At 40.8% G+C, this 144,179-nt stretch overlaps 2 protein-coding genes across 2 annotated transcripts; both read right to left on the reverse strand.

Annotated features, from left to right (window-relative positions):
• Positions 1–40,907: 40,907 nt before the first annotated feature.
• si (sucrase-isomaltase) lies at positions 40,908–107,606 on the reverse strand. Its single transcript, XM_076100907.1, has 48 exons — positions 107,592–107,606; positions 102,344–102,467; positions 100,564–100,649; positions 100,141–100,261; positions 98,482–98,591; positions 98,031–98,182; positions 95,540–95,711; positions 94,999–95,098; positions 94,291–94,403; positions 94,012–94,137; positions 91,647–91,778; positions 91,298–91,417; positions 88,317–88,430; positions 87,664–87,748; positions 86,902–87,019; positions 84,140–84,311; positions 82,527–82,643; positions 80,696–80,850; positions 78,261–78,345; positions 73,862–73,918; positions 71,560–71,684; positions 71,170–71,258; positions 70,828–70,877; positions 70,111–70,293; positions 68,288–68,437; positions 67,955–68,161; positions 67,641–67,795; positions 65,802–65,970; positions 62,627–62,723; positions 61,835–61,947; positions 61,366–61,491; positions 59,709–59,837; positions 59,455–59,568; positions 59,288–59,350; positions 59,043–59,156; positions 58,866–58,956; positions 58,587–58,725; positions 57,684–57,817; positions 57,469–57,503; positions 56,450–56,566; positions 50,719–50,867; positions 50,018–50,102; positions 49,785–49,841; positions 48,790–48,914; positions 48,280–48,368; positions 46,045–46,094; positions 43,552–43,722; positions 40,908–40,985 (listed from the first exon to the last, which is right to left on the reverse strand). The coding sequence occupies exons 1-48, from the start codon at positions 107,604–107,606 to the stop codon at positions 40,908–40,910; spliced, it is 5,478 nt and encodes a 1,825-aa protein (XP_075957022.1).
• Positions 107,607–125,783: 18,177 nt separating this feature from the next.
• slitrk3a (SLIT and NTRK-like family, member 3a) lies at positions 125,784–128,757 on the reverse strand. The gene has a single exon (XM_076100528.1). The coding sequence runs from the start codon at positions 128,670–128,672 to the stop codon at positions 125,784–125,786; it is 2,889 nt and encodes a 962-aa protein (XP_075956643.1). The 5' UTR covers positions 128,673–128,757.
• Between the last annotated feature and the right edge of the window lie 15,422 nt (positions 128,758–144,179).

Consider the following 144,179-nt stretch of genomic DNA (forward strand, 5'->3'; position numbering starts at 1 on the left):
GGACCACGGGCCACCTATTAGTGACCCCTGACTCATGGTATGCTGATTTCCCTGTCTAGGAAAATAAAGTTGATCTGACTCTGAGCAAAATTATGTTACTAGCCGAGATATTTCCTCACCCACAAAATCTCATGAGCCACATATTGTCCTTTATCCAAAGCAAGGGCATGTACTCTATGTACTCTACGTAGTGCCTTCATTTTTACTTCTATAGATACTCTGTATAGTAGCAACCAGACACAACCAAAGCACCATGCTGAAAAAAAATTCAGCACCTCTAAAGCCCTCAAATCGCTCCCAGCTGGCCAATTTTAAAAGAGAGTCTGGCATTTTCAGCTGGGAAAAATGCTTCAGTAGACACAGTCTGTAATGAGCTGTAAGGTGTCGTAAAACACACTTCATTCAAATTTAAACTAAGTCTCCGGTTAAGAGTAGTGAGTAACAAGTGTGAGTCACCGCAACCACGAGCATACAGCCATAGCTGGCCAACCAAAATATTATGCAGTTTGCTACAGCGGAATGCAAGATTAGCCGTGGATAGACACAGGGATGCACACCCACTCACAAAATGGACGCATGCACGCATCCACACAAGCGACCAATCGCATGATCCTCCTGGGGGAGATAATCGTACATCAATCTTTAGCTCCTTTCAGTCTGGTGTAGGCTACTCTATGTATTGCCATACTCTTTACCTGCTGCACTTTATAGAGTGTCATAGCCAAGTACCAACCATCAGCCTTCATCAGTGACTGTCAGGCATTATTGATATGTTGATATAGTGAATTTGCCAGTATTATCAGTAAACTGCAGATTAAAGATTTCAAGCAAGCAAGCTTTCCTTACTTCAGACACATAAGCCTGCTTATTGATGACTTTGTGGGGCAGTACTTGATTAAGATAGGTTTGTCTTGGTGTGTGTTTTTCATTGAAAAGTCACAGGTAGATTGGGCAACAAACATTTCACCAGCAGGGACACTTGGGATGTTTCTGGCCTGATTTATTTTCTCATTGCCGTCAGTCAGGGTGCAAAACTGGTAGAGCAAGTGGGCCTATAAAGCCCATCAGACGATGTAGCCTTTGGGGGTGGAAGTTTCTGACCAGCTTACCTCAAACCAGCGAAATGAGTTCCCAATCCTGATTGTGTGGCGAATGAAAACAATAGTGTTCTTCCTGTTCATACAACTATGATTACAATATGTAACATTATATTAACAGTATTTATGAATATATGTTGTCTGCTCTGTCACTTGCTTTGTTTTGTTTTCTATCTCATTATTCCTTGGTTGTCACAAAAGCAGGTACACATTCAGCCACACGCACACATATCCACACATACTGATCAGACAACTCTCAAAGTAACTCAACACCTCTTTTATCTCTATCTCATATTCTCTCCTCTGTCCTCACCACATTCCCCACTCCCTCCCATTGCCCCTGTGCCTGCTGTTCATCCATGTGTCATTGATGGAGGAGTGCAACCTTCCCTTCCTCCGCCACTCAGAACTCCTCTGTCCCCAAAGCCCCTCCATCCTTCTCTCTTACCTGCCGTCACCAGATGGCCCACCACCTGCCTCCAACAGTCAACAAAAGCTGCAATTACCCTTCATGTCCAACAAAGGGAAACTCACTCAGTGTACCTACAGACACACACACACACACACACATGCATGAGGAGATAGCCAAATAAGTAACACGCGCAGAAACGTAAACTCTGTGAGCATGCACACAAATACACACATTCTTCTATTATTTATATAAATTATTAGTCATTGTGATCTGTCCCAGTCTTTGTAAACATTTTCAACCGCGCTCATCATATTCTTCTGTGATATGATAATGTTCCTTTTCCTCTGCCTGATTAATAATCAGAGGGAATTGACCAGGCTTGAGTTCTATGGAGCAGAAACCAACTCAGGACACACACGTGCAGTAGGAAGCAACTATTTCATGCTTCTGCTTGTTCCCAGAGGAATCCACATGAACATGGACCGACAGCATAGTTCATGAAATCTCAAAGTCTAACTTTCAAGCTTATATGCACTCAGAAAAGTGCACAGACACACATGTATATACACACCTACACAGTTGAGTTGATGACGGGTAGAAGAAGGAAGGTTTGTTAGAACTACAAACCTATCTTTATACCTTAATGATGGCTATTATTTTGTCATAGTGTGACTCTCGCTATGCAAAAAATGTTACTAACTGCAAGTTATTTTTCTCAATACACCATAATTACACACGATTGATAATGCGTGTGTGTCATGGTGTGTGTAGGCAGTTCCCTATTGCTGCTGATAATTACAGGGATGACTGACAGCTGTAACTAACATAATCACTACTACACCTACCGTATTCTGTTGCCCTTGGCTGCCAGGAATCCAGATAAAAACTGGAAGAGCTCTGAAGTAGTCTAAGTTTTATGACATATATTTTTTTCTTATGTTATTGAAGTGGAAAAGAAAAATAAAAGCTCTGAACCGTCGTTCAATATGCTATTGGGAGGTGAAATGCCAGCAGATTTTTAAGTAATCATTGGAGTGAATACCTACAACTAATCTTGATTTGGATCTTAATTGCACATTGCATTTAAGATTTAGTAAAATGTCAAACACAAGAAGTCAAAATGTGAACTGTTTTATCAATGATTGTTTTGATCACATGGTCAGACTTTACATCAGATATCACTGTAATTTTCAACAAAAGATTTGAGATATCCTGCTCACAAATGAACAAACATACAGGACTGAAACAGAACCTCTTTGAAGAAGCTAATGTTGTAAATGCATACACAGTGATTGCATTTTGTAAATGTAGGTAGCATCTGAATGTAAAAGAGAATAGGCAGGCCTTCTGTAAATAAGACAGCACACAAACATGGAAAGACCTGTTCAAAGTGTTTCATTGCGTATAAATATGTTGTAAAGTTTGTACAGTATATTTATTTTATGATGTGTTTATTTTTTATAATAATAATATTATAAAATGTAATTGTTAGGGTATACAGGACTGAATGTTTCATGACCAAGCAAAGTTCTCTATTATAACAATAAAGTTGTTGTCAATTTAAAATGAGCTATATGGCTAGTTTGGTATATATGTGCATCAAAGTAGTTCCACTAAACTATTATTTCATGTATGCTTTGCATATAACATAATACAGGAATCAATACAGTACTTTTTCACTGACTTGTATGGAACTTTTTTGTAAGGCTTACATAATCTGCTAATTATGTCTTAAAAGCTTAAGAATATTAAAATGCCCAAATAGTAAAGTATGCACCTCCAAAATTCCTTACTTTTGTCCATTGTAGTACTTTATTGGCCCATTTTATTTTTGCACTATGCAAGAGAACCTTCCTGTACGCGCTAGTGCTTTTCAATAAACTCACTTCTTTGAATTCATACCCAAGTGAACATTGATTTGGCTTAATTGAAAAGTGGATCCCTTATTTGATGCATGGCCTCACGATGGCTTGCACCGTCAGTGAAATGTCCATAAAGAAGTAGAGCAATGAGAATTACAGCACCGAAAAATAAAATGAAAAAAGTCCTTGCTCATCCATGCATCACACTGCCTTCCTTCTCACTTATTTAGTCAATTCCTGGTTATGATGGATATATCAAATAAGATTTATTTCCCTCTCATATTTCACATTGCTTCTGAATATATATTACTCCAAAGTGATGTTATTTTTGCTTGCAGATGTGAATGCACACACACACACACACGCACACAACGATGTTTCTCTCACAGGGGAGGCCAATCAAAGGTAGCTGTCTCCTGGTGCAGCAATCAACAATGACAGGCAGACCAATTACATCAGTAAATCATGTAATATCAATTATTCCACTCCACAGATCATATGCCAGCACTTTACACACGCAGACACATGACACGGTATACAGCAGATAGACATGTATGTGCCCAGTAAACCATAGTTGCATTTAGATTTTCCTAAGAAAGTGAGATGATAACAGATTATTTTCTTTTGTCACTATATCTCATTCTAGTTAACTATTACTGACATTTTTGGATTACTCCCTCTACTACCCCCTGCCTACCATCCTAACTCCATCCTCATTAGAACACATGACATTCAAACCCTTTGATCCTAAACCCCTGGTCATTGCAAGTATCTGTTGCCCCACCAAACTCAACCCTACCGTCCGCGCTGACTTATACAAATTTAAAATAAAAATAGCAAAAATAATTTCTGGACATGCTTAGATGCTTCAATCAACACATCAACTTCCCTACCCAAAACTTTAGGCACATCTTTGACCCTGTCTGTTCCACTGGAATCACCATTAACCACCTCTCCGACTCTGACCTCACCATCTCCGACCACCTAACCATCATCATTGACATCAAAATCCTCATCCCAGAACCCAAACACACACGCACCATCACTCTTTAATATCAAGTCCATCTGCCCCTCATCCCTGTCAGCCCATCTCACCAAAAAATATTTCACCCTCAACCTCTCCGTGAGCCCCTGGTCAACCTCTGCAATAACACACTATACTTCTGTCTCGATCAGCTTGCTCCTCCCAAAACCAGAACTGTCTCTTTCACCAACACTGCTCCCAGGGTTCACCCCTGAAATCCCGGAAACGCGGACTAGAGCGGCTCTCCAACAAAACCGGCCTCACAGTACACACCCTGGCATACAAGAATACATGCAGCAATACAAAGATTATCTTAATAATGCATGCTCCACTGCCCTCATCCACTCTGGTTCAGCTAACCCCAGGGTCCACTTTTCCACAATTAACAAACTTCTCAAACCAATGGAAAAGCTCTCCCATTCTTTCACAGTTGATAAATGTAACTTATTCTACTCATCTACATTCAATGGCTACTAGCTGGCCACTTCCAGCCCAGCCCCCCTCAACCCTGAATATGTCACTCCCCTATTAACCAACCGGTTACCCTATCATCCCTAATCTCCCCTTCAGAACTCAATAAATCACTGTCGGGCATGAAGACTACGACCTGCACCCTGGACCCCACCCCCTCCACATTAGTCATCACCTGTCTCCTTGCCCTCCGCCCGCTCATCCTCTCTGTCGTTAACTCCTCCCTGTCCACTGGCTCGATCACTTTCTCCTTCAACTGTCACACCATCCTCAAAAAGCCTTGACCCTGACATCCCCAACAACTACAAAGCCCTCTCCAATCTCCCCTTTTTGTCTACAGTAATTGAACGGGTTGTCGCCTTCCAAATCAAAACCCACCTGTACTCCAGCCAACTCTATGAATCATTTCAGATCCAATAAATAGCAGTAGTATTTCAGCCATCACACACAACACAATAAGTGTAGCGATCTAATATACAATATGACTGAAAAGGTACAGGCAGAAGTATAATGTTCATATATACCCATCCTACATACTACAGGATACATCAATTTAAGTTGCCCTAAAAAAATAAAAATCATTCACACTTGTAACCCCCAAAAATGTATTTCTTTTTGATTTCCAAAACATGATTGTTTTATTTATTTATATTACGTGACAACATAATAACATCAAACCAAGTTTTAAACAGCACAGAAACCGCCCTAATCAAAGTCCCCAACAACCTCTGATGATCATTTCCTCAACATCCTTATCCTACTTCACCTCATTTCTGCTTTGAAACCATCAACCATTCTATCCTTCTCTCCCGCTTTGAGTCCTCACTGGCATGTCCCTCTCCAGGTTCAAATCATACCCTTTCAACCACCACCAGTTCATTAGTATCAAGAAATCCAACTAGAGCACAGCCCCAGTCTCTCAAGGTGTCCCCCAAGGCCCGATACTCGGCCCTCTCCTCTTCAATTTCACATTAATATGCTGACGACACCAACCTTTACATCTCCACCAAATCCATCCCTCCCGCCACTCATTTCACCCTTATAAACTTCCTCACAGATATAAAGATCTGGATGCAAGCTAACTTTCTCAAACTCAACAGTGACATATCTGAAACCCTTATCATCAGACCCAAATCACTCAACAAATCCTGCCTCAATGTCTTCCTCTGCATCAATGGCTCCACTGTTTCTGCTTCCACACACATATGTATACTCATCTTTGATCATACCCGCTCCTTTGACCACCACGTCAACCACATTACAAAAAAACCCACCTTCTTTCATCTCAAAAACATTGCTCATCTTTGCCCTTCCCTCGCCTCCTCAGCCATTGAAACACTCATCCATTACTTCATCACCTCACGACTCATTTACTGCAATGGCATCCTGTACAGCACATCCACCAAAATCATCAACAAATTACAATAAATCCAAAACTCAGCGCTCAGCCATGCCCACACCATAGATCACATCACCCTAGTCTTTCAAAACCTCCACTGGCTCCTCTAATGAAAAATACAACTAAAATCCCCCTCATCACAGACATCATCCCTCACTCCCCTATTTCAATCTGCTTAGCCTGTGATTCAATGTTAATGTAATAATGCAATTGTCTTGTTACTGTTATAATGTAATTTATTTGCCATGTATTCTTTGTTATTATCCAACTCTTTCTGTTTTTACCTTTTAAAATTGGAGTACCTTTTAAAACACTTTACAAATAAAGTGTATTTGTAATATTAATATTATCCTTATTTTCAGTTAATAAATCCCTTTTATATATTAACATTTTTGATCATGATTTGTTGGCACCTTGTTTCTCCTTTTCAGCATATTTGTCAATAATGATCATATTATGAAAATACAAGAAAAAAATGAGCGTAAAAGTTTGGACAAATCTTTAGAATATGCAACTAGGAGGCAATCTTTAAATCTCTGAGGGGCTCATTACAATTTGCTAATATTTATCACAGTCTATCCAGCGTTCTTTTTTGTTACGCTAAAATGGGAAGCAATTTTTAAAAAGTATCACCACACATTTGCAATTCCCCTTCAAGTTTACCAGACAGTAGTACAGTGTGTACCTAGGACTTTGCCACCAAACCCCACTCTCTCCTCTGACAACTCTATTACAACACAATTGGGAGGGGGTGTAATGGCAAGAATCCCACCTAGCTGAGATGGCAAACAGTAATTCTGCAGAGCAAATTGAACTTAGAATCCAATTCCATGGACAGATTTGATGTGTTTCTCAGACCTGCTGCACAAATTAACTAGTAGAGTGCAGCATAGCCAATGAGGAAACACATCAGTTGTTTTATTGCAGATTGTTGTTGAATGTACTGCCAATGTATATTTTCAAAAATTCTTAACAAATGTATATGGGTTGTAATTTTATATACAGTACATGCACATATAGTGCACATAAAGTGTCTGCTTCTTTGGAACTTTTCAAAACAAAACTTTTTTTTTCTGCATTTAGATGTGTCGACTGGTTATGGAATGTTTTTTTTTTGTTATTTTGGAGATTTATATATGAGTGATGTTGTAGTGCACTGTTGACCTGGACCAGAGAGGAAGATGGCCAGAACTCCCCGTACCCTGCAGCACCTCTTATCTCACTGCAGAGCAAGTAACAAGGTCTGGAGAAATACCCTAGCAGAAAATAATACCATAACTGTCCACTTGCATCTGGACAGAGTCCAGCGATATTCTTAGAAAGTAAAAAGCAGTGAAAGAAATGTACATTGGGAACTAAGAGGGGATGAATAGTTGTGTTATTTTGCTCATTAAACTTGAACTTAGCATTCAATGAACTGTGAAATCACTCTGCCATTCACATTTTTTTGTTAAGACATTTATTTTGTGCATTTGGCTGCTTTTGCTTTATTTAATAGTGAGACATACGCTGTATTAACACCATCTAGACCATCTACTAACTACTTCAGAACCCTCACTGCTCTGTCTTGGACAGCTCTGTCTGACTCACTCTCAGCTTTCTCATCCAGTGTGTTGACTTGAATGCAGTTTTTTACAGTCAATCAATTGTTTTCTGCATCTTATTATGTTATACATACAATTTTCTTTCATTGTCTTTTACTTTCGTTTAGTTTAGATTAACCTTGTGTCAGTATTAATACGATATTTACACTGATTGTTTTTTCCCCAGAGGAGCTGAGGTTTAGGAGTTATTTTCACATTAATGAGTACTTCTTTGGAGCATTGGGACATTAGTATTTATTATTATTTGATGATATCAATCACTAATCTGTATCTACTGGGCTCTCCTGTTTTTCACAATATGCCTGAAAGGAGTTCCCAGTTGTTATTTGAATGGCAAAGTGCATAAGGCAATTTTAGTACATGCAGATCGTGAGGGAAAATTGGCAGCACAAATATGACTTGTGATTTCCTGTACATACATATGGCACTCAGTGTGTTAGAAACAACCACTCAATGTGTGTGTGTGTGTGTGTGTGTGTGTGTGTGTGTGTGCGTGTGTGCATGTGTGCAGAGGTCGCCTAGTATGGACACTTATTGCTTTTTCACCTATTTTGCATTTAGAGCTCAAATTCAATTAGTTGTCCATTGTTTTTGCCTAATGAATCAGTTGAAAGTAAAATGCCCTCTCCACAAGTCAATTAAATCCATTCAAAGACTCAGTAATTGTTTAACACTGCCTCAGGTAATTATGCCATATAAAATACAGTCAATGTCACCTGAAGTGACTGTGTGTGTGTGTGGAGGGAGTGGGGGGGGGATCAGAACCTGTTTGACGGGGCATGGCTGCTTGCAGGTGAGCTACTGTGTGTCAGTTGGATATGTACATTTACTCATTAATAATCTAAATGTGCTCAAGCTATGTGTTTGTGTGCTTCTTCGGTATCAAATGATGGTATGTGTGTTTCTAAAGTCTCCTGTGTGCTAGCTGTGTGTCGAGTGCCAAGAAGAACAGACGCCATGGAAAACCAGGGCTCACTGCAGGAGACAGCGATGTTTAATGAACCATTTGGCTGGCGTGTGTATGCAAGCTAGCACACACACACACACACACACACACACACACACACACACACACACACACACTGTTTGCACAGTGTTTGCACATTTTTCCAGGATGAGTTTTTAGTTTTGGCTGGCTTGGTGGCAGAGCAGAATTACTTTGCCTCCTGGTGAGCACACACACTTTGCCCTTGGGAGGGCAGCAGAGAAATGTGGTAGAAAATGGTTTGATTGAATCAGAGAGAGGGTAGTACTTGGAGTACTTGGGGTTTTGTGCTGTGGTGCCATATGGAGCTAATGGTACAGGATGACAAGCTTTTGACTTGGCATTATGGAGCAACAACCTAAGAGCCTATTGCAAACATCCAAAGACTTCCTGACACTACTTAAATGATGACATGCAACTTTTGCTATGCTTTTGTATTTACATTTGGTGTTGCCTCCTTTTCCACAATAACTAAAGCATAAAATATAATGTATTATCCCCAATAGCGTTGCAGCTAGTTGGCTGAGCGAACTTAGCAACATGCCTCTGGGGACTTGGGTCCGGATTGAAATATCCTGACAACTTTTGGATGGATCAGATGTGAAAATGCTGCTTAAAACTAATCTGACCTGCCAGACGATTTGTTACACAGAACCATCTGAGAAGCCGTCATTAGAAAAAAAAAATGTGGCATGTGATTGGATGAACCATCTGTCAATAAAACTCTTACCGAAGAAAGTTGGGAGAAGAGCAAAAACACATTTTCCATTGAGAAAAGCCTTCAGTGTCGTTTCTTTGCTCTTGTTTTGATGAAGAAATACTCTCCAGTTCTAAAATGATTGATGCTATTGCAGCATCAACGCTTAAGTATTGACACAAGAATCACTTAGACAGTAGGAATATGATATTCATGTTATAATGTGGTTGACAAAGAATGTTTGCTTGCATGTACTGTATGTCATTGGCCACTGCAACGCCATGTCGGATGATGTCTTGTTGCAGTCCGCTAAAAGTTGAGCCAGGTTAAACTTTTTTGCCAGACGTTTTTGTGCTGCAGACCTATGCAGTGGCACAGTTAATGATGGGGGCTGTAGCTTATTAAGTCTGACTGAATGTGGCCATAATTTCATTTTTGATTTCAATCATCCATCTAATTTTGAGCTTGTGACCATTGGTGAGGTTGTGGGAATGACGGACTGACTAGCATATTGACAATTTTGCTTCATAGCTCAGCTCTCTCTTTAAATGAATTACCAAAATAAATAATATATGCTCCTTGTATTTGATTACCAGTACTAATGCATTCTAATTATGCAAGTCTAATGTGAGAGAAAGTTCCCTTTAATCCAATTCAACTAGTGCTTGTGATCTTATCAACCTTCATTTACCCACCTCAAACATCTGTTACCAAATTAACTGGACACACACACACACTTAAATTTGCTCTGACTGAGAGGGAGGAAAAGCTAAAGTCTAATTTACACTACACAACTTTCAAAGTTGTCAGATCACACTACTGTTCACACTGCACAACCTGCTGTCTTGTAATTGGGAGTCTTAAAGTCACTGTGGTTTCCACAATACATGACTGACCGGCAGTAGGGTATCACACAGTACAACATCTTTCAACAGGAGGAATCTCAGATAAGTATGTTTAGGCCTCGAAAACACATAGGAAAAATATATAGTAATGATAAATACCTTGCAAGTTGTCATGTCTGTCGATGTTCCTGTTGGCACACATGTTCACAAAATAGCCTGTTTCCACATGCCTTTTTGTCTGTCTTCCTCTTGGCCGACAACAACTTCGGTCCATGTAAATGCAACACACAGCACAGAGGATCTGCGTTACAAAATTGCATACTCTTTCTTTTTACTTTCAGTACATACTGCAGCTGCCCTTGTTATAACATTGCATCTTGAACTTTGACCCTCTTGCTCAAATGATTGTGGGTAAGAATAGCCAGAAAAGCATGTTGACTTGCACACAGCAAAATACAACCTGATGCAGGTGGACATCCTGGTATTTTTGGCATTCTGCATTTTACATACTATGTAGTAAGACATACTATATATTTTTTTCCACCATGCTCAATAGTATGGCAGTATGGGTAATGGGATGCACAGACAGTTACTGGCGACCCCTCCCCGATGTTTCCCTCAGTCTATGTCTTGCACTCTCATTGGCTGTAGCTCTGCAACAGACTCCCCGACAGGTCCAGATACTTAGACTACTAGATATTTGGAATGCATCTGGGATGCACTGTCTCCGCTTGTTTCAGACATAGTGCTTGAGCACAAATTTGCGAACAGGGGAGCTGCTGGCTGTGAGGAGTGACTGACGGACGTTTTATGTGATGAATTGACTGCTTGTCAGGATTTGGTGAAGAGCTAGTGGAGATACTACAAACAGCCCCATCCCAGTGGCCAAGACCTTAATGATCTGAGCCAACCACAAGACTTCCACAGAAAACAATAATAATTAGGGGTGGACAGCAGATTGATACCGAGTCTCTGTGTGTATTTGAGTTTGTGTGTATGTGTGTTGTGCTTGCTTTTGTGGTGTGTTAGCCTCAGGGGATATAAATCAATATGTCACGTAATTGCTCGAGTGACCTTTGCTGATAAAAGACGGTAGCCTTTTGAAATCTCTATCTGTCTCTGTCACTTTGGTCATCTTCACCTCTCAACCATTGCTTTCTCTCTGTCACATGCTTTCACATCATTATGCTCACATACTCAAACTCTTAAGCAATCACTTGGCTACTGAAGGCTTTGCATCAATTCGCCTATTGTTAACCTATGCACAAAGTAAATCTAATTCTGACTACTGATCCAACCACATACACACAATTTGCCTGTTTTTTTCAATAACAGGGCCAGTGGAAAGGCCAATTGAAGAGATTATCGTGACCTTTAATAATCCAACCGACTCTGCCATTTATCAAGTAGAGCTCATAAAGTATTGAGCCTTTACAGTACAGTAGGTAGGACAGTGTGTTTTTATTTTCAAAAATGTGAGAAAAACGTGTAACCAATTTGATATTCAAAAATGTAGATAAGAAGGGCCTCCTGAGATTGTGAAAGGGGACGTCTGATATAGACTAAAACCTTGAGTTTCTGTGACATTACCTATCATAAAAGTGCAGTTTAGTTTGAGTTATTATTCATTATTTCCAGGTAAAGAAACTCCTCCTGTATCATCATATCATATGGAGTTTCTAAGCTTTTGAAGGGGTTTGATTGATTTTTTTTTTTTTGCATGCAGTACTCTTTGAAAGTCACACAAATTGCACGTACAGACGGCACAGTTACAGTATTAGCTGACAGGAAAATTGTGCCGCTACAGTTGACCGCCACCAGCCCTCCTTTTGATGCAGGGACTTCATGGCAATAAAAATGCTACTTTTTAACCTTTATTTTGAAACGGAAGCGTCACAGAGACCAATGCTTTCTTTTTCAGGAAGGCCCTTTTCGCACTCACACTTTGCTGTTGCCAAAACCCAAGTATACCATATGGTGTCAGTTGCAGGCATTATCATAATCAGTTTTTTTTTTACCTCTCCCTTCTTTTTCCAGGTTTTTCATCCCTTCTTTATATTTATTCTTCACTGGTTCTTCCTGCCATCTCTCTGCTTGTATTCATTTTCAAAATCTGCACCCAGCCTTTTCCCATCATGGATAATGCATATCCACTGTACATATCTTTGGATTGACATCTCACTCACTCTCTATTTTGCCTCTCTCTACCTCATCTGTCAATATATCTAAAGCCCTCCACAGTTCCCTCTTTCCATCCGCTCTGCCTCCAGTTTCTTTTCTTCTCATGTGTCTGACGGTTTTGTCATTTACAGCGGTGTGTCGCGTTAAATCTCTCCCCTGCTGTTGCAGGAGCCTGTGGAGATGGAAGGAAACAGGGAAAGAGGAGAAATGAACAGAGGAGTGATTTGTCGTTCCAGGTAGTTGCTCCTTTGGGAAGTGTAATGGCCAATGGCTCTTCAAAGTGTCTCCTATCTGTCATAAATGTTCACTACAGATGGACACATACAACAGCGCGCTGCCTGGCTGGGATGCAGCTGTATGTCAAAGATTGAGGCAGCATTTGAGCATGTGAAGGAGGATTTGCGTCTGCTGCAGTGTTTGTGCACGTGTTAGTTAGCCGGTGCGTGTGTTTGTCCAGAAAACTAGCATTATATGGATCTGTGTGCTTACAGTGCAACAGCATGTGTGTGCTAAACTTATTCTGTATGTATGGCATTTAAGACATGTACTTATACTTGTACGTTGATGAATGGCTGAGATGGGAAACAGGCTACAGTGAGCTCCATTACAGTAAATAGAAACAAAGAGTTTTTAATAACATTATCATCTTGCTCTGTACTCAAGCTTAAGTAACTGCTCTATAGCACTGTTGTCATTTACACTGCTCTCCCTCCGTGTAATGGTGCCAGTCTTGTCTCGCACACACTCCTTTCCCCCCCTTCTTTCTCTTTCTTCCCTCTGACTGTCACTTTTTCTGTCTATTTTTCTGCTGTGCCACCTTATTTCACTCTTCATTTCAGACCTTATCTGTCTGCCTTTTATTGCCTATGGCCCAGTTTTCATTGCAGCTTAAAAATACACCGCTGCTGTAGTTTTCGAATAATTTGTATCATTTTGCCAAAAGAAGCATATAAAACTCCCTGACTCTTTGGCAAAGAGCAAAGAAGTCTGAAAGCATTTGAAGGAGCTGAAAATGGCTTGAGAGCTTTTTGCTCAATCCAACCAACCATAATTAGTACCTAAGAAATGTCTTTTCTCATTCTTTATTGTTTTCAACTTACTTATGTATTACATATTCAACCACTTTGAGTCTACTTTTCTCGAACAGAGTTGTGGAACTATCGCTGTGTGTGATAGGGGAAGAACACCCTGGGCAGGTTTCCACTGCATCACAGGGTTGACACACACATATAGAGACCCGACAGATCCCAGACTGGGGTCAAATGTAAGATTTAGTTTCAGAACAGCCTTTCGGCAGTTCATTGAAGGACACTCAAGGCGGGAGGATGCTTGCTGTCACAGTTGCTTGAATTCTAGGCCTTTAGTTGAAGATAGCAATGACATAGCAATAGTTCTGAAATCATTACTGCAGCCCAAAATACATTTTCCGCAGCATACATCTTTGAGACATACTTGAGCAGCAGGGGGTCTGGTTTTCTCAGAATTATTCCTAATAATCAAGGTAAAAAGACTGTCTTCTACCTTAAGGGCACTTTCTTGACATAGTCTGAATGGAAATCCTTATTTGCATTTGAAATTACATCCTCCCTGCATTGTTTAATACAGAATGTAAATAACTGCATTATTGATATTCTCAGAAAGACGTTACCTGTATTCCTTCACATATTCATTTAACATCCCAAGTCTCAGTACTCTGAGGTATGCGCAGGTTTGCTGAAAATAGTTGATGAGGTCTCATTGTAATTGGTGTGAATGTTTCATGGATGGAAAAAATGCAGAGTAAAAAGGACTGACAGCCAGGAACGTGACCTGCTTACCGCTCCTTCCAAGGTCGCAAACATACACACAAATCCAATACACACACATCTCACAAATATCGTACAGTAATTATGTTCGCTCACACTCACCTGCAGATGCACACATACACAATCACCCACAGGTTGTGCTCTAAATGCAGCCTATTAAGTTCGTTTTTGGGACAGTATTGTGTAATGTTGATAATGTGTCATGGGACTTGAGTGCACAGATGTGAGTTCAGGATAATAACTCTAAAATCTTATGTTATGTCATTTTTGCTCACATTTATGTCGATCAAGATTCTCATCCTGTGTTTGTCTGTGATCAAATAGCTCTGTGTGAGGCTGTTTGACGCTTACTTAAAATTGGCCCCGGAAGGAGGTGGTAAACCTCACATTTTGGCTCATATAGCAATAAAATACATCTTGGCAACAAAGCCTTTAGCTTTCTCAGACAAATGTTGAACACTTTAGAATGCATAAAAGATGGCACAGTATGTCAACAAGTTACTTTAGTCCCTAGGGTTTTGAGTCAAACAATTACAAACAAAGTATAGCTGTCTATCGATTTTTCTTTCCTAGAGTGTGTTTCAAATGCTAATCAATGGAGTATAAGTGTTTTGAAGTACAATTTCTTTTGTTGTTTTATTTGGGCTCATGTTTTCCGAGAGACATTTTGTAAAGTGCATCTAAGCTGTAAAGTGCATCTATCCATCCATCATGCCTTTCACACATTCCAACACATAAGCCTCATTTCAAATGAGCCTCATCCCGCTTTTGTTATTTGGTGTGAGAAAATAGCGTTCTCTCCTGAAGGGACATGGTAGACTGCTTCTTTTTCCAGAAGCTAATCGGTGAGGGGCTCGAACTAAACTGTTCAGCTACTTTTTCCAACATATTCCTTATATCAACAGGGAAAGAGTGACATATTTCTTCAGGATATTACTAAGTATGGCATACCTCGGTTTTGTTCTCAAATTAAGAATTGCACTTCTTCACAGAGGAAAAAAAAAGGAGTACAGGGTAAGAAAGAGGAAAAGAGGGAAGTCGATGGGGATGGGAATGTGAGTGAATGCAAACAATGAAATGGTGGCACATGCCACTAGATCTCTGATACATACAGTACATGCAACCACACACTATCTCCAACCACCCACCATGCATACACGTGGCATACATTACCTAAACACACATAAACAGACCACCTGTCTGGAGTGTTTGGGGAACTATTTAGGCAAGTTTTAGCAACGATCTCTCACATCGTCGCCAGCGTAAACAAGAGCAGTTGCCGACGGTCTGCTGGCATAGAGCTCCGGAGACTTTGTGTGTGTGAACAGTTGTTTTGCGTTTGTTTACATATGTGTGTGTCTGTGTGTGCAGGAATTATAAAGTGTGGGACTAAGAGCGAACAGGAAAGAGCATCTAGACACACAGATGTGCATCTGAAGCACATGACCACACATCCAGCAGCTATGGAATACCTTTTATATGGATTTGCAGACACTTTTCAAACAGAGGCATTTTAAACAAAGACACACAAAGCAATCCCCTGCATTCATATTGAAATCAATTTTCTGAGTCCGCTTCTCGCCATCTCTTCCTCTCCCACAATCACAAAGACTGACAAACACATGGACATACACACCTGTCTAAAGTTCCAAGAGGGACGGTAAAAGAAGCCGTGAAGCCAAACCGCAGCCAAGCATTAACAGTCAATGTGGTGCAAGCTTTTCCAAACAAAACTTGCCTGCCCGTAACAGCTAATAAAAACTATTTGTTTTATGTTTTTTCAGTTTACATTGATGAGAGCATTTGTACTGCTGATATGTGGTTTGTTTAACAAGAGACAATCTGGGTGAGAATTCAAGTGAGAGCAATGAAGAGTATTAGTTACATATTGTAAGTACAGATTCTATGAGTGTAGGTATAGCCCTGTGAGAGTTGTCGCCATTGGATTTATCCCTGCGTGGTCATGAAGATTTATTTCGCACCCTTGTGCTCTGCACAAATATTGTGTATGATAACAGTCCCCATGCAGCCCGCTAATCAGTGATGACCAGATTATATGCACATCGTTAGACACGTGAGTAAAAGCGCTAGATTGGGCAAAGCTTCATCTGCTGTCTAGCACATTTATAACTGAGTAAGGAAGGCTTAGGTCTTGCAGAAAAAGGTGAAAGGGGTAAGGAGAAGCTTGGGATGCTGCTGCTTATATGTCTGCATCTTGCACCTTCTACGGAGGGCCACTGAAGAGGATAAAGTTATCTGGGAGTGAGGAGTGTGCCCGGGCAGAGGCTCAAATCTTGCTTCTCTTTAGGCTTCACACTGCCAGTGAGTCAAATGCTGTTTTGACAGAGCCACGCCTTGCGAGTGCTCTTTGTTATTAGTGATCAGCTGCTGTGACCTCTGTGCCAGAGTTAATGAGAGAATGCACTAACTCCTACTGGAGGGTGGTCTTGGTGTTCCAAGCTATGTGTACAAAACCTGAGTCTGACTTAAGACGTGCTGGAATATCACCACTAACTAAGGGATGTGATTGATATTTCTTTACGGTCAGAAATACACATTTTAGACAAGGATTTGTTTCTCGTGAAAGTTTGAGGAAGTGATTGGGCTGTGCTTGCTGCATTGTGATGCGACAAGCCTTTCATTTGTGTATTGAGTGTGTGTCTGTGTGGGGAAGACTGAATAATTCTGAGAGGCACTAGAGCCGGAGCATGTCGAGTCGCAAAGGGGCGCCTCATCTTCGGGGTGAGCGTCTTGCTGTCTTTAGTCCTGCGGCTGAGGTGTAGCTTTGTTTCCTGACCCTCTCCGCTTCCTCGACTGCTTTGTGCAGATGAGTCATGGCCCCCTGGAGGAGTGGTCCAAACAGCCCATTATGGATTATGGCATCACAGCAGCTGCTCCCCTCTGATCTGAGTCACCTTAGAAGCCGTGGTAAGCGTCAGGACAGCAGTCATAGCCTTCCCGATGTCCAAGACAGCATAAAACAGCAGTGAGATGTTGTTATGAGCTGCAGCCACCTTAGTGGCACACTGGTTTGAGTGGTCAGTGAGGAGAGTATAAACCTGTTCTCGATTAGACGGTGGTGTAGTTTTCCATGGTCTGAAAAAGCCGCCTTCGTGAAGGGCAGGCCACAGGGAAGGTTGTGTGGCCAGCGGCTAATGCTGATAGACGTCTATGTGCACGTTGTTTTGCCAGCTGGCTGCCTGTGGGGTTGCCGCTAGCTAACCCGTTGTGGAGGGCGCCTAGACAGCTTCTTGGATGTAATTAATTGATGTAGGGAGGATGTAGCCAACCCATCAGCCAGTACATAAACAGACATCACTTGATGTCTTCGTTGTCTTTACTTCTTCACTTTTTGCCTTCTTGATGCTATAGAATAAGAATGGTAGCGGAACTATGGTTGCACGATTATATATATTACAAGTGTGGTGGAAGTGTAGCTCATACAGAGCACCAGGGCGTGAATGAGATCTTGCCAACTGTGTATGCACGTGGAGATAAACCCAATAGCGACAGCTCTTGGAGGACGAAGCCTATACGGAATAGAAGCAAATTCAAACCAGATAAATGGACTCAGGCCCGTTAAATTGTTCCTTCAATTTATTCTCTTACATCATTATTTTTTTTTTTATTGAATTTATTCTTTATTTATCCTTTATTAAAAACTTTCACAAACCTATAACTATAGCACACATCCTTACACATACACAAGAGCAGAAGAGGCAGTCAGTAAATAAACAAAGAGGTTACAAGGCAGACCGAAACTGTAGCGAGAGGTCAGGGAAATTCAGACAAATAAAGGAGGTACTTGAATGAACTTGCAGACAAATTATCTGCATCGATCAGTGTGCCTCTAGTTGCTAAAGGCGACGACTACCTCTCTGATTAATTTAACCTATGTGCATCCCTATTGCCATCTCCCTGCATTCATTCTTATCTACTGCCTCCTTTACCTCCAACCTAACCCCATATATATATAACTTGTCTCTTTGCTTTTCCCCTTCTTCCCATCCAAAGCCCCATTAGTGTGATGTTATCATCCATTACAGTTAATACAGTTGATGGGATGAGAGGTTAGAGGGAGGATAGAAGTGAGTGAGAGGTATTGGTGAACTTTTGGAGATTTATATGTACTAAAGTTTCTATCTGCAGTGATTTGTCTTGAAGTAGACTGGCCCTTTTCAAAATAAAAGTTGGTTTAAAGAGGAGAAGTTGAGCAGAATAACCACATGACTGACAGTGAGATTTGTGTTGGATGTGCGTGTTGTTGTTTTCAGGAGTTAAAAGGGATTGTGTCAGTTTACGAGAGCATGTGGTGTGTTAAATATGCATTATGACGGAAGGGAATTACTATGTGTGTGTTTGTGCGTGCTTGCTTTTGATATATGGAAGCAGATAGTTTGTGTGCCTGCTAGTTTGTGCATGAGGGGTAATTATCTATACAATATCATATACCAGATCAGTAAAGCATCCACATCCTTCATACACATCTGTACCCATAGAGTCCAGAAGCAAACCTGTGTGATTTAGACCGAAGGTTACGATAACGTAATTCCCCTGTCACTCACATCCGGTTTCGGCCCTTCTTGTTTTACTTCCATTTGCCTTCTATCTCACCATGCAACTACGTTACAGAAACTTAGATATGCGCTCACACATCATGGCCAACAGAACACACACTCAACAGACACACATAAATGTGCTTTTGGATTCAATTTTAACAAGCCAGACCACAAGGTTGCTTTAGTCACATTTCCTCTGAAGATGTTGTTAATAAGGGGACAGATTATAAGTTAACAAGGAGGTTTTGTCTGCCTGCAACCCTGCCAAAATCCTATCCTTCATGATCTACACTCACATATACACACACTCCTCATCAGTTATCGTGGCCATCAAAATGTATCTTACTGAAGCATGTATCAGATATAGCAGAACAGTACATAAGGTACATTTTTGAAGCATAACACTAACTAACAAACACACACACACACACACACACACACACACACACACACCAGAATGTTCATATGTGGCTCTCAAAGTGGCCACCATGGATTCAGCAACAATCAGAAACATCAGTCCACAGCAACAAACACAGTGACTCAGATTCCTAAATACACAAACACACACAGCGCCCCCACCAGCCCCAACGGAACCGGCGACACACACAAAGTCCGCTTTTAACAAACCACACACCAGTGGCTTTGTTCTGAGCGACTGCCTTCATCTTTAATGTGTTTTGGTTGCTAGTGGCTGCTGATGTTTGGACCTTTAGATTGCTTCAGACTCCACTGTTGTCACACTACAGAGGTCAGTCCAATAACTTGCCTCCCCTGGGCTGAAATACCCAAACCACGTCAGGCCAATTCCACACACTGACACACAAATACATGGCATGGACACACACTTTGAAGCTCACACAGTTGCACACCGACGCACTCACACACAATCTCCATACAGTTTAGTAGCTTTAATGCACTCCCTTTTCAGTTTACTTCAATTAGCGATGCTTTGTGTAAGTGTTTGCCCTGACCTTTCATAGTGAAATTGAATGTTATGAAGTAAACTCTGCTGGGCATGTCACTGTGACCTGTCTCACCGCTTTAGTGGAATATAATTATTTTTAAGCATTCAGCTGCACATTCCAGCTCTTGCAAAGTACATATATTTTCTTTACTTCCATTAAGAATCGAATTGAACACAATCAATGCATTCACGCAGAGGGACTCATATAGTAACTGAACCAGTATTACATGTTATTATCAATTCATAATAGAAGAAATATTAACACACATTAATCTTGTTCTTACAGTAAGAAAACCAATAGATTTCAAAGTTGCAAGGAATAAGTAGAGACAAGATGCAAGACTAAAAGAAAGAACAACAAGGAAAAAGACATGTATTCTTTTGATAATAATTATAAAGAAAAAGAGAAACGAAAACTCAGAACTTGCTTTGCTGTTACTGGTTTACTGTTTTTTAAGTAATTTTGCATACGCATCCATTATGAATACCACACAAGTCCTCGCGATCACCATTAATAGTCCTGTTTCATTAAGAGTGTTAAACTTGATTTCTGGATCATGGCTTCGTAAAGTGCACAATTGTTCAGTAGATGAAGACCGAGACACATTATCTTACACATAAAGCACACACATTCCTGTATTCTCACACATGTATGTCGATAGCAAACATACGCTGTGGTTTAATGCAGTGAAAATTAATTCTTAGTGTAACCCTGGGAAAAAAAATTCTAAAACAATAGTCATGAGAAGGTTTGATTGAATAAGTTGTTTTTATACAGTAATGTATAAGTTAATATGTAATAATTAAATATGAAGGATATGAAAAAAGGTACATTAGAAATTGTGTCTGAGATACTGACGGACATTTACTCAAGGTTGCTGCAACACACATAGGCTTATCTTATAGTGCATATGAGTGGATAGGCCAAGAGAGACGGCTATCTCCTAGTCCTATATGGGTGTCAAGACACAAACTAGTAAAACAGTAGGAATATGCATGTCTGGTGATGTTGCAACATTGTCAAAGTAACGCAGGAATTTGACTGTGACAATCCACCATCACAATCAAGAGGAGTAAGTGGTGGGCCTGATGCAGTGGCATGCACACTGCAATTTGTGGAGATTACTGGAAGACCCACCGCTGCAAACAAGTACGGTTTGGCCGGTCCTAAAACGCCAGACCTAACCACTGAGGCACATAAAAGAACACCCATTTTCAGTTAGATTGTCATTTGCTGTTACTGAAGGAAAGTGAATGAGGAATACGTTGACCTTTTCCATTTTATACGGACAACTCCCACAGGTTTGAATAGGCTCTGATTGGCTGGTCACATACACACAAAAGTTCACAGTTTTGATTCACAGAGTTAAAGCCACTGAGAGGGACTAGCCTGTGTGAAATAGAACAAGAGAGGCCTGTAGACCCCAATCTGTAGGATGCTGTATGTGTGCATTCAAGAACATTTTCGTATCCTTATCTAAACTTTCTCCTACTTTTTTTCGTACCGCGGGCTTGTACAAGTGTGCCACATTAGATTCAGCTTTTCGGGGTTCAAAAAAGATAGTTTATGATTTTGAACAGCAAATTGAAGGGACCTGCTTAAATCAAGGAATGGGGGAAATTAACAAGGCTACCGAGGCTCATACTGAAACACTGAAATAAAGAAGACATGGTGAAAATTAAAGTTATTTTGCAGTTTGAGATGGTCATATTGATATTGTAGTTTCATACAATAGCATCAATACTCATCAATAGTTAACAGATAGAAGGTACAGGGCAGAGCAATTTACTACCATGACTTCAACTTGATGAATGGTAATGCCACCTTGAGGCTAACAAATGGCCAACCAGCTGAGTGCATTGACCTTAATGGATATTCATCGATGGGCAGGGCACTTTGCAACTAGTTTGTCGCTCCCAAGCAATGCAGTCAGTCATTTCACAAATAAATAATTGCAACAACACTCCTGCACATTTGCCAGTAATGCTGTAAGTGACAAAGTGAAGCCAGCGTTAATGCCTTATCTTATCAAAATAAAGAGATTATTATTTTATTTGTGATAATTGTAACCATTTCAAAAAAAAAATGAAATGGGTATCTGATCTGCCACTGCTAAAATATATCTCTTGCAGAACAATATTGACGTGTTGATAAACATCAAATGCATTTTCAGATCAATGCATTCTTTGTTTGTAATTGCCTCCTCAAATATAGGAAAATGTACAAAAATGTACACAGACGCAGATGAAAATCAAAGACATGAAAAACGTTCTCCAAACTCTCTAGATTTGAAAATAATTCCTTAATAACTTTATGAAAATGTCAACAGGCATCAAGACTCTAACCTCACCCACCAGATGGTTTGTTAATCCTGTTACTTACCATCTAAGACGCAGTCTTTGGAAAGTGTTTGGAAAAGGGCAGGCACTTTCAAAAAGTACTTGGCAAGATGAATCAACTGTCAATTAAACTCTTGCCAAAGTCAGTCGGGAGAAGAGTGAAAACCTCTTTTCCATAAAAAAAAAATCCTTCAGTCACGTTCTTCGCTGCTCTTTCAATGACAAAATATTCTCCAGTTCTGACTTAACTGATGCCATTGCAGCATCTAGGCCAGGGGTCTTCAATTATAATTTAACGAGGTCCATTTAGAGAGAATTTCCTCAAGCAAAGGTCCGGAACATCTATCTATCTGTCTATCCCGCGCTCTGATTTAGTCATTTATACAGTGAAGTTGTCTAGCAGTTGTGTTAACTTCTGTGTGTAACTGACTGTCAAATCAAAAAAAAGACAGTTCAATTGAATAATATCTCAACAATATTTATTGTCAGTTTTCAAATTTAACTGGATGAATTATAAATAATACATAATCTAATAATAAATCAATGTTCTTCTCTCATTTCAAGTCAAATAAGAAATGCATTTAAGAATAAATTACATAACAGAAAGCCTAAAATAAAGTACCTAATTTATGAATTTTGCTGAATTGTCTTTGCCCTGCAGCTTTGAATTCAGTTCATTCAGGTGTGAAGTGATGTCAATCAAAAAAGCCAGGACATTATATTCTTGTCATCTTCTAAAAAGAGAAATGTGTGTGCAGGGATTATATCTGTGGTTATTGAAACCACTTGTCTCAGCCTCATTCCACTCTCTGTTAACATCATTGTTAGTCAGTGAATTAATGTGTTAGGATTGTAATGGATCAATCATATTGGGCTGTTGGGTTTATTTTCTGTGCCTTCATTTCGGATATGAGTGGGTACGTTTGCTCAAAAGAGTTGTTCTTTGTCTCGTAGTGGTGCTTCACATTGCCTCTTTTAATAATCGCCACGGTCTCTGAACTACCCGTGGGAAGAATTAACATTTAAAAGTCTGTCCATTCTTGGTTAAATGATCTGGTCTCTGACCATATTTCTCCTTTTGAAGAAAGCCAATGCGAAAAAACTTCTGACTCGCATATTGTTTTCAAACTACTCGGTCTCTCGCTCCGTCTCCCCCGTGTGTGTAAATCTCACTCAAGTCGGGAAGCTTACCGGAATACACATATTTGATTGGCTGAGTAGCATCATGTCATGTCATTTACAACGCATGTAATTGGTCGGTGTGTTTCCTGGGCTGCTGAACGAGTGCCGCAAAGGCTAGAAAAGCAGCGCCGGTTAAAATAGAAACGTTGCGTCAACATTTAATAATTCTCAATTATTTATCGGTTTTAGGTCCAGATACAACGGCGTCCGCCTATTAGTGAGCCGTGATCTCGTCTAACCTCTTAAGGAGCCGCCATTGTTGTTTGGAACAGACAGTCGGATCTCTGTGTCGTCTTGCACACACCCAAGCCGTGCCTGTATCTGCAAGTAGGTCCTCACAGGGTGCTGATTTGTCCATGCTCTGCCTTGCTGGACGCAAACACATTACTTGAGGCCTGACTAGATGGATTTTTGTGCAATATGTGATTCTGAGATTCTTGCTTGATCTTGTGAGAATCCAGCTGCCATGCAAGGCAATATAACTCTGAACTACAGATCACCTATTGATTTTAGAACTATACTGTACTGACTACTTCTTTGAGTAATATATATAGTGTCATAGTTGTTCATCATGACGTGAAATGAAAATCAGTTGGATGAATGAATGGTTTCAATATGGCAGGCCAGATGATGAAGTCCAGTTGAGCAATCAACATCCAAAAATATCATCACGCAAGGATTGGAGTTAACGATGAACAACCATCATAATGTTGCACCACCCTATGTGAAACATTGAGTCAGGTACTACACATGGACAATTAGATGTTGGTACTCTTACTTGTGTTTATTCAATAGTATCAATTGCTGTGTCAAAACAAAACAAAATAAATGAAAAAAAACATTCAGTTTGGAGAGTGCTGCAGAAAGATAGTATAATCCTGAAAATACACTGAAGGCAGTCCAGAGAACAAGATCACAACAGCTTAGTTTTTTGAAGCCCTTTTCCTCTGATTTCATGCCTCGTCAACTACTCGTGGGGTTGCCCAAAACATAACAAAATCTGTATTGTGTTCACACTTGGCCTGTTTCCTACTTAGTGGCACACTCCCAGTCCATTTCAATATAAGGCTGTTTTATCTGCAATATATCTTAAATCTTAAGTTCTTGCATGTTGTAATCAACATCTTCTGTTGTACGCATCTCTTCATTATTCCCCACTTTGAATAAATCATTAACCCTATGTTTGCTATTGGCTCTGAGGCTTTAACAGGGCCGTTCAAATATCCCTAAAGAAAACCAACAAAACTCCAGTCATTTATTGGTGTGAGTGACCTTCTAGAAACTAGTTTGGGGTGATTTGGGAGTTGAACTGTGGTGTGCCGACTCTACCTTTTTAACTATAGCTTCTTTTTTTACAAAAACAATAGTATAGCAGTAATCAGAAACAATGATGAAACTAATCTTTGAACTGAAAACTTTAGTCACAAACAGCTGAACCAACCTTGTCTGGGATTACATTTGTTTGCTGATTTGAAAACCTATGGCAGCAGACGCAGGTTGCACCAAACAATGTGAAATTACACACAGTGTACAAATTGACTCAACAGTCCAATTCAACTCATTAATGGTAAAAAGCAAATGACATCCACCAATGTTAAACATTTTCTTGTCTCCCTTTCATCTGTCTCCCTTGTTTTTTTTAGAGACATTTATGGCCAAGATCGACAAAACGATTGATACTTCATCAAATGTCATAGTTTTGTCCGCTGGATATTCATGCTAAAGTATACAGTCTCTGATTCCTTTAATTATCACAAAGATGAAATAGATATGGTAGCTCTGGCAAGTTTAGTCGTACTTCTGTTTTAATTAACCGTGCAAATATGTATGTTTTATGTAAGATCGACTTGCAGTGCAATAGGCCTATATTCAGACACATCTTTACACTTATTAAATGTAATACACAATTCAATTAAATCTAATTGCCAACATACTGGGGCTGTTACCCATGAGTTAACATACTGCATTGTCTTTTTCTTTTATCTCACTAGCAGATAATGTGCAAAATATCCATGAGAGACTTGAAAAGAAGGATTGGGACTCTTATCACAGTCAGTACTTCAAGGTATAGGAAATACCTCAGACTGCACTGGCTGATAATATCACTGCCTATCATGAATCACAAAAATGTGGTGACTTCCTACTTTTTATCATTGAGGTGGTGTTGCTCCATATGCATTAAGAGTGAATGTTTTTGTTATCTCTTTCATTCAAACTTTCCTCTCCTTTTTTCCATATGAATTCACCCTAAACACGGAATTTCCATGTGTTTGATGTGTGTGCTTCCCTCTGTCTCCCTCCCACTTCTTGCATCTCACTGCCATAATAACAGAGACTCCCTTTTTCAGTCTACCTGTCTGTGTAGTGAGCTATTCCTCAGGGAAAGCATGGCGCTTCAACACCTTGCGCTTTCTAAGTCAAAAATAGTGCTCTTCCGCACACGAAAAGGTTATCCAATTAAAAGTAATTGCCTGAGAAGAGGAATGGATGTACTGCTCTTCAAGGAAGATAAATAAATAAATAATGACAACAAGTTGCTAACGGCTTGTTATTGCATTATTCAGTGTGAGGTCCCCCCAATCTACATCCCCCCTGGTCCTTCTCAGTCTCTCTTTTCTCATATTTTAGCATAAAACATCAAAGATTTTTAACTCTTAATTTAGAATAAGGCGTGATGATTTGAAACGGGACAGTACGGAGACTGGCAGACTTCCAGAAGTTGTTCTCCAGAAGACATGGAATGTAAAACAAAGCAGAAAAAAGAGAGCTGATGAATACAGGCTCAGAATAAAACACTTGGTCCAGACGCAACTTAAATTACAGGGGTCACTTGTGTAAAACAGTAGTTCACTTCATCATCTGTTGTTGATGTTCAGTGCCCCATGGCATGGGAGATCTACGCATTGGCGTTAATGTTCAATGTGTCGGGACAGCATGTCAATATGGGCTTGTTACATGCATAGCGTCCTTTCAAAATAAACTTTCATCTTCATCAGTTAGGTTTAGGAAGAAAACCACTGAACTTTAGGAAATAAGCGTGGTTGATGTTGACTCACGTCACTAGAGAGTGACAATTGATTCACGTGACTCAAGACTCAAGGGACGAAAGACACTAATTACTCAGGTGACAAAAGGTAATGTTTATATTTAGTTTCACAAAGGATACGAACGGAAATCCTGTCTGTGTTTATTAATATTAATAAATATTATAGGTCATATTATTATTAATATGACCTTTTATATACAATTTTCCACCATGCGAGTCAAAAAAAGTACTCTTCAAAGTGTGCAAAATGCAGCATTTGTTGCTGGGTACTTTATGAAGGATGGAGGAGGCCTCCTCGAGCTCTTTAGAAAAGGCCGGCTTCCTCTTGGAATATTACAGGTGACCATCAGCGAACTGACTCGCAAGCATAATACAAATTGATGACACAATGAATAATTGATTGACAAACATACAGACTATCAGAAACACATTTTTGGGCTAGGTAATAATGACTCAGACAAAACATGATAAACGTTTATGTTCGGAATTTTTGAGTTGTACAGATATTTGTCAGGACAAAGTCAATGCTCTCTTATTTTCTTTCCCTCTTTGACACACACACAGAGTTCATCAAAACAGTGCTTAAACAGTATACAGACGCACTAAATCGATAGATATTCAGCATTTTTTGTCATCACTGTGCAGCTGCCAGACAAAACAGCGCATATGAGGAGTAGGAATGCACTGCAGGATGACGATAGAGAAGTGGCACTTAGACAGAGAGAAGAGATGTGGAGTCAGCGAGGTCCAAAGACAGCTTGCAAGATAAGAAATGCAAAAGGAGAGTAGGGGATTGAAATAGCTGTGATTGAAAAGCCACAAACAGTAGAAAAACCACAAAAAAAGCAAGGCACATCAAGAATGACAACAAGCTACAATGAGAAAAGAAGAAAACATGGCAGACAGAAGAAGGGAATATCAATGTTGTCCTCTTCGTTCTGTGCTCGGCAGTCTTGTTGCCAAAAGTGGAACAGAATGGTTGCCTCTTGGATTCTCTGCCTCCACCTCTGTTTCCCACTTCTACTATTAGTCTTACTTTCTCCCGCTTGCCCTTATTCCTTCCATTTATCTTGTTTCTTTACCCCCCATTTTCAACTCTGTGTTCCGCCTTTCCTCTATCTGCCACATCGCCTCCCCATTCCTCTCCCACTTTCCTTCTTATCCCTATTTCCATCCTTCTTTCTTATTTTCTGTTTACCCCTCTGTTCTTCCTTTTCATTCGTCTCTATCACTCTCCAACCCTGTTTTCAACTTACTGTGCCTTCTGCTCTGTTTCCATCTTTCCCCTCCCACTGTCAATTAACTCACTATACGTCTCCACATTTACTCCCAACTGTTTCTTGCCCTCCCTCTCTAGCCTGTTGCATTATTCAGATGTCCATCTTTCTTTCTTTTTTTCCTCCCTCTACCAGCTTGAGATGACTATAGGAGGCCACAGGAAAGTGAATGAACAGTCTATGTCTGTCATTTATCCTGATTTGCTGTCAAACATCTGAGTGAAGCCTAAAGGATGATGGAGTGCGGTTGATGGGATGGGGAAGGGCAGAGGAAAGGAAAGAGATGACAAGGGTCAGGGAGTCAGAGGACATATTGTGCAGTTCTCTCTGTCCACCAGATGCCTGTCTTTTGGCTTGTGTGCCATTTAAACAGGTGACTTGCAGTAACCATTGAGGCCCCGGTAAGAGGGCATATGAAGTTTATACCTGGCTTTTTTGTTGCCTATAAAGTGGCTTTGTGAAACTGTTGGAAAAGTCCTTGTCTCTAAGGAATTATTCTCTTTCCGAGTCTCTTTGAGGGGGAAACCAGTTGGGATTGGCAGTGCTAGAAACAGGCAGTTGAGAGCTGAAATCACCACCTCAACTGAAATCGTGCATACCTGTTACAAAAGCTGTGGTGTGAGCAAACAACACACACACACACACACACACGGGCACACAACCTTGCCACTTCAGCACCATGGCCAGTGGCAGCCTCAGTGATACAGCCAACGCCAAGAGGAGCTTAACTCTCAGCACCTTGGACAACACTCACTCAAAAGCTTACAGGGCAAGTGCATGTTTGTGTATCTGTGTGCGAGAGACCAAACCATTTTTTCTATAAGCTGCTGTGACAGGCATGTATCAGAAAAAGTGTTTTATTCAACAACAAATATTACACTGCTAGAGCATTGTGCCTCGCTCTATAAGGCCTGATGTAAAATGACATGTCGGATGCTCACATATAAGACATGAGCAGTCCCTTTTTTTACTGTATCAGATAGATTGATACATTTATTCATTCATCTTTTTATTTATGTAACAATAAATTCCTTATTCCAACTTCAGATGGGTTTATTCTTGAGGGTTAATATCAGTCCAGTCGCAAGGTTTTGATTTATAGTTCAATGTTTTCACCCGTTGGTATAGCACCACCGCAACACGAGAGGAATCTATTCTATGTGATCAGACGGTATCATGCTTTGATTACATTCCCCTGAATAATTGTGTTTACATTCTACATTCATACCATTATTCACTGTGATGGAGGGCAATGGCCGTGTTGAGCAGAGGGTTTGCGGCTACATGTTTTTGCTTGTACGTGTTACTGAAAAGGAAAACATTACTGAGCCTTTCCTCAACTTGCCTAAAGTTAAAATCTCTAACATTTTCAGGGAGGCTAACTCCATTTTTGAAGTTATTTATGGTCTGCCTTTTTCTGCAAAAGCCAATTCAAACACATTTACAATCAGTTATTATATCCTTATAAAGTATTTTTTATTGATGGTGGTGGAGTTCACCTTTCCTGCTCTGGATTCAAATTGCCTACCTAAGCACGAGGGAAGATGTGTCTGCCAAACAATATCAGAGTCATTTTCTGCATTTTTCATGATATTGATAATTTTTGCAAAGAATTTTTTTTGCAAAGAATTAATCAAACAAGGAGCCTCTTTAATATATATATTTATATATATATATATATATATATATATATATATATATATATATATATCTTGAACAATTCAATTACTCTAAACAAATGAGTTCCTCTCTCATCTAAACAACAGTTGCATGCACAGCCACATCTCACATAAGCTTGCCTGTGTCACATACATTTTGATTCCCCATGATCAGTCCACACACAAGTGTGTCTCATTGAGATTCTAAGTGTAGTAACATATGCTCATACTTTTTGTCACATATACACACACACACACACTAATATGTAACCCTCCACCACCAGTTCTTCACCCTGCAGCTAATTAATGCTCCAGAAAGCAACACACCATGCACTCAGTCTTAAACATATGAACAGAGTTCACTATATTTCCACGCCTCATTTGCACTAACAATCATCATGAATGTTGGGCAGATGGTAAAAAACAAAGTAATATTAACACCAGAAAAGTAAACAATGGGAATGTTGTAAATATGACAGTTGTGCAGAATTGTAAGAGACGAAATACTCATTATACTTCCATTATAACACTGTGCCATGGTGTTTGTACATAACAAGGACATAAGACGGTGAATTAAGAAAGTTTTCTAAGATTTCCATTAAAAAACAATTTCCAATATTATATATATATATATATATATATATCTTCCCCTATGCTTAAAATTGCCTAGGCATAACCATACCTTTACCACGGAGCAGCAGAAAATACGTATATGAGTCATTTTTGAGTCATTTTTCAAACAATTAAAAAACTAATTTGTGGTTTAGATATAACGACTTCTTTTTTTGGAACAGATTATCACAGTAACCCTTGGAAACAAAGTGAATATTATTTGATAAAGACCATGAGGAGGACTTAAAAGAGAGCAAGAATAAACCTAGCATGTAATTTTCTCCTTATGGTAATTGTGAGAGAATTATAGGCTAAAGCTTTATTGTTTAGACAAGAGCTCTGAAGAAGGCTCATACAATTATTACACAAATTACTTTTCTTTATTTGTGTAATATGGTGTGATGTATGATCCTGTCCCCATATGGACAATATTACATTTTATATCATTACACTTTGTGGACAGATACAAATTATTTTACTTCAGCATTGTGCTCTTCTCTCTCTCTCTCTCTCTCTCTCTCTCTCTCTCTCTCTCTCTCTCTCTCTCTCTCTCTCTCTCTCTCTCTCTCTCTCTCTCTCTCTCTCTCTCTCTCTCTCTCAGTCTCCTTGTCCCTCTATCTCTGGTTCTTTTTCTCTGTTTCTCTGGTCTTCTTTGGCCTTCTTTCTCTCTCCCTGGCTGTCTCCAGCATTATGCTAACACATTTAAAGACGGGCTCCTGCTGTGCAGAGTAATCATTCAGTGAAGCTACACTCCCTTAATGTGTCTGCGGGGTCTGCAATTCCTCCCAAACCGATCTATCTCGAGGATGACACAAGCCCCAAGGTTAAACCAGGGTGACACACAGGCCGCACACACACTTACATTTACATGCAAGAGCACACTCGCACTAAACATATCTGCACACACATGGAAAGTGTATGAATTTTACAATGTTTTGTGATTTGTAAAGTCTTGATTCAAGACTTCTCACTCATTGGGCTGAACTACATTATATGCTATGTATTTTCATATCATATCATTAAATTGTTTGCATATACACTAATGCTAGTGGAACATAGCCATGTTCCACTAGCATTACAAACCATGCATGGAATCGCATTAACATCCATATGCAGACAGCTGTACATGAACATACACGGATGTCCTTCGTCGGAAAGTCAAACTCACATAACTCAATAAAGTCAAACCAATGTTTTAGTGGCCAGTCAAACATCGACATTCTATAGTACTGTCCAGTAGGATGATTTATTTACTTTCTCCATCGCCTTTCATGATTTTATATTTTGATGTTTTTGAAATTACAATTGGCTGCTAGCTTTACCATTGTAATAATAATAATAACAATACCCCCTTAAACTGTTGCACATTGTATGATCAAGAACAGCAATTCAGGGTCAGCAGAAACAAAAACTATTCTCATTAGCTGAATGTGTGACCTCTTCAACAAGTTTCACAAACTTTGTGCTCTTAATCCACAACAAGCACGTGTTTTAGTTTGCTGTCCTGTGACGTTTAGGAAGGATTTGGTCATCATCCCCATCTTAGTTGCTGCGGCTATTACTTTCATCAGGATCTGAGACAGAGAGGGTTTATGTGATGGGAATGTTATTAGACTGCCTGTTGGAGGGTATAGAGGTATAGGACAACAGATCCTGCTGGGGTTAACTTCCAAGAATAGCAATGAAGGCAAAGCTGTCTTATGTAATGTACACACACAGGCGATAAGGAGGAAGGGCCACCATGTGCTTGCTAGCGGTGATGATTTGTGTGATGTGAATGTCCTCTTGTCTCAGCAGACCTCCATGACTCATGGCGAGTCACAATCCGCTTCTAGCCAACCATGAGCTTCACAAGGAGGGCCTGGTGCTGAAGTCTCCGGTTTATTTTTTCCCCACCCTGTGCCACTGTATGGGTGCCCCTGCCATCTGGTGAGAGTCCGTATAGTGACAAGGATGAGAATCCTTGATGGCTTCCAATCCATGAACACGGCCACATGCAACCCTGTTTGTCTCTGCAGGGGTCAATGACAACTTTGCCGCCCGAATAATGTTTCACTCATTAATTAGACTTGCAGTTAGACTTTTAGGCTGCAGCTGGTACACCTGACCAGAGAGCGGAGCCAGACTTTGTAAACATTCAGGGCTCAGCCCAAACCTAGGGGTGTCTGGGGGCAGACGTTGTTTCCCACTTACGGCAGCTATATGTACTCTTTATTAAGTAATTGAATATAGCTTACCTACAAATCTGTACATCATTTAGGAAAAAAATCTTTGCCAAGGGGAAAAAAAGCATCCTATAGAGCTTTAATCCTGCTTTGTTTTTATTTGTTGACAAATTTTCACTCCTGCCATCTAAAAAGAGGGACAAATTGTCTTTTGTTACTATTTTTAAAGTCATGTAGCATACAAAGGTAGGGTAGGAATTTCACACAAACAGCATTACTAATCTTAAAACCTTTTTTTATTATTTGCAAATGTACTAATCTGCTGTTATTATTTAATTAGGAACACACCAAGGAACCACACTGTAGTTGTAGACTGTGTAGTTTATATCTGAACCATCCCACATACGCCACCCTTCTGCGGAAAGTACTCACTTGGGCAGCAAATGCACTTTTTACGTAACATTTGCAAAAAAATACAGGGCCTCACTATTTTTGAAATAATATGGCCTTTGTTCAAAATGAGTGCTGCCTGTTAAAGCTCAGTGTGCAATTCTGAATCAAAGCAAAGTAGGTGTTACTCTGGCTTCAGACAGATGGGAGACCCCATGCTGAAACCAGAATCTTCTCATCTATTTCTCTCTCACTCTCTCTTATCTCTCTCTGTTTGCCTATCTCCATTTTTATCCTCGCATCGGTGCCGGCTGTCTTTTCACTCAGTGGGCTTGTGCTCTGTCAATTTTGTATGAAGGCGGTGGGGGTTCCCTATCCATAAAATACTTCAAAAACATAATTTCATGGAATGAATACTTTTTCCAGAGCAGACAGAAATCCACCAAACTGTCTTCAAGGAAGCTGTCTGAGATTGGTTGCAGTCACAATGAAGTGCAGTTTATGTGCATTTAGACAAAAAAAAAAGACAATTTGTACTTCTAAAAGTACCATAATGCTTCATGTGCTCATGCCATGTACTGGAGTAGAAGTCTAGAGTAACTAGCTTAAAATAAGTATAATACCTACTGAATGTAATATTCAGTCCCACTATCACTTCCTATAGCAATGGTAGTACACAGCTGCAATTTGATGAGGAAAGTTACCTGCTAACATATTACGTATCACATAAACATCATCAACAGCTCAACAGTAAATTAGGGGGGCAGCAGACTATTGCACTTCGGTTTAAATTCAAACAGTCTCTGCTTCTCAGTATTCCTTCCAGCTAGTCTCTCTTTTTCTCCTTCTCTTAATGGTATTCCTCTTGTATACACAAACTATTAATATGTTCCTTGTGTATCACTGGTTTTATGCATGTCTCTTTTTTTCTTTCAGTTGGATTGCAATGCCCTACTTATAATGCTGGTGCTGTGTTAGACTATTACTTGAAGTTTTTTTCTGTACTCAACAACTTTGCATCTCCTGCAGCATATGCATTTATTTCTCTTTGTCACTTTGTCCTTTGCTTTTCATTTCTCTCATTGTAGATCTGCCGTCCCTACTCTCTTATTGAGCACGTCCCGCTCACATTTTGTATGTGTCTCGCTCGTCGTAATTTTTTTTAGTTCTCTTGTCGATATGTCTCCCCCTCTCCCCGAGCACTGACTCTCCTCTCTCCCTGATGAGGCCAGCCCCTCCATGCCGATGAGACTGACAGAGGGTGATTAAAGTGGAGTCTCATCTGGTGGAAAAACTGACCTCAATCAGAACTATTCTACCAAGAGGACGCTCTCCTCCTCTCTGTTTCCGTCCATCCATCCCTGCTCCTCAGTATATTCCTGACTCTCATCCACCATCCTTTATTCTCCCTGACCCGCTCCCTCAGCATGTCAGCACTCCCCGTCTCTCAGCGTAACTCTCTCTACTCTCATTTCTCATCTCCCCCGTCCACTCACAGTAATCACTCTCAATTTGTCATCATCGGCTCTATTGTTCTGAGATGGTAATCTGTCCTTCCGGAGAATTCTCAAATATGCTACCCTCAGCTGTGTTCAAAAAAGCTCACATTGACAAAAAGGCTACTTTTCAGGATATTGTTTTTAAAATATCTATATATGCATAATTGCTGAAATTGGGGAAGTAAAGTAATTGAATCAATTAAAATATATTGTGTAAAATTGACAAAGTGAGGGCCATGTAGTGTATCAGTCAGACATTAGCTCACTGTGGTTTCTTTCCATTATGCTTTCAGATTAATGTGATGGAATTACGCGTGTAAAGTGACTTTTTCTGTGTATAGAATGTACTGTGTTGCCGTCAAGGTCCGGCAAAATATGGCTGGTGAATAGCTCACCGCACAGCACTGGAAATCGTAAACGAGTTATTGCTTGTCAGCTGAGACAGATGCTAATGCCTTAGCACTGCAGCTCAAACCACAAGGGAGCTAACGTGGACAAGCACTTGACAAACCTAAAATATCAATGTTGTAAGATGCTTTTTTTTTTTTACTGTAAATGGTTGAGGAATACTGCACACCGCAATCCCCATGAGTCATCTGCCAAACTCCTTTACTCAGTTAGCTGTGTTAGATTTAGCTAGTGAGTCTCATGCTAATATCATAACACCAGGGACAACCACTCAAATAAGCCCCCGGAGCAGTTCAGAACCGAACCTAGGGCAAGATAACGTTCAGGTAGAGTAAAATGATTTTTAAAGCTTTTTGTTATAAGTGACTGCTCTTCTCTTGAAACTTTTTTTGGTGGAATGGAAATGAAAGTGGAATATTCTCTCTGCTGCCAAAGTTGTAAAACAGTAGGCTCCGTGTGCGTCCCAGGAGCTTGGCTGTTGTTACATTCAAAGGTGGTCATATTGTATATTTCTAATCATTTGCAGTACATTGACCAGTATAGTGTTGATGTTTCAATTATACCATGTATTACTCTTTCACTGCATTCTTGGCATTACAAAATGTAACTATACAATCGCCAAGGAAGAACACAATTTTCTGCATGTGTGAAAATAAGGACATACTCAAGTTTTTACGTGAACAATAAACGGTCTCTCTGTATCTTTCTCAGTGTCACCGGCATTGTGAAAGGTCAAAGACTTGTTAAACTTAGGTGATAACATCAGTTCCCCCTTTAGATGGATTGTCTCTGGTAGACTAACAAGTTGAGCAAATACTGATCAATGTTCACACTTACATATTTAGCCTGTAATTGCACTATAAATTCACGTATAAGTCACATGTGTGGACTTAAAATAGAGGAGAGCAATCCCAGTGTGTCCTTTATAAATGTCAGGCGTAATGTGTGTTGTCATGGCAACATTCATCCACAAACTAAACAAAACATTTTCCAGTTTTAGCTTTGCAATTACTTCTATACATCATGACTGTCAGCCTTTCCTACACTTCCTGACTAGTGCTGAAAATATATATAACATATATTTCACCACAAAACGTGCCCGAGCCCACACACACAAGTGTGTGAAGTGTGTGAATGAATCATGCGTGTGTCATTTTCTGGGGGTGATTGTAATCTGCAGTGAAGCTAGAGGTGGATGCTGCAGTCCCCTTGTTTCTATGGCGGTGCTGTGACTGAAAAGGGGAGAACATAAATAAATGGAGGCAAGCGAAAGATAAACAGAGAGATTTCACATAATTAGCAGGGATTATGCATTTGTTTATCGGTCTTTTTTTCTTGTCACCGTTTTATCAGCTGACAGCTACAGGGAGCAGCTGTCAAATGATCTTTCTCATATTCAGATTTGTATTCAGGAGTTAAGGGCAGTAGCCTATGTTTGACCCTTTATGTATTTCATATGGAATGAAGCTGGTGTTTCAGTACAGTCAAAACATTAAAGGGCAGACTGTGTTTAGTATAAATGCATATACCCTCGACGACACTATTGGGCTAGCTTGATTTGAATCTCCAGTTTGAAATTACACATGCTATCTGGAGTATTGAATTGCTTGGCCACCAGAGGCATTTAACTAGCTCTGCTGAACCGGAAGTGATGCAATCACACTGGCCCCATTTCTAGTGATATTTAAATCCTTTTCTGCGTGGATGGTCCGGCCAATTGGCAAATTGCTCTTCCTCCGTGCGTGCCCCATTTTTGATTTGATTTGTAAGGAATGTGTAAGTGCGTGGGTGTTGTGCGATTTGATGTGATTTTTTGTGAAGATGTGTGCGTGTGGCCATCCTTCGGTGCTTAATCCACAATCTGCCGTCTGCCAGGAAGACTCCCCCCCCCCTCAGTGCTTTATTCAGAAAAATATATATTTTCTTTCTTAATTTGCAGACTCCTAAGTAGCCCTGCAGTTTCACCCTCCTTTTCAGGAATTCAAAAAATTTGATCCATCATTTTGCTCATTTGAGTCCACCTAAAGCGTCTTGTCAGCTTTGTGACTAATTGGTTTGCAAGTCATTTCAAAGCAAACAGTTTGTCTTGGTGGTTGTTGACCCACCAGTCAGTTCCAGCCAGAAATACTAATGTTTAGCAAGTCAGTCAGTTAAAAGCATGTATTTGGTATAAATAGAACAAGGTCAAAGACACAGTGAAATTTGATGTACACATTTTACCAAACCAAGTGCTTATCAACATTTTGTCCAACTCTATTCAAGAAATGTTCTTTTCCCTTTGCTTTTTCCATGTGAGCGAAGTCATGGGTTCTATTCTTGACTGAGGTGTTTTAAGTGATGACAGTGATGATCATGATGATGATGGTGATTGTGGCAATTATGATTGCCATGCCACCTGAAGAGGTAGCGCTAGTGTCGACAGATGTGTTTTAATGGCATTTATTAATTATAGTCGTTATAGTCGGTTGTCTAGTGCTCTCTGCAGATGTATCTCTGTTGATTTTGCCCTTGCTTTTGCTGATGCTGACTTGAATGAAAAGTGCCGCACCTTTTTGTCTTAAAAGTTTCCCTTAGATGTTCAGTCATGTTTTTAAATTGACTACGTCTGATGCACAATTGTCTCTGCATTGTTGCTCAGTTTACCATATTATCAGTGTTGTGTTGGGTTGTTAATGTCAATAATTGATGTATGATACTATCCCAACCCGCTAGCAGCCTGCCCATGTGAAATATCATTAATCTCAATGTGCTTGCAACTAGCGTCAAATCAAGCAGTGGAGTGGAAAAGTGCAAACAAAAACAGATGCAGTTGTTGTTATTCTGTCATCAACTAAACACATCTGTACAAGGTATTCACCTAGAAGTTTTCAACAAAAGAGAAAAGTGGCATTTCAAAAGGTAGAGACAAACAAAAATAACGTCCTATTTACTTCCAGGGCATGCTGACAAATCAGGATGAAATGAAAGAATGGGATGACAGAGTTAAGAAATGGCAGACATGAATCAGTAAAGGGGTTGTAACATACAAAATGAGTGAACAATTTGAAAGATTTCTTTGAAAATGTATTTTTTTCCTTTTCACCTTTGGCGCGTTTTGCACCACCAGCTGTCGGGGGAGGGGATCATTTCTCTTTGAATTGCATCTCCTGAGGTTTCGTCGTATTTCTGATTTATTTATCATCTAAGGAACATTTTCATTTTATTCTTGGTCAGGAACCACCTTTAATGCAGTGCAGCATAATTAGCATTGAAGGCTCCCAGTAGGCAGATATGTATGACTTGTCGGTGTGCATGACTGCCTTATGAGTGGCAGATTAGTGAAGGTGAAAGGGAAATTGCATAGCTGAAGCATGGTGTCAACAGACATGAAATAGCTCATGACTGACAGGTGAGATTTTTTACCCTGTGCGTCATGTGTGTGAGTGAGAGTGTGGGAGTTTGTTCAACTGGTGAAAATGACTGTGGTCAGGTATGGTGCTACTGGGTTGTCGGCACAGTTGCTATGCTCACAAAATGACAAGGTGACAGAAAACGATGTGTGAGAAGGAGTATGTAAGAGTGCAAAGAAATGGAGAAAGTGAGACGAGACAGTATATTCTGTAATTCCTTGATTTGTTTCTTACCTGTATATACTGTGTGTCAGGGAAGGGGGCATTTAGAAATTCATGAGAAAAGAGACACTCTAATGACTCTTAAATTCAAGATGCAGCTTTTCTTTTTCGAAATACGAATGAATGTAGGTGGTATCTTACGCACAGAGATGTTTCACAGACTGTTACATTAGCACCAGATGCACAGAACCACAACCACCCAATGCTTAATCATCTCAGTTAATATTCGTACCCGCAAAAAGTCTTAAGGCTCTTGACATTTCAGGTTACATGCACAAAGACAAGACATAATTCATACACACTAATATGCAGAAGCACACAAAAGCATATCAACACATTAACACATTTTCACACAAACCCATACACACCCACAGACTCGTCACATCTGACAGTCTTTGAAGTTGTCAAAGTGTGTTCCTGCTTTCTCGCATGTTTTATTTTTTTGTTTCCCCCTTCATCTGTGACACACTTGTATCTGTCAGTCACCCCAGTAACAAAGACGCATTGTTACGGCAGCTCATTTAAAAGCATGTCGGCTGGTATGACGTTTCTTTCAGAAAGTCGGTGAAAAACACATTGATCTGTGGACAATGAGATATAAATGAGACTGTCTGTGAAAAGTGAAAAGCCACATTATTTCATTGTGTTGGAAGAAGGGAACTTTTTTTTTTTTGTATTACATAGAAGAACTCTGAAAAAAATAATTGAATGCCATGAATACTGTCCGTAAATGCTGTACATGTAAACATAGCATATGCATCATAGGTATATGTATACGTCCTGTGTTTTCTAGATACCGTATACCAGTTATACAACTGAGGCAGGACCATTTTGTGATACTCTACACAGACTACACGTTTCTGCCAAAACAGGTCCAAGCACAAATAAAAAAATGTAAAATCCTCTTAATGTTGAACAAGAAAGCCAGATTTGAGTCCCACTTGGTGTAGTCTGTCGAGGTAGCTTGTTTTTGGCAGGAATTAAAGAGAAACTTGATTTCCCTTTTTTTTTCCTGCCAAAAACAAGCTGAAGTTTGATGATGATAATGTCAGGGGGCATTCGTTATTAAGTTTCGTTCTCCAGCAAAATCAGAGATGCAATATGTTGTTTTATTTTGTTTACTTTTTTTTACTGATAAAACCAGTAACCACTAGTGTATGAATGTGATGGGACAGATAAAAAGATTGTTTCAGAGCTTTCATCCTCTCTGATATGACTTTCTCTTAATCCAGGATGAATAACTGACAGATCATCTGCTCAATTAGCCCTGCGGGCTTTGTTTACGAAAGTCAAAACAAAAAACGTTGCTCTTCAAAATCACATTGTACCTGACGACAAGGGCTTGAATGAATCATCACAAACTTTTTGGACAAGAATCACAAATACACAGAGACACACACACACACACACACATCCACCATTCAGCAGTGAACCCCCTTTGTACATTCTTACCCAAGCAGTGGCGATTAGAGTGGAAATCAATTCCAGGTGCCCATGGTTAAATTGATATCATTATGTTTACTGCAGGCTGAATAATGGATGACTCTATCATTATATGGGGAAGTAATGGGACGAGGAAAAGCACAGGTAGACAGCTCGCCCGCAGGTGAGAGCTATAATTAGTGTCTCCTGGCACACCCATACATGTACTGATGCATTCATAATTTCAACTGTGGGATCACGCAGGTACCCATGCATAATAAAACATAGCAATTCCAGCTGCATATCATAATTCCACTTCAGTCATTGTTACTCTGTTGGTGACTGCAGTTGTGCAGGGACTCACTCATCGCATAATGCATCTCTTGAATCTAAGCATTTCCAATCAGGCCAATGGAAAGCAGACTTGTTGAGATGTTGCATGTGTGTGTTTCCACTGGTCATTAACTCTGGCTGTCTTTCATGTCATTGTAAACACCTGTTCTCTTATTTTGCGCAGCAGTTGGTTGCCTACTGGTGTTTCTGTGTGGTGAAATAAGGACCAGAACAATTTCACAAAATGACTCACTCTGCATGTGTTGTGGACACAAATCAGGTTAACATGTCTTTCCTGCTCTATTAAATGGATAATGTGACAATAACTGAAATTAGATAATATTTTCCCCTGTCCATCAAAAAGAAAGAACTGCATTTAGTCACAAAGAATAAGCACAAAAAGATGAAGTGCAACATGCAGGTTAGAATTTAAATATTTTATTTGATGAAGCTGATCATTTGAAGAAAACAAAATATAAGATTCACACATTTTACAAGCAACAAAGACATAAATATATATATATTAATTAATATCATTTTGAAACATTATCCCCAAAAAGCTGTGCATTTTGAATGGTCTGTCGTGATTCCAAAGTTAATTTTAGCTAGGGTAGCTCAAACTAACATTAGATTATTGAAGTTACTGCCAAACAGTTAGTAGCATGTGTGTGCATATGTTCAAGAAACAGTTAGCACCTCTGGTATTGGTGCTATTTTAAAACATTATGCAGATTTAAAGGGTCCTGGTGAGTTTTTTTGGAAACAAACAAACAGTTGTGTGTTGTGTTGAATACATTTCCTTCCTCATAAAGTGTTTGCAAGCTGAAAGTTTATAATCCTGTCAAAGATTGTAAGAGGAATAAAAAGCACTTTAATAATTTGGGGGATTATTTCTGCATTTCTTTTAATGGTACAGTAAACAAAACAGGCTCATCAATGAGAGTACATTTAGGTGATTTCATTTTTAAAAAAACACTGCATTTACTTTACATCATAATTCATGACTATGGACCAGGTATATTAATTATCTAATAAAACACAAAAACTCTACTCTGTGGGTTAGATGCCGGTGCTCCAGGTGATGGTAAATGGCTGATCCACACGAACAGACTTTGGAGTAGCATCTATTATCAGCTCCTATAGACACAATAAGAAAGGTTACTATAGTTTACGTAATTACACATGTCGTCAAACCAGACATTGCCGATATTATTATATTGTTATGAAAGAGCATTCATTACTGTGTAAAAGTAATGTTTGTCAAAAATGTGTGTGCAAGAGAAGTATAAAACATCCTGACATTGGTTTGAACGTGAGTGTGAATAATTGCCTGTCTACACACTTTACACGTTAGCCTGTGATAGACTGGTGGCATGTACAGGTCATATTCTGCCTCTTGGCCAATGCATTCGGCATAAACTAATCTCCATGCAACCCTGCACAGCAAAAGCAAGTACAGATAATTGATGGTTAAATGGAACTTGCCTGTGACACGTGTGAAAATGGACACTACATTCCTCCTGTGCTGCACGTTGTGTCTGATTTAAAGGAAAATAATCCCATTTCATTCATGTCATATAAAAAAACATGGGTCCCCTGTGAAGTTAAAGAAGCCTGGGCTTGTACATGTGATCATATATTGTAAATGACAGTACGAATAGGCCTATAATGATTCAGAATAAGACGTCCCGTAACAGACAGAAATAGCTCTCCCACATCACTGTATTTAAATGACACAGCGCCAGCTGCTTACTGTTTCTTTCAAGTTGATACCCTATCAGGCAATACTTAAGGAGATGAATGGATTGTCTTGCACCACAAAACCACTTATTACCATATGCATACTATGTCATCCTTATTCTCTCTCTCTCTCCATCCTCTATGCCCTTCCTCTTTCCCTCCACCCATCTTTCATTCTTCCTGTTTATCTTTCACCTCTCTGTTCCTCTCTCCATCTGCTTTTTGTGATGCATTCTCTCTCTCTCTCTCTCTCTCTCTCTCTCTCTCTCTCTCTCTGTCTGTCCTTCCTTTCCTCTCTCCTTTTCAAAGATGGAATGACTTTTCATTATTCTTTACCCATCCTTGCATCCCTAACACACACGCACAAAACCCCTCTGTCATTCTGACTTTCTTCATCTGCAATTCTTGCCGTCTCTTCTTGCTCCTCGCTGTCCGTCTTCTCCAAGAACAGTATAAATCAAATGCTTCCGGGCTTTTTCACCTACCATTATTTATGGAGCTGCTGTAGCTATCATTTTCATGCTTCCGATAACTGCACTGAGTACAGTACACAACCTCGACAGGAATATTTGATCACAGGCCAAATGAGGAGAGGGAACACATGCTATCTTCTTAAACTTGGCCTTGGTTTCCGTTTTCTGCTGCTTCAAACTCTTGCAGTAGTAAATGTCTCTATCACCCATCCTCACTGTAATATAGCCCTATACTCTACCTCCCCTCTAAACTCTTCTAGTGATTAAAGAACGTGTCCTCTAGCTGAATAACCTTGATTAAAAGTGACACCTTATAGCTCTAGCTCAATGTTGTAATCGACCTTAACCCTGTGATCTCTCTATCGACTACAGAGGAGATTCACACACAAAACACTGAAGGAATTTCCTTCGACGTAAAGAACTGACAATATGCAAGTGTTCTCACATGCAGTGTCCACTAAAAATGGGACTCTGGACAAATGAATCACCACATTGTGCTGTACTGTAACCGGCCCTACGGCTTGGCCTTGTGCACACAATTCCTCCAGATTCTCTGTCACAGTTCTCTCCGCTAAACCATTGGAGCAGATGATGGAGCGAGCGAGAGGAAATGACAATCATTTTATATGAACGGCTTTAAAAAATCGCTGTCCTGAGTCAAATCTTCAGCTCCGTATTCATTACAAAACAACAGTGTCAGGGGGAACGCAGAGTTGATTACAGCTGTCAGATGACAAAGTGCGGCACAGCAGGGGGTTGTGAACCTGAGCTGTTTTTTTTTTTTTTTTTTTTTTTCGTTGTAGTGACAGCTTTTGACTGGCAGGGAAATGCTCAATCAACTTGAAGGCTTGTGCATGTAATGATGAAGGAGGCTTACTGAGCTAAGTGTGTTAATGCTCAAATTGAACTATTAAATGCAATGACACTGATTGTATGCATGTTGGACAGTGATTAATATGTTTATTTTGGGGTTATTCGAGCGTAAGTGAGAGTGAATACATTTGTGGGATGCAACAGGATATATGTGCTTTTGTACACATCATTTATTCTTCTATTACCAACAAAGTTTCCAATCCCTGCTAAGGGGGTGCCTCAGTCTACTATTTATGTTCTCAATGATTAGTGAGTAAGACTGAAAAAACACACAAAAAACAGGTGATGCTGTGAGGCAATTCACTGTGAACTTGAAACTGGAAACATTTTTCTGTTTTCTTAAATGGTTTTCCTGCGGCTTTGAAGCTGCAGTATGATGTGCTTTGTCCATTTAATAAAACATAAAATAAACAGGATATACCATTCCGTTTCTGTCTGCAACTGTGTCCACAGAAATAACCATGAATTGCATTTGCAGGTCACAGGACCTTGTCCTATAATGGTTGGTCAGCGGTCTGCTGAGTTGTGTTTATCATGATGAAGCTGCACAATGGCAGAAAGCATGATGTTAAACCTTTTTAAAAACCTTTAAAAAACATCTTAATACATTTACTGACCTGAGTGTCAATGTCGTGCTTCGGGGTCAGTGGGTGTGCCATTCCAGCCATGTCTGTCAGGTTTACCTCTGTGATTTTAACACTGCCTGCTCCCCAAACCCTCACCTCACCCAGGGTCAAGCCGTCAGCAGGATCCAGATTGCTGTTGATGGGCTGACAGGTCAAGGTGTTCTGGAAGTGAAAGTGTTGGAGACGGCAGGAACAAAGACACGGGGTTATTCCAAATAGATGAAAAGAAAATCATGTTCTTGATTCATATTAGGTGAAATCCATTCTCCGCTTCATCTCTTTACCGAGAGAGATTTAACATTGGGGTATCTTTCTCCATGTCATTGGCTTTATACCCACCATATTATATTTCTTACTCTATGCTTTTCTTTTAGGAGATAATCTTCTGTGGAAAGAGTTTGATTGTCTGATTAGTTTTACATCTGTGCTCACAATGTGAGGGACACACATGTTTGGGCACACACACAAATGTTTAATGTCCCAGATTATCAATGAACCAAAGTGGGGCTACTGATAGCCCCTTAAAGAAGACTATTTTGAAGAAGACTAAGATGTTCTTACTTTGTAAAAAATGGCCTCACACTGAAGGTCCACAACTCCTATGGAGCGAGCTACAGCAACACACACACACACAAACATACACACCTACATTCGGATACCCATCCAAAATGGCATACGATCTGCTAATCTGCCAGGCAGCACTGGCCTCATTGCCGAACTTATCCTCATCTTCTCACATCTGCCTGTTCACACACACACACACACACACACACACACACACACACACACACACACACGAGCACATTCAAACACAAAAACACACACTCTTACTGCCTCTCTCCCCCCTTTGGCTGTCAGACAGTGTGGCTGTTTTATCGCTGTGTGAAATTGCTTTGGAATGAGCCTGATGGTAGGCAGAGGACAGCCACAGATGTTTGGCCATGGTAGCTCTATGTGGGTATGTGTATATTGTAGATGTGTGCGTATATGTATGTGTGCGTTTGTGATTAAGCGTTCGCTCGTTAATGTGTGTCTCTGTGTGATTGTGTGCCTTTGCCTGGCTAGGAAGCAAATAGGGCTGGGTTAGGCCCATTAGTCCCAGTGATTAGGGGGTTTCTGTCATGTCTGACTATAAATGTGATCAAACTGCGGCCTGGTAAACTCCTCTTGCTGAAATTAGCCACAATAATTGTGCACATACTAGACAAACTGTTTGGTGCAAAAACAGGCACAATTTCATATTTGATGTACATCTATATATATATATATATATATATACATTTGTTTGAACTGATTGGTAATGTCATGGCGCATGTGGCAAAGTCAGTTGGGGGACGCAGTTGAGGATTCATCAGACTGGAGGTGGTAGATGGCGCGCATCTAATAGCTACACATATGCAATCTAAGGGAAGCATCTGTGGAAAACAATCACTCATTATTATGAACAGAACCGAGTTTGCTTTAATCACACTTGAAGTTGTACTTTGATACACCTGTCAATCTGCACAAAGTGAAAAAAATGCAACATACAACAAAAGATTTTTTTGTTATTCTTTTTTTTGTTATTGTAATTTTGAAATCGGTGTTCCTGCTTTAGGCAACTGAAGCCAAACAATTAATTCTTGTGTTTGTGATAAGAGGTTGCCTGTGTAGGCAGAAATATAAGTGCAATTTCATGCCAAAACAAGTACCAGAAACACACTGTGATCTGCATAAACACAACCACAGCTGCTCCACTCCAACCGCCTGCACGTATCTTTTTGAAAAATCCAGGTGTGTACACAACAAAAGCCTTGCCTCCGTTGAAGATGGCATTGTGACTTCATTAGGGCTGTCAGCTTGGCGATGGCGCAAAAGCTTAAGGCTTTAGACTCTTACTATTACATTTGGATCATCAAATTTCAGTATAAAATTCTACAAATTGACTCTACAAAATCCATTTTACAGTATCTCCTTTCTTATTCAACGATCTTAAAATTGTTAAGATTGTAAAATAATTGTAATTTCAGCATGACATGCACAAGACTGCTGAATTGCACATTGTACATGCAGTAATCCTCTCCACTACCTCACCATTTTAGTTGTGTTAAAGCCTGTAGAATCTTCTTTGTTAAAGTTTTTATATACTGTGACTCTCGTTTAATAAAAATGAATATACTTATAGATTATTATATGCTATTATAAAGTGATTCATCGACTAAAGCATTTGTATGTCATTACTTAGTTTGATAGGTGTCAAAAGAAGGTTTTTTTTACAGTGAGAACTTTTTCTCCTCCAAAAGCGTTAAATATCAATTTAAATCACATCTTAGAGTTAGACATGAATTCTGCGCTAATGGTTTCCAACAGTTAAGCTTTGACATCCACTTACCACAGCCCCGTTGCATGGTAAAGCATGGGCTCTTTGTCCACTCTCACTGCATAAATAGAAATAATAATGATAGACAAAAAGAGACGTGACATGCAGTTGGCCCTTGAACTCACCGATTCTGCTGTGAAGGAGGTCAGCAGATATTCTGATTTCTTGACTGTGTCTGAGGAGAGAGAATGAGAGTGAATTACACGCCAAACCAAAAATGGAGACAGTGGAGGGACAGAGAAAATAGATGTGTGACTACCTGAATGAATGACAGGACAGAGCGATGAGGAACTGTATGGACAAGTGAGTGTTCATATTGACCACACGACATGACTGGATGGACAAATAATAAATATAAATCACCTTGAATGAGTGAGTCATGTAGTGAAGGGTTGCGTTAATGAGTCAATGAAGCACTTAGTAGCATCATGAATGGATCAAAAAACAACAACAACTGGCCAAGTGACTGGCTGGATGAGTTAACATGGAGTACTTACTCATTAACAGACTCGTCACAAAGCATTACTGGTTGATTAAATGAGAAAATAATATAATTAGGGTGGTAAAATAAATGATTAACCCGCTATGCTGCTTAGCTGTATGAAAAAGGCTGAATAATTAATTAGTGCATGAATGAGTAAACTTAGGACTGGTTGGATGAAACTGATACTGTAACTAAAGCACAGATGAGTCAGCCTGAGTTGACAGCGGAGTGAATAGCGCATCCCTCGGAAGTGAAACTCAAGCATGCAGGATTCAAGAAAAGCAGAGATAACACAGGTAAGCCGGCGCTGTAGCGAGAAGCAGAGCAAACTAGAAAGACTGAGGCAGGCTACGCTGCAGACAGACAGGGAGACGCAGAAGAGAGGAGCGAGGGAGCAGATACAAGAGGAATGATGGAGAGCATATCTCCAGGCAGCGACACGGGGAATTACTGTAATAGTTTCCGTCAGTCCCCTTCTCTGTCATCCCTCGTTCTCTCTCTATCTCTCCCTCTTTCCTTTGTCCCAACACAAACACGCCCTTCACAGAGCAGTGAACTTCTCACAGAAGCACTTCAGAGGCTGATTCTGTCCGCATATCGGTGTGTGTGTGTGTGTGTGTGTGTGTGTGTGTGTGTGTGTGTGTGCGTGTGTGTGAACGACTGAGCAAGTGGAGAGAGACTATGTTCTAGTTGTCTGTGTGTATCTGATTAAATCAATGAAGAAATTCATATTCAGTGAAAATAACTCCATGTGCTTTCGCAAACTGTATACGAGTGAATGAAAAAAGGAATGCAAATACAAACTGAACAATCTAAACATTAACTGTTTTTTTGTTTCTTTACGACTGGATTCAGCCTTCTCTTCTCTGGCTGACCCTCCATGCTGTTGCTGCTGCAGCTTTGCTTCTCTCTCTTATTGTTTGGTTGTGTTGTTTTAGTTTCTTGCTTTGGTTTTCTGCATCTTTTCAACCCTTACATCTTACACTAATGCACAGCACACACTACTGCCTTCACTGATATCCACACCCCGCACTTTAATTACTTAATAACGCGTAACCTGTTTAATGTTCACGTGGCGTGTCCCTTTTCTGTTATGGCCACTTGAGCCAGGTTGTACCATCTGTAAATCACAAAATAAATAGTACCTTATGTTTAGTCCTTTTTGTCTTAATTAAAAGGTTCAAAAGAGGCAAAAGTATTTATGAATTGACTTTTGCAGTGTGTGTGTTTGTGTGTGTGTGTTTTAAGTACTACCAGCTGCTTTTCAAGGTCAACTAAATCATGGTACTCCAATTCTTCCTCACATGAGCTTTCAGCATTTTCAGTAATTAACTGTATCACAACAGGCTCCTGAAAGGATTAAATTAAAATGTGATGTAATCTGGAATCAGCATATAAAATGTGGCTATCCTTTATTTTGATTTGATTACTGAACAGGCCTACTGAGCCAAATGTCAGCCCCCCCCCCTCCCCCCCCTTTAGCCTTAACCTCAAATGTTAATCAAAGAGACACGTACCAACAACAAAGAGACTCAAAATGTCCCCAAACACACAAAAAACAGCAACAAAGAGTTAGAAACGGACCAAAACAACAAAGAGATGCATAACATATGCAAAGACACTGACAAACAACTCTGGAAAGGGGCAAAAAACACACACAGAGACAAAACATGGCGACAATGAGATCCAAAACAACCACAAAGAGACTCAAAATGACATAAGAGACACAAAAAGGCAACAAAAAGACACAAAAAACACAGTAACTATCACGAATAATACATCAATAAATATTATGTAAAAAAAAAAAAATACATGCTATTCGCCCACTTTCTCTCTCTCTCTCTGTATGGGTGTTCGAGGGTGACCTTTCGCTTACCTATCCCTTCTCCATCATCCCAGAAGAACGACCCTTTAGCAGTTCCATTGTCGCTCAGGGCAACGATCAGTCCTAAAGGATTCTTCCGACTGAAACAAAATGGGCAGAGAGGGTTATAGCGGATTGCTACAGGACGGCATCTATTTATACTTGCTGCTGAGGACAAATACATTAACATTTCAGCTGGTGGGTTCCATCTGATCTCACCTCTGCTGGAGCATTCATCACCCCTCTAACTTTCACCCTCTCTCATTCTCACCTCCTTTTTTAACACATGCTAACAATCATAGATGGCATTCATTTTGATGAATGTTGGCCATACGAAAAAAAAACACTCAAACACAACAGTGACGCATATTCACGTGTATTCCCCTTCCCCAGGCACCCGGTATCTCTGCACAGGCATTGACACACAAACAGCTGGAAATCACACACACACGTCACACTAAACACACAGGATGCTGACCTGTAGTTGTGTGCAGTCATCAGCCATGATGTGTGCACGCTTACCTGTAATATGTAGTGTTCTCTGGTTTCTGCCAGGGTAAGATATATCCACCTCGGATATGAAGGTTAATATGGTCCAAGGGTGTGGGCATGTTAAGCATTTGGCCGCGCACTTCAACTTCTTTGGCCTGATGAAAGAAGCAATAATTGCATTCTATTAAAATACTATAAACAGGATTAGTAATTGAACTTTGATTCATTTCATTCAACAGTTCCTTTGTGTGAAATTGCCATTTGTGTAAATCACAAAGCACGCCGTAAAATATGTGACATCTATAAAGGCTACACCTGAAACATTTCAGTAATTTATTACATGCCAAAAGAATTCTTTGCAAGCTTCTTTCTTCCAGTATTTTCCACTTCGTCCCTGGTCCCTTCTCTTACAGCTTACACCTCTCTGTGTGCTTAATGGACACGTTTAATGGAGGTAAACACTCCTCTCCACCGCCCCATGTCCCAGTTTAAATTGTTGTTCCTCAAGTTTTGTTTGGCTTTATGATGCCGTCTAACAGATGGGGAGTCCCCTTGCTAGAAAGAGACAGAGCGATTGGATGTTTGTTTTTGTCATCAAGGCGCCTTCTGCCGTTGTTGAGCTGTAAGTCTGTAATAATGTTGTCAAAGATGTAATTTGGGTTTTTCTTGATGTGCTCTCAGCCTCTTATTCTGTCTTGGTTTACCTACATATTTTTTTTTTTTTTTGTAAAAATAGGTTTTTAGACATAAAGCACGTCATTGATGCAGTGCTTAGCATCTTCCAGATAGACAAAAGATATGATGCACGGACATATTGTTATATGGTATGCATTGTTATTGCATCCGCACTAATCAGCCAGTCAGATCTCTTTCAATAATAGACGCTGTCATTACTGTTCAGTGTTATATATACTGTATTGTTGCACCAGGGGTTTACCAGGAGTGCTTCATTTTCATCTGCAGGATTTTTTGCAATGCATTAGACAATAGACTTTGTTTTATGGCTGCTACAGACTTGGACTCACCGTGTGGAAGTCATACCAGCGTGCATTAGGAACATAGCCATCCACACTCCTGGCTCCCTGTCAATCACAAAGTTAGTCAATCAAAAGAATGAGTCCAAACAAATCATAGGAAAACACAGGCACAAGAAACAGACTGACAAATATCCCTGAAATGATTGAAAAGTTGCATGTGTGACATCTTTATTAATGCATAGCGTTAGAAGCAAAGAAGCTGTGTGCGTGTGTGTGTCTACCTGGTCGAGAGCAGGGGTGATAAGTAGGGCAGGTCCCCAGAGGAATTGCTTGTAGATGTCCCATGTGGTTTTATCATTCACAAACCTGTGACACACCAGCACAGATGCCAATAAGCCTGACTAGAAAAAAATATCACTAGCACTCTCTCCTGTGTCCTCAGCCCAGACGACTGCTCAAGTACTCATTCAGATTTCAATGGTTTGAAGATGCACGCTAAATATCCCTGCCAGACTCACCCTGCCAGCTCCTTAAATACCATCTGTGACTTTATAAGAGTCTCTTAAAATGAATAAATGTTTTTCTTGTCATACAGTTCCACACATGCACACATGGGAGCTGCAAAGTATTGCCACAGTCTATAGTTAACTCTCACTAGAATTGAAATAGAAAGTGCCTTGCTCAAGGACTGCTTAATGGCAGCTTCTGTGACAGGAAAGACACTCCTACTTTTTCTAAACCTTTCAAGATATTCAAATGAGGGAAAAGTCACAAACCAGCTTGTTTAACCTACCTGCAACATGTACCCACCCATTTCACTTAAAATCTTTAATTTATAAAGGAGGCTTTGATGGTGACATTCAGAAAGAAAGATCCATCCTGGTAATAACTTCATGATTTGATTAAGTGATTACATGTAATGCTTGAGCCCCAGTGTAAGAAGAAAAGATAAGACCCGTGTGTGTCAAGAGTCCGTGCTTACTCATGCAAGAGCGGTCTGACTACTGTGCTTCCTTTGGCATGAGCCTCATACATCAGTGTGTACAGGTAGGGCAGGAGGCTGTAACGGATGTTCAAGACATCCCGGGACGCCTCGGAGAATGTGGAATTCCAAGCAACAGGATCTTGTCTCTGAGAGGAAAATAATGTACAAATGGTTATTAAAGACAGGTTAAGCTAAATGAACAGTAACAAAAACATTATCTCTGGTACCAATGGCTGGAGTTTCTAGACTCTAAACTCCAAATCCAATAAAGTAACATTTCCTGAATCAGTCAATTTATTAGGGGGGGGGGGGGATCTCCTAATTCAGTGGTTCTTTTAAACTTTTTTTCAACAATGTGCACCCTTTTAAATATTTGTTTCAGCCACGTATCCCCTACCATGCGCAACACATTTTTGGTAAAGGAAAAGCTCATAAAGAGGTACAACACAGCGTTGCACCATCAGTGTCTGATTTACTAAACAACAACCATGTAGCTGAAAAACGCTTTAATGCTACGTTTCAAATGTTCACAATCCATCACTAAATGAATGGCAAACCCATTCTATGTCATTGTGCAATACGAATAAGACGACATTGTCTGTTTAGTGAGAAACATGAGCTGCTATGTCACTTGTTTTTCCGTGTTTCCACGACTCAAGCACAAATCCTTTATCTTGATTTCCGTCTGTCATTCAATATCCAAACTGTCTTCCCGGTCACACTGAACAAACGTTATCTTCAAAGTGATTGTATTTGTTTGCGACAGATGACCGTCTACGGCAGTTAATGATTACATTGAAAATTTGAATATCTAATAAATGTGGTTTACCGAACTCATATTATGCATTTCTTTTTATTGAACTTATTAAGGTAGCTTATATTTATATTATGAATTATGCTTAACTGATATATTTTAACCCTAGGGGTTCTTTAGAGTAGTAGTTTAGAGTTGTACCCCCATTTGAGAAACACTGCCCTAGTTGAGACAATCTGTTTTAAGCAATGCCAAATGGAGAAGTCAAAATACCTGTACAGCATCCACTGACTGAGTTTGTTTACTTGCAGCAAGAGAAAAGTGCTCAGTGTTTGAGGAAATATATTCACGGCTTCAATAGAAGCACAGATACAGGGAAAAGCCAGCAGAGCATGAACATGCTACGTGTCCATGCATTAGATGTACATTGCACACAGCTCCGTTTTTCTTATACTATCACTGTGTTCCAAGTGTCGACGCTTTCCTGTTTGGATGTCACAACATGTTGAAAATGATTAACTGTAATATGTGACAATGTGTAGAGAGACTGACAGGAACACTAGGTAGTTTGTAGCATGCCAGAAATACTGGCCTGCGTGCATTTATACTGATAAATGATGCCCAAACTACTCTGCCCCACACTGCACTGACATTTACCTCATTTTTAATTGCCAACAAGTGTAACGTCCCCTTAAGAGACAAGGACAGAAAAAGAGGACACGGTGTACTGTCATTTAATAGATATGGGCCAATCTAAATGTATTGGCTCATTTTCTGGAATTGTAGAGAGGACAATCATCAATCGGGTCAAGTACACACACACACACACACAGACACACACACACGCACAGAGGAGGACACTGAAGCGTGTCATCAGCATATGCTTCTCCCCATGATACTGTGTGTGTGTGTGTATGTGTTTGTGGGGCTTCTTACATTGTGTTATGCAGTTAAGTGTGAATCTGTGTATGTGTCTCCTGTCTTTCAATGTAAGAAAAAAGAAAATCCTAAAATATTGTCATACAAATCATCACAGAGAGCAATACAAGAGACAGCCATTTTATTCCCAGCTGCAATTTTACTGGGTCAGATTTGATAATAGTTATTAACTGTAGCCCAGTGGTTACTAAGTATAGGCCTAACAGCACACGGTTGGATACAGAGGATTTCCATTATCTTATGACCTAAGGAGTTTACCAGATTACTGTTTCATTTTCCGAGCAAATTTACAAGATTGTAATTATCTGGAAACCCAGGAGTTATTCTACCTGTCTCCCTTTTCACCAACCCTCATTTGCACCCCCATGTCTTAGGATAAGATGTGATCACCGGGAAGTAATTATCATTGTAAGTTCGAATAAATCAAAATGAGTATGAGCTTATGTTGGTTTCACAATTAGAGAGAGGACAGATACAGTCGATGCAATGCATATACAATTTAGCCGACCCACCCAAGCCGGATGAGCCCAGACAGTGTGCCAGGGCCGGCTTGGGGCGGTTATTTTCAAGTGTAATTTATTAAGACATTCCTCTCTTTTTTTTCTCTCATCTCAACTCCAATCATCATCTCAATTATGCCCATGTGTGTCATGTGTGTCATGTGTTGCAAGTATATATGCAATGCCTGGTGGGAAGTAGGAAGAGAGACCTATGTGTAGTTGAATTAGCCTGGTGAGCTAATCAGTACTGGAAGAAAAAAAAATCTTAAAATACCAAATTATTCAGTGAAGGACAATGCATTGTGGACACATTCTGACTTTGTTGTGACCACTGATAAATATGCCACTGGCTATACGCAATGTAGATACTCTGACATTATCTCTGCAGCGACAATTCGTCCCGGTCCCACTAACAGGACGAGAAATATCCGTTGGTTGAGCAGTAGCCTGCAGCGTCTTGATACCGACACACAGGGCATCCTTTAGAAGCACCATGAGAAGCACCGGGCTTTCAAGTACCTCCAATGTAAACTAATCCTCGTCATTATTAAATTCTCAAAGCAACGCACAGTATTTAACAAGTCCTCCAATGGGGGGGGGAGGTGGAAGAGTTGGTGGATGTGTCACACAAACACAGGACTTCACACACTCAAGGGGCCGGTGTGTGAAAACACAGTGCTAGGAGGAGTGCTGTCTTGAGAGAGCACCTGTTAGAGATTTGGGTTATCGGCTCAAAAGGGGGACCCCTGAGAGCACGCAGCCGAACATCATTCATTTGCACATATCGTCCACATTGCAATGATATAAAGCTATTTGAAAATCTGCAAAGTTTCCATTTAATGTGGGGCCTTGCTAATGACAGAAAATGTAGCTTGATTTAAAACTTTGCAGAACCTCTGGTATTTGAATAAACAGGTCTGGTTAGACCGCTGCCCCTCAGGTTAGCACTGTGTTCCCCCCTAACATTCAATCAAATAGTGTATATATAGTGTTCCTACATTGAAATAATCTTAATTAATACTAGTCCAGCCTGCACCACCAAAATACTTTGGTGTAGATGCTGTCATTGTGTAGGAAGTACGATCACCAACAAGATAATCTCCTGAAGACTTTGATACTTTTTAACATTCAGTCGCACAAATCTTACATGACTTGGCAGTTACACCACTGTCTGTTGGACCCTCAAGGTAGACTTTTCATTAGTGGAAAACCAGAGATGGGATTGATGAAAAGATGAAAGTGGGGAGTGCTGAAGAGTGAGAAGCAGACCGAGAATCTATCTTATGAATTCACCTAATTTATGGTCACATTGATAGTGGCAAAAGGCCCTGTGAACCACACAGATTGTAGACAGATATGCATGTGTGTGTGTGTGTGCACATGCTCGCACGCATGCACGGCATCAAGGGAAAATGAGGTTATCTGGCCGTGTCAGCCGTTCTCATCTTTTCTGTCCTCTGCATGGTATTTCTCTTCATTTATCTGTCTGGAATCTAGTCCCTCGCCCCACCTCATAAACCTTTTGAGTTTCTGTTTTGCATTGTAGAGCACACATCTTAAAAAAGAAAATATTTAGACAAACAATAATATGTCCCTTCGGGCGAATAACAATATGCGCGGCTCAAATATGAAACTATTGTCTGAGAATATATATATCTTGTTTAATTAATTTTGCATTGTTCTGATGTGACTGTGGACACTGCAGCATATTGCTGGTGCAGTGAAATTATCTCCAGGTCAACATTGAAAGTTGTCTGAGGGCAAAGAGACACTAGGCGTGACAGAGCTCTGGGAATGACTCTGCAAAAACTCTCCTTCCTCTTTCTCCCTTCACTGTTTCTGACCTTGTGCACCCTCCGGTCTGGTTTGTGGTGTTAATACTTTGTTGTCAAATGCCTTGTTAAGCAGACGCGGAGGTTACTGTCACTAACTGTCTAGTGATTGGGGATTTTATGTGGCTGAGGGGAAAAATAATACAGTCTTCAGAGGAGACTACATAAATAACTGACCTTGATTTCATTGTCTCCCATTTCACAGTCCTGGTTTGTGTTTTTTCTTTTCTCCTATTGCAAAGCACCCTCCTCTCTCACGTTCCTTTTCTCACTTGATCACCGGTGTTTCAAAATCGGCAAATTGTTTATTCAGCCTTGTCCCAGCTTTCATTTCCTTGTCACTACCCTTTGTCACCACCATTTAACTTGCTAAATTGCCATCTTGTTTCACTCTCCGCCAATTTTATCCCTCATCATTTTTTTTCTTTCTCTGTCTCACAGCCTCTGAACTTTTCAACCCCTCCCTATTCCTTTATCTGTATTTGCTTGTCAGTATTTCACCTCTTGATCCTATTGTTTTTTTGTATTTTTCTCTCTCTATCCATCTTACTATTTTTACTCTGAAATTGTCATGTGCCGCCCTCGGCTGCCGTGTGTGTGTGTGCTTTTTCACGTCAATGTTCTCCATGTTTAAACACCTATTTGCAAGACATTATTAAATGATTGGAATCACAGGGTGTATGTGTGTGTGTATGGAGTGGAGGTTAGGTGGTGTGCAGTGGTGCCTAGATCACCTTGAGAATTCAATTATATCCCCACCCCATGCCGCTAAAAAGCACAGGCACCGACACACACATGAATGCGCGCACAAACACACACACACACACAAACTGTGTCCTGTCTGGTATTGCAGACTCCGGTGCAGAGAAAGTTCGCCTGGTGGGATCGATCTCCGGACGGGCGTTATTGGATTTTTCAGATGTGTTCCAACGCTCTTAAAGGTTACCGCTAGAATGAATGCCACCGACACTACACCACCAAACAGGTCTATCTTTTTGTGTGTTTGTGTATGTCAGACACAGATTAAGAGAGAGTTGGGTAGAGAAAGCAACCTATTTTTTTTTTTACAGACAATAAGACTGATGATGAATACTACTGTATATTCATACAGCTTGAGCCTCTGTTTTCAGAGCAGAGTTATGGTCATCTCTTGAGCTACAGTCGGCACCGGCTTGGTATCATTTAAGGCGAGTGAAATCAGCTCTCATACCTTGCGGAAGTATTTATAAAGCACATTTGGAATGCAACAACTGTTCTGTGTTGCATGATTCGTGATGATCTTTATTTGTACTTGTCTGGTGTACACAATGGCAACCGTATAGTGACATCATCCTATCCTCGGTTTTACAGATGTCATTTGTTTCCTATTACCATCATCATTGTGCTGTAAGCATGCAGCCACTGTGGTATATTGTTTTTGTAGTTAGAGGACCCCGGCAATATCAAGATCCCAATGCCAAGCATTATTGTAAACTCTAGAAAACATTTGTAGTTGCAAAAAAAAAAAAAGGACACGTTAGCTTGAATGTACCTAAGCAACAATGATTAAGATATGGCTCCATAGTTGACCATCAGCATGAAACAAGCAAGCACAAATAGGAGCAAATATAAGTATTGTTTGGGTAGGAAGCTTAATTTAAGTAGGTTTACAGTCCCGTGCATCTAAATTGTGAGTGTTTTTCTCCTAATTTGAATTTGCCCACCTCGTTACCCTTGCCATTGTGGTTGCGTGAGTATGGATAGAAGGCACCCAGCTGCATCCAGCGAAGACACATCTCATACTCAGCGGCATTGAAGAACCCACATATGTCTGCACCAGTCTGAAAAAGAGGGACAGACAATAAATTGTTAGTATGAATGTGTGTGTGTGTGAGTGTGTGAGGAGACATAGATGGACAGAACTATGGGCACCAGGGTGCAGGTGTGACTATAAGGATGATTTAATTGATAACTAATTTAGAGTTTATGAAGAATAAGATTACTATGTTATAGTTTGCTACTATTTTACCCAAAAAAACATGACAAACATGGGTTTGCTTTTTTGAGGGCATATACGACAATTGGCACTTAAGAGGAATTCTTCTTTGTACACAGGCTATTACCAAGGTCCTAAGGCCCTCTTTCCACCTAACACATTGTTGAAGGGCCTGCTCTATTCGCGGGGGCCCCCAGCACACGGGCCCCAGTGCAACAGCACATCCTGTACTGTCTATATTTATGCCCCTGGTCACTCTACTTTTGTTGCAAGCATCGAATTTCCTTGTCCTTGAGTGCGACACCGCAAGAGTGAACGATGTTGTGTATCTGACCCTCTGGCTGGCTCGGGCACGCAAATGATTTACCATATTGGGATCGATGAGGTGTCAGATTACAATTATTATTAGATGCACTGAGGAGGAGAGACAATAGAAGGACAGCATGTGAAGGAGAGAGAGAGAGAGAAGTGAATGCAAAAAGACAGCGGGGCAAACAAGCAAGACTGTAAGGATGTTTTAAAGTTGTATTTAAGTTTTTATAGGTCATAACGGACTAGCGTTAGGCTTCTTGGTTGGGGTGGGGCTTGTAATGGCATGCTTCACATTTTATCTCAAGATATCCTTTGATGAAAGGGTCTAGCAAACAAAATAACATCACTCAGGCCGCTGTAATCTATTTAGAGAGGACAAGGTCACATCAATAAGATTATGTCTTGTCAAAACCAAGATCAGATGGTGATACTTACGTAAGAGATGCCAAACAGACTGAACTCCATCATGCCTGTAGAACAATGGGAAATGGGGAGTTGTGTCAGATGAAAGTTCCTTTTCTATGTTGCACAGTTTGCAACCAGTGGGATTGATCACATCTACCTGTTCTCATAAGTGTGCAAAACCCTAATATTATTAGATTACTGAAGTTTTATTCAAAACATTATCTACAGCATATGTCTATATGTACCTATAATGGATTTGTATAGCTGGTCCCAGCTTGCAAAGTTGTCTCCCAGCCAATGTCCAGTCCATTTTCCACTGGAGGGGTAAGTGGACCTGGTCACCACTATGCCTCGTTTACCCGTCACATTCAGCACGGCACTGCACAGAGAAAACAGGCTCAGGGATTTGTTTTACACGTGGAAATCCCACACAAACATACATAAACAAGCAACAAATAGAATGTAAAAGTTTCTTCCCCTTAAGTAAAGAACATTCATTCTTGAAGCAAATTAGCCAATTAGTTGTGATTGTTAAATTCAGCACGGGGCTAAACACGAGACAATTCCTAAGCTAAAGCACCTGGGCTCAAGGCCCAGGGGTGCCGAGCATCCCCGGGCCCTTCTGTGGCCAACTTTGCAATCTGGACTCCCTCCAGATTGACCAATGCAGTTTCACATCGGTGATTATTATCATGAAGATTTGATGAGACTGGATTTCTCCTGTGGCTGCATTTTCTTCCTAAAGATGTTTGCAATTATAGTTTCTGCTCTTCCTGTCCTCTTTTCTCTTCACTTACATCTGAATTAACTGCGCTCTGATTATGTACGATTGTGATAATTATGCTAATTTGTATACTTCCAAATGTAGTCTGGTTTGGTAGGCAATACAAATGTATTTTGAATCATGCGCAATTTCCTAATGATGTGTCCTATTTGCGGTGTTTAAAATATCCCCAAAACAATCTACATCTGTCATCTGTGTTGGCTCATAGGGGCATTTTGTGTCATACTTTTTCTCAGTAATATATTTACTCTGCCCTCTTTCAGGTGATATATCTACTTGATATAAGTGTAAATTATTGACACCCCAAAAATATAGACGTTGGCTCACATGCACAAAAACAAACAAATATAAATACATCACTCACTCGTATGTGGGCTCTGCGTGGGACCAGCCATAGAGGTTGTGGACGTCATAGTGTCTGACCTTTTTTCCATCACTGAGTATCTGCTCGCTGTTCATGCAAATAGTCTTGTGGTTTAAGCCTAGATGTTGAGACTCCAGGGCTTTTGGAGGGGAAAAAAAGCACAAAAACAAACAAAGAATAGGTTAAAGGCATACTTCTAATCTTGACTTCATAGCTTAATAATGTAATTACAACACAGGGATAACAAAATGTATACAAATAGAATCATGTGTGACTTACGTGGCATATATGGAGGGTTCTCGAGAAGTGGATTACCAAGACAATTCCCACCAACTGTGCCGTGGACAAAACTGGCAGGCTCATTCATGTCCTGTAGGAAGTGAAGGTGAAAAGAAAATCAGGCATAATGAGGTAATAAGGTAATTTTATTAAAATGTCTTCTTTCGGGTCACTCACAATCCAGATGCCATCAAACTTTATTTTATTATAGAAATCCTGTATTTCTTGTTGCCACCATGCTGCTGTTGTAGCGCGGAAGAAGTCTGGGAATGCAGTGTATGCCCTGTATTTCTGGTAATGGGACAGGAAATGAAATACCGAAAAGTTAACACCCCAAACAAATCTCAAGATCTCATACAAATATAAAATGTTGGAAGCTAGACGGGATATGTTTCGGAGGGATGAATACAAAAACATTGTACCTCTACTTGGGTATCCCAGTCCAGAGATTCATTTACTATGACATTGGGGTAATCTGGCCAGACCTTTAAAAAAACATGAACATGTCTGTTGGTTTCAATCTCTCTCTTTATTAATGCATGCTTGTGTAATTTCCCACTTGTTTGTTTGGCCTTCCGTTCCCTCTTACCTTCCCCCACACAATTTCCTCACTGAGGTTTTTGGGCCATTTGATGAAAACATCTGCTTCTCTACCTCTCTCAAAGGCAGGGTAGTTTGTCTCATTTCCAGAGATGGCTGGATCCTGGAATTAAAGAGACACCATTCCTGTGTATTTAGTAATATAACATGCTGTATATAATATGTAAAGAAGCCTTATGGATTGCTGATCCTTGGGTGCCTAAACTTGTACATTATCAATACTTTATGGTAAAATGACATTACCAGAATGAAGATGAACCTCATGCCCTCTCCCCTCATTCTGTCAACCAGGTCAGGCAGTCCATCAAACTCTGGGTCCAGAACAAAGTCCAGCTGACGGTCCATGTAGTCAATGTCTGCATACTGCACATCCTGCAACAGACGAAAAATCAAAGTTGCTAAATTCGAAATTAGGAGCATATCTTTGTCTCTGCACAACTTTCAACATATGCACTAAAAAGCACGTGTACCCAGCCGGTAATGTAAACAAAGCACTGAGAAAGTGAGATTACAACACACACAAAGTGGGTATGCCTTCATTCTCTGCTCAGGTAGACATTAGTCCATTATATCTTTATATAGCAAATAGTCATTTGATGCTCTGAATGTTGTTTGGAGAAGAGAGTCATTTAAAGAGCAACATTTCCCTGTATTGTTTTCAGGTCTTTTATTTTGTGCCATGAGCGTGACGCAATCACAGCAAAAGGCATAGCTATTTTTTTAGGGCATGCATTCCACTGCTGTTCAACTGTTTGCTGCATTATTCAAATATTTTCAAACTCATATATTCAAACTCCAAGTTAAGAGCTGGTACACTATGTGAATGTAATTCACGTTTGAATGAATGAATGAATAATTATAACCTACATGTCATAAAAAGCGACGCTCTTGTCGTCGGGTCAGGAAATATTAATTGCACATTTTGCAACAGTGGTGTTGAATGTTGGGATTCCTACTAAATAAATATGGAAGTCTGTCTTAGCAATAGGCACGCAACACCTACGATATGAGGGAAGGGAGGGTTCCATTTGTGTCTGGCTCTTACAGAGAGAACAAAACTTCATCTGCTTCGGTTGCCTGGTGTGTGTGTGGTAGTTTAAGGTTGGTTAGTTAGTAAAACTAGCTGATGTGTAGCCTGAGTAAGTAGCTGTGCTTTCGTCTTCTTTCATTTCAATTAATGATGCAGGGTTAGTTTTGGCAAGCGTCAGCACCTTGCCGGTTAGGGCTTTGTGAAGTCATATTCAGGGGATCACTTGATTATTGATGGAAGCGCTTATCTTCTGTTCTACATGATGAAGAAGATTGAATCCTGGCCTATTTTCACGTGGGACATCTTGCCACAGTCAAACACAGTGCTCTCGCAGTTGAGTATTACTTATTATGTTATTCCAATGTGATCCCCAGATTTCATCATCAGAGAGAATTACTGGTATCGGTACAAACTGGAAACGTGCAGAGGCTGTGAAACCTACAATGGAATGGATTCCAGATTAAATTAGAGGTCACATTTCATTAGGTTAAACTGGATATGCCTAATATAACCAATGAAGTCACCTGTACTCTACAACCTACAGCAGACAAGAAGAAGTTTTCAGATTGCATTTGTTTGTATGAGGGCAATACAATAAATCCTTGAGTTAAGACACTGATTGAATGAAATCAATGTTTTGGCAGAGGAAGGCAAACACACTGAAAATGTAATTGGATGAGATATATGTGTGCAACATCAGCATTGTGTCCTGTTTTCAAATCACATATCTGAAGTTATGATACATGAGCTTTGATATTGTTTTTATCATACATAACCTGAACAGGTACATATTTTCTTGTATTTGTTTTTGAATGCTGACAATATTCTTTACTGTCATCCTTAAAAAAAACAATCAGTCTGGAAACGTACATAGGGTATGCCCGCTGCCCTCATGTCTTTGTATAGATCTGCTATCTCCGTATCATTGGCGTAACCATAGCGACAGAGTTGGAACCCAAGGGACCAATAGGCAGGTAGAACAGGTCGTCCAATCAGCTGTTAAGAAGAAAAACAAACAAGGAAGTCAAAACAGTTCAGCACAGAAAAAGTTGTTTTTGCAGGAAAACGGGATGGCGTCCATAAAGTGTTTGTTTCATTGTCTCTGTGTGTGTGTGTGTGTGTGTGTGTGTGTGTGTGTGTGTGTGTGTGTGTGTGTTTGTGTGTGTTTAGATAGGCTAAATGAGAGTGCAATGAAGCGAGGAACTCCCAGCTGCTGCAGTCCATCAACAGCGGCCCAGGGCCAGCCACAAAACACACACACACACACATAGGTGTAAAAGCACACACAAAAATGCACACAGATACACGCAATGCAAACAAGAAGTCCAAGAAGACTTACTGCGGTGTACTGCTGCACCACCATTTCAGGCGTAGGTCCCAGGACCATAAAGAAATCCAGGATACCTCCAACCGTCCGGTATGTTAAAGCTGGAGTAGGCTGGAAAGTCACATCTGGACATAAAGACAGTTATGCCCCTTAAAAATGTATAGGAATGATATGTTTGTGTGTGTTCAGCATGTGTCCCTGCTCACTTACTGTGTGTGGCTTATGCATGTTTTAGTACTTTAGGAAATAGTGCAGCAATGGAGATACGAATGGGATAACAACAAACAACTGAAACAGTTAATTCTACATAAACATGCAGTTTGAGACTCTTTCTAGAAATTGGTTGGAATACATTCAAAAAGTAGGTATTTCTTTCACTTTTTCATGAAGACAGTTGAATTAGACCAGATCAGTATGAAATTACTTTGGCACAGAGGGAATGACTTAGCTCTTGGAAAGGGAGAAATGGAAATAGAGGTGCATGTGTGTATGTGTGCATTACTGTTCAGTATGCAAATATGCAAAAGTAGACATGAGAAGAAAGTGCTCATTGCGCAGTCTTCGCCTTATATAAGACTCCCCGTCAATGGACATGGGCTCAAGACATGAGGAACAGCCTCACTCATTAATACATACAGTACATTCTCACTGCATATGTAATTGGGTGTGATTAAGTGTGCATGTTTGGTTGGTTGGGGGCATTTGCATATCGTGTATGTGCATGCACTGCCAATTCATTTGCTCAGTATGCGCAAGCATATGTGTGCTTTTGTGCATGCGTGTTTGTGTGTGTGTTTCTCTCACCCATGGCATTGCTGTTTAGTAGCAGCACACCGTGAGCATCAGCAGTGGTCTCAAGGCCCATATAGAAGGGATGCACTCCATAGCAATTCATCTTGTACTGAAGCAGAGCGACAGAGAGAAAGAACGAAGGACAAAGTGTGAAATAGCTGAATGTTGGGGAAAGAATTGGTCTGTTTTGTTGCGTGTGCTAATGTGTGCTTGTGCGTCTCTTTATTTATTCAAGACCATTTTCCTTAACACCTGACAGGGCATTTCTCATTGTATGACAACAACAATGGGTAATGGGCTATGGCATTTCCAAAAGTAGCAAAAGAAAGTTATCCTCCAGCTATCCTCTAAGCCAATTAAAGTACACTGAACAGTTATTTACTTTTTGTATTATAGCACCCAATAATGCTCCAAAATCCCCCTAATTCATCTTGCCTGAGTTAAAAGACATCAATGGACAACTGGTATGTTATTTAGGGATTATATTTGCTGTGGGGTACTAGAACAAAATCAGGAAGTCCTAAATGTGGCATACAGATCATTACAATTGATGACAAAGCTGTAGCTTGGTGGTTGGCAGACTTATACTACTCTTCATTTTCCTTTGACAATTTATATATTACATTTTTTGCATCTGCTTGCATTTGTTTTCTACATACACACACTGCAGTGCGCAGTAAATGTGCATAGCAATATATTGTTCTTGTGGGAATAATTGAGTTTCAGAGTGTGTTTCTTCTGTAAGGGTCCCACTGTTGTCTTCAGTGTTTAGACAAGAATGGAACTAGACAGACCTGGCTAAGAGGAACAGATAGAAAGGTGGCGGGGGAAAGGACATCTGCCACTTTCAGATGTCACCATCCTGCAACTAAGACTCATGGGTACGTCACATTCCATTAGCCTCCTGCACTTCTGGTTCATAAGACGATGTTAAACTGTATTATAATGGCTCCTAGGACTGTCTCTTTCTCTGTGTCATCTTTGTCTGGATGTGTGCTTTTCTTGCTACGTGTGTGTCCTTGTTTCAGTGTGGCCCTGCTACATTGTGTGATCATGGCCTGACTCAGGAGGGAGAAAGGTCATTAACTCGTCCGATAACAAAGAGTGACAGCCAGTAACAGTGTTCTTTTGCTCTTTCTCTCTCTCGCTTTCTTGACTTCTCTCTCACAATGAAAATGTATGGACACACACTGTGTACATGGATTGTAATGGTCCAACTATGGATGCTCTTCTAAAATGATAGGAAATAGAATAAGTAATTTACTCAGTGCCTTATTAAACTTCATATTTATATTCTCCTTAATTTGCTATGGTACACAACCTAGTTCATGACTGGAGAAATCCCCTCCAGAGTCCACAACAAAGTCTGAGTTTCCCTCAACTATCACGTATCAAAACATATCTCTCTTTCATGTTGCTGCAGTTGTGTATCCTTGTGGCTATGTCTGTGCAAATTCTGAACAAAAAAGACCCACGAGAGTAGAATCAGACGATATTCTCTGCATTTCAGGGTTACATTCAGTTTGTTTATCAATTTGTTATTTTTTTTTTGTCTGCTCCTTTGAAATGATCTATGTAACTGTTGGTTGTAACTCTCACAGGCTCCACCCTCTGATGGACCATGACGCCTGCTTTGAGTGCTTTGGCAGGGACCAGGTGTGGAAAGGTGTTCAGCAGCCACCAGCCTGCCTCTGCTAAGGCCCCCCAGCTCAACCCCACGGGCAGCTCGGGGTCAGTGGATTGGAGGGTGCGTCTTGACGGAGAGGGCCCTTTTCCCTCAACTCCAATCACTGCCAAGTTTCAGCCGTTTTCTTGCCTAGATCCTGTGGCCATAATTCATCGCCCTGTAGTTACATTTGGAACTTAACGTCTATTTTCTAATGAGAATGGCTTGTGATTCACTTGGACAACCCTTAATTACTATAATTGCACAAGTCTCCACCTTCACTGACAGCTTCACTGTAGCTCAGGTCAGAAACATTTGGACTGCTAGCTTAGCTTAGGGAGTCTTTATCAGATGTAACAGAAGCAATGAAGAGTGTCAAATCAAGGGGTGTGAATGAGTGTCCCGAACTCTAAAACTGGTCACCACTACTAGCTTAGCTCAGTAGTAGTAGAAGTAGTATCTATATAACTATTAGTCTCAGTTGCATACTCTCTCCATGTCTTTTCTTTGTGCAACTCCATGGTCTTGCCTTGTAGTTTAGGGCTGTGTTGTGCCAGAAAAATACAGATTTTTAAACAATGTTTTGGGAGTTCTAGAGGGAACACAATGTGTGTAACACTATATAATACTCTAGGGTTTATTAACAGTGTAATAGAGTGACTTTACATAGAAATTACTTGTTTAAAAAAGTGGATTTTGCTATTATTTAAGTAATGTGACTAAAGGTTATTGCTCTATGTTTTAATGTAGCTATGATGAACTGCATCTATTCATTTAGATTAAGCTGATCAAACCTAATTTATGATACTATATTAAATTATATTTTATTATGATATTTATTTAAAGTGTTGCCATATGCGGTTTAATATATTAGAGACTATAAATACAGAGTCCATGTCACTCTGTCTGCTCTATATTTAATTCTCATTTCATCTGCTTTTCCGTATTTCTTTCCCTCTTAACTCTAATTCCTTTGCTCTCCGAGGGGCCCCATAACATTTGTCTGAACCCTGTGGAGCTGTCTTGACACCTCAGCAATTAGGCTTGATAATGCTGATGCAGGTGGAAACCTCATCCTGTCTGGCCTTGACACCAGTAGGGAAAACATGATGACACTCTATAACCGCCGCACATATCAACGGCACCGCATCAAAGTGACACGAATGTGAGAAAGACAAGTTTATATACTGTGTGGGAAGGTTGTTTTCAAGTCACCTCTGCAATCAGAGGGTGGGAGGTTAAAGACATTCAGTGCAGGGTGCTCTGTTATACATGCCATGACCAGCAAAATTGGTTTGTATGGAACATGAATGCTTTAAAAAAGAGGTGACAAATATTGCTAGTTCATTTTTACATTTTCTTCATCTAAATCCTTACCAGTCAAACATTCCTTCAAGCAGATGCTATGCAAGTGAACTATGCATCAGCAGCAGGTTGAAATTACAGCTAAATCTGATGAGCATAAGTGCTAAATTTGTTTTTTAACATGTGTGCATCAATGTGCTTCAGTGTGATACTTACACCAGGAGGCTGGTCCTTGGCGAACATACCCCAGGTGTGATAGTTGAGGCTGTGTTTATAAGTGGGATGCTCCGTCTCTCCAAATCCGTAGACAAACTCCGATGACAGTCGAGTAGACACTTGTATGAACATGTCTGAGAACGTAAAACCTGGCACAGAGGAGTCCCAACTGAGAAAATGACAGAGGATTAAATCAATGTGAGATGGAGAGAGAGGGGTAGAGGGAATTATTGTCAAAGGGAGTTATTCACAATCTGTTTGACACAAATAAGCATAATAACCCGCAGGAACTGCAGGCATCCCTTCAACATAGTTCATAAATTTTAATTAGTAAAATTTCAACTGACACGGAAGGCTTAACTATGAAATAATGTCACCCTTGCTTGGAGACATGCTTTGAAAAGACTCTCGACTTCTTCATGTGACATCATCTCGACTGCTGAACAAGAGGAAACTACTTTAGGCGCTGATACACTGGGCGACTTTCCTGAGCATATCTGATTGGGTAACAGTGCCAGAAGAGTTGACTCAGCATTGTTACTTTAATCTCACAGGGAAACAAAAACAAATTCTTGCCTGGAAATAATTGATTGGAATTCTCACCCCATGTCTCACCTTATTATTTGTTAATGGGAGCAGCTATATTGCCCAAAATTGCCTGGTGAATCTCTGCTCTAAAGGGGCTAATTTGAGGGACAACAAGAATGGATTGCATAGTGCTTTTGGAAACAAAATGGATGCAATGCATATTCATTTACCTTGATAATTAGGACGGTATATAAGCTCTCTGGCCAAGGTAGACAGCAATAACATGGAGTTAAAGGCTAACAATATTAAATTGACACATGTCAAGACATCAGAACTAATGAAAAATATTAGTTTCCTATATTCTATTTGAACTGGAACTGCATATGTAAGAAAAACTAAATTATTGCTCTGATTAAAATTTTCATTGGCATTTGTAATAACACTAAAATCGTTGCCTTGAAAAATTGATATTTCATTCCGACTGTTTTAGTTACTTCAGCTAATTTTACTAAGTCAGTTCAACTAAAACGTTTTGTGAACTTCAAATGTCAAGTCCAACTGTGCCCAACTAATCAGTTCAATGAGAGTAGTTTATGCAACTTAGATTTCTTAGTTGACTCAACTATATGTATGTGTGGCCCCTGCAAAAAGGCATAGGCAGCCCCACGCAGCAAACAAGGACCGGCCACCTCCTACAACGCCATGTGCCACAAGAAACTCTTCTTTGGATCAGGAGTTCTCAAGGTAAGAACAAACTTTTACCTGTCTTATATTTATCAAAAGGCATGTTAAATTAAGTGCTGAACAGGTGAACTACTGACTGTTTTTTCATTGTCATTGCCTTGCATAAGAGTAGTTAGCTTTCAGTAAACAACGTTTGGTTCTACACTTGTGCTTGGTATTTTACACTCAACCGCGGGATATTTTGAGTCTATTAGACTATTTATGGTGTAATAATTCTCACAAGACATTTGGACAACAAGACTAAAGCTAATGAATACTAAATACTAGTAAATGCTGACCACACTGTATAGATGACTATACAGTGCATATTGAAGGATAAATGCAAAAATGATTAAAGATTAATCATTGCTGATTCATGAATGCATTTTTCACAGTGCATAGGTTTAAACAGATAAAGATCATATCAAAATTGAGGGAATTAGGGAATTTCTGAAGTGGTACATTTTTTGGGGAACTGTCTTTTTTTTTAATGCTGACAAATAATTATTGTTTGAATTTGTTAAAATAGAGAGGGTTTGAAAGTCTAATAGCAAATGCTGCAGTGAATGCAAATTTAGGGTTCCTCACATCTTGGTTCCTGTGCTTTTCCTTATGACCTGGATACCGAATGGGTTGCGGGTAACTTCGACCTTGTACAGCCTCTTGCTCTCGTCAGTCTCTGGAGTAGGGGGAACCGACAGCGGCACTGGGACCTCATAACGATCTGTGGTCGGGTCCCAGATCTGAACAGGGAAATATTAGTTTGTCAGTGTGTGTGTGTTTATGTGGAGCAGGCAAGTCAGATGGATGCATTGAAATAAAAAAAATAGTGAAAGAAGCAGCATGGGGAAAGAACATGGATCATGATATGCAAGAGAAAGCACCACCAAAAAGAAACACACCTTGAACTGCAGCATGTCGCTGCTGTGGTAATGGATCTCAACACGAAGGGTGTCAATATCTGGTGACTCTGGGCGACCACTGCTCCTGTACTTCTTGTTCCGAGTGATATCAACTGCCATGCCTGAGTTGCTGTCGCTTACTGCTGTAACAGTGTAGCCATAGTCTTTTGGATAGAAGCACCATGGAGCCCGTTCAATGGTGCTTTGCTGAATGAGGTCAGAAAACATATCAGAATTTTGCAGCTGTTTAAAAACAAAACCTTTTAGTTTAGTGATATAATACAGAAATTATATATATATTTGCATTTGAACCTCATCTGTGTCACCCCTCACCTTCCAGATGCAGCCTCTGGCCTTGCACTTAGCCTCATCTGCATTCTCCTCTGGATGGCAGTCAAAGCGCTGATTCACCTCCAGCGCCAGTTCCCATTGCACCAGATAGCTCTCCCCGAGTGTGAGGGAGAGGCCTTGCAGGAACATAACCTATATATGTGCATGTGTGATGAAGTGAAGGGGAGGAGGAAGATGGGAGAAAGTTGTGTTTAATAAATCCAAGGATGCCAGAGAGAGAACATGGCAAGACAATCTTCCTTGAGACAGAATGTGTGCTTGACGTTGCGTGTGCTATCAATTAAGACACAGCTGTTAATTTCCCTCGTTGTTTCACCAACAGCCTCTGTCGGGAATTATGAGTCATTCTCGCAACAAATCTCGGGGAGTTCCTTTCACACTAGTGACTAGTCACCATCTGATACATCCTCTGCTGGTTAGGAGACTTGCGGGATCTTCATTTGTCTGTCTTCCTTGTGTCATTTTATTTTGGAATCATGCTTCAGCAATTGTATTGTGTAAAATACATCTCACAGGACACACAAGTACACAAGAATGCATCTTTAGAAAGAAGAAAAGAGACAAAGCAGGCACACGGTCATGCACTGTGAACAAAGCACAAGGCAGTCAGGCTATAAAGCAGACAGAAAAGGGTTTTCAAAAATATGGCATAAAGCCATCAAGTCAAAAAACTAAAATACAGGAAGCCAACATGACTCATGTGTTTTAAAGTTCTGCTCTATTTAAGTATGTGGAACTAATGATGTTAGGCAGCTGTGAGTTACGTTCAAGGCCCAGTCCGACTAGGCATACAAAGACCGAGGGACATGACAAGCCAGAGTTTAGGTTTTACGGCACATTTACCCTTCACCCCCAGGAAATGATTACCACTGAGATTCATTTGATGAATGCATGCGTGTGTGTGCGTGTGTGTGCGTGAGATCAGAGAGACCTTGAGGATTTAACACAAGCATAGCCCCTGGCCACACACACATAAACACGTGTGTGTGTGACAAGCGCACAAAGCAAATCTCTATAGCAATACTTAACTGAACCTCTTGACACTTTACAGACTCTCGCCAGTTGCTTATAACCCTGGGCACTTACTTCTCACTCTTTCTTACGCACATACGCACGCTCAGGCAAAAGCTTCAATGATCCTAACCTAATGTAAATTGTTATCATTTCTTACACTTAGAGGCTAACCTTGAAATGTACAGAAATGGTTTCATCCCTGGTCTTATTGAAACAAATGGTGGGCACCTGCAAGAGTAACTACGGCAGTACTCATCAACCCTGTATCTGCGCCAAGAAAGTGTTGCTTGCAGCATTGTCGAGAACAGCTAATCATGTCCCTCGGTGAAGGACGCACCCACAGAGAGACAGAGATGCCTTGCTTTGTAGTTAGATGCAATTTAGCATCTATATTTTACGATACCTATTTCATTAAATATATTATTTAGAAATTATTATATAGTTATAACTATACTATAGTTCAAGTTGATATGGCAAACTTGTTAGCAAATGGTGGCCTATTTACACATTAAGTAGACACAGAGCAGAAATAGCATTTATTTAGAGATGCGTTTCAGGCCACCTGATTAATGTAAGTCCAACATTCACTTCATCTTTATCTTTGATCTGGGCTCCATCAACCCCTGAGGGAAATAACCTGTCAAATAACTTGTCAACAGCTCTGCTCACTTTTTTTTAGTATTGTTACATTGTGTATATACAACATTTAAATGTCTTTTCTGTAAAGGTAATTTTCCCGAGCATGTTGTAGTCATGTGCATTTGCACATGACTATGTCTGTGTGTGTTTACCTCCTTTGCTCCATCGTACTGTATGTTGGAGGTCGGCACAGTGGATGTAGAGTTTCCGCTGCTAACTTGAGTCACAGAGACGGACGTGGGAGGATGAGGGACTCCGAGGACAGTAATGTTGTCAAACTTAAGAACGTTTGGGTCCTTGTAGCCGTCATGTGTCACCTGCATCGTCAGCACTCCCTATAAGGCAGAGGACACACAATGTTATGCCTTATTTGAACCCATTACATTCATTGCATGCTCTCAAACTTAAAATGCTGATTATTTAGAAGAATATATGTTTTTTTTGCTGTTTTGAATACATTTTTCCAGTTTACAACACTCCCAGTGTGCAGCACTTCCTTCTATCACGTTTACTGGTTAAGCCACCAGCTTATAAACTCCCAAAACTCTTGTGCATCAGTCAAACAGCTGATCCGATAGATATCCTGCCTGCAAACCCCGCTACCCCAGTGTAATGCCAACGTACAGGAAGGACATCCCCGTCATACATTAAACATGCAAGGCAATTCTCACTGCCTTGTGAAGCAGGAACACGGGGTACTTGATCCAACAAAGCTTCAGCAGCGTAACATGGATCGATTATGCTCGGTGTTGTGGACTGGGGGAGTCTAAAGTCTCTGGTGGTTTTGAACTTTGAACTTGTGTTCAGATCAGAAGGAATATGTGGGCCAGATTTTAAAAATGGCATAGATGCGAGGAAGAGAAACTTACAGAGACAGCGGAGAACTTGTAGTGGATGTAGTTGCCTGATTTAACTGTGTCTGAAAAAGAAAAGAAAAAGAGCAGATGTTAATGTCTCACATCTGTTTGACAACTGATTTACTGTCACATAGTAAGATAACTGACCTTCATTTGTTAATGTGTGCGAGCTGAATGACAGTGTTTGAACAGTCACACTGACTCATGTGATGCTTTGTGCTTAACAAGATAAGAGCTTCAGTTGCTCATAAAACAATTTTTAATAAATAAAAAAGATTCCTGTAATGAGTGGTAATAACAAGATGAAGATGATCTTGTCTCTCACACACACACCAGCGCATTTGCACACAATACCTCTGGAATCTCCGTCATCCCAGAATAGCTCCCCAGCTGCCTGCTTGTTGTCATCGAGAGCGACGATCAAACCCATGGGGTGACGCCGACTAAAGACGTACACATAAACACGCGCTAAATACCATACGCATATGTTGTTACAATGAATCAAGCAAGTGCACATTAATCAACTATAGCACAATCTGATGCATTTATGATTATGATGTGGAAATGTGTTGATTGATCCGTCTATGTGCTTCTGCGAGTGTGTGCATGATAATATTCATGTACATCACATCAATCAATTGCTTTGTGAGACAGCTTGTTGAAATCCTTCAACATTATTTGAAGTGATACGTGTGTGTGTGTGTGTGTGTGTGTGTGTGTGTGCGTATGTGTGTATGTGTATACCTGTATGTGGTGGTGACGTCAGGTCTCTGAGTTGGGAGGATCGCGCCACCTCTGATGTGTAAACCAAGCTTGTCAGCTGGAAGATGCATTTTAACATAATTTCTGCGGTCTGCCAGTTGCTCCATCTGATTGGTAAGGTGACAGAATATATTAACTGACTTAGATTTTTTGATGTGATGCTCTGTGGGCAAGAAAACCTACTTGTGGCCCCTTTCAAGGTTACAACAGTGGCCAGTATTTTGCACAAAGCTTAGGTTGCAAAATTCTGGCTGTGGGCTTGTGTGATACTGCCGTCTCTACAATTGACTTTTTAAAATAAATAAATAAAATATAATATATATAAATATATTCTCACTTGCCGCTTGTGTATCAAGCTATGCGGATAGACTGTTTTCTTTACTCTGAATAATCCATAGACATCAATGTGTATTTTTAATGGAGCTAGTTTTTACACAAAAATAAATAGTGCCTATATCTGTTCACAGTACATTTCGTGGATTATGCTGTATTATTATGTTTAAACCTGTGAGTTCCACAAATGAAATTCCATTCACCTCCATTGTTTTACGCTTGAGGTAGAAATCTCAGAGATGTATATCTGAAAATCAAGTAAATAAAATCTACAGTACATGGCTACATAACTAAGTAAGTAATAAAGTATGTGAAGTAATTGATTAAACAGGAAAATACTGCATGTAATTGTAGCTCATAGTTATCAAATTAAGACTCATTTGGACAATGGGCTTGATCACAGTTAAATTATAAAAAATAGAAAATAAAGTTTAGAAAATGCAGTGACTGAGTCAGTTGAGGACGATGTCAAATGTGTTATTTTTTTGCATTATAATGATTGTTCTGTTCAGCTTAGAAGGATTTATTTCAGATGAGAAAACACATTTCTCTCTCTCTCTCTCTCTCTGCCCCTCCACTCATTTCTCTGAGGGCCCAGATAGAGCACAGTTGATTTCTGATCTCCTGAGGACTGAATTCTCAGCCCAGCCTAAAACAATTTATAGCTCTCTTCTCTCCATCTTCTCTCATTCTCCATCTACCTACTTCCTTCTCCACGTCATGTTATTCTCTCTTGAGGTGCTCTAATTCTTTTTTTTTAAATCCCGTTTTCTTCCATTCCCATGGAGGTGTGTGTGTGTGTGTGTGTGTGTACAATTGTATCCAATACAGTATTGGCGAGTGTGTGGGCTGGAGTTAGTGGAGCGTCTACAACCAATTTCAGATCTTATCACCCGCTTATTGTCTGCCTTAAGGAGGTCTTCTCTAGCCTTGTCTTCTCTTCTTCTCCTTATTCCTGCAGGCCCATGCTCACATCTGCCAGCTCCTCTGCAAACTGTGATTGTCATCCCTCTCTTCTTCTCATCTTTTCTCTTGTCCCTGCTTTTCCTCTCTCTCCATGTCAGGTACTGTCCTTCCTTTTTTACCTACTTTTTACCATCCTATGTGTTTTTGCTCCTTCATACTTCTGTTTTTTTTCTCCATTATTTTTTACCTCTATAAGTTGTTTTTCATGGTCATTTTCACTACATCAATACTCCCCCACGAACCCTTCTATCCTCCTACCCAGATAATCACGGGGGACCAACCAGGACAAGGGGCCGGCGGTAAGACAGCCAATCTAATCGTTCATCTGATCAGTGGGCACTTTATATCGCCACTGTGATGCCCAAATAAGGTCCCAAAGGAGGACAACACCTCTTTTATCTCTTTGTCAGGGAGATAGTCTCTCTCCTCTCTTCCCTGTCCCCTCTTTCACTCTATCTTTGTCCTCACTCTCGCTCTTATCTTATCTCTCTCGTCTCTCGGTATAAAACAAAGATCTTGAGGCAAAGACTGTCATGTGATACATGTTCTTTGTGTTGATTTTCACTAATGTAACATAATAATTATAAGCCATTTTGCAATCATTTTTAGTGAGCACTAAACATTTGTGATACCAATTAATCAGGTACACCTGTAAAGAATAATGCTTTCTACAGTAAGTAACCCTTCAATTAATCCTGTTTAGCCTCTGTCATCCCTTTCTCTGTTTATCATACTTTGAAAGCTTATGATGTTCAGTTTCTTAAGACTATTAGAGAGATGTTTATATGTTTATATATATATATATATATATATATATATATATATACACCTTTGGGTTTTGAATCTGATTGCATTTTAGTGACAGGTGTTTTTTTAATGTTCAGTCTTCTTCATGTATGTAAATTGGGTAGGAAAAACACAAGGAATGTGGAAAAGGATGTGCTTTAGAGGAGACTATTTTAACATGAGCAAAATGTAGTCTTACCGTCTCATAGTCATACCACACAGCATCCGGGATATATGCCCGCACCTCGTCCACACCCTGCAGAAAACAAGAACAAAATATTTCGTCATATGTGTGCGTATTTGAACATTTGTGGTTGCCATTGAAAACAACATTAAATACTTCTGATTTGTTAAGTAGACATAAAAAGGTGTCAGCTTTGTGTTCTGTGTGAAAGCATGCCTGTGTTTGACTTGTGTTTGCAGCCAGTAACACCTGCTTCCGCTCCCCGCACAAATCCTGACACTTTAATCTTATACAGGCCTAAACAGGAGGATAGGAGCCACAAAACACAACAAAGGAAGCATGGATATTTCTTGCTGCTATAAATCACTGCAACTTAATAATAAATAAGAAGAAGATAAAATGTTTCTATCACGGAGAGTTATTTCAAAACTGCCTACCATCTGATATAAAGTATCCTCAAAACCCTTCGTGACATTTCAGTCTACAGTGCTATGATGCAACCGATGATGGAAAAACAGCATCAAGGGACGACTGATAGGTAACAGCCTTTGATAGCTTAAGGTGGTGGACAGACAGGAGCAATCAATAGAAGAGCGCCAAGCCTTTGATAGCTTTGTCACTTTTCTGCTCTTTCTGACAAGGCAGAACAGAGAGGGAGAGAGATAAACACAGAGAGCGCAGCGAAAGAAAGAGCCAACCAGAGGTCCTTTTCAAAACTGACCAAATTGTGAAGTACACTATGTCAGCTGAGTAGGCCTAGACCGTCTGTCAAAGGCACGGATGGCACCTCTCTCTCACGCTATTTCTTTTCAGTGAAAGAAAGAGAGTGAGAGTGGCCCTCTGAGGCCTGTTAATAGGAACAAGAAAGAGGGTCGACGGGAAGCCAAGGAAGAACAAACAGGTAAGAAGATGAGGAACAATGGACATATGAACAAAAGCAAATCCTTTTAAATGCAAAGCACCCCAAAAGTACATGAGGAACTATATAAGAGCAAAATAAGACAGAAACATATTGCTACAATGTCCTACTAACTAAATTAAATGACTTAATGTCCTCTTTAGGCTCCACAATTGCAGATCACCTGTCACAACCGCTGCACAGCCTGTGGGGTGACAGCCTGGGGAAATGGATGCTCCCCCTATACCTTGTTTTCTGGAGTCGGATTTGCTCGCGGCATTTATCAATCACCACACTGACTAATGGGAAGGGACTGCATGACCTAGCATGGCTGCTAACTTCGATTGAGAGGGACAAGGCATGAGGCCCGTACCCTCGTTTGGAGTACTGAAGCTCAGTTAGCCATGGGGTAAGATTTGATCAGGTGGGCTGGAGATTCATACTGGCAGAATGATCAGATGGTAGCTGAGCTAGATGAGAGAAGAAGTGAGGGTGAGCAAGAGAGGAGGAAAGAGAGTTGGGATGAAATGAAATGGGATCATAAGGATGAGTTGACGGCAGCTGATTAAGAGAATGCAGATGAGATAAGGGAGCCACTGCTTGATGAAGGGCTGAGCTAAAAAAGTAAAGGGAGCAATGGGCAAGTAGAGGGGGGAGAGTGGAAGCATGGATGAAGACTAGAGGGGATGACAGAGAGAGAGAGAGAGAGAGAGGGAGAGAGAGCAGGAGATCTCCCCAGTTTATCACAGAGATCAAGGTTAAAGCATCGACTGATCTGAATGATGGAGCAAGAGCATCATTAGAGAAAGGGAGAAGCAGGCGGACAGAGCAATAAATAGAAAGCGACAGAGAGATATGAGAATAATGTAAAAAGAAAAGTGATGGTAGGATGCGAAGGGTTGTTAGAGATCAGCGTGTGACCTCGCTCAAGTGGCTGACACTATCTCGTCATGTGGCCCTTTCACAGCCAGATGCATCTGGAACAGATAGTGGGCACGCTGTTCTTAATGCCTGCCCTTACCCTGTCTTGAACCACAGCACTGCGGCTCAGCAGCACACTGTCACCAGAAAAGATGAATATTCAGCCACATCGGACCTGTCATTTGGAAAGAGTCCTTTTTTAAGTGGCATTGCCAGGTCAGAAATGTTTGTAAAGCTTATGCCAGTGTGCTACACTGCACTGCTCATTTTTCTACAACAGATTTAAAAAAAATGTATATATACATAATACGTGAGAGATGAAAAAAAAATCATAATTTGCAGTTCAACATAACAATACTTTAAAGTGTGAGATACTCAATGTCAACAATGCTCAAAGCCACCATCACACTAATTGACAATGGGTGACCTTGTGCCCATTGTGACTGTATTGACTAAATTATGCCATTCATCTTGCATTACACTCAGATCCGTTTCTTTCTGCCTGCTACCTTGGGCCTATTTGGTATTATTCTGCCTGCCATGAACTTCAGTATGCAGAAGTGGGAGGGGAGATTCACATGAGGTCTTGTAAGTATTGATTGTAAGAGTGGATCGAGCAGCATGGTGCATCTTTGGTGTTTTGCTCGGGTTTGGTTAAACCCAAATTCCGGGCACATGAACAAATGTAACTCAAACGCTTACAAACACTGGTGGAACATCTGTCGACGATATGTTGGACAAATTGATTTGAAATGTGAACACCCTCAAGCAGAGAAAAAAGAAAGCAACTTTCTGTAAACTGCACACATACGTAGCTGTGGTGTGAACGACTGGTCTCGAATGTAGAGCTGTCCAAATGTGTCATGATGCATGAGAATTGTAGGCCTGAATGCATCATCTGTACATGTCTGGGACTGGCAATATTACATGCCCTCTTATAAACAAACCGTGTAATTGCATAAAATGCCACCCAAAAAAAGTTGCACATGAGAACAACATGGTTATCAAGTATTTCTGAATAACTTTATCCAGTACACTGAATTCATCCGTGACAATTCTGTACCATCACAAGCAATGCAATAATTTACCTTATTGTATGCATTTCTCTCTATTCAATTGTCAGTGTCACAATCTTGGTTTTGGTTTAGTTTGTTTCCTGTTTTATTTTGAAGTTTCCTGCCTCTTGTGTTTATTTGACTTCCTGTCTTTGTGATTTTCCCCTCCTTTATTTCTATGGATCACCTGTGTTGGATTTGTCTCGTCAGCCTTGTTCTGTTCCCTTGTGTTTCTTCTACCTATTAGCTTTCAGTCTGCCCTCGTGTCTGCCCACCTGTGTCTTGTTGTCTGATTAGTTTATTGTGTATTTATGATCCTGTCTTTTGTCTGTTAATTGTCGGTTCGTCTGCTATGTCTCCTGTTAGTATCCCTTGTGCAGTTGTCTGATTTAACTGATCCTGTTTCGTATCGTTTTTGCCCGTTCTGGTCATTGGATTTTTAGTTACTCACTTTTAGGCTCACCTTCCACATTTATTTATTTTTTTTAATAAATCACAGTTTAAAATCCCTCTGTTCCCTGTGTCTGTCTGCATTTGGTTCCATCCCCTGTTGGCCGTTTCTACAGACCATGACAATCAGGGCACTTTGATGATGCAGAGCAGAGTGCTTTTACAGAGAAAATAAACAGGTGGTTGGTCATAATTGATGCCAGGCCCGCACCCACTTATAATGGAATTCTCTTCATCCCATTCTGTTAACAACTTCACTACAGTTGAGCTGTGTCTCTTGCTCTGAAAGGACCCAAAGTAGGTGCACTTTTGACAGCTATTAATTTATTTTGTATGTCATTTTTATTCAAATTACAACCTGCATAGTCACCTTATGGCCTTGTCCCTTCCCCTCAGACCAACTCGAGCCATGAGGCACTGCAAGCATAAACCCTCCACTTCTTGTATTAGAAACTTTTCCACAATCACACTGATTGAAGCTACTTTATCCCTGGCCCCACTATGAATCCAATTCGCTTTCCACTATTCTGTAATTCACAAGAGGCCATGCTAAATTGCTTATTAATCAGGCCACTTTGACATGACCGCAATCGCTGTGTATGCACGAATACACATGCACGTACAGGCACGCACATTTACTAGTACACACAGGTGCACGCATACACACACACACTGAGACAAACATGCACAAACACACATATACACACACACTTCTATCTACACTTCTAATCTGCTGGTAATGAGGTCAGTGCTCTCATTAGAGTTGAGAGAAAAGAGGGAGGATATGAAAGAGAGAAGAAAGAGGGATGAGAGGAGGAGAGGGCAACAAAGAAAATCCCATGTCATGTTTTCCCAGCGGAGGTCACGGTATGTGTGTGAGTGAGAGAGTAACTGATCATCTCATCTGCAAGACACATTTCTCTATGTACTACATGTACATTTCCATATGTACTGTAGCTGTATATGATGGTAGTTTCTGTGTCTAGATGTGATATAGTACAGTCATGAAAGTGCATTTTGAGTGAGCGCATGCATGTGAAGGACCAAAGCATGTTTGTGTCTGTTATTTGGGGTTTGTGTGTTGGCTGACCGGGTGTAGCACAGGTGTGATGAGCAGGTGTTTTCCCCAGAGGAACTGCTGGTCCACTGTCCAGGTGGCACTGTCGGAGTAGAATCTTGGGAGTGACAAAGAAGAGTATAGAATCAATTAGATATGTTTTTAATCATGTTCCTGCAAATAAAAACATATTTACAATCATTGTGTAAAGGCATCATGTCTAAGTGAAGTTTGTTCAGGCAGAGCACCGAAATTGCGCTTCTACTGGCTGATTGGCATATCTGCTGTTTGTAGTATGCTTTTCAATGATTAGCTCATTTCCAGCTAACGCATGCATGCAGGTGTGCAGCGCGGGCCTTACAACCTGTCGCTGGTCTGCTCGTTATCCTCACGGTGATGCGTTTGCTGCCACAGTTTACCTCACGCAGTCTGTGCTTCTCCAAGTGGAGTAAATAATAACGGTGCACACTGCGCGTCTTCTGCTGCCGCTCTCTGCACGCGACTCAGCTGGTTGTCAGACAGCTGTCACTTCAGATGCCGAGAAGCTGAGTTTTCCTGTGTTTGCTGTGGGATCGCGACCACTATGTCGGGAGACTATAGGCTACTCACCAGTCACCGCATATCTAACTACTTGCCACTATACCGGGGTCTAAGGTAGGTGCTGTTGTTGTTCCTTATCTGCATTCATGGCCTGTGCATGCTTGCACTTGATGTTGTGCTGCTGGCTATTTGCATTCTGCAATGCTGCTGAATATGTGTTTTTATTGAAATCTGTGTGTTCATTTTGCAATGAATGTGTAACATGAAGTTCATGTTGCAGATAATGTCATATGGTGTCTGGCAAGTGCTTGCCTTGGTGCTAACGTCCAAACATGATTAGAATAATAGTCTATTTCAGTTGGGGCTGAATTAGTTTTGGCCATGTTTTGCCCACTGGTTAGAAGGTGTTTTTAGCTCATCTATGCGGAAACAGATGATCACAATAGAATGCTTTGTTTGGTCAAGCTGGTAACTCCTGGTGATTGCTTATGTGGTTTGTGTGAAGAGGAGAGGATGCTGTTGGCTGCTGTTGGCTTCAACAGCTATCTGCTCCACCCCAACCTCCTCTTAAATGTATGTGATATTGGTGATATTGCTGATTTAACTAAGATTAATCTTCATTTAAGTGTTTATTCAGGGGATAAGCTCTCTCAGCTGACTCTTAAATTTAAAAATGCACAAACGCTTTCTTTTCTCCAAGGCCTGCTATGGCCTAACAGTTAAACGATCCTGTTGTGAATTACTTCTTCCCACAACTTTTTAACAACGATGATAATACAAAAAACAATGTTTATTATTAGATCTAATATAATCCTGCGTCCCAAAGTGCTAAATAAAGCATGAAGTCAGTTCAGGCAGAGCACTGACGTTCCACTTGTATTGGCAGCGGTTTGTGATGTAGCCTACTACAAAGGTTGGCTCATTCCCAACTGTGTGACCAGTGACGTCCCCTCATATTCGTGCAGGTGTATTGCGTGGACGTTAAGACTGTGACTGTTCATTATGCTCATGTCAACGCCATAGCTGACCGTAGTCTGTTCTTGTCCTTATGGATGACTACACACCGGATTTCATCTCACCGCTAGACCAGGGTCAAAGGTAAGTGTATACTGCCGTTTGCTTCATGGTTGTGTTTGCTTGGCAATGCCAGTAGCTAGCCAAGGCTGCATTGTTGTGGGTTATTTCTGCGTTCAGATTTGCTGCACTGCTGTTGCTGTTCATGATTCAATTCATGATGTGAATGAATTATTGGTGTTCATGGCCTCTGTGTGCTTGCAAGTGATGTTTTGCTGCTGGCTGTTTGCAATCTGCTATGTTGCTGAATATGTGCGCTTTCAACTGACATCTTTGTTTTATTAATTTGTTATGTATGTCTACACCTTAACCAAAAAAATCAAGTTCATATAGCAGTTGAGTAAATGTCTTGTGGTGTCTGGCAAGTGCTTGTTTGGTCCAAAATGATGATTTGAATAATACTTCAGTATGGGCTGAGTTGGTTTTGGGCACGTTTTCCCCCGGCAGTTTGAAGGTGTTTTCCTCATGCATGCTAACTAGATGATCACTAGAGAATACTTTATCAAACTCAGTTTGATGGTCATTCATATACCAGCATAGCTAAACTCCTGCTGATTGCTAATTTGGATTGTGTGGAGAGAACGCCTGGCTTCCCAACGTTGTTTACTGCCACAGCTAACTCCACCACCCCAACCTCCTCCTACGTGATGTTGTTGATTTAACTAAGATTAATGGTCACATAAGGGGTATTGGCTCCTTCAGCTGACTCCTTAACTAAGTCTGCGATAACTCCCTCAAACAACGGAGCCTTTTCCACCAAACTGTATAACCATTTGCTATAAATGTTCAATTCCTTGAGTGTCCCTGTCTGACATCATGAGGACCGTGGACTTACAATATTGTGAATGACTTACTCGTGCATGACGGGACGTACAACAGTCTCTCCTGTAGTGTGGGCTTTGTAGAAGAGTGTGTAGAGGTAAGGCAGAAGTGTGTAACGTATCGTCAAGTAATGTTTCGAGCTCTTCACCAGTGTTGAGTTGGCACCAAACGATGCTGGATCCTGGGGCTGGAGACAGACAGACGGATGGATTAAAGGGATGGGGTTGATGAACGAGAGAGAAGAAGCGCGAATGGGAAATAAAGATTTGTCTTTTATCCACAGGGGGGAAAAGGGAAAGAGATGCGGAGATGAAAAAGAGAGCTTGTTTGAACGGGAAAAGGAATAAGTTGGAGGGCAGGTAAGGGAAATGGGGAGACGGATTTGGAGTGAGAGGAAAGAAAGGTTTGATGGGAGAAAGGTTAAGAAGAAAAACAATGAACTGATTTCGTTTTACATCACCAAATCATTCATAAGTGGACATCAACTGTAGTTATAAAGATTAAAATGGAAATTAACTTTAAATAGGACTAATCTAAAAGCAGCGTTTACAAAGCGAATGAGCAAAAGAGAACTTGAGAGAAAGATGTAAAGGAGAAAAAGTGTGCGAGAAAGGAACAGAAGTATGATTTAATTCCGATGATAGTGGAGAGTTGAGAGGGTGATTAGCTGCTAACAGGCCGTGCTCCCCTCATCTGGCTAATCATTTATGCCCTCGGCACCTCTGAGAGTGTGACGAGGAGTGTGTGTGTGTGTGTTTGGACTGGCCTGCATGGCCATGTGTTGAGAGCCATGATTAGGGCAAAGCAAAGGTCACACGTTAGCTGTCTCGTTTAGTGGAAATTGTACTTCAGATTCATCATCCTCGTGTCCCTGTCCTCCAGCATATAAACCCCCAAACCCCCCGCTCCCTTCTTCCATCTAACAACACCCCCCCCCCCCCCCCCCCCCTGCATTACCTTAATGCTGTGCTATTTTTGCAGCAGTGATGAGCATGGAAATGTCACATGAAGAATGTTGTGAGAACATACATTTTCACGCTATTCAATGCCGCAGACAGACTTTATTTGTTCATCTAGCTCAGTATGTTTGATCAATATAAACACTGTGGGCTCAGTGGGTGCTTTTTCTGTGACATTTTAAATCTGACATTTACATTTATAGTGTGTGTTTCCTAAAGATAAACATGAATATCACTCTATCCTCATTTTGATTTTCATGATTAGTGTTCTGATTATTATTGCCAAGTAGTTTTCAGAGTTGGATTTAAAAGAAGATTTGAAAAAAGTAAGACAATCAAGCAACTTAATTTGAGTAGATGAAAATTACAATAAAAATGAAAAACAAAACCTATACAATATGTCTGAAATGAAAGAGTTGTGCAGTTTTGAGAAGTGGTAGTTTTGTTTATTATTATTATTTTTATTATTATTATTATTACCTGGTTTGCTTTGGCCTTGAAAATGTTTTAAAAATAACAAACTTGAACTAATTTACTGTTTGACAAACCCCTTTTCCTGAACAGCGATTGTACAATCATAGCTCAGTGAACGAAAGGCAAGGCAGGTTATGAAGTCAAAGGGATGGATGCTGCAAACCCTTGCATGTCCAGCTACTATAAAGCTTACAGAAGCACATTTATTTTACAACGCAGCTCTACCAGCGCTGGTATGATGACAATCACCATGGGTACTGAAAGAAGTTTCTATTTTTTACCACTTGGCATTTTGTAACACCTATGTGCAATGCTCTGAAATGAAGGGTATACCCTGCAGCACTTCAGACCAAACAATAGCTGTGTGATACACACATCTAAGACTGACAGGCTAATAGAAGAATTGTAGAACAGAATGCCTTTACGGTACCTTGTAGCCCTGAGCGTTGTGGTTCCGGCTGAAGGGGTAGAAAGCTCCCACCTGCATCCAGCGACGACATAACTCTTCACTGCAGTCGTCAAAGAATCCACAGATGTCAGCGCCGATCTGAAATGCAGGAGGGGACGACAGCTTGACATTCAGCCAGAACCTACAGTATAGTTCTATTAATATCTTTAATGTTACATTTGGTGTATTTGAATCTTACGTTCGGAGAAAAAGCGGATGCTGTGGATTCCAGTAAAATAATGTGTATTGGAACTGAAATAAAATGTAGCTCCATTTTTATTGTAAATGTCAATCCAGGCGCCTTGAGAAAGTAACCAAACTGCATCTGAGGTCAACAAATCTCGTGCAGTCGTGAAAAAGGGCCACTTGCGTGATAGCTGAACACATATTTGTCTTTTTAAAATGGCTTTCTTGATGTCCACTCAATTCAGTCAAGATTTACTGTCAGACAGTAGATGTGGGCTGTGATCTTTATTTACATTAATTGCACAATGGAGTCCAAGAAAGAGACTTCAGACATAGGCCAGTCCACAGAGACTGCTTGCTCTCTTTTGTTTACTACTGGCCACATTTTACAACGGACTCAACGGGAGGCAATCGATCCCAACCCCATTTCTCCGTCTCTCTCTTTCTATCTCTCTCTTTGTTTTGTGTGTGTGTGTGTGTGTGTGTGTGGAAGAACCTAAAATCAGCTTGACACAGTCCCACCAGGATGTAGTTGGCATCTATAAGACCACCTGACGTGCACAGTTGGAGGTGTGTGTGTGCGTGCATGTATGCGTTTGCGAGTGCGTTCGACTCTTCGCTGTTTTCTTGCCTGTGTTTGGACTGCATGCAAGTACATCGAGCACACTTGGGTACTGACTAGCTGTGTGTGTTTTTTTTGGGGTTTTTTTTAGTCCCGTTTTTGAACGAGGTGGTGTTCCCACAAAGGGAACCGGTGTTCTTCCAGACATTTTAATGGATCTTGTTCCAGACACACTTTTTCTTGCCTGCCCTCCTGCCTTTATGCTTACGCCTGAACATGGATCTCAATTAGCTGCTGAATCCTCTTTTGAAAAAGAGGGAAAGTTTCTAATGCCAGAACTACATGTTAACTAAACTGAAACGCGTAGTAAGAGCTACGACTGCCTCAAGCTAAATTGATTAGTTACAAGGTCTTTTGGTATGATACAAGCGCTCTACATACTGAATAGTGTTTTTGTATTTCATTAATACTATCGGAAGGGAGTCTGAGCCTCAAGTGAAATGTGCCTTCGTTAATGGATATTTGCTCAAAATGAACCGACTGCAAGGAGCTCTTGGTTGCCTCGAGTTTTTCTTTTACCCACACCAAATCAATCAAAACAAGACTTTTTCTCCTGCGAGTGTGTGGTGACAATATAAGTACAAAGGCTTAAAAGGAGGTGCACATTAAACTGTTGTGACGCAATGTTTATATCTGTAGCCCAAGTGAAACGCTGAAGAGAGATTACTCCTTGCAGTCCTGTTAAGCCCTGTCATGGCATCCAGGTAGAAACTGTTTTTCCTGTCAAACTCGCTTACCTTGAGCATAATATGAACAGTGTTTGCCCTTGTGGAGGTTTACTACTCACATAGGGAATCCCAAAGAGCCCAAACTCTAGCATGCCAGGGATGGCCCATTTTATGTCGTTCCAGTTGGCAGCATTATCCCCCAGCCAGTGACCCGAATATTTTCCCACACCTGGGAAGGAGGAGCGGGTCAACATCAGAGTACGGTTTCCTCCAAACACACGCTGCAGAGCTCTGCGGGGGGGGGGGGGGGCAAGCAAGTCGGAGCAAGAGAGGGAGAGAAAGAAAAAGATTGTTAGGATAAAAAAAAGACACGGGTACAGTGGCAGAGGGTGACTCCAGCAGCACAAGGGAGAAACTGATCAAACACACATACATGCTCACGAGTAGAATGAGAGGGATTATTTTGGGACAAAGCCAGGGCTAGTTGTACTTTTTTTTTTTTTTTTTCTTCCCCAGTGTACATTATTATTTAGTTTGCAAAGGGAAATCGAAGCCACATTGATTTCCATGACAATACGGAACCCTGATGATGTTTATGAAATGTGTCTCCTGCCAATAAAATATTTTAATTTCTGGACAGGGGGAGAAAAGGGGAGGAAGGAGACAAAGTAAAGATTAGCTAGCTTGAGTACTAAAGGAGTGAGTCACCAATTGGACTTCAGAGGGCTTGCATTTCATGTGTATGTGCCCTTGTGTGTTTGTATGCGTGTACCATGTGTATGTTAGTATTATGGGTCCCTTCATACAGTGTGTGTGTCTTTGTGCAACTGTGTTTACTGGGCCTTTTCTCATTTCCCCATATTTGTGCCTCATTGTCTGCTCGCTCCTCCGGCTTGTGACCCAGAAATCAATCTTAGCTCATCATCATGAAGGACGTCCGAATTCCTAAAATGCACCTTTAATAGCGAGGAGTGCGTAGGCTTGCCGCAGTAGCTATAAGCTCGGAAACACCGGTGTAATTTTTTCGGCACCAGTGACGTATGAAAGGGGCGTGACACACGGCTCCCGTCTGACTACTGTTGCTCCTAAAGTATAGTTATTAAGGATGGCCTATGAGCAAGGTGAACTGCGTTTCTACGTTTTGAACTCTGTGGCTTACGTCACGGCTGACTTGAAAAAGTTAGCCAAGGGGTATTCAGCAATCTGCAAACACACTGCTAGATGCCACCAAACCATATCCCCGCTCCCTTTTAAGATGTCACAAAGAACTTTAAATAATATACCGAATGCTGTGCCATAATATTTTTTATTGTGGAATAATCTATTCTTCTGCAGTCACGGTCACCTGAAAGGTCACAATAGCATTTAATCAAATGCAGTGATTTATTTTTAATATTTTTTTATTTGCTTCCGAGATGCATCTGAAAGTGTGTGGCAGTGATGAATCGGCAGAAAATCCCTGCAGAAAATCCCCAAAAGTGGGGAAACAAGGTGAAGGAACCCTTGTAGCACTGATGTGAGATATTGTAACAGTTCCTTTCTTCTTTTTGACTCAACATACAGTATGCATGTATATATTTGTGTGTGTGTGTGTGTATAATCTGCATCAAAGGCTGTGCATTGCATTTGTTTAGTGTTGTGGGGTGTTATTTTCCATCAGCCAAAAAACCCATTAGTGCAGGTGTGTGCTGCTTTCTAATTGATGCAATTTCCCATACCATCACCATTAGTGCATATTAGGATTCTGGCAACTGAAGCCATATGTAGCCTTGTGTGAAATGACTAGCTGGGGGCTTGGAGACTATAGAAACTCCTGTACCAAGATGAATGTGACTGCAGCCTTTGCAGTCTGTGGTTTGTGTTTTGTGCAGCTCTTGCTCATGTGCCAGGCAGACTTCCTTGAATCTACAATTTACAGTCTTTGGATTATGAATCTGATGTGCTCCTGTGAACCTCCTCTGCTACTAATGTTTTCAAATTACTCTGTGCTTGTTTGCATGATGGAAACAAAAAGAGATTAGCTGCATTTTAGGCCCACCTGACTCATCAAAATATCATTTGTGTGGCACCCAAGTACGGTTTCAGGAGCATGGCGAACTTTATGTAGCGTACTTTATGTAACTAAATGGGCTTTACATGCATTTGCATAGCTTGATTGTAGGAAATACACAAACTGGTGTGCCCCTTGCATGCACATGATATTAAGCATAGACTAAACTGGATGTATAGGTATACAGGCCAAATGTTTGTACTCAAACTAGCGTGTGCACTTAACTATCAGATGTCCACATAGTCCCCTAAATTGAATATAATAATACTGACTTGAGTGTCCTGCCTCTATATCTATAAATAAAGCATAAATCAACTTTAACCTGCTTAAAGCTCCATCAATTTCAATATCTAAATAATTATTATCATTACATCTTATAATCACATTGATGCCTCTCTGTAGGTTTGTGTAAGTAATGGGCCCTTTTAAACTGTTTCAGCGCCAGACCCAGATGAGAAATTCATTCACTCACCCTGGGATCCGGACTCATTAAAACATATTTCTGCACTTATCACATGGGATACGACTTGAAATGGTCTGCAAGAGTCACAGGCTTTGATTTAGCCGAGGGCATAATACACTGGGCTGTGCTGAACTGACAGATCTGACAGATCTTCTTTTTTTTTTTTTACATTTCAGCTCCATTATCATGTTGCCATTTCTCACCAGCCACTGATTCTACTGCACTTAACGTTGAAGATCCCGTGTGTCGCACTGTTTTGACATTACACAACACACTTTGAGTTAGCCAATGCCTCATTGCTCTGGAGGGGTGGCAGCAAGTTAGCGTCCTCGGCACGAGTTGGCCAAACTCCTTGCGAATGTACTCACTTTTCAGTAGCCAGCACCATAGAGTAGCCATACAGACTGTGGACATCATAGTGGTTCCCCCAGGCCTGCTTGGCATCCATACACAGCGTCTTACTGTACATCACCTCATCCAGAATCTCTGTGGGGAGCGAAAAGATGGAGAAGGTAAAGAGATTGGAGTAAAGTGAGCAGAGGCGTGGAATGAATACAAAATATAGGCTGCAGTGATGGAAGGGGAGAAAAGGAGGGAAACGGCACAGAGGAAAGGGAGACACTGATATATACAGCAATAGGAAGTGTGAACAATGAGGAAATGAGAGACAGCCAGAGCAATGGAGAAGGAGGATGACTAAGGAGGAGTGCAATAAAAAGGTGGCATCAGGGGAGCATGCCTTTTCCAGTTATGATCATCCTGTCTGGGACACAGTCGGAATAAAAGACATGGCAGAAGACTCATTTTCAAAATCCCTCACTGGGGACCCGCTATTTTAGATGAGTTTTCCTCTGGACCTGAACTTACTTTATGAGCTATTGTGACGGATTTATCAACTTGTGCACAACAGTTGGGCTGCAAGCCCATGACTTCCTCTGTATCTTTGCAGGTATATGTAGATTTATGACTGGTTTGTATGCAAGGGCAAACTTGCAAACAATCCTCGACAACGTTTTGAGACTCAAGCGTGTCTCTAAAGGAACATAGATATTGCGCATATCAAAAATGTGCAAGAAAAGCAAATGCATAATATTATTATGGCGCAGAACATATAACTAAAAGTGTCTTACTTGGAGTGTAGGGAGGGTAGTTGAGGTTGTTATCAGCACAGCCCTTATTTGATCCTTTCTGGAAACTAGCCACCTCATTCATGTCCTGCAAGTGCATCAGAGGACATTGTTCCATAAATCACAATTATAATCATTTTAACTTATTATTTGAATTATTTGCAACATGCTCTAACAGTGTTATGTATCCAGGATTCTTTCACTTAGGTGATCATCATATACAAAAAAGGAGACTCTGTTATAGTTTCTGATTCTGAAATCAGAATTAATAAAGCTGATTCTGATTTTTACATTTTATTTAACCTCTTGGATAAACAAAGTGACCTGGGATGTGTTATAGTGTTTGAAGTAAGATGTTAATTTGTGTGTGTTGCAGCAATCAGAAGTAGTAATGAATGAACCAAATCAAAATGTTCTGCTGAGCACCCTTTAACTACATAATATAATCAGCCTGTGTTTGGTGCTCTGTATTGGCCTCCAATGTCCAACCCACAGTGAAGTAATTGCCACCAAAAAATTACAAAACAAAGTAAGCTCACTGCCCCTGTCTGCGCGTAATTGGCTGCAGAATAATGTCAGTGTCAGGATTTTGGGTTGGCGGTCAGCTAATCAGTGGAAACACACCTTCATTTTATGTGTTTTTAAAATTGACTTACAATCCAGAGGGCGTCATGTTTGATCTCCTTGGAGAATCTCTCATACTCATCAACCCACCAGTCGATGCAGTTTTGGCTGGTGTAGTCTGGAAATACAGTCTCTCCTGGCCACACCTGAGAGGGAGAGAATGTGAGAAATGTGTTTTTTACAAGCACATTTTAATAGATTTGGAGCAAAACTCTGACAACATTAGTTTGGCATGTGAGCTCCTCTACTGATGGTATCCACTGCAGTTTCACCAACGCACAATGCTGTACTTTTGTTTCATGTTCTCCTTATTTATTTCATTTCAAAAAGCATCTGCAACATGTATTTAATTAAGTGAGAATCAAGCCGACACAATATCGTACAGGTAAACAATATGAAGGCGTAGGTGTAGAGAGCTCCCCTAAAGCAAAAACTAGGCCCATGGAAATGACTCAAAGATGTGGATGTGACAAATAAAAAATATCAGAATAGAGCTGAAGTACGGGAGAGGAAGGGATTGATGAGAGAGAGAGAGAGAGAGAGAGAGATGGCAAAAGAGAGAGGGGCTAGAGAGATGGGAGAGTTGAAGAAGAGAGCAGAGGAGGAATCGATAATGCAATAGAAATCTCTAGACGTGTCTGTGTGTTAGAAGTCGTCCTTAACGACATGTATTGAGAAAAATTATTAATTCACAGAGAAAGGCGGAGATTTCGTGAATGTGTGTGTGTGTGTGTGTGTGTGTGAGAGAGTGTTTCTGTGTGTGAACCCCTCCTGTAGAGCACAGTAGATATTAAATCTCAAGGTTGCTCCATGCTAGCTATCTTTCTACCTTTTTTTTACTTCCACTGCCAATGACTTTACAACCCAGTTTGTAGCAAAGACATGAATCATGCTTATGTATGCTCACACAGATTTATAGTCGGATGTTTTTGGCAGGTGGTCAGAACTCCAAGGTCAGAGCTTATTGATAGTCCCTCACTGTTGCAATCTAACCTTTTCCAATCAGCTCTTTCTTCTTTCATCTCTAGATTTCTGACCCCAGCTGCTCACTAATACTGATAGCCCGGTTACCACTTTAAACAAACCTGCTGACTTTTATAGTGGCATATCTTTTTATAACTTTGTCTGGTTTTTTTTGCTCTCCAGTCTGCCCATCTATGCCTCTGCTCCAACAAAGGGACAGACATGACGGAAGGTGGAAAGACTTCCGTCTTTTTTGTGTTTACCCGATAGTCTGTCTTTTTGTCTCTTGTCTCTCAATGTGACTGACTTCCTGTGTATGTACCTCCCTGTCACTCCACCACACCGAAAGACAACCAGTCTGTATCTCTGTACATTACTCTCACATCTATTATTTGTGTTTTCCCTTTCTCAGCCCATGTCTGTCATTCCTACCTTTAAACCCTCATAGCCTCTTTTCTCTCCTTGCTGCTTTGTTTAATGTGTGAGTGATGTCCTGCTATGATTTTACCCGTACACTGAAACATATGGGCCACCAGGAAAAGCTTTTATCCTTTGCAAGCAATTAGCTGTTTTAAGAGCAGAATAAATACCAGCCTGTCTCTGTATCTCCTTTGTCACCGACACATCTACCGCAGAGGTCGCTTTGCAAAGACCCCATTGTTTTCATAACCAGGACACATACTTCATATGGAAATAAATTAGACTCAATTATAATCCGACACATGCGTGCACGGACATAAAGCACAAACGAGCAAGAAAAGCTTCTTGCTCAGAGAAATGGATACACTTATATGTACTCACAGACTGACTTTTTCCTTCTCTCTTTATCTCTCCCACTAACACTTGCACACCTAATCTGTGGTGCGTCGATGCAGAACATTTTAAGATTAAACACTAATGTGGAATCAATGCATATGTTTGACCTGTTATAAACAGCATGAAAAAGCGATTAGCCGAAGGACTGGGCCTAATCGTGTGCATAATCAAAAGCAACACTATAAAAGCATGGGAGCCGCATACTTCAACCCCCCCACCTCCACCTGTCTCTACAGGGGAGAGCCTTTTAAACATGTGCTCTGTGGGGAGAAGGATCAAAACGTAACATACGGGAGGCTTGAACTCCCATTAGGGCATTGTGGAGAGGCAGTTACGCATATGCTTGCATACACACAGCAAATGCATATGTGTATGCTTATGTTGCATGGAATATTGTATAATGCGAAGGCTCTAATACTCGGTTGCAAAATGGACTTTAAAGGCAGTTTAAATTTTTTAGTCATGGATTCAGCAAGGTCCTAAATAATTTGAGGAGTTTTCTTGCCCAACATTATAAATTTACTCAATTCATGCTGATTCTTTAATGGATATCCTCAGGCTAATATCCTTGTATTGCATAGATTATTAGAATTGATAATCCTACCAACATATTTGGCATTCAAGGACTACCGACTGAGGTCCCTGGGGATCCCCAATAATAAACTACTGTAAGAAATAATATTTTTTTGCAAACAGATCCCTGCAGATGACTATAGCTGGGATGTATTAGCTGGAAAACACAATGGGACCGCAGCATGAAGCCTTACCTAGTGCAAGTTCAAATTTGATAACAATACCACAAAAAAATGAATATTTTACACGTGTTTTTCGAAGGGTATGTCTAGGTGAGGTGAGGTGTCGATCTAAAGGTCAGAGTGCAGCCGCTGTTTTGAGACACAGAGACCGGGGAAATTTACATACGAACTGAAGTTATGTTCGAAAATATATAAATAATTAGGCATATCTGCCGGCTAATTTGAAATGATGCAACAGCAGCCCGTGGGTATTTATGGACATAATAATGTGTTTTGGACTAAATATTTTACTGGATTGGATCATCTGGACCTTTGGCAATGTAACAAGACCGTTTTTGTTGGAATATTATGGATGGGTGGATTTAAATGAAGCTTCATTGGTGAGTTGCCTCGATTTTGTAACTGTTTGTTTGTCACTAAGAGTATTGCCTCATCTCTGTGCATGTTCCATTTATCTCTTGCACACAAATGCAGCGCACCTCTCCTAACAGTGGAGTTTTCCCATCCGATTCAGTGATCCAGGCGTTCTTCTCAGTCCCCCGGTCATAGGAGAGGTATGGAGAATCCCCTACCCTCTTACTGGTTGCTATTGCAGGATCCTGGGGGCAGAGGAATAGACTTGAGAATAGGACAGAACACAAATGCCTTTTGAAAATAACTATATATATATATATATATATATACACACACACAGTATAACTACCAAACCATAACGGACCCAGAAATGCAAGGTAAAATAATTATTCTGTGTTTGGACAGGGATTTGTACAGTTTACTGTTAATGTGTGAATACACAGTTTGCTTTACTTGTAATAAAGTGCTTCTTACCAGGATGAGGATGTATTTCTGTCCCTTCGCATGAAGGTAGTCGGCGAACTGAGGCAGCTCGCTGAACTTAACTTTGTCATATGTGAAATCTTTCTTATCCTCCATGTAGTCAATGTCAGTGTACTGAATGTCCTGCATGGGGAGAAGAAACACTTCATGTACATGCAATATATATTAATACGCAATTCATAAAAACTAAAATCCCCAAAACTTTTCTAGTCTCGCTTTGAAATATCCTTTTGGAATACTGCATGTTTTATGAATACCTTGATGAGTTTACTTCAAATAGGTTAGATGTCATTAGATATTTAAAGCTTAATTGGAAATGCTAAAATACTGGCATGGCTTCCATGTATTAAAATAATATTTGCATCTTGCATTAATGTAATGAATTAAAAATGACTCTTAATGCTTCTTAAATGTACCCACTCATGCTTCCACTTCTATGCATAACTTCAACACATACACTCAAAATTCAGCATCTTCAAAATGACTTGGACAGGTCCTCCTAACACTGTATTCCCATCTCAGCATGGATGGTAAATACAAAACTATTTCTACTGTGAAAAACAAAACAAAACAACACATTCTAACTGCTATCTTCTTTGACCTTCCTTTGATGGATTTTTTTGTAGACCTTACGTGAGTGCTAACAACTTGGCTAATGTGCTGCTAAACCTTGGGAGGACAATGAGAATGCACATTATTTCTGTTTTTTTTTTCTCAGGGTGTGACTCAATGCTTGCGCTGTCTGTCTGTTGTCTGCCAAAATCTACTTCATATCGATAGAGCAGATGGTTTGGAAGGTCCTGCCAGATCCTTCCTCTAATGGTAATCAGCTCCAGACATATTAGGGAGAATGTGATAATGCCCTCTGTGGTCTATCTAATGGTTATCAAATATGTCCCTGAGTACAGCAGGAGAGGAAGCAGCTGCATGCTAATGTCTTTGGATATGAAAGAGAGATTGAAGATTGAGATGGGTTGGAAATTTGTTTGCATTTTATCCTTAAATAAGAGTTCAAACTGTGTCCTTGATTGGTGCAGTCTTTGGTGAGTTGTGATACAGTTGAAGTGTTTAATGGGGACATATAAAGATTTGGATTAGGAGTTAACCTTAGCAATTAAGGAAAATAAATGGCATCAAACGTCAGTGCTCTGTGTGGAAGGGACTTTTTAGAGTTACCATTCGCAAGCTCAGATGAAGATAAGCACTAAGACTCGTTCCCAAGAAAATGTCAACCAGAGCTGGTATTTATCAAATGTCTCAGAATGGAAGAGGTGTTGGAGTAGTTTTAACATTCAGATCAGGATGAATGAGATAATGAAAGGAACTCGGTCGATTGATCTTTGATCAGCGCTAACATTCAGTGACGCTCGAAAAATAGTCGTCCTGGGATTGAACCTATAGAGCCCAGAAGACTCTCCATTATTTGACAGAAAGCTGGATTACCCCGTCTAAGCGAAAGGCCATCCCTATCACTCCGACTGTCTGTCGAACTCCTGCTTCAACCTTCATATCACGTCTTCACATGTATTGTAGTGGTTGAGGCTCTTGCCTCTGGAACCACACAGTAGTGCATGAGTGGTTCAAATTTAACAAGGTGCGTTTAAGGTGAAGTATCGATCCCCCCCCCCCACTATCCCAAAAGCTATACAGCTGTGGTAGCAGCAAAGAAATCCCCACTGCACGTACTATGCATTGTCACAGCATGACTTCAGACAGTCAAGAAAAGGAGAATCCAGCCTCCTTTTTTTAAATATCTCAACATTTTGACATCTGAGGTCAAATTCAAAGAGCTACTAACATTTTATCCCCGATTTGCATTCTTTGCCTTGCAAAGAAAATGACATGTTTCCATTTCCCAGACTAGTTGATTGATAATTATCGCATGCTTCTCGGGTTGGATTTTGTCACGTAGATTTCTCTGTAACAGAGTGCTCATTCCTCTTTGTCACAACATCAGAACCATATGAATTGAACGAAGAGCTTGCAGCTCCACCTTGCACCTAGTGTGATAGAAATGTATTGTGATGATTAACACTGTGCAAACACAATGTGGCGAGAATGTTTCTGCTGGAGATTTACAGCGTAGAGCTGAGATATTGAGGGTGAAAGTGCCAAATAAATTCTAAATGAATGCACCTGAAATCCATGAGACATCATGGATAGTTATATCTTTAACATTTGTAAAGAACAGTTATTTGACATTTCTATCACAAGAATATGAACACAAAACCACAGACTGCAGTGGCAGAAATAGCCTTGATAGCCATTTCAGATTGACACGCACATTGTCTGCCATACTGCCTATAGACAGCCTAAATAAATGAACTGAAAGAAAAGCAAGCAGACATCATCTTACATATGGGAGGGCCACGGCACGATTCCTCTCCACTGTTTCCTTGACCTCACTCAGGTTGCCATAGTCCCACCGAGAAAGCTGGAAACCCAGGGACCAGTAGGGAGGAATGACAGGCCTGCCAGTGAGCTGGACAACAACATTTGGAAATATTATTGCAATTAATGTTCCTAGACAACTCACAAACAACTTTTGCACAACAGACTTACCGAGAAATGTTTCCTATATACAGTATTATGTATACCTTTTCAAAGCAAAAATAAATAATCATTGGCTCCTCACCACAAGAAACTCCTGGACCACTTGTTCTGGCGTATCTCCAAAGAGAATGTAGAAGTCAAGTACTCCTCCAATCGTCCTGTAAGTCACAGCAGGAGCGGGCTGCAAAGTCACCTCTGAAAAAAAAGACATGGAAATGTTGCAAACTAAATCCTAATTTCTTCTTAACTATAAATCATAACCCTGAACTTACTTTGTGAAGTGGCTATACCTCTGTTTTGAGATTCTGTTTTATCGTTTTGCAGACGTAAGGTTCACACATGAACAGACGCACATAATCTGTGTATCAGTCATGACAATCCATGAGCGGCAAAACAGTGTTTGTATATCAGGAGGCTATAGACATGAGCAAGAGAAACATGGCAGCGGGCATTCCCATCGATTTCAGTCATCTCCTTATATAATACAGAGCCATGCAATATTCTCTTTGATTTGTCAGCACAATGTTTTGATTAAGGCAACAGTATATCCATTTTGTTGGTATGAAGAGGCAAAACTGATGGTTCATGCCCTTGAACCATTTTCAAATGGCTCTCGTTTCCCAATGATTTGCCTGCCTGTGTATGTTCATGACACTATATGTTCTTTTTGTGTATATGTTTTTGTGTCTGTTAACTTCCCTGATGACAGTGTCATTGTATGGTTTCACCAGCATGTATTCATGTGTTTCTATGTCCCAGCGTGTGTGTGTGTGTGTGTTTATATCTTCACCCATAGCATTGCTGTTCATGAGAAAGACCCCGAATGATTTTCCACTCTCGTCTTCCAGACAGAGGAAGAAGGGATAGTGTCCATAGAGGTTATGAGTACCCTGCGGGGAAGGCAGAGGGAAAGGTGGATGAGGGGATGTAGGGAAGAGGTGTCAGGTGCAGGGGGGGATGTGGGAGACTTATTGAAACTGAGGGGGCAACTTCACTGCCTCATCAGCTTACAAGGCATTTAAAAACATACACATGTCAGGAGCATATGTTAACCTGACACTTAAATACATGCGCGCACACACACACACACACACACACTCATCCTCGGTAGACATGTGTAAGCCTTTGAGCACACAATCTGTTTACTGCAGCAACCGAAGAAAAACAAAAAAACATAGGGGTAAACATACTGTATACATGCAAATGCACTGTCTTTATCATCTCAAATGTATGTACATATGCATGCACAAGTGTGTTTTAAACCATGCATAACGTCAAGTTCAGTGGCATTAAAAATGAAATGCTGAATTAATATCTTATCTTGTACTCACCCCGTTAGGGAAAGCATCTCTGGTGAAGATGGGCCAGGTTTTCCAGTTTGTGTCATGGCGATACTGTTGATGAACATGCTCACCCAGGCCATAAATATTATGGGATGGAAGCTTAGCAGATATCTGTAGGTACTGGTCTGCAAACACCAGTGGAGCCATTGTAGTGTCAAACCTGAATGTGTTAAAAAAAAAAAGAGAGTAAAACATATTACAAACAAAGTAACTGGTCTGGAATGTGAAAAAAAGAGAAGGAGCAGGTGAAAGAAAACATGAGACAAATGCATAAGAAAGAAAGTGAGAGTGAGATGCAGTGATAAGAGAGAGTGGGAGTGGGAACAAGACGAGGACGTGTTGAGGAGTTGAGTTGTAGAAAAAAAAGGGATGGGAAAGAAAGACCATCCTATCAAGCTCTAATAAGCCCTCTGGGTAGCATTTCTCTAGCCTTCAAAACAAGACATACGCTGGTGGTTGAAATACTGAGCTTGCTCTATAGCTGTATACAGCTGCCAAAATAAAGATATAGATACAAAATACATTAGTAAAGGTTATAAATACAGTCAATATACATTTTTATGAAAGTCATGACAACACAAACACTCAAATGGACCCTTTTCCGAGAAAGCCCACGCACGAGCCACAAAGGTCAAAGTGTAGAATGATTAGAAGTATCATTACCCTGCGTGCACACACTCGCTATCTACTTATATTATTAGAACTATGTTTATCTGAGGAAATGAGACCTTAATAAACATTTAAGGATGACTTGGTGCAATTTTTATGTCATGAAAAGAGATTCATGAACCTTGTTATCACTCTACTTTATGGTCTTCTTAGATGTTATACGGTGCTCAGAAATTGATTATCAAGTTATTAAAAACATTGCATGCAAGACTGCTTTTGATAACGCTAACAGCCGCCAAAGAAGGAACACAACGAAACCATTGTATCCAAGTGAAAACTGCAGTCAGGAAAACTATTGTACCCAAATTATTTTCCTACAATTCCAACAAAATCAAATGAATTAGGAATACAAGTAAACTATTCAATTCATAGCATGTTGTAATAGGCTAAATGATGAAGCCATTTGAAACGTACTCGCCATCCTTCCTTAAATGCTGGATTCTACCTAAATGCTAGTGAACACTTTCCAAAGGATAATTGAATTTGCTGGTGTGGGTTTTAATATTGTCTTTTGTATTTTTGCGCCTGGCAGATACTATTGCCTGACCTCTAAAGTAAGGTGAGTTCCTAGGCGGCGCCCTATGGGACAACTACAATGCAGGGAAGAGAATCTCACCTTTTCGAATGAATGAATTATAATCTTAACAGAAAGAGAGGCTCTTAAAAAACCCTAAGTCTGACCTATCACCCAAATACACTACAAAACACATAGTCATAATGGTGATTAACATTTGGCCCTGTAGCGACAGGGGAAGCAAAACAAAGTTAGAGCAATTTGATTACTAAATAGCTGCAATCTCCCTGCCTCTGGCTGAAGGTCATGTGCAATGTTGAGAAAGACAATGCTGGTTAATACACCGATACGTGAGGCAAGCCAACGTTTGTCATGTGATATATTTCACAAAGAATATAAAGTCTTTATTACATTAAAGATAAATGTTTGCCTTGCAAGGTATTTGTCATGTGCCATGAATGGCAATCAGCTCTGATTCACAAATACAGAACACAGTGATGTACAAAACAGCCTTTAGTATATAAGGTCATCGTGGTGGTATTTAACCCTGAGCACCACGTAGTAGTAGTAATGCAGACAGGGTGGCTGTGCCCTCAAAAGCCCTATTTCCCCCAAAGTGCCATATTCTATACTGCATCAGTGTGTGTGTGTGTGTGTGTGTGTGTGTGTGTGTGTGTGTGTCACCCACCCAATGTCACCCAGGGCTAACGAAGTGGCCTGGTTCTACATGAACATAATTATTTACTGCTGTGGGAAACTAACATGTAACATGGCAAGGTGTTCCATCATTATGTAGAAAACAATGCATGACAATGACATTTTGTGGTGCACCACTATAGAGGATTTCTGACATAAGTGCCTTAAATGTGATACAAAGAATCAATGTTAATGTATTGACAATTCTCAAATTTAACTGGTGAAAAAAAAAAAGAAGCTATAGTCTTCTAATAAAATAATACAATTTTGGACATTATGGCACAGGCTGTGTTTTGTCCACAGAAATATATCCACACAGTCAACTGTGAGCATGGCTTGCAGTATCCTCTAATAAAACTTACCAATACAACAATCTCCTGCTACCATACATGTTTCACACATCAGCCCTCTCTCCAGCTGCAGCCATACAGAATATATCCTACATATACGTGTAGTGTATTATAACACATAGCAGAGTATCCTTCACTGTCCAGATGGAAAACAATGTGATATTGTAATTCTTATGAACAACCATGTCCCTGCCCAACACAAATACACAACGAACATACACACACACACACACGTTTACTGAGCACTCACAGGACTGTTTTGTTCTCCTTCCTGCGTACAGTAAGACCAAAGGGTTTGTGTGTCATCTCCAGTGTGTTGCTGATGGGGCTGGAGGGGTCACTGGTGAGGCTGCTGGTGTGCTCATGGGGGACTTCAAACCTCTGCCTGTGGGCATCATAGATCTGAGGAGAGAGAGAAGAGAGAAACAACCATGCAGGCAGTGTGAGGGTGGCCTCATACTTCACGGTCATGTTCATACTTTGTTGTGTACATTGCTATTTTTGTCCTCTTTTGTTCTGCACAGCATTCATGTTTAACATGCTTTGATAAAAACTACTTTTCAAATTAATTCGTCTAGACTAGATTTATCTCACAATTGCGTGTGTGTGCGTGTGTGTGTGTGTGTGTGAGTGATAATTTAGTGTGAATTTGTGTGCAAGTAAAAAGGTGTTTAACAGAGGTGGTGTCTGTCAGTGTGTACCTTAAATCGGAGTCGATTGTTTGACTGCATTTCTGCGTGAAATGACAGCTCTTGTATATCGGCCCCAAATAAGGAAGGAGAAGCCATTCTCTTCAGTTGGGCTTTCATCACTGCAAAATGAAACAAATGGGGAAAGGAGGGGAAAGGTTATAGTACAGTTAAAAATATCCATTCTAGGAAATCTATCACATTCAACTACCTAATCCCCAAAATAGAGATGAAATTACGTAATGGTTATAATTGCAGTCATTATTTCCATCAAAGCACAAAGAAGTCAGGAAAGTTAGCAAGAGAGTGAATATTATAATTTCCCAAAATATCAAACTAAATTTAAATCGCTGAGAAGGGTGAGAAGGCTGATACCGCTCCCATGTCTGTACAGTAAATATGAAGCAAACGCCAGCAGCTGATTAGCTTAGCTTAGCATAAAGATCGGAAAGGGAACAACGGCAAGCCTGGCTCTGACCGAAAGTAACAAAATCCATCACCTTTAGAAAGCTCACTAATTATTATGTGTACAGCTTGTTTATTTAACCCATACAAACACCTAAGTATAAGAACTAGATACATTGTGATTTTATGTGCTGCGAGTTACCTGGCAACATCACGGTCACGACAAGACTCCCAGAATGTCGAATTCTTCCTCTAATACTTATGCACCTCTGACCAATATTCTGTATAAATATTCAAGAGGTCTTCAACGTAAGTGGTCTTAATTTAAAAAAAAATGCCCCATTGGCATCCAAGCTGTTGAGAACAATTGTTGGATGAGGATGTGCACCAACCACATTAGTTATTGGGGCAACATAAGTGCATTCAAAATGAAAAAATACAACATTTAACTATAAAATGACTGACCATTCCCTACAATAAGTGAACTGCAACAATGAGAATACACTGCAATAGTCTTCAGTTCTAGCACTCATAAAACTCACCAGGTAAGCTTGCACAAGAATCCATTGAAACACTGATCATATTGGTAAATGTATAACCTGGGAATACATCAAAGGGTGCAATATGCTTTGAGAGTCCACAGTTGTCCCGGAGGTAAACGCGGGTAGTTTGCATAGTAGCCTCGAGGGATACCATGGCAGTATGTAACAATATGTGAAGACCGTTAACTTATATAAGGAGTGTATTTTTTTCTGTAATAGTTAAAATCCCTGTTGAGTAACATTAAAACTATCTCAGGCAGAGCAAGATAAATTGTTTTTGATAAAATTCCTCTCAGTCTACATAAGAGTTTGGCAATTTTTTTATTTAACTACCTTCTGTTAAGAATATATTGTGCAAATGTATATATTTTTCTTTTGATAAAATGTTCTAATGCTATTCAAATGTCACCAAAAATATTGATAGCAAATGTCCAATGTTTCTTCCTGCTTTTACACAATAACTGAGTTCACATATGGCAGTGAAATCAAGCAGAAAATGGAAAAACATGCATGCTGCAAAGTCAATCATGTTTTCTGATATGCCATCCATGTCATATTTCCCAGAAAAGCTTGCCTTAGGCAAAGTCAGTGGAAAAGGAAAAACGGTGTGAGGAAGACAATTTGAAGGAATGTGGAGCATTTAGAATTTTAAAATAAGTTAAATAGAAAGCCAAGACCGCATGAGTGGAAGAGCAGGATAGAGAAAGGAGAAATGGGGATTTACCATAAGGATTCGGTTGCTCCACTGATTCCACTGTGTATCCATGGTTGGTTGAGAAGAAACACCAGGGAACATTTCTCTCGTCCAGTGGGCTCCAGCAACATCCACGCTGCTCACATTGCAGCTATTCGAGCAGGGTGGTTGATGCAGTTATCATTATTGTCATCCACATTGTCGTCATTGTCATTGCTGCTATTTTAAACAATGTTGCATTATCATCATCATTGCCGTTGTTCTTGTCATCATTATAACCAGGGTAAATGTAATCATCATGAACTACACCATTTTAATTGTGACGATGGTCCGGGTAAGAATTGAGTTGTAAGGAAACCAGTAATTACCGAATCATCAACTCCTTCGGTTAAAGGTGTTTAAAAAAACCTTCTCCATATACTTTGCATTCTTGGAAATGGTAGTGGCTCATACCTTTGAGGCTCCAGCATCAGGGAAACAGTCTACTCTTTCAGCCAAAGAAATGGTGGGACACTGAGGAACGAATACTTCAGTAGTTTCTGCCAAAAGATGAAATGTTTACTTGAAACAAAACTTCAAAGTGACAACTAAGCCGCTTACTAATTTAAGATTTATAATCATTTGAGCAATGAGCTGATGATGGCACTCACCAATAGACCTTTTTCACAGCAAACATTTTGACATGTCGTAGTAGGAAAAGCACGGGTGAAATTGCTTACATTAGCGATGGCTCGGTTCCATTAATTGTCGCAGTAAGCTATTCCTGTCAGCCAGCATGCACGATACCAGGACGTCCCGAGTAGAATGCAGCCATCATTAATGTTATTAAATACACCTGTTCTTTTCTTACTATGACAAGCCAAACTATCTACCTCAAACCACTCTATGTAAGAAGTGGATATAGTTGTCGTGGTGTCACCAATTGGTTTGTCGACTGCAGTTTTGAAGCCTCGAGTTGGCATTTTGGCCATCTCCATCTTGGATTTTGGTCGTCGCTATCTTGTTTTTTTGCAACCAGTGAACAGAAGTGACCATATTTAAAGTGCGGAGGAGTGACGTGGAGGCGCTGTATACGGCTCTGATAGGGATCTGTTATTTACAAGGTAGCCACGCCCTAAAACATACACTGCTTTATCGTCTATATTACTCTAAACGGATCTTAATTCACAAATTGGACAACATGCTGTATTGAAGAAGACTTGAAACTAGTGATTGAGACCATAAACTCATGTTTACAAATGTTTATTGAGGTAATAAATCAAGTCAGTTTCTCATTAACTTCCATACAATCAGACTTCTTTTTAGCAACCAGAGGAGTCGCCCCCTATTGGCAAGTAGAGAGAATGCAAGTGCAAGGCACCTCTCATTATCCCCCACTTTTCAGAACTTGAGGTTGCTGTCTGTCTTTGAAAAAGGTCGACTGAGAGAAATGATAGAATAAGTCATTTAAGCAAAGCCCTCTAGATACAGGAGTAGTTATGATGGAAGGAAAGGAGGACGTGAGGTGATGTTATTATAGAACAGCATCCACCCTGTGCAGGTGGATGGGTGGATCAAAAAACTAACATTATAATAGGGGACCATGGTTCTTTTTTCCATTTCAACGCTGGTTACCTTAAACGGGTAGATATAATTGTGAACATTTTGTCCCATTCAAAATAATACAAAGTTAAAGGCATTTCTTTCTTGAACTTTGGCTGACAATGGGTCTTTTAATGAGCTTTGGTCTTAGAGCAAAGCTAGATTTCTATCATCCTCCATTGGTTTCACAGAAAACTAATATTTTCGTAACTATTGTTGAAAGTAGGATCAATCCAAGTTACCTGGAAAATGGGATAAGGTGCTCTTGTCTCACAACCACTCCAAAGCCACACAGTTGCAAGTCAATTTTGCAAGTTTAACTCATGTAAAATTAGAGAGAGTTTGATCAGTCAGCTTACACACTGGAGCTATTTATTGACCATTGCCAGCTAACTCGGATGACCACATAGCAGCAGTTATGTCCTCACATTCACTACTCTGAACACATCCCAAGTGTTTCAAGGGTATATTGGTGGTAGTTAGCCTGCAATACAACTCGATGGCATGATTGCAGACACTTGCAGAGGCTAACTAGCATTAACAGTTTTACAAATACAGGGGGGGACATGGTGAATGCTTTGGGCTAATGTGTTTTTAGTTGTGTTAAATTTTACACATGCATCTTTATGTATGTGTAAGCATGTTCACCTACCATCTTTAAGGACCCCAGGTTCTCCGGTGACAAACAGGACTATTAAAGTGATGGCTGCCACAGACATCAATGCAAACATGACCATTAGGGTCACCTCCAAACCTGAGAACCGCCTTCTCCCCATCTAACACAAATGCACACAAACAAAGAGAGTGATTACAAAGGCCAACATCATTAACACCCAATAATGACACCAAGTTTACTAAAGGCAAGGTCTCGGAGGTCTCAAACTTCCCTGCTTAATGAGGCCCATTGGCAGGACACACACGCACAAAACAAGCAAACTATAGTAAACACACGCATATATTTTCCTTGTATTGACCTTGGACTGCGATAGCTTTTGTGAAGTTAAAAAAAACACAATAAAATGAAAAAATAAATAAATTAAGACTTAAAAAAAAGAGAAACAGGGAGTCGACAAAACTGCCCGACAGCCTGGGCCTAATCTTGCAAAGGCACCCATCATATCACTCAAGTGATTAGGCTTCACTCCAATGTACTGGAGACAAAAACAAGGTGAATGTGTGTGGGTATGTGTCTATTTGGGTGAATGAGAGGCTCATAGCCCACCTGTTTAATGTGCTGTGAAGAGCAGGCGAGGGCAAAGAGACAGACAGAGAGTCAAACGTGTGCATGCCCCCCTGCACACCATGCAGAAGCACCGATAATCGCCTGCAAACATGCAATGCAACACCGAGGCACACAAGTGCACACCATTCGTACAGTACAAACCTTTTAGCCTCTCTCTTCTTCCCTTTAGCTTACACTACTAAGTGCCTAAAAATAGCTTCCGCCCATAACAACATATCGTTTTACTTCTCCCAACTCACAGACATTCTGATAGGCGCAGATGCACAGACATAGAAAAAGCAGGGGCACTTTTTGGCTCCAGTGTTTGGATTCCCATGAGTGCAGGCAGTTTAGAGTATTATCTGATATTGCTTTTGAACTTTTACTTTTAGTTCACTGGTTACTTTGAGACACATTCTTAAAAGTGAATGTCAAGAGGTTTGTCACCTGTAATAATGTTCAAGACTGGCATAAAAAAAAAGTGGATCAGTGCCGTGTATATCTGAATAAAGAAATCTGTCGACACATCAGTATTCAAAGCCCCCATAGACATGTCTATAAACTTTGGATTATTTAGATTGGATTAGAAAGCTGTGTTAAGCAAAGAGCTACACTTAACCAACATTATCATTCACAAGCTTGGTCACCGTCTATCTACAGTAATGTGGATACTACTGCATAATAAACACATCTGCAATCTACACAAGGTTGAAAGCAAGTCTGTATCTGTAGCAAGAAGGATTTCGAATGCATTAGGTTTTATTTATTCATTACATTAATACGTCAATGTTGAAGTTATTAAAATTGAATCCCACTGGCATCACAGTTATAATCCCAGTATCATTTTTCAAATTGTGGTGTATCAACAAATGCGAGAAGTGTAATATAAAATAAAGATTAGTTTTTGATTTGAACAGCTAGACAGCCTGCAGCTGCAGTCTTACCTTGGCGCTCTTCAATGTTCAGGGCAAAGTGCTTTTGAGTTCAAGTGAGGTAGCACCTTATATTCCACAGGCTGTATTGTGGTCATAGGGGCTCACCACTCCTCTGTGTGTGTGTGTGTGTGTGTGTGTGTGTGTGTGTGTGTGTGTGTGTGTGTGTGTGTGTGTGTGTGTGTGTGTGTGTGTGTGTGTGTGTGTGTGTGTGTGTGTGTGTGTGTGTGTGTGTGTGTGTGTGTGTGTGTGTGTGTGTGTGTGTGTGTGTGTGTGTGTGTGTGTGTGTGTGTGTGTCATTCTGAGCATGCAGACCCCGGAGCCATACAAGTCAGATAACCATAGTGTGAGAAAACAACTGCAGCCTAAAATCCCCATATCAGCTTGTTACAATCAATCCCGCTATCATGTTTGATTCCACAGAGTGTGTGTGTGGATGGTTGTAACTCAAAGATTATTGTGTATATAAGCCGTGACTCAGCACGGGTCATCTTTACACCACTGTTAATGTCTAATGAATCCACTGTAATCAACGCTTAACAGTTTTGTGTGTTTATAAAACAGATGATACTGGAGTCCCTGTATTATTATATGAGGCAGTCATCTAGCCTGGTAAATGTGTGATCCCATGCAAATCACTGGAACTGGAACTATCATGCACCACCTCAGTGGTCTCACTCGAGCCATATGTTGAAAAGTTTAAAACACATTTGTCTCTGCAAGATGCATACAAAAGCTTTAGTCCTCCCATAATGCAACTATGCCGGCAAGCAGTCTTTGGAAATAGCCACTCACCTTTTAAATTTTCTTAAAGCTGCACTGAAATTGACAATTTTTCTGTCTCATCAAAACCACAAGAAAAAAACAAAACTACTCCGGCAACCTCTATACATTCGAACAAACACAAAGGGTGTCAAGCTGCTGTAGCATGTATTTGATCCCTGATCTGTTCCACCACTGAATGATCTGTGTGGATGAGGGAGCACTGTGAATTAGAGTCCATGAAGACAGTAAAACAGTCTTCTGACCTGTTGTTCATATTCATTAATGAGTTTGTGTAATGGATAGTTCTTATCTTACACTAGCTAAACCTTTAAGTGCAGAGGTTATTCTGCTTCTGGCATTTTGGCAGTTACTGAACAGCTTCAGGTGTGTTACAAAGGGCACACCCTGCTTTGCATGTAGCCAGGGAAAATGAACACTGGTTGCAATTAGATCTGTAATCTGGCTGAAAGGGACGCATATTTATGGCTAAATGAAAGTGTCTTAAATCTCATTTGGGTTTTACTTGGATACAAGACACTTAAAATGCCGAGTGTAAATGGGACCTATGAAGACCTGGTGGTCAACCTGCCTTTGAGTGTGGATTTTAAAATGTCCATCACAATTTCATAAAGCCCAAAGTTGTTGTCTTTAAATTACTTTTTTTGTCCGACCAACAGTCCAAAACTCAACGATATTTAGTTTAGAGTTCCATAAAATGAAGAAAGGTAGACAATCCTAACAATTGAGTAGCTCCACCAATTCATTTTTGGCATTTGTCCTCGAAAAATGACAAACAAATCACAGTGATTCAGTATTAACTCTCTGTTGATCAACTAATAGATTCATTGTTAGAGCCTTAAATGGGATAAAGTACAAAACTACAGAGCTACAGTGCTTTTAATCACAGAACTAGAGTCACAATGTGCAACTACTGCTCGATTTTACAACGTCTTTGTCTTGTAACAATGCTCCCCAGTCTTTGGTCTGCAGACAGATGACTGCACCCTCTGCTGTGACACTAAGACAATGCCGCAATCATCATCATGTAGCAGGTCAGCAGCAAAGATGAACAACACTCACCTCCTCTCTGGCCATCACACATGTGGAAATCGTAGGGACCCACAGAAGACCAAAGTACACAGTTGGCTTTCTGCCTTCAAGCAAATGGTTCCACTGTTTGCCTTAGCTAACAGAGATTAAATATGACGTGATGCAGCCTCCCTTTGTTTCAACAGAGGCCTTCCTCTGAACATGACGTCACAAGCATGAACTTTACTGGGTCTGGTATTTGAAGTGCCCGATGTTGATTTCGTTTGTCTGGCTTGAAAGGACTGCAAAGCTGTGGTTCAAATTGTTTACAGTTTCTATGGCCAAAGATCCATCCATGCCAATACACTCTATAGTTTGGAGATGGCGTTAGTCCATGCAATCCGAATAAACAGAAGGAAGAGGTTCAACCAAGTGAGCTATTCACTATCAAGAGACACAATCATCGTCTCCTTCAACACAAAGCTTGATTGCCATGGACTATACGATTTTTAAAAAGCCAATATGAGCTTTGTTTGTGTGTGAGTGGACCCATGTAGGGGAGATAATAAAAGACGGGGGGGCAGAAGGCTTTCATTATAGAAACCATCATTTGGCTCAGATACCATGTGTGCAACGATGTCTTAAGAACGTCTTGTGTGTATGTAAGAGCATGGAGAAGTAGGCGTCCAAGTCAGTCTCTGATCATTCTGCTCACTCCTTTTCTCTCCGTACACATCCAATTCCACTCTGCCACTGCCAATTGCAGGTGCTCTCCCTCTAGAATGCAGCGCCAGCCGATTTCAATAGAACAAACTGAAATTGGCAATTCACTCTCCAGTATCGATCCAGTCACTTTAAGACTAGGCACTCAACATTGAGAGCTGCCAACCAACCCTGATTATATACGTGTGTTCATTTGTGTGTGTTTCTGTGTGTGGGTATGACTGGGAACCCTCACCAGTATTCTGGAGAATCAATACCTGGATTGTTTACCTGATATCAGATCTGCATAGACCAGAGTTCGTTAAGCTACTTTTAGAGAGCGGTAACCATTAACTGCTAAAATGTCTCTTAACTGGCATCGTTTAGAGTTGGATCACGTATGAATCTTTTTGCTACATTTTATGAAGTTTGCATTTGTATTATCTTCATTCCCACTCTCAAGCTCTCAATACAGTAAATATGTTTATACAGATTGTTATCTGGCCTTGGCCCTCTGTCTGTGTCTCTGAATGTGTCTGTACACTGTACCAGGTCTATTAATAATTGACCATATGGAGGTATAGCAAATGTATACTCAGTCTAATGTACAGTCTAATGCTTGAGATGGGAGACATTTCCATGATGTACATTTATTATTTATTTTTTTGTCATGTCACTTCCACCTTTTATCCAAATAAACCTCTCTACAGGTTATGACACAATAATCATCCTGTTCCCGGATGTAGCGGACATCCACAGGATTATCGTGATAGAACTGAAATGTCTGACAATCTGAACTAGTCAATTCTGCCCTCAGGAACCTATAGGTCTCGAAGTGGTTAGATTCTCAATGTACCAACTGCCTGGACAAACTCAAGATAGGACTTGAGATCAATCATTGCACTGAAACCATTACGGCTAACTGTAAAAGGTTTTATGAACCATCTTTCCGGTTTTTACAATCGGCTACATTCCTGAGGACACAGATGCCAATTGTAATAAATAACTTTAATAATTTGTTTCTGTCTGTCTCCCAGGACACTGATTTATGCTGACATGTTGAGAATAATGTTGTGCATGAATTTATTATGCATATAGGTACACATACATGTATTTCTAAATAGGTCTGTCTGTCATGATAACATTATCTATCTAGCCGTCAGGCCCAGGAAGGGTGGGGGGGGGGGGGGAGCCGGCAGTTCTGTCCATCTGCAGGCTGGAAGGCCCGCTGCGAGCAGGAACATCTCCACAGACTGAAAGGACATCCAGCCAACTGAGAAGCAAGAACCTGAAGCAGTGCCTTCCTTCACTTGGTTTCTAATATGTTACAACCATGATTAATAACTTTAAATCCTGCACACCAGCGCTTTCTCCGTGGCTCTGCCGGTTCCGCCTCTTCTAGAGCTTTGTGTTCCTGACCATCCCGTCACAGAACTTTTTTTTTTTTTTTTAGTACAATAGTAATATGTGCACTCACATTTTAACCTTCTTATCTGCTGGGATCTGTAGTTTTAGCTCCTGGTTCAGTGCTCCTCTTAATGCATTTGCTTAGCAAAACACAAAACACACAGTGAGACAATCATCACATCTTTCTGCTTCCCATAAGCACCATAGTGTCTAGCAAGTTGTTTTCTTAAATGTAGGTCTGCCTCCTTAAAAAGCGTCCGTGTTCTGGTGGTAGCGTATAATTACAGTCCACACAAACATGCTACTCAACACCATCTCTAATAAACCTTGTGTCCTGGGCTTTTTGCATGTAAAATAAAAGAATGTTACCGGTGCGTAAGGCCGGTAGAAGAGTGTTGACGAAATCTATACACCCCCAATTTTTGGAGAATAATAAGTATTAGCGGTGCTGAATATTGCTTTTATTGGCAATTTGATTCGCATTAAAGTGTGTTAGGTCTCCGACTGCATAAACCCACACGATGTAATATTGCTTGTGATGTGCAAAGGGATAACCCTTTGCTGGCATATTAAACTGCTGCCACAAAATGAAGTTTAGTGGTGGAAAAAATGATTATCTTTGCCTTCAGCCTCACAGAAATCAAGCCCAGGAATGAACTGTCCATGTTGATATAGCCATTCAACCTCCTAGGAGACAAATTCATCGAGCAATTAGGCCGGGTGGTTGCAGTTGTTCACTGTGTGTGATTGTGTGTGTGTTTGTAACTGTTACATCACCAATGACTGCACTAGCCATAATATGCAGGTGGCCTATCTAAGTGTTCCCATTATGCAGTATTCCCCAAAAGCATGGCACAGATGTTAGACCCCTATGGGGGAGAAACGGCATATTGAATGAAGAGGGGAATGCATATGCACAACTTTTTACACACACACTGTTTCTAAGGGAAATGTCATCCATCCCTGCTACACTCTGCATGTTTTGACATATATAGACTCACACACACACATTCACATGGGCATGTGCACACACAGACGCACTCTAAATAATGAGTAAATAAGCAACTGTCAGTTTTAAGCTTTCATAGTTGCTTTAAATGCACTGTGTGCTAGATCCGATATGATGATTAACCACTTTTTATTTGTGTGTGTTGCTATTCAAGTTCGGTGCAAAGCTCACCAGTCGGTACTATCTTTCGAAAGAAGGTCAACGTGTGAATATTTCTAATGTAGGTCCTCACTGTTTTACATCGGCTGTGTTACGAAACCTGGCAGTGACCTTGTGAACTCCAGGGGGCCTGGAGTTCAGGGGAGTTGTAATGAGAGTGTCACGCTGGATTTTGAAAAGGAGAAAACGAAAAAAAAAAAATGAAGTAAAACTTCTCGCTCTCCTTTCATGTGTTGAGGTCTCAAATTTACTGCTGCTGCTGAGCTGCTCACGTTCTGTGGAGTATCAATATTTCATTATTTCATACGTGTGTGGTTAGCAGAAGAGAAAATCGTGCTCTCTCTCTTTCTGTCTCTCTCTCTCTCTCTCTCTCTCTCTCTTTCTATGTTTGTCTCTCTCTCTCTCTCTCTGCATGTGCACATAAAATCTTTTTTTGTTTCTGGACTACTCCCCACTTTAGCACATTCTGTCAGATTGCATATCGCAGATTCAAAAGCTAATATAATCTGACAGTTCATTATCTTAAAATGAATGTGCTGACGATGGCATGAAGGATAAACACTGCACAAACAAAAGTCACAGTCGTCCATAGATGATTGTTTCATCACCAATATATGCACTCTTTCTTCCTCTATATCCCCATTGCAACATGACATACATTGCAATTATTCAGAAAAGGGTCTACAGAGAAACACTGATCAACTCTTCAGCAATCGTCTTCATGTGGAGTGATGAGAGATACCGAGCTTTTCAGTAAAAGTAAACTGACCTTTGTTGGCAGAGGTATGGAAGATGACATTAGCCGTAATTGACGGGGCACTAATGGACGAGGCTTGTTTTTGAGTAATGATTGATGTACATGCATTCAGCTGTGTGTTCCCTCCAGAGGTGCTGTTGTGCAGCTCATCCTCTCCTCCAGCCTGCCTAGAAAGAGTACCTTATGGTGATGGTTCTGCAGGCCTTTATAACATCAAATGATGTCTTCTGGCATGTAGTTTTCTCTGGGATGTATGCATACAATACCATGTGTGTGTGTGTGTGTGTGAGCTCTTCTAGTAGCTGACATTGTTTGTTGCATTACTTCATTTTGCGGTTGCATCCCGGTAGATCGTTCACAGCAACTGTATTCACTCATCATGTCTCTGCCTGTCAGGCAAACTCAAAGACTAAAAAAAGATAAAAGCTTCACCGTGTGTCTCGGTGTTTAGACAAGTTGCCGAGACAGAATCATTCGGGTTGTATGTGTGTTTTTTATCCGAGTTGTATCTGTTGAAGGTTTTCTCAGACGATCTACATGTACTTGGAAAATGTGAAGATGACATTGATGCTTTTAGATTATTCATCAACTCTAACTTAATTGCACAGGGATGTCTAGGAGTCACCGTCCTATTTTATAACTACTAATAAGATAACTTGACTTCAAAAGAATCATCTTCTTATATTTATTTATTAAAATGTGGTGGGTGGATTGCATTGGTATGATCTCTGATTCCACTGCACCACAATAGAGTCCAATAAATAATAAATGGTTCTGACTAAACAGCAAACATACCGCCGTGTGTATTGATGGTGCAAAAGAACATGTTGGTCAAACATCAATTAAAAACAAATAAATATGATTTTTTTTTTTTTTACCACGAGATTAATTAACATCCTTTTTAAAGTTCAATTAGCCATTTTATCCCCCCCCCCCCCCCCCCTTCTCTCTCATCAAGCTGGGAATCAGGCTGTACGGGTAGCAACAACGAATTTCCCCGTTGCCATGGCAACTCTGCGCGGGTGATCTTTTGTCAGGTGCCAAGAGCTTGCTGCCATGGAATAGTGTTGGTTATATATATATGTGTGTGTGTGTGTGTGTGTGTGTGTGTGTGTGTGTGTGTGTGTGTGTGTACACTTGCACATAGTGCCACTGTGAGTGTGAGGGTTAGCAGGATAGAAAGAGAACAGTGTGCTTATATTTAGGAAAGACTGCAACTCCTCTTCTGGGTCTGTCCCTCTCACTCCTCCAGCAGAGTGACCCTTTCTCTTTCTTTCTCAGCTTCATTCTGCGTATCTTCCATCATCCATTCTTTCCTTCAGAGACACCATTGTTGCATAAAAGTTGCAGCTGCATGAGTGAATGTAACAGTCGGAACATGGCTGGACTTGAAGTTAAGACAGATGTCAGCAGGAAGAGAGCCTTGAAGCTATCATCTTTCCAGTCCATGTGCAAGGAGAGCTCGTCAGGTCCTATCACTTAAAATGACTAAATGGGACTCCACAACTTTCGTCATCCCCCTTCTGCTCTCACCTGCTCCCATGTATCTGTCCCTCCCAAACACAAGGACACACAACATGAAGAGTTGCTGTGTACTTTTTCTGTTTTTCTACACCTACTCTCCTCCCTCGCCCTGTTCCATGATATGCAGATTCTCAGCTCTCAAAGTACAGACTGTATTGATCTTCCCCGTCCTCACTCTTACTCTGTCTCTCACCGCTCCCTCTATCCATTATCCTCCCTTCATTCTGCTCTTTTCTTTCCCCTCCTCCCTCCATCCCTAATGACCTCTCTGCTGAATCAGAGGCCATGAAGAGTTATAGCATATCTTTATTTCTGTAGAACGATAATTTGGAAAAAAAACTATTAGTCTCCAGTGAAAGTTAAATGGCATACAGCACGGCAGCCGAGGACAAAAACGTTGCTATCAAAACATCTTGTGGCGCAGCTTCTGCATGCAGAGTTATCAGAACATGTGTGTGTGTGTGTGTGAGTGCGTGTGTGTGTTGGTGTGTGTCCTAAATTAGGTGAATGACTTGTTGTTGCTGTGTGGCTCTGCCTGCCAACACAGAGGCTCTCTCTTCAACTTAACTTAATCAGTATGCAGCTCTTCTCTGCATCACTGTCCTTGTGTGATAAATACGTAGATGCGCACACACACAGGCAAATAAACACACATTCTTCATCGAAATTCCGTTCCTGACTCCATCGCTGTCCTCGTGGTATAAATACCATGTATATAAAAAGAGCAGGAGGTAAACGCAGAACTTGGACTAAGTCCAGATTCCGAAACACACGTGTGCATGTGTGTGGACACGCAAACTTTCTCCCCCCTCGCTTATTTTCTTTGATTCACACACGTGCGCACACACACACACACACACACACCGAAACGCAGACACGCTTGTGAGAGCCCCAAATATGTGAACACATGCATACACACAAGCTCACTCACTTCGGGGTGATAAATAAAGCAGTGCGAGCTCAGCAGTAGCCCTTTGCTATGTCAGGCTTTACTGATGTCTGCTTCAATCCAGAGGAGTGGTTCAATCAGGTCCTGCGAGACCAATCTAATCTGAGACCCACAACATGCACACACACACACACACACACACACACACGCAGCAATGAGAAAGCATTGAGCATTTATTATTTTTCTCTTTTATACAGTGACTTTTTTCTTTCATTAGCGAGCCAACTGTCATAAAATAACTTGATGAAATTATCCTTCTTAGAAGGAGAAGAAGGAATATTTTTTATTTCAATTAATTTGGCAAAACAATAACGGAGGGCAGGGATGAAACTTGAGAGCGAGACGAAATATTTTTTTTGTAAATGCAATGACGCAAAACCACTTAAGCAGTGTTAGAACTGAATATAAATTGGAAACTTGCAAGATAAGGAAAGGTGAAAAGTTTGTAGAGAATACAAAGCCTCTTCAATTTCAACACCCTCTGAGAACACTCGCAAGACTTTAGCGTGCTGAGGTGCTGTCATACTGACGAGTATAAACAGAAAATACCAAACCTTGATCCCAAATCAGTACTTGGCTGAAACCTGAGAAACAGCCATTTCCAATCACCAAGGTCTACACGTTTCATGACTGAGTGACTCTCAGCAAGTCTCTTTACAGTTTGGACTTATTGCCTCCAAATATACCCCCCCCCCAGAACCTTAATATAGGATTGGGAATCAACTATCGCATGCAATCACGTGCAAAACCACCATCAGATCCGCTGATTCACAGATCCGAGATAAAACCATTTTGATCTTTTATATGAATCGTGTCTTATCTTCAAATTTAGTGAAATGATGATATTAAAGTGTACTGAATAAAGTTGATTCCGGGAATGTTGAGCCCCGTCACGCCACTCTCTCTGACTGTAACTCTGTGATTTTACATTTTCTTTTCTTTTAAATATAGAAATAAGCGATACAAAGCAAATTAGTTGTTTCTCTGTGACCCACTGTATGGTTTGTACTTTCCCTCTGCCTGCCATAGATAGCCTACAGCTTTTGGCAACAGCCTCAATGTCAGTCCTCTCCAACCTCTTAAAGACCCTGGCTTTTGTTTACTCATGCATGCTTGACAGTTTATTCATCCCGTTAAAAGTCCATGAAGGGGATAAAAAATGTATTTATTTGTTTGTCCTGGGACTTCTGCCCTCTTCAGTCTGCCAAGATGATCAAGATGTAAACACTCGGGATGATTTCTCTCTTATGTGATGGGTTGAGATATGGTAGGGCGAACTGAAGATAAAATCTTGAGATGCTAGATATATATGAAGTTAAAGATCTATTTTTTCTTTCAAGCACGTAAACCTCAGCTTAAGTATCCCTGCAGGTAATCAATGATTCTCTCTCTCGGATCCATTGGTTGCTGCAGTCTTAAAATCGTATGCAGCCTACAGACTGTATTTCTTCTGCCAACGGCGTTTTCTTTTTTTACGTAACTCACGGGGTCAAAATGTCAAATGTCAAAATGATGCCGCGCTCGTGACTTCAGGGAAGCAGGAGGATTGTTTCTCTGTCATGTCGACGTCATCTGGCAGTGGCCATGATGTCTCTGAGTGCAACTGCAGGCTACTGGTAACCTACGTGAAGTTGTTGTTTTCCCTTTTGGACACGCACTAGGGGCTGGGAGGAAAAGAAAAAACACACATCCTGCTTTTGACCTCAATGGTCAAAATTGAAAGCACTATTCAAGCAATTTTCAAAGTTGTGACACCCTTAGTTGAAATATCAATGTCTCAAGAAAAAAAAGAGAAAAGGTCAAGACAATGAGTTTATAACATTTGTAGGCTACTCGCTGTAGGTAGGTGGATTCAACATTGGACCTAGAGAAACATAAAACATGAGACACAGGTCTCGTCAATGTGTCATATCAAGAGGTAATTAAACTGGGGACCATAGGACGCTAGGAACATGGATACGCTCCCATTGTCATTGTGCCTGGCCAGAAATATTCTGGCACGTAACCCCCTGTACAACCACAACAAACAAGACTTCACATATTCATTCATGAGCTTTAGAAAGGATGGTGGGTATCTTTTTTTTGTTCTTTTACATTTCGTCAAACTATCTGCTTTACCCTATTTTTGAGTCTTTGCGCTTTGTTAACTAATTAAAGTGTGCAATCAATGAGCGAGAAAGCGAATAAGGGTATTTCCCAAAACGTCAAACTTTTTCTTCAAATGTTAACCCATGAGTAAATATGTTTCTCATTCACATTCCCCACCGATGCTTTCCTTGCCTGGCCAGAGATTTGTATCAGCAATCTCGTGGTCACAGGCCTGCCACATCAGCCTCTAGGCTACTGCTGCTCCTAAGCACTGCTGTAAAACCATGATACAGAATGAGGGAGAAGGATGGGGAAAATAGACGCGGCCAAAGTATCAACAGATGATTGTAGAAGTTCAAAGGATGGGGCAACAAGAGAGGGCAAAAGAGTAAGGAGGCTACCCCCATCCTCTCTCACTCTCTTTCTGGATTTAAAAAAAAATAACACACACGCGTGTGCACTCTGCGTCTCTCTGTCTCTTACATCAACCTGCCTGTCAACCCTTCCGACCTGAACGATCCATCAACTGCTGCTGCCCCAAGACATGGCGTGGAGGAGAAAGATGTGAGGAGAAGGAGAGAAAGAAGAGAGTGAAGGAGTGACCCCGGTCAGAAAGAGGGACACCACCTCTGATGAAATAAAATATTGTTTTGGATGTAGGTTGGGTTACCTTTTGCCTCTGAAACCATGAAAGGAACTGAGAGAGGCTACATGGTCATCTCTCTCTCTCCCACTCTCACTATTACCCGTCCTTCTCCTCCCCTCTCCCAGACTTCTCATCTTCCTCCATTTATTCTCGCACTCGGAGCAGTGATGCTAGCAAAAATGCTAAATGCAGCAATTAAACGAAGCAGCAATCTCTCAGTGCAAATCCTCTGTGACGTTTTTTTTTTTTTTTTTAAATCGAAAATAATTTGGTGTAATGACCAGTTCAAATGATGATAAATCACCCTGGCTTTTGCCTTGAGTGCCAGTCCAAATTACTGCCTGACTCGCCGTTGATGGAAGGTACAGTGTTAGAGCTTTACATTTTACAGTCTCTCCTCCTCACTCAGCTGTCCATCACCTGCTCGGCTCTCCTCTTCACCGCTCAGTCATTCTCAAAACCGCATTATTCATGGTCCCCGGAAAATTACTCAGTCGGAGCAGTTAAGCACGCTCAGACATTTAGAAATAGTTCCTACCCTTTTACCTCACTGTCTCCTCTCCCTCCCTTCTCCCCATTCATTTTTTGTCTCTTTAGGTGTCTATAATTTCACTTGTCTGCAGTGTCCACACTGTTTATCTCCCATGCTCTCTTCTCTTCACCTCTCCATCTCATCAGACTCACACCCCTGGTTTCTTATCACACTCTGCCCTCTCCTCTCCGGGCGAGATGGGGAGAGGGGGAGAAAGAAAAGACCAGGGTGGAAGAGGAGATAGAGGAGAGAAGAGTGACAGCAGCTTGCGGGGAAGTGGGTGGGGGCTTTTCCCCCTCCCTGGTTTTCTATCTACACTATCCAACTCGCTCTCCCTTCCTTGCACGGAATTTCTCTCTTTTACTCATCACACACACGCATACACACTGCAGGGGTCTCTGTTCTTTCTTGTCTAGTTATGTTTCCTTAAGGGTTCTCAGCTTCACTCATACACAGCTGAGATCTGCCTGGTGCTGCCCTCGCTGCCTGGCAGCGGCTGTACGTGCACACACACACTTGCATGCATGCCTGTCTACATACAAATACTCACATACACCTGCAGGGAAGACACAGGAATAGACACTGACAGAAGATATCGTCAAACATACAATAAACACTTTCAAGCAAAGCAGACATGTAGGACACATGCTGATTTGCAAAACGAGCGTACACCCATGCAGTGTGCTAAAGCAAACCTGCTGCTTTCGTCCTGCCCGTGGCTGTGAATCAGCATTCTGGCTGAATTATAGGGCTGCATTATGGATTCACTCCACAACCCACATACTCTCTAGACGTTCTTCCGAGAAACAAACACACGCGCGCGCACACACACACAGCCGTAGCTAGTAGACCAACCGACACCAGTAAGACATTTATTTGAATAACAAAAAAAAAAACAGGCGCTTGATGTCAATTTTTCCCTGGTGGCGAGACTGTATAATTTCTGTGGTGGTGTTAAATAACAATCGCTTAGCTGTGGCAAGAATAAACGCATGCTCTGCCTACGATCACACTTTAGAGGCACAGCTCTATAAATTCCAAACAGGATGCGTGTGTTCTAAGTGCCCGGGCTTTGCATGGTATTGCAGATTACAGTCATGGTCTTATCTATTATGTATTATAACAGGTTACATCTGTACGCACTCCTTTGTGATACACTCAGGATGTAGACACATCATAGTCTAACACCACTTGATCAGGATGCCATCCACAGGACTAATTAGAATAGTGTCTTCTGTGATCTACCCATTAAAAGTACATTTTAAAGTAATTCCTTTTTTCACAAGTGTTTGGCAATAAAAAAAATCATCCGGCATCTGTGTGACTGTTAAGATATTCATTAGCTAGAGTATAGAAATGCATAGGCATGTGTAAGTGAGTGCTGATCCTCTAAAAGCGTTCAGGCCTTAATTAAGCAAACCCCTGTATTGTTCGGCACTAGCGCTAACGATGCAAGTGATCCCTGCTCATTAGGCAAAAATCTCCGTAAATCTTTGCCCCTCTCTGCTGTATTAGTAGTTACAGAGCACTCTCACTATAGCGCGACGGATCCACATCATTACTCACACTTAACATACACACACGCACACAAAGAAACACAGTCACGGCCATACACACATACAGTATAGAGACACATTATGCGTCATTACACTTACTAACCAAGCAGAAATAACATCAGGTCAGTGCCAGTGGGCGAGGACATGCCACTGGCTTGTCTTGGTGGGCTGAAAGGCAACAACTGCCTACACACACACCCGCACACACAATGTATTTCTTAAAGGAGCTGTATTTAATATCCTCAACATTAATTTAGCAGCAAACACCTATTGGCTATATAAAGATATAGTGGAGGTCACTCTTACGCGGTTAGCAGTGTTGGCTATGAGCCGCTGTCGCTATGTTTAGAGCTGTTGAGCGGCAATGGAAATGCTCCCAATCCTGTATCTTGCACCTTGGTATCCAACAACCACAATTTAAAACACAACCCTGTTGTTGTTTTTTTAAAGACTTTATATACGACATATTTGTAAATACTACAAGAAACTCAAGACCATCTTGTGACGGGATAGAACAAGCTGCGATGCCACATTGGGCACACTTCCTACCACTCTTACTTCATGCGGCCTTGCGCAGATCATGCTCATCTTTGAAACTGCGGCCATCATTTTGAGTTCAACTACACTCCTGTACAGTTTCGTGACTGCATCTTGCACTATTGCATTGACAAAATCTCTCCAGAGACAGATACTTGGCAAAGTACTCAAGACTGTCTCTGTGGTCGTTCCTGCTATAGACATCTCCAGGATCCAATTTTGCCACGACGACACTAAAGGTAAAAACAATACCAACCGCGACAGAGTTTAGACAACAGAATAAGGTTTGGGCCTTTAAGCATGAAGGATCAATGACAAAATTGGCTCTGAACTAAAACTGGGTCGATAACAAAAGAATACATAAACGAGAACGAAAACTTGAAGAATGGCAATTGAAATTCCAAGTGATAGTCTTGTCAGCATAGTTAGTCATGTAATTTGACCAATGCGGTCCTGTTAATTGCACCTCCGTCCTCTCAGTCTTTTACCGTATGTCTTTAATCAGTCCTCCCTGCTTCTCCTCAGTCGCTTCCCTCTGCTCAACCTGACCCCTCTTCGTGCCACTACCGTAGCCTGGGGCTAATGGAAGTCAGCAAGCTGATCGAACAGCCAGAGCCAGCAACACACACACACACACACGCACACACACACACACACACGCTCGCATAAAGAGAGGTGATACGCACTGTTAGAAACACAAATACAATCGCACAGAAATAAATGTCAGTCAGCTCTACTAAGTCTAAAACCCTGCTGTCTTTCCTGTGGATAAGTGTTTGTGTGTGAGTGTAAGCAAATACCATATATTTTATTCATATGCATAATCATGTGTAAAAGCAAGATTTATATAGCTCAAGGTACAATCTGACGTGACACCTCACTCGACCTCATGAATTCAGCTTTGTATCATGTTGACCCTGCTAAAACATGAATAATGTATTTCCCATGCAAATACACCTCGTTGTAGACTGTGCAGCCTTTTTGAAGCATTAGTGTGAGTTGTTCCACCTGAAAACAAACCAACGAAGAAGAATCCCAGCCTTCTCCCTTCATACTAACTCTTCATCTCCAGTCTTTCTCTCCTTATCGTCTTTTCTTCATTCATCACCTCTGCTTCCCTCCTATTTTTCTTTCCTCTCCATTCACAATTCCAATGTCACTCACATTTGTAGAGTGTGCTGGCACAGCAGTCCGCACTAGGCCGTTCAGGGCTGGCATAAATTGAACATGCTTTTATGTCTAAATCGAAAGCTTGATCTTGCTTTCACTAAATCTCTGAATGCCAAACATTCCTAAATCTGCAATAGCACTGACCCCCCCGAAAGCTGTTTTTACGTAAGAAGCATTATATACTTGAAACAAGCACGCACATAAGCTACACCAGCCACCGGCACATGGCCTTGGCCAACTAAACCATTCACAATCCTAGTAGAGCAGCTGAAAGTCAAACCACTACACGCAGGCACAAAAGAGACCTCGGCCTCTTTTATCTTGAGCTTAATTTTCTCTCAAAAAAGAAGTTTAAATGTTTAAGCCTGTATCTAGTAACTGTAAAGCAATCAGTCTCACCATTCAATATGCTCATCCTCAAAACGGTACTTTTATGTTGCCAGCAATAAAATAAATAGGCACCTTTTAACAGCAGGCACTCGATATCTTGGAAATAAAAAAAGATTGGTTTATTGTGTTACTCAGTTATCAGACTGTTATTACAACCAGTTTGGCTCATTCTCTCAGGTCACTTGTAGATGTGATGGAGCACTCTCTAAAAAGCAACGCACCGTGGTAGCACAACCAGACAGATGCACACACACACACACACGCATAAATACATACAGTCGTATTGTTTTTTGTGTGTACTGAATAAGAGATACATGGATGGGAAAGATGTACTGATGGAGATCTGTGCACTATAATGGATAGAGAAAGACACAAGTGTGAATGTTGAAAAAAAGAGAAACATGAGATTAAGAGTCAGGGGAGGAAACAGATGATTGACTTTGTTCAAATGTGAAAAAGAAAAAAAAAAGATACAAAGAAACAGAAGAAGGAATAGAATGAAATAAATCTTTATAAAATTCACTACTGGCCATCCTAAAGCACAAAGTAGGGCCCACACTGCGGAACAAAGAGAGATGGTCTATTCAGAACACTAGCAAGGGACACAATGCTCCATATTTTATTTGATGAAATCATGCCTCTCCCCCCCCCCCTTCCTGAAATGAGTGATAATGACACAAATTGCTAATCTTTCGTATATACAAGAGCAAGGTATGTAGCGCACTGCTGAGCAGCACAAATGACTGCAACTTTTCACAAACTTGCAGTATTTTTTTTAGACAGGAGAGAGGGCCACAATCTCCAGGGACCCAAAATTCACAAGGCAAACAATACGAATGCAGAGCTTTACAGTGCAGACGGAGGCAGAAGTAGCAGAGAGGTTGAGAATCGCCCTTTCTCTCTTTCACTCTCGCTCTCCCTCTGCACCCCCCTTTCTCTCTCTCTCTTTCTCCTCTCCCTCCACCTCCTTTTTTCAACATACTGGGTCAGTCGAGCTCCTGCACTGCAGCACTGTGGAGTGATGTGTTGAAGGCTTTTTCATGATCTCAGGACTTACAAAAGTGTACAAGTTAGAGTGGTTCTCATCTCTTTTGGGGTTCTCTGTAGTTGAAGACTATAACCATTTGTGCCTGTTTTAATTGAGTGCAGCATCATTTTAGTAACACCAAAGCTGAAGTGTGGGAAATCTGTCAAATGACAGTCAGAATTAACCTCAGTTGACACGGTCCACGTCGTCAAATTGATGCAGTATTCAGTACAGCATCAATAGCAAATGTGGTGCCTGCATATAACAGGAAAAACTGCACTCTCCTGTCTTTGCACAAGATATATACACAGCACTTTATGACACCACAAAGAAAACCAAAAGTTAGTTGAGCCATCAGCATAATCACACATAACTCAAATAAACTCTTACACACACACACACACACACACACACACACACACACTCACGGGCCTTCCCCACATTTGCCAACACACACAAACAGACGCACATGCACAGAAAGTGGAACGTGCCTTTCTGTATGCCGCACCTGCAGTAAACTGCAACTTCAGCACCATGGTCAGAGACAGATTGGCTTTTTCAGCACACTGGAGATAATTCCCTGTTTCCCAAACAGAGAAAGCATATCACACACCAGCTACACACATGCACGCGTACATATAATGCCAAATATAAGTGGTCACAACCCTCTCTCAGTGCCTTCATAACATGCTCTCTCTCTGCTTTGGACTCTCAGTTTTTGGTAATTGGACAATTATGGATTCTTTCAGCGATAAAAGGGCACAAAGAATCCCTACTTTCTCTAAGTGGCACATCCTTCACAATCCTCTACTGACAACTCCATGTTCTCTCACCCTTCCCTAAGCCGCTTGTCTGTGCTCTCCCTCCCATCAATATCGCTCTCAAACTGATCTCTTCCTCCCATTTGTTTTATTCCTCTTGCTATTCATGCCGTGCTGCCATTCAAAATCATGTCTGGGCTAATTAAGACTCTCAAATACCCATCAACAAACATACACTGATTAGAGCGGAGACAAACGAGAACAGAAACGCATGGCGGAAATGTAGCCACCTCAATGACAGATATATCTGTTTATCTGTCCATCTGGCATTCTCTCTCTCTCTCTCTCTCTCTCTCTCTCTCTCTCTCATTACACAAACATACACAAGCATGCACACAAACAGACACACCTAGGTGCACTGACAACTGACAGCACCCCTCTTGCAGTGCAGGCACGTAGCAGCAAAACAGCAACCAGAGGCCCAAAAATATCCTGAGCAAAAAGAGGAGAGGAGAAAAATGTATGAAACATTAGTGGGCACCACCTCAAAAGTTAAGGGTAATACAAACGGTCACGGTCAGGCGATGCCTCAACTCATCATGAAATGTATGCACTTGTATTTACTTCTAGCGAATGGCTAGAGTGAATCCTGAGCTGGTGTGAGAGCCTACTGAAGCTCTTCTGATAGGCTTATGGTATCTCACATCTCTAAAACAAGCTAATTTGAAACAGCTATGTCATGGTTAAGGTTTAAATCAACCAATTGATATAGAATTATGTGTCATTACATTTGTTTTAATAGGCATGCATTGCTGAATTATTTCTGCATTATGTTCTAATAAGACTTTTAGATAAAGGCCTGAAGGAAAGTGTGCCAAGCTTTTTTAATAATTTAACTTCGAGCAAAACTACCTCCAGACAAAAGCTTTGCAGAACATTTACAGCATAGTGACTTATTATCAACCAACCACCATCAACCCACCACAGAATGTATTATTAAGTAATTAATAAAGTAGGTTGATGCATGACAAAGGTCATTAAAGTGTATTATTTTCAAATAATGCAAGAATCAAAGGATCAAGAGTGTGCAAGAGAGCCATGGCAGACATTTTGTTTCCACAGAAGTTAGAAGACAGTCTGAAGGAATCAAAATGGAGATACATATAACCTTTACCACTCCAAAGACTCCAAACATCTACAAATAGTTTCTCATTCAACCAGCCTGTGTTTGAAGCTGGTTAAATTGGAAAACCTATACTAACGAGAACAAAATAATGATGCCAGACCTAGGAATAAAGGAAGCTGTGAAGCCAGCCACAGACCTGTTCAAGAGTGAAATTAAATAGATCACAAAACAAACTCAGCATGAGAATAGAACGGAAGACACGAGAAGACAAAAGAGAGAAAGAGAGAGACATGAAAAGAAAAAAAAAAAGTCGTAGGGACACGGACAAAGCCAAGGACAGAGAGGCACACACTGCATTTTCCGTGCTGAAGTCTTGCCAACGCACAAACCTCAAGAGAGATGTTGAAGGAAAGGTTAACTCCACTGCGAACATTCTAACACCTCTGACTGAATAGAGAGAGATTCAAACAAGCAGTGAATGTTTACATTTCACACACAAAAAAGAAACATTTAGCCAACCTTCAATCCTATTGGTGGCCATTGTCTAATATTCCACCAAAGTATGAAATCACTTGGAGATATTAGTGCAGGATAACAAGAGGATTTATTGGGATGAAACCACTCAGCATGGTATAATGGGACAAAGCCCAGCACTCATTTATGAAATATAATGGTGGGTTGGTGACAGGAGTGAAGGATAAAAACGGTTACCAAGATATGGGACTATAGCAAAAATCATCAATGATCCCAAAACTTTATTTATTAATTCAGTTGGGGGGGGGGGGGGGGGGGGGGGTAATGGTGAGGGCTGGGCTTAACATAGTAATGCATTATGTTTTTAATCAAACTGAGTGCACACTTAAAACGCTGACCATATAGTCTAACCTCTTGGTCAGGAAAAGGAAGGCTGAACATGTTTGTGTGTGTGTGTGTGTGTGTGTGTGTGTGTGTGTGTGTGTGTGTGCATTAGTGATAAAATAAACAAAGGAGCAGAGCAATGAGGTGGGGCAGCAGAACATAGGGGTACAGCATTGTGAAACTTTCTGCGAGTAGGAAACGGAGTCTCGACGTAATGCTACCATGCTTACAAAGGCTTTATATGAAGATGACCTCCACTCATTTGAGCAACAATAATTGTCAAAGAAACTAAACAATGAATACAACACAAGGTAAAATGTTTCATATTATGCAAGCTTGTAGACTGGTTCCTTACTGGTGATGACTGCTCTAAACTATAGCTAAGGGGGCCTTCCCATTTAACAGGGAAGTATATGGTTTGCTACATGTCTTCCATTTAGTGTAAGTTGACACACATAAGAAACCATAAGACCCAATTGCAACGGAGGATCATCACTCCTAAACCAAGTAAAAGGCATGACATGCCCATTTTAAAACAAAACATAAATGCACCCTCCTTTCCATAGATATTCACAAATGTATAGACATCAAGATTTGCATCTTATTTTTCCCAAATAAAAAAAATTCACTTCAGAAAGAGAAAAAGGAAAAGCACTATGATGATGTGAACTGTAATACCATATTTACTCCGCCGCTGCTTCTACCTTGCTTTTTGTCTACATCTACTATTTGGTCCCAAGAATGAATGCGGCTTGGATATGGAAATATCAAATATCAAAAATCACAGCGAAAAAGTTGAACAATTATTATTTGCTGCGGTAGAGACTACTGAGGGTTAATTTACCGTTAGGGATTTCAGTGCAAAAATAACAATAAATCAACAATACAAAAAGTGATGGTCAGCTCTTTCAAGATTGTTTTCTTTCAAAAAAAAATGCTGCTTAATTTTGTTGATGCAACTAGAGTTTTTTATTTTGCCATTTTCAAGTCAAATGGTTGAAATAAAGCAAGAAAAAAGAAAGCATGAAACGGATGAAACTGTGCTGGAATGGATCAAATTGTTATGCCACTTGTAGTTTTTTTTTTTTTTTTTTTTTTTTTTTTACGTATAGATATTTTCAAAATAGTTCATACGTAATATGAGACTTATGAATGATTTCTTAAGATAAACATTTTGTGCATTACATTAAAAACTGCATCCAATCTACTAAACGCCCAATGAATCTGAAAGCCTTTTTATCGCCCTCCAGTGGAATAAATCGGCATCGCTACTATGGAAGGAGTCAGAAATTGGATCTGCAAATTCAAAGAGCAACACCCAATCATGTTTTTATTCGCCCTCTCAATTACTGCTTATTGGCCTTCATCAGCAATACCCGTTAGGTTAGTTAAAATTGCAGCGCGCCGCACTGATTTGGTATATCCAGTCAAATCATCGACTTCAAAACCAGCTAAATTGACTTGAATTGTTCTTCTACCTTCATCACATCCAGCTAGGACAAGTAATATAGTGGCAAAAAAAGATAGCACACTATGACATCCAGCAGGTTAGGATCATAGGACAAAGTACCAAAAAACAGAAGGTTATATTTTCCAGAAAATAAAACAAAACACATTGTTTCCCCTTTTAGTTGACCCTTTCCCTATGAATTAAATTAATCTGGGACTAATCCAAAAATAAAAAGCAGTTGAATTCGATTTAAATGTTATTGCCCTCTACAACATCCTGTCTAGCACTCTATTGGTCCAGCAGCTATTCTCTCATTTCCAGCAGCATTACCTCATGATGGTCGGCCACAGCGCCTCCATGCCATTAACAAGACACCAAATACACAGCGTGTCAATAGTGCTCCACACACAGGTTCCCGTGGCATCAACCCTTTCATCATTTGATTGAAGAGTTTGTTTTTATTAAGAAGGCTATACCAGACGCATAATCACTATACATTGATTTAACATTACCTTTACAATTAAAGTCTTCACTGAAATTACAGAATAAATATATGCACATTTTTCTTCAAATCTTTGTGAGAGAGAAAACATTAAAAGTGCCTCCTACAAAGCCGTTAGTGGGTGACGATGGGGAATCCAGAAGCAATGGGGTGTCAACAAAGTGCGTGGAAATATCCAGAAAACCTTGAGCGTTGTCTTATAATAATATTCACAAATGTTTTACCATCCGTGCGTCGGCGCATCCTTTTTTTACGAGAAGCACCCTGATATAGACAGAAGTCCTCATCAATAGTAATAACCATATTAATAAGATATAAAAATTAAATAGAACACTGAACTGTAAATGTGTTGCAGTATCTCTGTTCATAATGTGATGTGATAGTCTGAGTAAATCCCCTCGCTTCCTGCACTGAAGCGAGTGCATGCAGCAAACTGCAGTTCATTTTAATATATGTATTTTTTTCTCTCTCTTTCGATCATTTCCTACAAACTTCATGTGCACGGCCTCCGGGTGTTTGTACATCCTAGTCAGGGGTTAAAGAGTACAGCAAGAAACCCCCAAAGTCAGGGAGACGTCCAGCTCCCGTGCTTCTTGAGCATCATGGTAACTCCATGAAAAAGGGTTATAGTGACGGATGTATTTTAGGATGTTTTATATGTTTTATTCCCCGGTGCCCCTCTCATTCCTCTTTTGCTCTTTCTTGGGCATATAGAGATATTTATATATTATAAAAATAACGGCTGTTGACATTGCTGGCTACTCTGAAAAAAAGGCACTTCATTGAAATATCTGAGAATGGCCTCTCCTCCAAAGTGATTTTGGGGGGAAACTTTGTTGTAACTGTAACTGTAATATAATATTTTATTTTATATCATGCTGCTCTCGTAAGTTTGTTTTCTGTTATATTGGTTTGGGGTGATTTTTGTCTTCAGGGTGGCAAAGTGAATGTTTTGATTTTGTGTTTTGTTTTTTTTCTCCATGGGATAGAGATGTTAAAACCGGTACGATTTTTCCAAGACTTCGAGGTAATCCGGCTTGGTTTGAAGTTTGGCCCTTAACTCGAGGTAATCGCTTTGGGACGGGTCGGGGTAGCAGCCTTTCCCCGCCGTGAAAAGCAATGTCTCCTTCAGCCGTGCATCCTGCTGCAGATCCGGGTACTGCATGCCTGGTGGGTGCGCATGCGCCACATGCATGTCCTTTAGTTTGGGTACTGTCCCATACAAACAGTCTACAAAGCCCACTGTTGGTGTGGGCCTCTGACTGTCAATTACTGTAGGGCAGAGCCCTCCGTTCTCATGAAATCCTGCCATGTCAGCCGTGGAGTGGTTAACTGTGACGATAGTGTTGAGTTGAGAGTTGGAGACGGCCAGGGTCCACTCTCTCTCTTTCTCTAATAAGGTTCTGTAGTTACTGTTGCTACTGCTGCCATTGTCTTTCTTCTCTGAAAACTGCAGTCTGTCTTCCACTGCTATCTCTCCTTCTCTAGGCTTATAGATGGGGTTGTTACACATCTGCGTCACTGGATGGGGAATGTAATCATAAACGTGACCATGGGCATGAGTGTGACTAGTGTGGGTGTGTGTGTGCATACTGTGCATACTGGGTGTCGGTTTCTCTGGTGTGCCAGTGTTACCAGCAGTGATCTGCCTCGGTGGGTCCTCGAAAATCCTGCATTGCATTTGGATCCCCGTCAGATCTACCTCAGAACGTTTCCGGAAAGGAAGGTTCTTCCTGCGACGAAGAACAAAGGTGAAAAGCCCGGCAGCAACAAACACAGCAGATATGAAGAGCATGAGTAGGCTGAGAATGAGGACAGACAGTGGGACAGCCCCTCTCCCACCTGCCTCCCCCATGTCAGAGCTCCCTGTGGTGAAGTCATCCCTACCAGGCAGGGCCGGGGAGGGGCCTGAAGGGTACTTGAGCTCAGGACAGATGACTTCGACCTCCAGTAAACGCAGGTCCTTCCCAAACACAAATTCGGGTGTCTTGCACATGACATCTCCAACCACAATGACAGAGGAGAGCTTTTCCAGCCAATGCTTGAGGGGGATGATATCACAAGAGCAGTCCCAGGGGTTCTGATGGAGATCAATCTGGACAATGGAGGTCAGATGCTGCAGAACACCACGCACAGGCATGGAAAGGAAGTAGTTGTTTCGGAGGTTGAGGCGTGCAAGATTGGTGCCAGCAAAAGCGTCATTGGGAAGGGAGCGTAACAGGTTGTCATTGAGGAAAACCAGCTGGAGGTTTGGCATTAGGGAGAAGGAGTTAGGTTGTATCTCACGTATGACATTATACTCAAAGTAAAGATAACTCAACATCTGAAGCCCCCGAAACATCCCAGGGGTGAGTCTCTCAATGTCATTCCCATTCAGATATAAACTTTTCAAGTTCGGCAGGTTGATAAAGGCGCCTTCTTGGACGTAGGATATCCGATTATTCCCTAAATGCAGTAAATCCAAACTTGAGAAGTTCCAGAAATCCGATCGGTATATTTTCTGTATTAGGTTCCCACTCAGATACAATTTCTTGGCATTGAGGGGCCGTGGGAGGAGCTCAGAGATGTTGTGAAAGCCTTTCTCTTTACAGTTCACTGTTAGCCCGAGGTCATTGATGTGAAGGTTGCAAGTACATCCAGCTGGACAAATTATTGGGATGGGAGGCCTTGTTTGGTAGCCAGCAACAGGGGGCTGGTTGATGCCTGGATAGATGCTACGAGGGGTTGGAGGGTTCTTTGTGGGCCGAGGTCGTTTGGTGGGCTTGACAACTCTGTCCTTGTATTCCACAGAAGAGGCTGTGTTGTGAAAAGACGAGAGCATGGAGGAAGGTTTAGTAGGCCATGTGTTCTCATTGCTGAATGGGATCCGGGGAATTCCGAGCTTGGCCTCAATTTCCCCATCTGAGAGCAGCGGACAGAGCTCACTGCGCTTGATTTCCCGTAAGTCTTTCCCATGTAAGTGGAATGGGTACTCGCATGTGATCTCACCTACCAAAGCTGTATAAGGGATTCTCTCCAGCCAAGTTTTTAACTGGACAATCTCACAGATGCAGTTCCAGGGGTTCTCCTCCAGCTGGATTTCCATTAAGCTCCTTCCAACGTACTCCAGTGTGCCCTTGTACGGCAATGTCTTTAGTCTGTTTCCTCTTAGGTCCAGATGTGTGAGTGACACAGATCGGAAAAGATAATTTGGGAGCACAGGGATCAGATTGTCATTCAGTATGAGCACTCTCAATTTGTGAAGATGCCTGAACGTACCACTTTCAATCCGTTTGATAACATTGTAGTCCGCCTGGAGATACTCTAAACTCTCCAATCCCAGAAAAGTGTCATTCCGGAACACTTCTAGTTTGTTTTCATGTAAGAACAGCCGTTTGAGTATTCCTAAGCCATTGAACGCTCCCGCGTGGATATCTTGCAAGGCGTTATTACCCAGGTTAATGGATATGGCGTTGTTGAGATGGAGGAAGCTGTTAAAGTAAAGCTTCCTCATGGAGTTTCTCTGCAGGTTGAGCTTGAACGGCCTGCTCCATATCTGGGAGATCTGGCTGACATTTGTAAATCCTTTACTGTCACAGTGGACATGGAAGATTCCCTCTTTAACCTCGCAGTAGCAGGGCTCGAAGCAGGGCTCGTCGATCTCCTCGGAGTCCTCTAGTAGTGGCATCGGGGTGGTCCATCCTAAGGCTATGGTGCTCAGCAAGGTAACCCACAGCATCCTCGCTGACACCAAAGGGATGAAGTCTTGGCTCCAGGGACAGAGCCACTTCACAGCACTGCAACAAAGAACAGAGGGAGAGAGAATGGATGGGAGGGAGGTAATGGGGGTGGGGAATACACACAGAAGTAGCAGATGTAGGAGAGAAAGAGAGGAAGGATGCATTAGTTTTAATAGAATGGAATACAGCTTTTAAATAAATACCATTAGATAATAGAATGGCATCGGAGACAATACTTTCACTGTGTCAATAGCTGGGTTGTTTCAAACATATATAAACCCAGCACTGTTGGATAGGTAATATGAAACCTATAGCAACACAAACAAATCTCTGCATCGAGACAGTTAACGACAGTAAATAGGCGGAATTGTCATTTATTATACAGCAGACATGCTGGTAAGGTCGCAATAAATCACCCTTAGAGATGCTTATCACCGTCAATAAACTAAGGCAACAGCAGGTGGATAAGGTTAGTGGTGAGGAGACACTGTCCCCCTGCTGTATTTATTACATAACCGGGACCTCAATCCCTCTTTCGGTAAATGAGAGTATATCGCAGGAAGTGGACAGGAACGGAATAGGTATCAGCTCGGTGACCATTAGTGGGATGAGAAGAGGACTGTCAAGGGACATCAATCTCGTTAAAATGAATCTCAACATATTTGTATGTTCTAGTCTATAACTCACAGAAATCTGATAGAAAGCCACTGACGCTATGGTAAATGCAGGGTCTCAGCTTGACCAGTTTAAAGATGTTTGAAAAAAAAAAAAAAAAAAAAAAGGTAAAAAATTGTCAAAATAGGTCCAATGACTGTGACGCATGCACAGTTTGATAGCAGTGGCCAGTGCCACCTCTACAATCTGATTTGCAACCCCAGACGCCAACCCCAAGTTTGTACCACATCATTGGCTTTTACCTTGCTGTGGGGCGTGTATTTGGCCAGCCCATTACTTGTGTCTGTATGGTTGATGCCGTGCTGGTTTGCATTTAAGGGAGCAAAACAATAAGCAACATAAACACGTGCAAGCCCCGGAGCAGGACACAACTTTTCAGTCGAACACAGCCCGGACTCATTGTCAAGTCTTCAATTGCTGTCGGTTTGTCACAGCCCTCGGGATCTGATAATGACGCACAAGGCACCCTTAAGCGTATCTGAGACGCACTGGGATTTCAATTAAAACTCCAATAACAAAAAATCCATCCCCAGCAATACAGATGCTCACAGCAACTGCTCCAGCATCCATTCACTCCGTCCAATACTTATGAAGCATATACCATTCATCAAGTCAGTTTATTATTATTGTTATCATTATTATTTTTTATATTATTATCGTTTTTATTGTTGTTAGTATTATTAAGGCCTCGTCATCTCTTTGTATGAATGGTTTGTTATAGATCCATGACATGTTTAGCTACAGTTAATATTTCCCATATTATTATAATACATAAAAGTAATATGACATTTTTTATAGTCGAGCTCAGGAACCTGAAGATGGTAATACACATTTTGTCTTTGTTGAAAAAATCACATGACGCATAACGATGCATGTTACTTATCCAGCCACTCCATGCAGTCTCGTCAGAGTAAGACTGTGATGTACTGTGGCATGAGTAGCCCACCACCTTGCAGTTTGTTCTACAGAACAAAGTCCATGACTTTAACTGCTTGAATATGGTCAGAATCTGATCATTATTTGTTATCCAAAAACATCCAGGCTAATTGTCTTATTTTAATCAGCCAATGATACAATGTATGCTGTACATAATTCAGATTAGTAATTTTGAATTACTTTAGAGTAAGGTGAAACCCAGGGTTTGCATATCGTGCATTTTTTGTTGGTGGTGAGCATTACATTTTGTAAGGGAGCTATAGGAAAAAGATATTTGTAATTTTTAACGGTAGCCTACTTAATTAACATAAATTTCTGCAGAAGGAGACTGGCCATCAACAGTTGTGTGTGCATGTAGCATATTATATTTAGTCAATTATTAGTAGAATATTAACGCCAAAAAAAAAAAAATATCAGCTAACTGTGCGCAGGCATTGACATATTGTATTGCCACCTCTAGACATTCCGTTGCTACCCCTGGGCCACCCCAGTTATACATGCATAGAACCGCCACTGTTCCGACGTGCAGAACACGGCAAAACCGAGACTATTCTCCCACTGCGTATTCTTGGGTTACATTACATAAATCCAAAGAGTGAGGGAACTGTCGATTTATTGTTGCAACGGATCCTGCTATGATTTGCCAAACATACAATCAAGTCAACTTCTTCTGGGTTTCCCAAGTGGTGATGCCATCGGAGGATTAGTGGAGCAACGGTTTAAGTGAAAAACGCAGTTGGCGAACCTGGTTTCGAAAAGCTCATGAGGCTGTGATTTAGTATCCGGCCGGCCTAGAAATGAATAACAGGAAGAGAGGACGAATATAAATAATACTAATATTAATGGTAATAATAACATTATAATAATAATAATACTTATATCGATAATATTAATAATAAGATGGGCTCATAGAAAAGTCTGTTCAGTATCTCCATGGTGTTAAGTAGGATAATGTCACACACGTACAAAGTATCCCCTAGCCCCTGAATATCTTTTCTGTAGGTCCGTGACTTTTTTGTTTACACGCACAGTGCTATCCGTTCAAACGAGAGTGCAGGCAATCCAGAGAAGATTCGCCCGATGAGACCGTCTGCCGGAGCAGAGCCGCTGTCCATGGTGCTGAAACCAAAAGCCCAGCGACAGGGAAAAAAAGAGGAAGAAAGAAAGATATTGTAATCCCAAAAAAAGACGTGACAGTAAAATGCGCCAAGGAGAAAAAAAAAAGAAAGATCCTTGAGCACGATCTCCTCACTGTGAAAATCACTGTTTGCATTGCCCTCTCCGTACGTAATCCTCCAGGATTTATTGATTCCGTTTCCATGATAGAGATCAAAAAGCGCAGATGCAATGTCAAAAAAGTATTAACGACATTAAAAGCAATTCAAATAACGCTGCCATATTATATTCCCTTGGGTGTATCAAATCAGGTGCTATACCTACTTAGTTTACGGGGATTCCAACTTCACATATCCTCCAGCGATGGTTTCTGTTATTGCCCAGTGCGTCCCGCTCACCGTCCGATGCCGGGCTGTGAGGAAGAGAACAAGAAACGGGAGGTGACCGAGCCGTTAGAGGAACAGGAGGAATCAGAGAGGGGAGACGGAAAGAGAGAGAGAGAGAGAGAGAGTAGGGCATTGAGGAGGGAGAGAGGAAGAGATATGCATGCGAATGAGCCACGGATTCCAAAACCAAGCTTTTGGCTACTTACATAAATTAAAAGTGCTGCTCCCTGTGAGTGGCAATGTCACTATTAATCTTGGATTTACATCAAACTAAGTTATTGGGAAACGATGACATCTGACAAGCTCCAGTTTATCCAAACCGGTCAAGGATCTCGTCCACTGAAATCCCCCCAAAAAATAGCATTGCTGTCAATACAGCGGAGAGAGCAAGAGCGCTTGTTGAAATGCATGCCAAGCATAATGCAGTCGTGCCTTTCGTCGTGACATTGGCAGGGAAACGGTGAATAAAGAACAAACGGCTATTGATCAGTCAAATGGATCCCTACGATCCGTTATCCTTGATGTACGAAGAGCGCTAGCAGTCCATGGCAATGCAGACACATTACACATACACACACATCTGCATAATACGGTTTCCCTCTTGATACACTTCATGGACAGGCACACACAGCTTAAACACTCACCTTAGTTTCGTACTGCAATTGGACAGCATCAGGGGAAAAAAGCCCACTAGTGCGAATCTTGTTAGATCTCTCTCTTTCTCTCTCTCTCTCTCGTTCTCTTTCTTTCCCTCCCTCTATGTCTCCCTCTCTCTCTCTCTCTCTCTCTCTCTCTCTCTCTCTCTCTCTCTCTCTCTCTCAGCGGCTGAGGCAAAATAGAGGATTGAAGACGTGATAGGAATGCAATCTCTCCCACTCTCGCTCTCGGGTGACTCTGACTCTCTACCCTTCTTTCTCGTCTCCTTTTTTTTCTAAACAGTTTGCTTAAAATGCAAGCCCTCGACTTGTGCCCGTCCGCTTCCTCTTCCTCCCCTCTCCTCCTCCTCCTCCTTCTCCGCCGCCGTCGCCGCCCCCCGGGCGAGCACTCAGCGACAATGTAGCCGGGTGAGAGTGTTCACCCCTCGGTTTCAGGACCGCGTCTCTGTCCGGTGCAGCAGTAGCAAGAGTCTGTGGATCATATCGACGCGGCTGGGTCAGCTGCTGCTTTTTTTTTTTTGTTTTCCTTTTTTTTTTGGTGTCTTGCTTTCCTCGGGTCCGTTTCCCTGTCGTGCGTCAGAGGAGTGAGAGGGACCGAGCTTGGTAGGTGGAGGGTGGGGGGAGCAAAGGGGTGAGAGACGCAGTGGAGAGAGATCTGGTGGTGAGAGAGAAAGGAGGAGGGGAGGAAAAGAGTGATGGGGACGGTTGCGCTATAGTTCTGGATGCTGTTGAGAGGAGGACAGGAAGCAGAGTGAAGTGAGGAGAGAGTGAGGAGCGCTCCGGCTTTCGCAGCGTGGACGTGCATCAAGAAAAAAAAAATATATATATATGTGTGTGTGTGTGTGTGTGTGTGTGTGTGTGTGTGTAAGGGTGCGCGCGGTGGGTGAGACTGCCAGACCTGTGGATGACAGTAAGGACGCGACGAGACTCTCTCTACATGTTATTTTTATTACTATTGAGATTCATTTTACGATTAATCACACTCACACCACATTCTTCATCTGGGGTTACTTTTTTTTTTTCTCGGCCGCATTTGGGCGAACAAAAGTGTGGAGCTGGCCGTGCGCCGTGCCAATACTTGTCTTCTCCCTGCTGTGGGGACGAAGAGGGTGGCCGCGGCTACAGCAAGCGGAGGAGTGACTGGCAAATACGGAGCGCCTCATCTTTCCCTTCTGTTTGCGTGCCTTCCCCTGCCTCGCCTCCAGCGGGCAACACAAGCCCGTGTTGTGAGCAGCAAGCCAGCTCGCAAGCACGACCGAGAGACGCCGTCACGATTCCCAGTTCTTGCAGCTCCGCAAGGAGGGGGCTGATTGCAGTGGGAAGTTGAAATCTCCCAACAGTGTTCTCTGCTTAGAACACAAAACCTAGAATATTTCCAAAATGATGGCAATTAGCTCTTAGTGATATGGCTGCAGTACGAACTGGCTTGCTGTTTATATTTGCTCTCTAGTGAAATAGAAAGGATTTGTGGAAACAATCGGCAGTCTAATAAGTCCTGTTTCACATTCTGAAGGATATCCTGCAATAGTTGGGCAGGAAAGAGCAACCAAAGTTGATGACACCTAATATTATTACTGTGTTTTTTTTATGACAGAGAAAGTGGTGGCCTTTGCAATGTGTTCTCTCTGCAGCCAGATATTTGAAACACATCCATAGGGGTAACACTGCGCAAAGCCTTTGCTGGTCCACTATAACCCCACACACAGATTCACTGACCTCTTAGGGTTATTTCTAAAATGATTAAATAAGTAATATTTCATCTATTTATACCCCCTGTTGAGATTCATCATTTTATATTTATTTTATCTAAACGATTGAGGCGATTCTCAACATCTGGGTTTGTAGGAATTGAAATGAATGAATCTGAAGTGATGTTGTAAACCTGAATGGGGACCTTTCTATTCATATTCTAAATTGATTTCCCAAGTGGGTAATTCAGAATCAGTGATACTGCATGAGAACCAGATCATGTCCCACATTAAAATAACTCCACACACAAACCAAACATAAAAAAATGAATGAATTAATACATTTTTAAGCAGATACTTTTGTGCGTCAGCATGTGTTAGAATGCCAATAATTTACTTTGTCGGTTTATTTGAAACATGTCCCACAGCAAATACACACAACCCAAGCTCATACACCAAGAAGAATGCCGTACACACACCCACATACACAAGCAGTGTATGGGAGGTTAGGGAATGGGGGTGTGGGAGCAGCTGGTAGACACATAAAACTGCCATTCTTCTTTATGAAAAGCCGTCATTCACTCCTTCAGCCTGTCAGATAATGTCAGACAAACTGACATAAGGCCACTACAACCCCTTCATTCAGCTCACAGGACTTGGATTGGCCAGAGTTTGTCACAATAAAGCAGAAAAAAACGTACGATTACAGATCAGGGCTAATGAGATGACACAGCAGCAAATGGACATTGACAAAATGTCATGCCAAAACAAAAGTCCTCACTTAAAAATAATGTATTTTTGGAGGGAGTAAGAAAGGAAAATTAAATGTTGGTATAAAATATAAAGATGAATTCAAGAGATGTTTATTTGCATATAAGTTTTATAGGAAACCATTAATGAAAGAAACTTTCTTAACTCACCGACAGCACTGGTAGACATACATTATTCTATATGTTTTCCTGACAAGTTACCACTTGTGACAGAGGGCCAATAATGATATAACCCCCTGAGGAAGGAGTCGGACAGGCCTACATCCCTTACCACTTCAAAAAAAAAATCAGGACCAGAATCTTTTCATGGTCTTTGCGAGGTCTGGTTGTCTGAACCCTAACTATCTCGATGGCAGTTTGGGAAAAGCGTATTCTTGTAACTTGGGATGTCTGTCACTGTGGAAGGCATTTGTAATGTTGACGACAAAAAGGACAGTAAAAGTACAACGTTGTCAAGTCAAACTGTTTGACTGATATGTCTGGACATCGTAATGGCCATTAAAGTCAACTTTGTCATCGCTGACCTTTTTCGAGGCCATCACTGCATGATGAAGGGACATCAGTGACGACTCCGTCATCACGGACAGCAAGCAGCTCTGCAGCCAATGGGGAAGGAAATGGCTGTCAGCACTGCTCAGCCACAGCCACACCCCGAAAGGAAAAGAGTCAGGAGGTGCACCCATACAGCACATCCAGCAGAGGGATGTCATTCATTCACTCAAGCTTACAGTATGAGGTACATCTCCTAGTGTGGTGATCATTTAAAACAATATTGAAAAGATTGGGACAAACTGTTTTTGACAAAGTAAATATTTGTATGTTTCAAATTTCATTAATTTGGTAACATATTAGCTGGTAGCTACAACACTTAAACCTCTGGGTAAGAGAAGGGATATCCCTTTGATTACATAAGGCCCAACTAGAACTGCTATAAGTATTATTGGCATATTTACAATTGTAGTGGCAGTTTACCATGCTTCAAGTTAAAGTGGCCTTGGCACTTAGTCTACAAGGTATCTGAGTTCTGACTTGTGTTCTAATTAATTACAATATACTCACAGGAGCCAGGGAAAATTTTAACGAGGGTTTATTTAAAATCCATTACCTGACTATTTCCATTCAAGTTAAATTTGATCGGATCCACCGACTTGATATTCACATATATTTATCTACATGTAGATATTTATATATTTATCTATATATATATATATATATATATATATATATATATATATATATATATATATATATATATATATATATATATATATATACACGGTCAAAAACTGGTTGCGATTCAAACCTATGCAGTCTCTTTTTTTAATAGTGTACCGCTTTTGAACCATTTTTTTGCAATGTGCACTAAAAAACTGCATGACGGCACTATTATGTCGTAAACAGCAAAATATTTATTCGAGCACTTTATAGCATGAAAATGGCTAACGACATACATTCGTAAACATAAATAAAAACTTCAATATACCATGACAACATAAACAATTTTAACCAATACAACTATGTGATTAATTGCCTCTTCCAACAATATATTTAGGAGTTTGACTTTTGCTGTAAACTATGACCTTATAGCCCAAGCAAAAGTTAAAGAGGTAAAAAGTTTGGAGTCCATTTAAAAACTTCTGCCTCCTTTTTAGCTGTCACCATTTGAAACTCTCCATTATCCTTTCTCTGCTTGTCATCAGGGGTTTCAGCGACATACCTCATGCCGCCTGCCGCCTGCCTAAGTCCTTTGTGGACCACAAGGGATGGTGGGAAGCACAGTCAAATGATTCCCTATCTTTCAGTCTGTCTGTCTCTCCACCTGACAGTCTGCCTGACTGCTTGGGAGTCCATACGTCTGAATGCTGGTTGGCCTTTCTCGCTGTCCACTTACATCCTCGCCTGGCTGCCTGCCAACCCCGACCACCTGCCTGCCAGTCTCTCCACCTGAAGGCCTGTTTGGCCGACTGCTTTCATATCAGTCTGTCTCTGCGCTGCCTGGGTGCTTGTCCATGTGACTGCCTGTCTGACAAAGTTCCTTTACGCGGCCATTAGGGTGTGACTTGGTCTTAGTTGTCTTGCATTCAACACAGGCAAACAAAGATTGATTCAATCAAGATATGTGGAAGAAAACAGTCTAAACATGGCTTGTTTATGCAGGTTGTGTGAGTTGAGAATATGGTGTACCTTGCTTGGATGAATGGATTTTGTATTCCTATAAGCATGCCACTGGAGAAAAAGCACCAACCAGAATTGCTTTTATTAGTTTGACATATTTCATCTCTTGTAGTGGATCTGTCGACTCACCCCTGAGCAAGGAACACAATATGACTGTCATGTTTTTTTAATTCAGAACTCTATAGCTTAGTCTGTACTTTGAGAAATATTGCATGCTTTGTTGATATTTGCAATGAAGAGATTTCATGGAAAGCCCAGGGAATGTTCAACACCTGTTGGAAAAAATGTTTGTCAATGCTTGAGGAGCAAAATATAAGAAAATGCATATGGTTTAAATCAAAACAGCAACATTGCAAAAAAAAAACGGACAATATGAGAATATGTTTTTTTTATAATATATTCAATGGGTTGTGCATTCTAGTTTAATTAAGAGGAATGTGGGGTTCTGACTGACAGCCACAAGAAGCTAAAGATAAGGCTATAAAGGGCATTGTGTGAAAAGGAAGAATCTGCATTTGTGTGTTGCTTTAAAAGTTGTCTTTGTAGTTCAGGGCCTGGCCTTGAAATTGTAATTTTTTCCAGAGTGAGAATGTATTCTGGACTAGGCTTTAAGAAGCAGCGGCTGGGGAAAACTTTGACTTGGAAAACAGAACTTAAAAGATTCTTTGAAAAGATCAATTTGTATTCAATTTGAACAATGCTCTCATTTTTAGCAGCACTAAAGATCTATTTTTTTTGAGCCATTGAAGCCAAGAGAAAATTCTTAGTGTAAATTCAGCTAAACCCCCATGTGCTCCTTTTTAATATCAACCCAAGTATTATACATTTCTAATGTAGAAGCAGAATCCCATAGGATTAGTCACTGCAAATATACTGGGCTACAGAAATGAGGTGTGTGTGCGTGTGTGTGTGCGTGCGTGTGCGTGCGCGTGTGCGTGTGCGTGCGTGTGCGTGCGTGTGTGTGTGTGTGTGTGTGTGTGTGTGTGTTTAATGTGGTCACGTCTAAGTGATTGGCCCAACAGTGTGAATGAAGTTCAGGACAAAAGATCATCCAGATATAAAAACGTAAACATGTTCTCTCTCTCTCTCACTCACTCACTCACATTTCCCTGTTACTGAAGTTTGTGACACCCTTATGGTGTACAACAAAACACCAAGAGAAGAGTATGTTAATGCGGTGTTTCTTGTTAGCTGCTGCCATAATTAGAAAATTAAATAAAGTCAAGGTATATAGTCTAGTTAATAGGGCACACTATGTCCTATCTGCCCCTGTAACTGCATTGCATATGTCTCTGCCTGTGCATCTTCTGTGTCCCTAGATACTGTGGATTCTCACACACACACACACACACACACACACACACACACACACAGCCTATATAGAGTTTGCTCAGATCACACTGAAAAGTTCCAATGAGGACTAGTTACATCAGGAAATACAAAAGTAGATCACCTTGGTTTGTCAGAGTTAACACATTATGTTTTTCATGTGATGTTTGAGCTTTCTATCACAACACAAATCTAGAAAAACACTTCACCAAGTGTGAATGTGTTAAATAGCATTGCAGAGGCCTACAGGTAAGACATCAGAGGTACCAAATAGATGAAAAAAAACTAGCGCAGTGCCTGTTCAAAATGTGCCTGTTCTGAATGGGTCGAATGCTGGCCTGTGGTGCTGCTGCTTGCAGCTTTCTCGACAGCTCATACAAACAACTTCACACACACCACTGCGCTCCCTTGTGTCCTGAACAATACACCTGACATCATGCCAGGACATACAGCAGTTGCGTCACACACCCAGGTTGGAGCTACTCACAGTCAGAAATACCGGTGAAATAGGCCTGCAGTCTGGTTGATGAGAAAAGAAACACCAGGAGGAGACTTTACTGCTTGGTAAGGTAGGCATCCAGGGCCTGGGGCCCCAAACCTATAGAGCCCCAAACCTATAGATTTATTATGATGTGATCTGGAAAGAAATAATAAACAGAAAGCCTACTTTGAGAGTTGTAGACAAATGGAAACTTTTTTTTTTTTTCACTTTCTAAAAGGTTCAGCAGTGCACACAAAGTATATTTTGTGGGTTTATTTATTTTAAACCCAAATTGAATTAATGGATCTGATTATTTGATAATTTAGTCAAACAAAGATTTTTCACCGCATAGAACAACAAAAATTGACAATTTTACAAAACCTTGGATCATGTTCAACTTTTTTTTACATCCGATGCCAACAATATTTAGAGAGAGATCGTGGTTATGGTGGATAAACTATGGTTAAGGTATGGTAGGGTATACCACTTATAGTCAATATAAAAACAATCAAAGATCTGTGACAGGAGGCAAACTGTGTTCACCTGAATTAAAGTTGGACTCATTACATGCCAATTCACCACTCCACCTCCACATCATGATTTCCTCCTTGCTACAGAAAGGGCACATACTTCCGGCACTTGCATGAACAATGTCACAGGTAAATCCTGAGGTACAGAATACTCCAATAACTCTTACGGATACTGAGCAGCTATACTAGAGGCTTAACGATCAACTTTTACCAATGTAACTCTCATTGTTCCTTCTTTATATTGCCTCAAATTATAATATCAAGGACATATTTCAGTCTACCAAGAACATTACTACTGCATTGAGTTTGTGTGTGTGTGTTTGTGTGTGTGTGCACTTTTTGTTGCATGCATGTGTTGTTGATCTTCTAGCAGTCATGCTTGATGAGTTTTTGAGCCCATGGCCAGATGGTGTCCTCGCCAAAAGCCTGTGTGCCTTGGCACGTTCTATCTCTTTCTCTCTCTCACCCTGTCTGTCTCTCTTTGTCTCGCTCTGTCTGTTACGCACATCAACACATAAACATATAGTCTTCAAGCCCTGCTTGTTGTATAGCCCCAAATTGTCAGAGCAAAAATACCCACAACACGTCTGCTGAGAGACCTAATTCTCACACACTGCTCTCCCTGAAGAGCTACAGAGACACCGAGAGAGAGAGAAAGAGGGAGAGAGAGAAAGAGAGAGAGATACTTAGTTGCTGCCTTAACAAGTTCTGGTCTAAATTACAATAACAAAAGGAGAAAGAGAATGATGGAGCGAGTCCTAGTGAGGATGGGGTGAAATCAGAATCAAATCCACACACACACATGCGCACACACAGCAAGGGAGATAGAGACTAATGGTTTCAAATTTAGCCTTGTAAGCGTAAATGCCAACCACCTCATCCATGTTGGATTCCAACTCAGCTTTTGTCTATGAAAAGAAAGCAGAGGGGAAATAAGACAATCGGGGAAAACCACGTGGGGAGAGGGCGGGAACTTGATGGAGCCTCTTGGGGGCTGGCATTGAAATTCATAAGAGCTACTATTTCGACTTTATCTATCTCTCGTCTTTCTTCTTTCATTCATTTTCATTAGCCTTGAATGTCTTTCCCTAGAGTTCCGCATCTTAGACAGAAGGCAAGGCAAGACGAAGCTGGAAACACTTAACTGGCTAGAGACTCTGAGATTCAAAACAAACTTTAAAGTTAAAATGATTCAGTTCCAGTCATCTGCTTTGAATGGGCAAGCTGCCTGCAGTCAGTCCCATAACCAAAAGTTGAAGGTTTTGATAACCCAGCTATAAGTTCTTTAAAAGCTGAAAAGACAATGATGAGTGCTTTATGCCTCAAACATGAATCTCAATCTAAAGGCATTTCCTTTTTGCCTCTTTCCACTGTGAGTCAATGGAATTGCATAAATGTAATGTCATGTGATGCTCTCGTTAGAGGGGATGTTGTAGTCTGGTAGCGAGACAGCCCATAAACTGTATTTTGCAAGCACTCCGGTGGTCTCTGTATGGATTAAACTGGCCTAAATCCAGATGAATGAGAGCTTTAGCAGCCATTTTGGGGTGCCATGTAATCGCAGAGCGAGATGGTGATTCTCTTTTGTACTTTTTTTGGTGACACATCTACACACGGTGATCTGATTGTTGTTGTCAGAAGCCGATGTAAGGCAGTGACACTGCTCTTTGTTTCCCCCTCTAAGAGTGCCTCCCTGACACGTTTTCCCCTGCATCCCAGTTTTTGACAGAGGAAATGAACTAGGTCATCTCCCTGACATCTCCGTGACAAGATTAGCTCTGGGTTTTGGCCAGTTTTTGTCAGTTTGACCGAGATACAGAGGCCACACTGACAGCGATGTAAGCTTTGACAGCTAGATAGTCATGAATCAAATAAATGTCTGAGGTACCATTTGAATCTCATGGCGGATACATAACAGTTGAAACTCCTTTCAAATGTGTCTGAAACATGCACACCAATAAACCCCTGAAGTTCCATCTCATGTCAAACAAATGCCAACAGGTTGTTGTGTCATAATAGTGCAAAAATAACCATCAAATGTATCATAAGAATGTGAGTGCATGAGCAGAGTTCCACACATCACCCTCCATGGGTTTGCCAGAGTACTCTACTCGCTCACTGTGCTGCAGGCATAAACCCTAACTGCCATTATTAAAGTCGTAAGGTGATGAAGTGAATCGTACTTTATATCTCGACCAATGTTTCACATATTTCTTTGCCGACTATGGTATCTATTTGGGATTAGCTGTTTGAAGTTTTAACTACATAACACCAAGGTACTTCATTGAACACGTGGTACAAAAAGTAAGTAAGTGACTTATCAATGATTGGTGCCAGTGTCTACGGTGCATGTGCTGACCAGCTTCTAAGGCAGCCATTTTACTCTCCAAGTTCAGGTGTAATGCAATAAACGTAATTGTAGGGCCGCAGGGGAGGAGTGTTGGATAGAAAGTACTGCATGACACCCAAATAAGGGTCCATCTTTCCAAAACGTACCACTGACTGCAGTTAAATGATGTTAGCATTATTGCCAGTACATCTACTCTCAGTAATACTCATATTTTGCAGAATGTGCACGGTGACCTTAAGTCACTTCAACGCTAAATCATAAGTCATATATTTGTCAGTTATTAATACTTCGATATAAGATAATATATCCACCGGGCAAAGTTGTTGGCTTATGTTGACCACAGCTTTTCATGTAACAACAGAATCTGTCTTTGTTTCTTTTTTGGGGACACTTTTAGGCAATGGCATTGTTTTCTCTCTTTCGGTTCCTCTGTGACATGTTTGCCCTTTCAGTCCAGTTTTTGACAGAGGGAATAAACCCAGATACAGGGACAACTGGGTCAACTCTCTGACCTCTATGTGGCAGGAGTAGCTCTGGGCTTTGGCAAGTTTTTGAATGTTTGACCGACATAGAGAGGCTTTTGTTGAGCGAGGCATAAACACTGGTGTAGTGTCTACCAGAAGCTTCGGCAGCAATAGACAAAAATGATGATGCAGAACAGTAACGCATTAACTGAGTCAGTTTAAACATTTCTTTTTCTTAAAGGTATCTGTAGGTGGCATTGCGATTTTAATTTTCTTCATAGTTTGACGTGTTCTAGATTGAATGAATAAATTAAGTAGTAATGGCAAAGACTACAAAATGGGCTCTGATGTTGGCCATCATTTGACTGCCTTTTCTATCACCAGTTATCTGGTGTCACTCTTCTACAACTATCACATTAACGGAGGACTTAAAGCCAACTGCTAACACAAATCATGTTTTGGAGTATCCTAGTGAAGAGAGAATAAAGATGGGAAAACACTACTACCCCTAGTCCAGTCATCTATGTCAGAATGGTGGGATTCGCTCTCTCCTGACCTGGCAATCCAGGGATGACATTTGGTCTGGCAGCCGTAATTCAAAAGCTGGTCTGACAAAGGCATCAGTATGTATAGATGTAGAAATGAGACTATGGTGCTGCATTAGGGAGGGAAGCCTGTGGAAAATAGAACAAAGTCAAAGCCGTTGACCTCTAAAAGGCCAAATAGTATTTGTTGACAGTTGTAATTACGTATGTATATTGACAAAGGTAAATTGCTTGACTAGTTTGAAGTGAAAGGTTGAAATCGAACTATTTAAATATGGGTGTGATAGGTCACCTTTTCAATCTTCACACATGGGTTTATATTTAAATCAAAGACTGTACCTTTAAGGTTAAAGAAGGACTCGATAACAATATCCCTTTTAAAAGAGTCGCAAAATGTCATCTGTGAAGATCCAAAGACATCACTTGTTGTCGGGATGCTGGTTGTGATGTCTGCAGTGACACTGTTGTAGCATATTGAATTACAAAGACTTTCTGCTTAAACGCACTGAAGAGATTAAGTGCTTCAAGTGACACACAAGGGCAGACGTATGACAGCGTTTGCACTGTAACGTGATGTGTCTGTGTGGAAATGCCTGTGTTTTTGTGTGTTTCTATTTGTGAATCTACAGGCAGCTATGCATGCAGTATGTCGATTGTTTCGTCATGTATGTGCGCATTATCTGATGCATAACAAAGCAGAAGAAAATGTTGCACTTCAATCATGAAAGGAACTTGTCACAATGCATGTATGAGGAGGCATTATCCTCTGACAGATTATAAGTAGGACAAGGAAAGGTTGTGTGTACCATTTAAGTACAATTCTTAATCTAACAAACAGAAAGCTATATATTGGAAATTATATTTTATATATTTACCATGCATAGTGTATATATAAAAGCCAACCATGAAGTTTTGTTTTAGGTCAGACACATCACACTATGTCTCTAGTATGTCTCAGTCTATGTTTACTAGCTAGAGCTTCCTCAAGGATATTAATTAATCCATATAGCTGGTACCGGTGCGTGTGTACTAATTTTCTACAAATTACAGTTTCTCCATGAAAAATGAAGCTGGAAAAATATTAAATATTTTAAATACGTCCCTATTTAGAAGTTGGTGATACAATCAATAGTAGTTGGAAAGCCATGCATTATGGAAACTATTGACCTGTCTGGAGGGTGCTTTGTATTATATTGCTTGGCTGGAAGACCCAACTGTGTAATAGATGTTTTGCAGCAATTCCAAACATTTTGCAACGAAAGGCCATTGCGGTCGAATCAATCTACTGGGCTGCATTCATAGGGAGGAGTAAACAGTTCAAGACCACTTACAAGAATCTAAAAGCAATTATACGTAGAAGTAGGTGAACACCTTTGATCAACATACGATGTGGATGCCCTCCCCATCCACAATGTCATATTAGGCCTATTTTCTAGAATCCTGTGTCAAAAACAAAAAAAACACTGTCATGCAATTAGGCTCAATCATAGTTAAAATAAGCCCAATGTCTATCCTTTTTTTCACCTTTAAACCTTCACAGTTAGTAAAATATGTTCTAGTGTTTGTTAAA

This window comes from Anarhichas minor, unplaced genomic scaffold (assembly GCF_050575085.1).
Source record: "Anarhichas minor isolate MPS153535 unplaced genomic scaffold, ASM5057508v1 ptg000026l, whole genome shotgun sequence".
Classification (NCBI taxonomy): domain Eukaryota; kingdom Metazoa; phylum Chordata; class Actinopteri; order Perciformes; family Anarhichadidae; genus Anarhichas; species Anarhichas minor.

Excerpts from the sequence above, each read along its gene's own strand:
- si (XM_076100907.1), bottom strand. Across the intron at positions 98,592-100,140 it reads GGAGCAACCGAATCCTTATG|TGATGAAAGCCCAACTGAAG; the intron begins GTAAATCCCCAT and ends TTCATTTTGCAG. Across the intron at positions 80,851-82,526 it reads ACAACGCTCAGGGCTACAAG|CCCCAGGATCCAGCATCGTT; the intron begins GTACCGTAAAGG and ends GTCTGTCTCCAG.
- slitrk3a (XM_076100528.1), bottom strand. The coding sequence starts at position 128,672 with ATGCATCCTTCCTCTCTTTCTCTCCTACATCTGCTACTTCTGTGTGTA.